General features: G+C 61.5%; 12 protein-coding genes across 28 annotated transcripts in view; 4 read left to right on the forward strand and 8 right to left on the reverse strand.

Annotated features, from left to right (window-relative positions):
- Positions 1-4422, reverse strand: part of TCF7L1 (transcription factor 7 like 1) — an 18403-nt gene extending 13981 nt beyond the window's left edge. Inside the window, exons 1-3 of the mRNA XM_055696285.1 lie at positions 4117-4422; positions 3979-4039; positions 2887-3017 (exon numbers count right to left, since the gene is read on the reverse strand). Of these exons, the coding sequence (XP_055552260.1) occupies positions 2887-3017; positions 3979-4039; positions 4117-4314 (390 nt within the window). The 5' untranslated portion in view covers positions 4315-4422. The remainder of the gene's footprint in view (positions 1-2886; positions 3018-3978; positions 4040-4116) is intronic.
- A 5548-nt stretch (positions 4423-9970) lies between these two features.
- Positions 9971-25020, forward strand: DBNL (drebrin like). Of its 2 annotated transcripts, XM_055696287.1 has the most exons (14): positions 9971-10088; positions 11102-11157; positions 13432-13544; positions 14110-14184; positions 14469-14615; positions 15806-15883; positions 16500-16651; positions 17788-17842; positions 18403-18477; positions 18606-18708; positions 20080-20229; positions 21669-21775; positions 23146-23251; positions 23854-25020. In XM_055696287.1, the coding sequence occupies exons 1-14, from the start codon at positions 10006-10008 to the stop codon at positions 23991-23993; spliced, it is 1440 nt and encodes a 479-aa protein (XP_055552262.1). In that variant the 5' UTR covers positions 9971-10005; the 3' UTR covers positions 23994-25020. The 2 variants fall into 2 exon arrangements, with proteins under 2 accessions (XP_055552262.1, XP_055552263.1); XM_055696288.1 differs by lacking the exon at positions 20080-20229.
- A 135-nt stretch (positions 25021-25155) lies between these two features.
- LOC129734173 (uncharacterized) lies at positions 25156-26592 on the reverse strand. Its single transcript, XM_055696294.1, has one exon. It carries the CDS (start codon positions 26590-26592, stop codon positions 25288-25290), a length of 1305 nt encoding a protein of 434 aa, XP_055552269.1. The 3' UTR covers positions 25156-25287.
- On the reverse strand, positions 26580-32268 carry CAPG (capping actin protein, gelsolin like). Its single transcript, XM_055696310.1, is given in 13 exon segments — positions 26580-26827; positions 26920-27008; positions 27085-27217; positions 27667-27759; positions 27852-28001; positions 28680-28751; positions 28753-28848; positions 29298-29318; positions 29320-29370; positions 29373-29455; positions 29528-29700; positions 29768-29836; positions 31300-32268. Coding segments are annotated over 12 exon segments (1050 nt in total). The 5' UTR covers positions 29791-29836; positions 31300-32268; the 3' UTR covers positions 26580-26761.
- Positions 32269-38300: 6032 nt separating this feature from the next.
- AEBP1 (AE binding protein 1) lies at positions 38301-45430 on the forward strand. Of its 7 annotated transcripts, none has more exons than XM_055696269.1 (21): positions 38304-38713; positions 38847-39239; positions 39498-39569; positions 40002-40073; positions 40214-40300; positions 40598-40720; positions 40906-40995; positions 41430-41507; positions 41582-41656; positions 41743-41852; positions 41933-42072; positions 42159-42243; positions 42337-42481; positions 42576-42664; positions 42782-42905; positions 43001-43197; positions 43282-43461; positions 43540-43882; positions 43992-44131; positions 44217-44316; positions 44403-45430. In XM_055696269.1, exons 1-21 carry the CDS (start codon positions 38437-38439, stop codon positions 44951-44953), a joined length of 3471 nt encoding a protein of 1156 aa, XP_055552244.1. In that variant the 5' UTR covers positions 38304-38436; the 3' UTR covers positions 44954-45430. The 7 variants fall into 7 exon arrangements, with proteins under 7 accessions (XP_055552250.1, XP_055552244.1, XP_055552245.1 ...); XM_055696270.1 differs by having other exon boundaries at positions 38305-38701; XM_055696271.1 differs by having other exon boundaries at positions 38306-38695.
- POLD2 (DNA polymerase delta 2, accessory subunit) lies at positions 45415-52120 on the reverse strand. Of its 3 annotated transcripts, XM_055696291.1 has the most exons (11): positions 52022-52120; positions 50946-51221; positions 48660-48781; positions 47658-47781; positions 47466-47580; positions 47031-47229; positions 46813-46893; positions 46274-46431; positions 46027-46154; positions 45834-45935; positions 45415-45726 (listed from the first exon to the last, which is right to left on the reverse strand). In XM_055696291.1, exons 2-11 carry the CDS (start codon positions 51163-51165, stop codon positions 45569-45571), a joined length of 1407 nt encoding a protein of 468 aa, XP_055552266.1. In that variant the 5' UTR covers positions 51166-51221; positions 52022-52120; the 3' UTR covers positions 45415-45568. The 3 variants fall into 3 exon arrangements, with proteins under 3 accessions (XP_055552266.1, XP_055552264.1, XP_055552267.1); XM_055696289.1 differs by lacking the exon at positions 52022-52120 and having other exon boundaries at positions 50946-51331; XM_055696292.1 differs by lacking the exons at positions 50946-51221; positions 52022-52120 and adding an exon at positions 50143-50781.
- Positions 52121-54091: 1971 nt separating this feature from the next.
- On the forward strand, positions 54092-55737 carry LOC106631101 (antimicrobial peptide NK-lysin-like). Its single transcript, XM_014279177.3, has 4 exons — positions 54092-54252; positions 54994-55118; positions 55238-55363; positions 55457-55737. The coding sequence occupies exons 1-4, from the start codon at positions 54123-54125 to the stop codon at positions 55622-55624; spliced, it is 549 nt and encodes a 182-aa protein (XP_014134652.3). The 5' UTR covers positions 54092-54122; the 3' UTR covers positions 55625-55737.
- Positions 55738-56087: 350 nt separating this feature from the next.
- Positions 56088-57775, reverse strand: MYL7 (myosin light chain 7). The gene is made up of 2 exons (XM_055696396.1): positions 57601-57775; positions 56088-56727 (listed from the first exon to the last, which is right to left on the reverse strand). Exons 1-2 carry the CDS (start codon positions 57773-57775, stop codon positions 56591-56593), a joined length of 312 nt encoding a protein of 103 aa, XP_055552371.1. The 3' UTR covers positions 56088-56590.
- Positions 57776-59987: 2212 nt separating this feature from the next.
- GCK (glucokinase) lies at positions 59988-67496 on the reverse strand. The gene is made up of 10 exons (XM_055696293.1): positions 66413-67496; positions 63624-63786; positions 63327-63481; positions 62965-63084; positions 62779-62874; positions 62431-62530; positions 61396-61579; positions 60944-61099; positions 60255-60488; positions 59988-60159 (listed from the first exon to the last, which is right to left on the reverse strand). Exons 1-10 carry the CDS (start codon positions 66455-66457, stop codon positions 60015-60017), a joined length of 1398 nt encoding a protein of 465 aa, XP_055552268.1. The 5' UTR covers positions 66458-67496; the 3' UTR covers positions 59988-60014.
- Positions 67497-68246: 750 nt separating this feature from the next.
- On the forward strand, positions 68247-75886 carry YKT6 (YKT6 v-SNARE homolog). Of its 2 annotated transcripts, none has more exons than XM_055696346.1 (8): positions 68247-68371; positions 68948-69070; positions 71974-72056; positions 72864-72964; positions 73531-73635; positions 73813-73878; positions 74151-74252; positions 74713-75886. In XM_055696346.1, the coding sequence occupies exons 2-8, from the start codon at positions 68967-68969 to the stop codon at positions 74746-74748; spliced, it is 597 nt and encodes a 198-aa protein (XP_055552321.1). In that variant the 5' UTR covers positions 68247-68371; positions 68948-68966; the 3' UTR covers positions 74749-75886. The 2 variants fall into 2 exon arrangements, with proteins under 2 accessions (XP_055552321.1, XP_055552322.1); XM_055696347.1 differs by having other exon boundaries at positions 68332-68424.
- Positions 75887-77570: 1684 nt separating this feature from the next.
- Positions 77571-98259, reverse strand: CAMK2B (calcium/calmodulin dependent protein kinase II beta). Of its 7 annotated transcripts, none has more exons than XM_055696366.1 (21): positions 98108-98259; positions 95117-95211; positions 92259-92318; positions 91685-91739; positions 91514-91579; positions 89746-89818; positions 89030-89132; positions 88148-88231; positions 87679-87773; positions 87340-87462; positions 87181-87264; positions 86299-86341; positions 85709-85783; positions 83923-83960; positions 83773-83844; positions 82488-82532; positions 82122-82170; positions 79185-79260; positions 79002-79096; positions 77794-78028; positions 77571-77723 (listed from the first exon to the last, which is right to left on the reverse strand). In XM_055696366.1, the coding sequence occupies exons 1-20, from the start codon at positions 98170-98172 to the stop codon at positions 77796-77798; spliced, it is 1629 nt and encodes a 542-aa protein (XP_055552341.1). In that variant the 5' UTR covers positions 98173-98259; the 3' UTR covers positions 77571-77723; positions 77794-77795. The 7 variants fall into 7 exon arrangements, with proteins under 7 accessions (XP_055552341.1, XP_055552340.1, XP_055552344.1 ...); XM_055696365.1 differs by having other exon boundaries at positions 83923-83963; XM_055696369.1 differs by lacking the exon at positions 85709-85783 and having other exon boundaries at positions 83923-83963.
- A 2365-nt stretch (positions 98260-100624) lies between these two features.
- On the reverse strand, positions 100625-132608 carry NUDCD3 (NudC domain containing 3). The gene is made up of 6 exons (XM_055696184.1): positions 132334-132608; positions 129467-129765; positions 113572-113704; positions 108725-108868; positions 101718-101906; positions 100625-101067 (listed from the first exon to the last, which is right to left on the reverse strand). Exons 1-6 carry the CDS (start codon positions 132529-132531, stop codon positions 100957-100959), a joined length of 1074 nt encoding a protein of 357 aa, XP_055552159.1. The 5' UTR covers positions 132532-132608; the 3' UTR covers positions 100625-100956.
- Positions 132609-133209: the final 601 nt, after the last annotated feature.

Raw genomic sequence — 133209 nt, forward strand, 5'->3', positions numbered from 1 at the left:
GGTTCCAGCAGGTCTTCATGGGAATGGAGGCGCTTCTGGTTTGGGGTGCATGAAGGTATCACGATTTCTAACTATTCTGCAGATTTCTAAATATTTTGGAGCAGAGAGATGCAAAAGGGCCGGCACACCTGCCTGTGACTCCACAAAAGTCCTCCAGCGGTTTCACCACCGCTGGATCCAACACCTACATCCATGGACACAGCCATCCCCAGCATCCTTCGCCTGCCCGCTGCCCCCTCGGAGAAGCTCCTGGGCACTTCCAGGGCACCCCTGGGGCACCAAGGTGATTTGGGTTTGGGGGCTTTTTCCCCAAAATCTTCCTTTTTCATGAGGTAGAGTTGGGTGGTTCAATCCGCAGCACCCTGCCTGAGGGATGGCAAGGATGCCACCGCCACCGGGATGGCCGATCCTGCTGATCAGCTCATTTCCTCCAATGGCTGGGGGAAAAAAAGAAGGAAATGGGAAAAACAAAGCTCCCAGGGCTGCTTGGTGGCCTCCTGCCTCCTACCACCTCTGCGCCTCACGTGCTGGGTCTTGCCTCGAAGCCTCCCGGGCTGAGGGCGGGCGGCAGATCTGTCGGTGCAGGGCTCAGGGCCCCTGGGCGATGGCTGCTGTGCAGGGATGCTGTGCCTGGCCGGATCCAGTGTGGGATCAAAGATGCTGTGCCTGGCCGGATCCAGTATGGGATCGAGGATGCTGTGCCTGGCCGGATCCGGTATGGGCTCAAGGATGCTGTGCCTGGCCGGATCCAGTGTGGGATCAAAGATGCTGTGCCTGGCCAGATCCAGTATGGGATCGAAGATGCTGTGCCTGGCCAGATCCGGTATGGGATTGAGGATGCTGTGCCTGGCCGAATCCGGTATGGGCTCAAGGATGCTGTGCCCGGCCGGATCAGTATGGGATCAAGGATGCTGTGCCTGGCCAGATCCAGTATGGGATCGAGGATGCTGTGCCTGGCCGAATCCGGTATGGGCTCAAGGATGCTGTGCCCGGCCGGATCAGTATAGGATCAAGGATGCTGTGCCTGGCCAGATCCGGTATGGGATCGAGGATGCTGTGCCTGGCCGAATCCGGTATGGGCTCAAGGATGCTGTGCCCGGCCGGATCAGTATAGGATCAAGGATGCTGTGCCCGGCCAGATCCAGTATGGAATCAAAGATGCTGTGCCCAGCCAGATCCTGTATGGACTCAGGGATGCTGTGCCCGGCTGGACCTGGTCTGGGCTTGCTGGCATGATGGATCCCGGGATCCAGGGGATCCCTGCGCTGCCACTCCAGTGGAGCCTGTGGAAGGGGGGGCTGTGACGGGCGCAGAGCTCAGACACTTTCATTGCACGAGTGGCCGCAGGGTCTGACGGGGCCTCATCCTGCCCCGGCGACACAAGGCAATCAGCTGCACCAGATCCCCCGCTGCACCAAGCCGTGCTGAGCACCGCCCAGATCCTGCCAGCACCCCGCACTTGCCCCCCCACGCCCCTCGCTCGCTCACTCGGCACCCTGGGCTCAGCCCCGCACAGAAACGCCCCAATCCGGCAGGATTTGGCCCCGATCGGGGCTTTCCCGTCCGCACTCATCCCTCCAGCTCTTCCCCAGGCTCAGCACCAGCCTGGGTCCAAAACACCCGGACGAAACATCGGCTCCTTGCCCAGCCCCTTTTAATTAACCCCCCCTTTCTGGGATTCATTAAATCATCGTTAGCGGCCCGTCTTCTATGAATCCCAACCCCAGTCCCTTTTAATTATTCCTTATGCCTCGCCGGTATTTGGGATCGCGGCCAGCTGTGCATCATCTCCAACGCACAGCAACACCAAAAGTGACAAATTGGGAATAGAACCTCTGTCCGGCCCAGCCCGGTGCAGGAGGTTCATAGCCAAGCCCCCCGCCCCAGCACTGACACCCAACCACCATTCAAACCAGTTGCTCCCAGTAACGCAAAAGCAAGAACGCCCCCAAACCACAGACACCCCGCGCGACGCCCCCAGAAGCAAGGTCCCCACCGGCGACTGTGAGCCATCCGACATTCCATATGGTGACGCAGCTTCCTATAGAGCCGGGGCAAATATCGCACCTTAACCTGTCGCGTGTCACCGCCACCGCTCCGGAGCGAGACGCACCCAGCGGAGCCAGAGGGATGCAGCGGGGACCACGGCGCATCCCCCCCAGCACAGGGAACCCCGCGGGATGTGGCGAGGGGAGCAGGGGGGGAAACTGAGGCAGATGAGGGCTGTGGGTGGGATGGGTTATGTCTCTAAAATAGGTTTATATTTCCAAAATAGGTTTATATTTCCAAAATAGGTTTATATTTCCGAAATAGGTTTATATTTCCGAAATAGGTCTATATTTCTGAAATAGGTCTATATTTCTGAAATAGGTTTAATTTCTGAAATAGGTTTAATTTCTGAAATAGGTTTATATTTCTAATAGCTTTGCAGCCCCCCACCAGGTTGGTGTTCGGGCTGCTTTGGGTGCTGAGGGATGCTCAGGCTGGGGGGGTCGGTCCCGCTCCCACCTGCCCCCCCCGGCGCTCGCTCACTGCGCTCACTCCGGGTCCCCGCAGGCGGCCGGGACAGACAATGTCAGCCCATTAAGGGCTTTAAGAAGCCGGGGGAAAGGGGGGGGGGTGGGCTTTTAAATAAGAAAAGCGGCGCAGCTCGGGGTCAGGTTTCGGGGCCGGTGCCCGGGGAGAGCCCCCCAGTTCCCCAACACCCCCGGGGACACAAACACACACCCCGAAGGGACAAACTGAACCAAAACTAAGGGGAATAAACCTGATTTCTACCTTTTTTAGCAGCAGCAGCTGCTGCCTTCAGGACGGGGCTTGGCCGGAGCCTCACAGGACCCGAGGGGGGGCGGGGGGGGCTCCGGGGGGGGGCGCGGGGGCACTTACGGTGCGGGCGCCACCGGGGGAGAGAGCTCCGTTGGCGAGGTACGGGCTGCCCAGCTCGGGGAGCATCAGGAAGGGGTAGCCGGGGTAGGGGGGCCCCTTAAAAAAAACCCCATCTTGTTGTCGTCTGACCACTGGGGAGAGAAGGGAGGGGGGGTCAGGCGGGGGGGAGGGTGCACCCACAAAGTGGGGGGTCCTCCGACGGAGGGAGGAGGGGGTAAGTAGGGAGGGTCATGGGTAGGTCCCTCTGGGGGTGCCCCAGTCCCTGGAGGGGTCCTTGGTTCTTCCGGGGGGTCCTAGTGGCGGGGGGGGGTCTCGGTTGCAGAGGGGTGGGGGGTCTGGCTGGTGGCAAGGGGTTCCCGGGACCGGTGGCCCCCCGGCGTTCCTGGGGGGGGGCGGTCCCGGTGCTGGTCACTCCCGAAAAGGACCCGGCGGCGGGGGGCTCCCGAGCCCGGTTCCCCGGGGGGGTGGGCACCGGTCCCCCCGTGGAGGAGCGACCGGGAGCCGGTCACCGGGGATGGGGGGGGCCAGGCTTCCCGCGGGGGAAGGTCGGGACCGGTTCCTACGGGGGGAGAGGGCACACGCGGGGGGAGGAGTGGGAGGACACAGGAGAGGCGGACACGGCGGGGGGGGGGTGGACACCGCGGGGGTCCTGGGAAGTGGACACGGAGGGGGGGGCGGGCACGGGGAGGGGGGCGGGCACAGGAGTGTCCTGGGGGGGCGGACACGGGGGGGATGGACACGGCGGGGGGGCGGACACAGGGGGGTCCTGGGAAGTGGACACGGGGGGGATCGGATTCGGGGGGGGGGGGGGGGAGTCATATACGGGGGGGGTCCTGGGAAGTGGACACGGGGGGAAAAACACGGGGGGGATCGGACACGGGGGGGGCGGACACGGGGGGCTCGGGGGACGTGGACACGGCGGGGGGGGGGAGGGGAGCGGCCACGGGGGGTCGGCCACGGGGGGGTCCCGCCCGCAGCCGGGGGCGGAAACAAAGAAGTTGCGAAGTGTCGGCCGGTCCCGGGGGACGCGCCGGGGCCGGGGGCGGGGGGGGCCGGGGCGGGGGGCGCGGGGGGCGGCGGCGCGGCCGGTACCTTCTGCCAGATAGTCCCGCGGCTTCTGGAAACTTTCCCGGGGCTGGGGGGGCCGCTCCGCCTGCGGGGAGAGGGCGGTGAGCGGGGCCGGGCGGGGGTCGGCCGCCCCCGCTCCCCCCCGCCGCCCGCCGGGCTCACCTCGGGGCCGGGGCCGGCGCCGGGGCCGCCCCCCCGGTTCTCGGTCTCGCTGACCAGGGAGGACTTGAGCTCGTCCAGGTCCCCGTGGGCCGAGCCGCGCCCCGCGCCCTTGTCCTGCTCCTCGCCCTCGTCCTGGAAGGCGATGAGCTCGTCGGGGGCCCCCAGGTCGTCCCCCCCCGCCGGTTCCAGCTGCGGCATGGTGGGGGTCCGGCACCGCCGCCCCGCTCCGGCACCGCCGGGCCCCCGCCGCCGCCGCCGCCGCCGCCCGGGAGGGTCGGGAATGCGCGGGGCGGCGGGGGGGAGGAGGAGCCCGGCTGCAAACCGACACCGTGGGGCAGGGCAGGGCCCTCGCACCGCCCCGCCGCCGGCCCCGGCCCCGCCACCGGCCCCGCCGCCCGCCCCGCCACCGGTCCCGGCCCCGCCGCCCGCCCCGCCGAGCGCCCACGGGGCGGCGGCCGACAGCGTGTCCCCGCCACGGCCGGGGCTCCCGTCCCAGCCAAGGACTCCCACCCCTTCTGTGTCGTCCGTCCCCCCCCATCCCGGCCGGGGCTCCCCGTCCCAGCCAGGGCCCCCCCATCTCATCTGTGTCCTCCCCATCTCAGCCAGGGATCCCCATCTCATCTGTGCCCCCCCCCCCCCCCATCCCGTCGGGGGCTCCCCATGCCAGCCAGGGACCCCCTCCCATCTGTGTCCACAACACCCCGACCAGGGCCCCCCATCTCATCTGTGTACCCCCCATCCCAGCCAGGAGCTCCCTGGCACAGCCAGGGTCCCCCATCCCATCTGTGTTCCCCCCCATGCTGCCCAGGTCCCCCCACCCTGTCCAGAGTCCCCCCATCCCACCCAGGAAACCCCATCCCATCTGAGTCCCCCCATCCCACCCAGGGTGCCCCCTCCCATCTGAATCCCCCCATCCCACCCAGGGTGCGCCCTCCCATCTGAGACCCCCATCCCACCCAGGGTGCGCCCTCCCATCTGAGACCCCCATCCCACCCGGGGTGCCCTCTCCCATATGGGTGCCCCCATCCTGCTTAATCTGTCCCTACCCTGCTTGATCCTATTCAGGCGTCCCCATCCCATCTGTGTCCCCCCATCCCACCTGGGTGCCCCTGTCCCACCCAAGGTGCCCCCACCCTACCAGGGTTCCCCCATCCCATTTGGGTGCCTCCATGTAACAGGAGAGCCCCCATCCCGCCCATCCCATGGAGATGGCCCCATCCTACCCATGTGTCCCACCACACCTGGGTGTCCCTGACCTGCCCAGGTGTCCCCGTCCCACCAGGGTGACCCTGTTCCCCATCAGCCGGATGCTCGGAGAGGACTCCCCACCCCACCCCACGAGCACCCCCAGGGTCCTACCACAGTGCCCCAAGCAAGCCTGGAGGACAGATTCATTGGAACACCCACCCCCTGCTCCCCTTTTTCTTCCAGGCTGGGCTCATGCCCTGTGCCGGGGACACACGGGTGGGGTGGGTGCTCATCCTGCCTGTCACCCCAGCGGCTGTGGGAGTGGTACCCAGCGGGGCTTCACCCAGCATCTCCAAGCCATATTGGCTTCATCCCATCCCATCGCCCACTGCCTGAACACGAACCCCAATCTTGGACGGAGGTACCACCTCCCCGTTTCACCAGGCACCGGGGACAGTCCCCAGATGCCCAGTCCCCGGGGGTCACAAGTCTGTCCCCCCCGCCCCCCCCCCGCCAGGCCAGCAGCCCCTTGCTCCGCTCCACAAAGGTTCTTCAGTTGCTTTGCCTGAAATACTCCATGAAAAGGCTTTTGTAACATCTAAATAACTGGTGACCCCGGTCCCCCCTGCCCAAGTTTCTCAAGGAACAGCGAGAGGCAGCTGCAGGGGATCGTGCCGGCTGCCCCTTCCCGGCTCCCAGTCCTCCAGATGTTTTATTACCCTGCTTTTAATTAACATTTCCATCCATGTGCTGAATGGGGAGTGCACGCCTGCCCCTCCCCAGGCAGCTCCTTGCTCCACGGGCAGATGTGGTGGGGAGAGCCCCCCTGTGCAGGGTCCAGATGTGTCTGGGGGGCTGTGCGAGCCCTGGGCTGCTAAAAAACATAAATTATCACTTAAAGTCTTCCTTTTCCTGACATCCCCCGGGCTGGGAGATAAATAACATGGCATGAGCCCACGAAGGAGTGAGGATGTGGCTGGTTCCTGGCATGGGGCACGTGAAAGTGACCATCCCACTCCTCAGGTGACCCCCAGCTTTGCAGGACCCCAAGTACACAAGCAGGACTTGCAGGGCTGCAGTTTTGGGGTCTTTCCCAATATTTTTTGTATGTCCTACAGAGCCAGGAGAGCCTCCACAATGGGTTTGAAGGTCGCCATCAGAAGGCAACTGGTGTTCTGGAGGCAAAACCTCACTGCAACTCCTTTCCCAAGATGTTCCCAAGATGCTTCTGCCCCGTTATGTGATAATTAAGGGCATCCTAGCTGGACAGGCGGGACCGGAGGCCCATGAGATGGAGGTGACAGTGGGATAGGAGGTCCATGAGATGGAGGTGACAGTGGGATAGGAGGTCCATGAGATGGAGGTGACAGTGGGGTAGGAGGTCCATGAGATGGAGGTGACAGTGGGGTAGGAGGTCCATGAGATGGAGGTGACAGTGGGGTAGGAGGTCCATGAGATGGAGGTGACAGTGGGATAGGAGGTCCATGAGATGGAGGAGGCGATAGATACTGAGGTGGAGTCCTTCAAAGGTGTCACACGTGACACTTGGCCACTGCGCAGCCCAAGTGAGGAGCCGCTGCTGCGCCCCAGGGCCCCATCCCCTCAGCCGGCCTTTGCCCCGGCTGCCGCACCCCGGCAGCGGGTCCTGGGGGGCACAGGGCTGGGGCCGGGGAGCAGGGACGGTGCGTTGGGACGGGAGCCCCGGGGGCAGGAGCAGCTGGGGGGGGAGGCGGGGGGGGGGGGGGGAGAGCGGCCACGGGGGAGGGGAAGGGTGGGAAATGAGCCTGCGGCGGGGAAGGGGTGGCAGGGCCGTCAAACACCCCAGCACCTTCAGCCACCCTGGGAGCCTTGGACACCCTGGGGACCCTTGGACGGCCCACAACCCACGGCCACCCCAGGACCCTCGGCCACCCCAGGACCCTCACCTGCCCCGGGACACTTGGACACCCTGGGATCCTCAGCCACCCCAGGAGCCTCGCGTCTCTCAGAACCCTCGGCTGCCTTGTGACCCTCAGCGACCCCATTCACCATCTGCCACCCCCATCCCACCCCCACGCTCCCCATAGACCCTCTTTTCCCCGGGGGGCTGGGGACATGGGGGGATGCCCAACCACCCCCCCCCCCCCCCCCCCGAAGGCCCAAGGAGACAAATGCCGGCACACCACCATCACTGTCACCGGTGCTGGGGACAACTGGGGGGTCCCGGGGGATTCATTTAACCCAACCTCACCCTCCGGGGGGGGCTGGGGTGGCGGCAGCTCAGCCCCAGTTATTTTGCCAGTGGATGGTGGTGGCGGCTCGGGTAGGGGGGGGGAGGTGGGTTTCTCCGGGGGGAGGGGTGTTTCCCCCCAGTGCTCCCACAGCTGTGGGATGGGGATGATACGCTCCTGGATTTTTGGGGAGACCCCCCCCCCCCCCCCCGCCTCCACATCCCTCCTGCTGGTCCTGCCTGAGGGTGACCCCCCAGGAGGAGGAAGGCTGGGACGAAGAGCTGGGAGCGAAATCCGCTGAGGGGCAGGGCAAGGGGAGCACATGGAGGGGGTGCAGCTGGGAGGGACACCCCAAAAATCCCCCGAGCACCCCCCTCCTCACCCGGGGGGCTGCACGGCTCCAGCCAGCAGCTGGCTCGGGGCTGGCCTCGGGGGGGTGGGGGTGGGGTGGGGTGGTTAGCGGCGGTTTGTCCCGGGGGCAGGGGCGGGGCGGTGGGGACAGAGGGACACGGACGATCTGCAAATGGCCCATAAGCACCGGCCGGGGGCCCGGGCAGCACCCGCACCCCTGCCGAGGGCAGGATGCTGCCCTGCCCGGGGGCCACCGCCTGCCCCGCAGCCTGAGCCCCCCCCCCCGCATTCCTCGTGCTCAGGGGGCGGCCGGCCAGGCTGGGGGCCAGTTTGCAGAGCAAAAGGGGGTCCCAGCGCCCTGCTCCGAGCAGCAGCATCCCCTGCCCCATGCCAGGCGCCCACCCGTGCCCCCTGCCCCACATCAGGCATCCATCCGTGCCCCCTGGCCCACGCCAGGCATCCCCCCGTGCCCCCTGCCCCACGCCAGGCATCCACCCGTGCCCCCTGCCCCACACCAGGCACCCATCCGTGCCCCCTGCCCCACACCAGGCATCCACCCGTGCCCCCTGCCCCACACCGGGCACCCATCCGTGCCCCCTGCCCCACACCAGGCATCCACCCGTGCCCCCTGCCCCACATCAGGCATCCATCCGTGCCCCCTGCCCCACGCCAGGCATCCCCCCGTGCCCCCTGCCCCACGCCTGGCATCCACCCGTGCCCCCTGCCCCACACCGGGCACCCATCCGTGCCCCCTGCCCCACACCGGGCATCCACCCGTGCCCCCTGCCCCACACCGGGCACCCATCCGTGCCCCCTGCCCCACACCAGGCATCCACCCGTGCCCCCTGCCCCACACCAGGCATCCACCCGTGCCCCCTGCCCCACACCGGGCATCCATCTGTGCCCCCTGCCCCACACCGGCATCCATCCTGCCGTGCCCCCTGCCACACATGAGACTGTGGGTGCCGATGTCCGTGTGTCCCCCCCAGCTGTAGCCGGGTACACCTCACCTTCATTGCCAGCCCACCCACTGCCCTGTGGGGCCGAGGCCGGGGGGGCGGCCACCCCCCACCCCCCTGGAGGATGTTTTTAGTTCGACACCAGAACAAGGCAATTCTGGTTTGGGGCTCCTGCTCCTGCCGAGCCCCCTTCCCTTCCCACAGCACCCACATTTTGGGGTGAACTGGGGGGCCGAGAGGGACCCCCCCATGCCCTGCGTGGGAAAATGTTCGTCCTGCGGATACTTTTCTGATCCCCAAACTCGGGCGTTTCCTGAAAAAAAAGCAGAATGTTGGTGATTTTGGATAAAATAGAGGCACGTTTGCACCCCAAAAAGCTCCAGGCTCAAAGGTGCAGCGATGGGCGGAGACCCCTCCATCCCCCCACAAGCCCCCCCCCCCATCCCTCCTGCCCCCCGGCTCCGTCTTGGGGAACCTCAGGGGAATCCCGAGTGGTTGGAGCAGGACTGCACTGGGGGGGGGCACGGGGTCATGGGCGTTTTGTCCGGGTGTCTTGGGGGGCGGAGCCACATCGGGGCGGGGCTGTGGGGACCCCCAGGGCTGCACTGGGACAGGGGACCCCAAGGGCCACCCTGGGCTGGGGGGCACATTGAACTTCCTGGGGGCCCGGGAGCCACCATGGGGTGTTGGGTCCCCGAGATCTGCCCTGGGATGGGGGCCCATGGGCCGCCATGGGGTGGGGGTCCCCGGGAGCCGCCCTGGGGGGTGGGGTCCCCGCGGGAGCCGCCCTGGCCAGGGGTCCTCAATAGCCACCCCGGCATGGAGGGTCCCCTGGGCCGGGGTCCCGGGGCCGGGCTAGGCGGGTGCCGGGGCCGTGCGGGGGGTGCCCCCGGGAGAGGGGCGTGGCCTGGAGACCAAAGGGCGTGGTATAGCGGATTGGGGGCGTGGCCTGGAGACGGGGCGTGGCTGTTCTGGGGCGGGGTAGTAGGTGGGAGGTCCCAAGGGGGCGGCGCCGGGGGGCGGTGCCGGGGGCGGTGCCGGTAGTGGGGGGCGGTGCCGGTAGTGGGGGGCGGTGCCGGGGGGCGGTACCGGTAGTGCCGGGGGGCGGTGCCGGTAGCGGGGGGCGGTCCCGCGGCGGGCGGGGCGGCGGCGGCGCGGGGCGGGCGGGAGCGGGCGCTGCCATGGCGCTGAACCTCGGCAAGAACGGGCGGGCGCTGCAGGAGGCCTACGGGCGGGTGGTGGCGGCGGGGAGCCCCACCGACTGGTGAGGGGCGGAGGACTCTGCGAGGGGGGGCGGGGGGTGCCGGGGCGGGGTGCCGGGAGGGGGGCTGGAGGGTGGGGGGGGTGGCTGTGGGGGTGTTTGGGGGGGCTCTGGGGGTATATAGGGGGGCTCTAGGGTGTATGGGGAGATGTGGTGGAGTTTGGGGGTCTCTGGGGTGTTGGGGGACCTGTGGGGGTGTATAGGGGGCCTCTGGTATGTTTGGGGGGGCTGTGGGGGTGTTTGGGAGGGGCTCTAGGGTATATGGGGGTCTGTGGGGTGTTAGGGGGGTGTATAGGGAGCTCAGGATCTCTGGGGTGGGAGTCTGGGGTGTAAAGGGAAGGTCGGGGGGGGCGGTAGGAGTGAAACCAGGATGTGTGGGGGTGTCTGGGATGGGGCTGGGGGGCCTGGGGGGTGTTATGGGGGAAGGATTAGGGCTGGGCTGGGGTCTGGGGGGGATGTGGTGGAGGGGATCAGTTGGAGGGTGTGGGGGTGTCTGGGGTGAATGGGGGGATCAGGGGTGTGGGGTGCCTGGGGGGGGATGTGGGGTGTGCGGGGGAAGCAGGGGGTGTGGGGGCGGCACACACAAATCAGGGGTGTGGGGCTGTCTGGGAGGGTGCAGGGTCTGGGGAGGGGTCTCAGGGGTGTGGGATGACCTGGGGGGACATGGGGTCTGGGGGGGTGTCAGGGGTGTGGAGTGTCAGGTGGGATCAGGGGTGTGGGGTGTCTGGGGGGACATGGGGTGTCTGGGGAGGTCAGCGCCGTGGGGTGTCTGGTGGGACACGGGGTCTATGGGGGAATCAGGAAGTGCCCAGGATGTGGGGCAGGGGGTGTGGGGGGGCCCAAGGGAGCTGTGTGCATGGGGGCACCGGCCGTGCCCCGTGAGTGGGGGGAGGTTTTGGGGGCACGCTGCAGGGAGGGCTGCAGCCGAGGGGAGATGCTGAGGGGCTCTGAGCTTCGAGGTGGGGGCTTCTCCCCCAGCGGGTGAAACCTCCACTTCCCCCCCCTCCCCCCCCCAGGGCCCTTTTCACCTACGAGGGCAACAGCAACGACCTGCGCGTGGCCGGCTGCGGAGGTGAGGGCATGGGGGGCGACCCCCTGCCACCGGGCTGGGGGCTGCGCGGGGGTGTTTGGTTCCGGGGCAGGGGACACCACTTGCTCCCGCGCCTCCTGGGGAAGGGTGGCTTTTTGTGGGGTTTTCTGTAATCCCCGAGCCTGTTCTCAGCCCTGGCACTGGCGAGGGGTGGTCCGGTGGCGGGAGATGGCAGGAGCATGTGGCTGGGAGCGCCGGGGTGCTTGGTGCAGTTTTGGGATGAGGAAAACAGAGAAGGGTCTGGGTGGCAGGTGGGAGCGGCGCGTGTGTGGCTCTGCCTTCTCCTTCCCTTGCATTTTCCTCTTTTCCCAAGGATCCGGAGTCCGGGTCCCTGGACCTCCTTGCAGTCCTGAAGTATTTTAGATCCCAGCCGGCCGCAGCACAAGGTGACAGAGGGACCATGAAGCGCCTCAGGGCTGGCTTCCTCAGCTGGGGCTCCAGCTCGCTGCTGCCCAAGTGCCCTTCCTTCTTTGTTTCCCTGCTCTGTGGGACCTTTTTAATTTTTTTTGTTTTTTAACCCGGCTGCCGATTCCCACACAAATCCTTCTGGGTGCAAAGCTAAAGCTGTTAGAAAGCCGCGCATCCAGGCAGGTTTTTCTGCTCTGCATTCGCACTCCCCCCAGCTCGGCTGTGTTCCCTCACTGGCCGCCCTTCTCCTTTGGGAGCGTTCCTTGGCTGCTGCGGTTGGGTGCTGCGTCCCTGGGCAGGGCAGGGCTCGGCAAAGCCTGTGGTGCCAGGGCCTGTCCGGCTCTTTCCGAGCTGCCGCCGAGGGCCGCGGAGGATGCGCCGGCCTGAGCACGGACCCGCGGCCGCGGGGGCTCTGTGGGGCCGAGACAAGGTGTGCCGCTGTCGAAGCGTGAGGGTCATACGGAAAAGATCTGAGCTTAGGGCTCACGCAGGTGCTGGCTCCTCGGTGAGGTTTAAATTAAAAGCGCCGAGTGGTTCATAGGCTGGAGTCCGCTTGGTTCGGGGCAGCGTGCTGCGGAGCTGGGACCCCCCCACAGAGCTCCGCTCCTCCCAGTGCTTCCCTTGTGTCCCTCCATGCCCGCGTTAAACACTGACCCGGTGCCTGGCGAGGGCTCCCAGCAGCTGACCAGCTTCGGGCTTCCAGCCTGAAACTTTTCTGCTTGCCGGGCTTGGAAACCATGGTGCCAAATTTAGAGCCGAAACGTAAATATTTAATAGTGGAGAAGAAAACAATCTCGGGTCCTGCTGCAGTGCGGAGCACAGTGGGCTGGGCTGTGCCGTCGCCGGGTGTAAGCAGTAGCTTGTTTTCCACTTTTCAGGGGTCAGGCAAACCGAAGTAGGAGGAATTGTGGTCTGTGGGAATTTTTTTTAAATGAGAGCACATGTTTTTGCCTTTTTCCTCCTTTTCTGGTAGTTTTTTGGCATGCAGTTCTCGCGGGAGCGACGCTGCAGTTCGTGGGGCAGCACAGCACTTTCCATCGCTCGCCCGCCTTGCACAGACCCTCTGCTGAGCCTTCCTCCGCACAGAGCTGGGCTCCCCTCTCCTCCTCCTCCTCCTCTCATGGCTGGCAGCATCCCCTGCAGAGACCTGCCTGGCGGGGCCCTGAGGGTTCGGCACCGTGAGGAGAGCGCGAGGGCAGCAGTTCCCTCCCGCGGCTGGTGACGGTGACCGGTGACCGTACCCCGTGCCAGCCTCTTGCTGTCATTTCTGCTTCCCATGTGATGAAGCGGGGCTCGTTGCAGCCGCCGGCGGACCTGGAATGTGGGACGGGAACAAGGCGTAGCCGGTTCTTGGGACTTTTCTGAGCTTCGTTGCATTGGTGACGGGCAGCGGAGATCTCACCGGAGACCTCACGGTGCTGTTCCGTGTAGGAGCATGTGGGCAGAGCGTGCGGCTGCCTGCGCTGGCTAAAGCCTTTAGTTAGTCGGGGCCACGTGAGCATCTCCCTGCCCTGGCGTCACTTGCCTTGTGTTACGGAGCCGGGTCTTTCCGTACATGGGTTTGTGCTTGTTGCAGTGAAGCTCTGAGGAAGAGGAGCTCTGGCAGCGAAGGCTGCTCGGAGCAGGGGCACTGGGGAGAGCGGGCTGAGGGTCGGCTCCTGTGCAGCCGAGCAGGTAATGGGAGAGCTGGGCTAAGCACGAGGGGTCTGAAACGCTTTTGGTGCAGGACAGCTCCAAGTCTAACAGGAATAACCTCCAGCAGGCTGTAGCCTCCACAGGCTCGGCCGTTCCCACCACGTGTACGTGACCTGCTTGTCTTAACGCCCTCTCCTTTCTCTCCTGGGGCAGATGGGGGCCTGGAGGAGATGGTGGAGGAGCTCAACAGCGGGAAGGTGATGTATGCCTTCTGCAGGGTGAAGGATCCCAACTCTGGCCTGCCCAAATACGTCCTCATCAACTGGGTGAGTGGGGCAGACCTCCGCCTTTCCGGAGAGAGACCTGGTGCAGATAAATCCCTGTTTCTCCCCTCAATTCTCTCCAGAACTTCAGTTGCCCAGTGCTCAGCAGCCAGCACTGGGGTGGGGGATCCCCCCCACCAAGCTGCAGCGCCGAGGACGTACTGTGCCCACTGCTGTGGGTGCATGGTGCAGACCCCATGGACACAGGCGAACACGCTGGGAGGACTCGCTTCCCCATTGTGTCTTTGGCCGTGTGGCTCGCTCCACTGGCAGCGACGCTGCTGGCAAACGGCTCCAAACCCATCAGGGATGGGTTGAATGAGGCGCTTGAGGTTCAGCAGGAGCTGGGAGCCCTCGTGGTGTGGCTGTTGTCCCTGGGCAGGAGGCTCGCCGTGACCCGCTGGGCAGTGCTTGCTGCAGAGCAGGCTGTTTTCCACGCAGCGAGCTCTGGGGAGCCCTCGCCGTGGCCGGTGTGGATGTTTTGCAGGCTTAGATCAAGGTGCTGCCGCTATAAAACCAGCCTGGGGTGGGACTCTGCTAAGCAGGTGCCGGTGGTTTCTCTTTGCAGACTGGCGAGGGCGTGAATGACGTGAGGAAAGGAGCCTGTGCCAACCACGTCAGCACCGTAGCCAACTTCCTAAAGGTCTGGTCCTCTTTTAATGGCATCTTCCCCGTACCAGTGGGCACTGGGCTGGGTGTCCCCAGCCACGGGGACCCTGCACCCTGCCCTTTGGGGGCTGTTTGCGGGCGGGATGGTGGCCAGGAGAGCCTGGGAGTGCTCGATACCGGCTGCGCTTCCCTACCTGAGCCCTTTTCCTTCCCTTGGGAGCTCCGGGAGCGTGGGCAGGACCTGTCAAAGCAGCGTGGTGGGTTTAGTGGCTTCTGGAGTCACCCCCTCACTCCTGTGCTGGCTTTCTCCCTGCTCAGGGGGCTCATGTCACCATCAACGCTCGTGCGGAGGAGGATGTGGAGCCCGAGCTCATCATGGAGAAGGTCGCCAAGGCCTCTGGGGCCAACTACAACTTCCACAAGGAGAGCAGCAAGTTCCAGGACTCAGGCCCTCAGGCTCCCGTGGTGAGTTGGCTCCGTGGGGGCTTCCTGGTCCCTCTGGGCTTGCAGTTGGGCAGAGGCTGGGTCCACTGTCACGCTGCGGTGGAAGGGGCTCCCTGTGCTCTGCTGTGCTGGCGGTGGAAGCGCTGATGATTTTACCCAGGGCTGGTTCCTCTTGGGCTTGTTGCAGGATGGATCAGGACACGAGCATGGGATGGTGGCACAGGCGAGATGTCCTTGTGGCAAGCAGAAAGCCTAAGCTCTCCTCTCTGTAGACCCAGCCATGATTTTAAGCAGGACTGGTTCCCCTCAGCTCTATTCAAGTTTTTAGAGACACAAAATCTCCAGCTTTTAAAATTTGCAGAGTATCTGCGAGGTTGGGGGCTCCTCCAAAGCTGTGGCGCAGCCGAGGGACAGGGAAGGTGTCAGTGCAGGAGCATTTTGACCTGCTTGCAAAGGAAAACTGAGGCTTCCCGCGGTGCTGTGAGGTGTTGAGGCCAGAGATCTCAGTGGCTTCCTTTCTGTCTGCATGGAAACGTTCTGTGGGCAGGTGTCTTAACACCCCCCTCCTCAAGCAAGTGAGGTTTCTCAGCTGCACAAGGGAGAAGCTCAGCTGCACGTGCTCTCCGATTCTGAATCGCTTGACCCCGCTCCGGGACATGGGTGAGGAGCAAACCGGAGCTTTGCAGGACCCTCACTTGTCCCTCGGCGCCGTGCTGGTGCGGCAGTGCCACGTTCCTGTGTGTCCTGGTCACTTATTTGCTGGCTGCTCCAGTCTGGGCTCTGCGGGCGACCTGATTTTTGCTTGGGGGATGATGAAAACCGGGGTGGAAGTCCCCATTTCTGGTGACAGGCACATGGCTGGGCCACGGCCAGCCCTGCTTTAAAGCCTGGGGCAAAGCGTCAGGCTGCAGTAACTTGTAAAGAGTCACAGACTGTGCTGAACACGGCATCGTGCTGGTTTTGCTGTTGCATTCTATCACAAAGTGTCTAGTTTTTCTTTATGCTGAATATCTTCCCTTGACCCTTTCACCCAGCCTGCTGGCCCTTGGTGTTGTGGGGCTGCCAGGGGAAGGCAAAGAGGGGCTGGCCAGTCCCGTAGCAGCAGGAGAAAGCTGCCAGAAAGCTTCCAGGACAAATTTCTGCAGAGAAATGCAAAAATGGTGATTGCTTACGGACTGCTGCTCACCTGTGCCGCCTTCTGCCTCCTTCAGGGCTCCGTCTACCAGAAGACAAATGCAATATCCGAAATCAAGAGAGTCAATAAGGATAATTTCTGGGCCAAAGCCGAGGTGAGTGTTGCCACTTCTCTTCAGCAGCCAGGCGTAAGCAGGACGAGGCGTTTGGATTTAGCCGGAGATTTCTCTCCGTCTGCATCCCCCCTCTGTAACGTGGGCTCCCCTGCCCAGAGTCAGGGATCCAGACCTCGAGCGGGTGGGGAGCTGGGCTGGCTCCAGGGGTCCTGCTGCCTCGGGCTGCCAGGGGAGGACGAAATCAGCCTTGGAAGAGCAAGATGCTTTTCATCTCATCTTAATTTGGGCTCAGGGCCGCTGGAGCAGGTGCATGGGGAGACTGCTGGGCTGCAACCCCGTTCCCGGTGGATGGCAAACTCGGGGTTTTTTTTTTTGGGGGGGGGGGGAGCTGTTTTTTGACCTTTCTGAAGGCAGCTCTCCCAGGCGGAACAGCAGGGTGAGCCTGCTCTGTATTTGCTTCCTGTTCAGGTTGCTTGCAGCAGGGTTTTACAGCGGTTTAGCAATAGTGTGTGAAGCTTCAGGCTGCGGAAGTGTCGCAGGCACCGCGGGAGCTGCCAGGGGATCCACCGTGCCAGCTGGTGGCATGGTGCAGCGTGCAGGGACCTGGGGGGGGTCTCGGAGCTAAACCCACCACTTGACTCTCGTCTTCCATTAGAAAGATGAAGAAAACCGCCGGCTGGAGGAGAAAAGGAGAGCAGAGGAGGAGCGGCAGCGGCTAGAGAGAGAGCGTCGAGAGCGGGAGCTGCAGGAAGCAGCTGGGCGAGAACAGAGATATAAAGCCAGATCAAATGAAATCGAAGCCCAAAAGTGAGTCCCTGCTGCTGGCAGGTGCTTGTGACGATGCCTGGAGCCCATCCCGCTCTTTGGGATCTCTCAGCTTGCTCTCGGTGGTCTGTGCGCCCTGGGCACCGCCTCTTCCAGGCTGCTGCCCCTGTGCTGACGGTGGAGCGTTGTTCCGCAGCGGGGGCAGGTTTTGCCTGTGCGTTCTCTGCTGCTGCAGTCACTGCAATCACTGCAATCCCAGGAAACCTCCTTCGAGGTAGCGCATGTGGCGGGGATCGGCCTCAGCTTGCGCTGGGACAGGCTCAGCCCAGCCACCCCTGCAGGGCACGGCCCTCGGGCACCATCATCCACGGGTCCCATCCTGACAGCTGCTGTGCGGTCCGAGCATCGGTCTGCACGTGCCGACGTGTCAATGTGTTGCATTTGCTTTTGCTCACCTTCCTGGAGCGGTGGCGAAGGTTTGGCCCAGCTGATTGGGCTAGCCTGTGGGCTCCTCCAGCTGGGGGTCCCCCAGCAAGCCCCTGCAGTGGGGAGAGCATCTTCTCCCTGGCTGAAGCACTGTTTATCCAGCACCACCTGTGGGTCTTCCTGCCTGTGGATCCTGCCCCAGCACCGGGTGCCCCGCTAGTGTCACCAAAACCTGCGGCTGCGGGACGGGGGTCCGCAGGGTGCCAGCAGGCTGGGTTGGGTGGTGGAGGGCTCTGAGCTCTGCACAGAGGAGGTGGCATGTGCCAGACGGCCATTGTGCTCCATCTGCTGATTTCCTTCCTCTCTGAGCCTGGCGTGACCCCAGGGAGCCTTCTTGGCGGTGGAGCCGGCTCCCGCGGGCACTGCCTTCCTGTTCTGAGCCTCGATGGGGAAGTCTGTCTCACCCGTCCGTGCTGGTGATTTTGTCTGTGCCCTGAAGGAAGAGGCTTCCCCGGTTTTGTCCTGCTATTTGAAGCAGCTTCTGCTGCTCTGCTCCTCTCTGCTTGCTGTTCCCCCTGCACGGCTCGGAGGGTGGCCTGTGGCTCCCCACCTGGCCCCAGAAATGGGAAAATGTCCTGCCTTTGGTCTTCCCTGTGCGGCTGCAGCAGGGTGAGGTCCCAGAGCAGCCCTGTGCAGAGCAAACCACTCACCCTGCCTGTTCATTAACCCCGATTTGTCGTTTGTCACCGCAGGAGGCTCCAGCAGCAGCAGGAGGCAGAGAACAGGGACAAGGAGCAGCAGCAATGGGTGAGCTTCAGCATTGTCCCCATGGCGAGGTCTCATCACACATCCTCTCAATGGAGGGGGCAGGGTGCCACAGTGCAGAGGTGGAGGGTGGTGGAGGAGCTCCCTGGGCACTGCTGTGGTGGGTGGGGGGCATGGAAAGACCCATGGACACCCTCTGGCAGGAGAGGTGCCACAGGCTGGTCCTCCAGGTCTCTTGCTCCATCCCTGATTTCGCTGGATGGGCTTCGGTTTCGTTGGATCTGGCTTTACATCTCTGCTCACGCTGGCTGCGTGCTCCCGACAGCTGGTCCGGCCGCAGCCTTGGGGAAAGCAGAGTTTAAAACTCTCTGAGCCTGGGGACTCTGGAGGGAACTTAAGTCCTTATCCTCAGACTGGCAAAGCTCCTGCATCTCCCAGATCCAGGGGGTTTCCTCCTCATGCACCCTCCATCGCCGTGGCTGGTCCTTGTTCCCATTTCTCCTGTCCTGGGGGCTGGCTGGGGAAGCGGGGGTCTCGCTGGGGAAGGAGGGCGTTGGCTTGGTGCCCACCCAGGCTGTAGCAGACCCTTTCTTGTGCCACAGAGGGAGCAAGCTGAGGAGTACGAGGCCAGGCAGCGGAAGGGCTTCAAGAGAAGTGAGTCGGTGGAGAAAGCCCAGGTACGCCGCCAGGAGCCTGAGCGCGTTGCCGGGGGGCTGCGGTGGCTCGGCTCTCCCCCTCGTGCTGCTCCCTGTCTCAGGGCTGTGGCGCCTTGACCGCGGGGTCTGCGCCCCCTTCGCCTTCGCAGGAGGCCGCGTCGCTGATAGCGCAGAGGGCGGTGAACCCCCGCGACATCTTCAAGCAGAGGGAGAAGTCGATGCCGGCGGACGCGGTGGCGGCCTCCCAGCCAGGTACGGCGGGGTACGGCGCTGGGCCGGGGCGGGCAGCATGGGGCAGTTCCTGGCCCTGCACCGGGTCGCTCTGTGGGTGCTGCGATGGGGGAGCGTGGTTGGGAGGGGGGTGTCACCCATGAGGCCACCGTCCCGCCCAGCACGGGCAGCTGTCATCACACCCTGCGCTCTCCGCCACGGGCAGAGCGATGTCTCTTGCCTGGCTTGTGTGGTTTGCTGTGGCACAGCTCTCGCTGCCGGCTGTGCCAGCTTTCAGCAGCTGAGGTGGAAATTTTCTATACTTTGACACCACTTCTGATGCTTAAACTTTATTTTTTAAATGAAAATTAAATATTTTAATGCCAGGAAAGCACCACTGTTGGAATCTATCCCGTTGGTTCCACCTGATATTTTCTTTTCACTGGCTGAACCAAGCAGGAGTGCGTCCCTTAGAACAGACCAGTCTGATCTATCGGACAGAAACCAGGAAGCTGTGAAAACCAAAGCTGAAAGTGGCCAAGGAAGTCGCTGAGAGCACGTGACATCCTCCGCAGTCGGTGCAGCCTTCTTGAAAGTGCCTTGAATTAATTTGCAATAAGCACTTTTATTTTGTGATATGAGGGCAAACGCACTTGCTTTAGGTAGGCAAGCCATCAGTGGGACAGGATGGAATGCCGCGGCGGGGGGGTGGGGGTGGAAATGTCTTTCTTGCTATTTAAATGTCACAGAGGGCGGCTGATTGCTGAGGGTGAGAAATCTCTCGGGATTTCCCTCGTTAGTATTCGGTGTTTTTCAATGGAGGAAAGGAAGACAAATGCCCTGGCACTGGTAAAAGCCAGTGAGCTTGGTGCTTACTCACTGCCGTGCTGGGGCAGGGCTCGCCTACCGCTCCTGCTTGGCTTTTGTTTGCATTCAGAAGCATAGATGGGGGAGATAACGGCCGATGGTTACCTCCTGCCAAGGAAAGTGCGCTGGCTTAGAAGACTGGGAGCAACCAGTCTGAGTTGTACCCCTCCCAGCTGCTGATCCTAACAATGTCTGCGAAATTCAGGGTGCTCCAGAAATTCAGGGTGCTCCAGAAACTGCCGCGGAGAGTCGGACCCGGGTGAATGGTGGCCTCCAGCTACTCTTCCTCCCCCAAAATATATCTCTCTGGTTTTTCCCTTGGCTGCAGCTACTGCTGTAACCAGTAGACAAACTTGTTTTTTGTAACCAGGATTAGAGCTGGAAAATCCTGCTTAGGAGGAGGACTGAGCCACGGGCTCCTAAGGCAAAAAGCGTCTGGCAACACCCTTTGGTGGCTGACTCCTGGGGAGCCATGGAGCTGTCACCTGGAGCATGGAAGCCTTGATGCCTGCCTGGCTCCTGCAGCGCATTTCACTCCTTTTCCAGGCAAACTTCGCAGCCCTTTCCTGCAGAAGGAGGTGAACTCTGTGCCGAGTCCTGCCTCCCCGGTCTCTCCTGCCCGGGATGCTGCCCCAGCCTCCTTCACCCCCTCCTCTGCTTGGGGGATGCCTCCAGCTTCCCTGGTACCCGCAGCAGGTGTGTGGCTTTGCTTCCTCACCTAACCAAAGCTTTTCACCTCGCCTCTCCAAAGAGATCCCCAAAACTGGGCATGCTGAGGTTAGGTTCCGAGTGTCTTTTGTTTTTCCATGCCTTGGCAGAACATGTGTGGATCTTTAGGTCAGAAACCTACAGCGATGTCTTTGGCCGTGGCAGGGGTGGCAGGGGCTGAGCGTGGTGCTGAGGCCGTGGTGCTGAGGCCAGGAAAGGTGGCTGGTTGTTGCTGCCTGGTGCAGAGGTCCCTTGTTTCCTCCTCAGGCTCAGCAGACGGTTCAGCAGCTGAGGGGATGAGGAAATCTCCTGGCTGAAAGGCTGACATTCAGCTGCGTGCACCCCCAGAGCCCCCTCCAGACCTCCTGCTGCAGGGGCTTTGAGGTTTGCACACAGACCTTTCCAAAATGCCTTTGAGACCCAGCAAAGAGGGCTTTTTACCCCCACGCAGTGATTTCCCTCTGGGCAGCAGCCAGCTCTAGCAGTTAGAGCTGTTTTGCCATCCCAGTAAAGACCAGAGGATCCGCGCGTGCCGTGGTGCAGGGCTCCCCCTGCCCAGGCATCGCTGCCCTGGCTGGGGTGGCACGGCAGGGACCGTGGTGGGATGCTCTGTCTCCTTTCGGGTGGTTTGGGTGGGAGGAGGGCTGGCAGTATCCAGAAGGTTTTCCCATGTGCCATGGGTGGCACGGAGGTGTTGCTTTGTCCTTGAAGGGCTGTGTCATTTCACATCCCTGCTGGCTTGTCCCCGGCTCTCCAGGCTGCTTGCTGCCCTGTCCCAAGGCTGCCCCACAGCTTTGCTTCAGGAAGGTGGGCGCTGGCAGACAGCCCCCAAGCTGCCACTTCCCTGCTTCCCAAGTAAGTCAGAATTTACCTGGTCACAACCAAACCCTTTGAGCAATTGAGTTCAGCAAAATGCTTCAGCCAGAAATAGGTTTTCTTTGGTGGAGCAGAACCAGCCGTTGTTTCAGAGCGACTTGTTACGCTTTCACTCCCGTCCACCCCAGGGACTTGGTGGGGCAGGAGTGAGCAGGGGGCCAGCAAGGCTGAGCTCCAGCGGTCCCCCGGCTACAGTCACTGCTAGACGCTGCTCTTGGCCGTGGCCTCTGCACCAACCCTTCCCCATCAGGTTTGGTGTTCACCGCAAGGAGCAGCCTGGAAACAGTTCATCTTGAGCAAGAATATTCCTTTCCACATCAGAGATCCCGACTCTCTCCCTTGTCCTTTTCATCGCTCCCGAACCCCCTGCTCACCCCGTGACTGGGTTTGTGCCTGCTGGACCCATCCCCTCGGCAGGACAGGAGACCCGGAGCGTGTCCATGCTAGACGTTTGGTGGCACCTCAGCCTGGAGCAGCAGCCAGACAAGCGAGGGGACAGGAGGAGGTTCAGGTGACTGATGTCGTGGTGAGATGCCATGTTTCTGTTGCAGGACAAGACTCCGGGTACAACTCAAGCATCGCAGCTTCCCACGTGGAAGAGGCAAATCTGTATGAGGAGCCGCCGGACCCCTCGGCCATCTATGAAGAACCCCCTCAGGTTGGTGCATGGGAGAGGACAGAGGACCCTGGAGTGACAAGGGCACCTGAGAGCTGGCCAGGATCCTCCTGCGACAGAGGGTGGCTTGGTCTCAGCTTTTAGGATGAGCCTGGAACCCTCGTACGAGTGTCTCTGTGGGTGCAAGCATCCTCCGGCGCTCCCAGCTGCCTGGGCTAAAACCTGTAGCAAGCTGAGAAATCCCGGAGTTCTCGCCGCGCTCAGGTCACATCCACATGGCTGGGGGTGCTGTGTCCCTTCGCAGCGCTGACAGCGAGAGGTGCTGGTGCTGAGCCCCCGTGTCACCCATCCCACAGCCTGAGTCCGCTCCAGCTGGTGGCACTGCCCCGTCCCTGGAGCCCTGGGAGGTGGGGGTGGGGGGAGTGGGGGACACACGCTCTTGTCAGCCCCTTTGCCAAAGTGCTTTCGCCTCCTGCTGCTTCGCAGGTCCCAAACCAGCGGAGCTGACAAAGCCCAGCTATTCTTGGCATGCTCTGTCAGATTCTCCAGTGTCTAATAGTGGGGTTGTGTCACGCTGCAGTGTTGCCCTTGGAGATGTCGTGGCTGTTTGGTTCCCTTTCCTCTGTTCCTCCATCTTCCCTCCCACCCCCTGCTCACAAAACCATAAGCGTTTCAAACACACTTAATTTTCTCATTCTTGAATTTGTCTGGAAGTGTCCAGCTGGTTCAAGAGGAGCAGGAGAGGGGCTGAGTGGTTGCCTCAGCCTTCCTCTGCAAAAGAAAAGAAAAAAAAAAAAAAAAAAAAGAAAAGAAAAAAAGAAAGAAAGTAAAGAGCCACCAGCTCAGGTCTCAAAATAGCAAAGAGAAACGCTTGGGGATCCAGGCTTGGAGCTGGTCCAGCTTCACCAGACTTAAATGTGGGGGTGCTGAGCCGCTCTCTGCAGCAGGGGTCCTGAGGGATGCGGATTCGCTCCCAGAGGGGCTGTCTGCTGCCGGCCTTTGTTCCCTCGGTGCGCGGCTGGCTCGCATGCTGTCTCCTCTCTCCTGGCAGGGACGCGTGGCGTGACATTCCCAGAGCCACTTTTTTATCCCGGGGGGCATCTGGGGTCTCCTGCATGCGATGCTCTGAGGCTCGTGGGGCTGATCTGAATCTCTGGGTGTTGCACGGTGTTGGACTCCTCCCCTCCCACCGTTTTCTCTTGCAATTCCCGGTGGGCATCACCTCCTGGTCTGCCCGGGAAGCCAAGCAGGGCCGTGAGAAGCGGAGCAGGGCGATGTGCACCCCATGTGCCGGGCATTGGGGTGGCGAGCCCCCCGGCTGCAGACCCTTGCAGTGCCTGTTGAAGCACGAGCTGCCCGGCACTGCACCGTTCACGCCGGTAACTCCTTTCGTGCCTCTCTCCTTCCCGAAGGGACACGTTGACGATGCCAAATACGACTACGCCGTTGAGTACCAGCAGCCGCCGGACCTGACTGGGAAGGGGCTGTGTGCCCGGGCGCTCTACGACTATCAGGCTGGTAAGAGCTGCAGGGCTCGGGCTTTGCCTCTGAACTGGGGGGGGGCTTTGCTGGGCCCAGTCTGTTCCCAGAGAGCCAGACTGGAGACACCACCCACCACACTGGGCGTTCCCACGGCTGTGCACTGGGTAAAGCGTCTTCCACCCAAATCAGAGCTGGAAAAGCAAGCAAAGGGAGCTGTTGGCTTCTGGTTTTTTTCCTCTAACATCTGTTCGCGCTTGCCTCCCTGTCTTCCCTCCCCTGCCTCCTGCCTCAGAGCCTGTTTTACCCAGATATTCATGTTATAATTTACCGACCCCCGGCCTTTCGCAACAGCAGTGGGGCTGGGCCGCCCTCGCTGCCTCCGGCCGTAGGAGCACGGCTGTGCTGGGGAGGTGGCTCGCAAGGGGTTTGGCTGCAGCAGCGCACGGCCCCAGGGAAACTGAGTCACGGACCCCTTCCTTTAAGCAAAGGGGTGTCTGTCAGGGGGGCTGCGTGCCTGGCACAGTGTGTCCCTGCAGGAGGGTCGTCCGAGGCAGGGGGGGACTCCCAGCCTCTCTGGCTGTGCCGGGCAGGGGGGTCGGGTTGGTTTTAACCCCCTCCCTCACTCTGTCTCATTCCAGCTGATGACACCGAGATCTCATTTGATCCGGAGAACATCATCACCAACATCGAGATGATCGACGAAGGCTGGTGGCGCGGCTATGGTCCCGACGGCCACTTTGGCATGTTCCCTGCCAATTATGTGGAACTGATAGAGTAAGGGGGCTGGCAGGGGCTGCAGGGACCAGAGCTGCTCCATCCCCCTGGGAGTGTTTGACTCCTGCCTGATTCTTCCAAACGCTGTGTGGCTTTTATTTTATTTTATTTTTTTTTTCCTCTCCAAGTGAAGTGCCATTGCCCTGCGCCCTCGCAGCAGGGCTGACCCAGGCACTGCTCCTCTCTGCCCTCTCCCATCCCCCATAGCTGGCCCTTGGTTGGGATGAAGGGTCCCATCCCATCCTGAGCCCCTGCAGTGCTGATCTCCCCCTCCTCCCTCTGGTTTGGAGTGTGAATTCTCTTTCAGGACTGAAGGAGGGGATGACTAATCCCTTATGGGGCATTTTCAGGGAACAAGTTGCCTCTCCCCCCATGCTCCCTCTGAGCCCGTGGCCACGATGCAGATACCGCTTTCCCCATTTTGGCTCACTGACAAAGCTCACTGTGCTGATTTTAGCATCTCACAGGGTGTGACAGCACCAAGAGAGCCAAAACTTGGCTCCGCGGCGTTGCCATCCCCACCCTGAGCATCCCAGAGCTGACACCAGGGCTGTCCCAGGTGTCCCAGTGTCTTCCTCTCTGCTGTGCCCACCGGAGGGGTTTCCTCTGCCCTTCCCTCTCCCCAAACCATGCTTTGGGAATGTAAATCATGGGTGAGCAAGCTCCCCTGCAGAGGAGATCCAGCGAGGCCAAAGTGGGTGGTTTGAGTTAATTTTTCAGCAAAACCTGTGAGCATGGGATCCCTCCCCTCCTCCGTCACCCCAAATTCACTGTGAACAAGGAAGAGCCCAGCCCAGCTGCCACCTTCCCCGTGTTGTTTCTTCCCTCGGTGTTGCTTTAGAAGTAGAAGGAGAGGATGGGGTTTGGAGGTGCCGAGGGTCCCGGCTCGCCCACCCCTCCGACAGCACTGGGGGATGCAGCAGCTCCCCTGAGCCTGTTCCCCTGGGTCCTGTGGGCTCCTTCCCCACTGCTCACTCCTCCCGTTCCCTCCCTGTCCCTCCCAGCAACAATAAAGGGCTTTTCTTTGGTGATGGATGCAGCAGGATCGGTGCAGTCCTGGGCAGGAATTGGGGTGAAATGCCAGTGTGTTGGCACGGGGCCGGGCAGAGCTCATGCATTCCTGATGTCAGCTGTGAGCGCTAACGAGAAATCTTTTAATAAGGCAAAGCCGAGCTGTGTGGGGGAATCACCACGTGTTTTTGCAACAGGTCACTGTGACCAGGCTCGTGCTCCAGAGAGGGGGAAGGAAGTCAGGGATAATTGGATAAATAATTAGCCCCAGCGCTCATTATTTGAGTCTAATGAGGGAGGGAGGTTTGGTCAGGAAAGCAGCCGGAGGCAGTGGCTGGCAGAAATGAGCAGCAGTGATGGGGGTCCTGCATGTAGAGGGGCTTTAGGGGTGTTCTTGGGGACGTGAGGACATCAGGGATGGCAGGGGGGGATGACATCAGGGACACATGGGCATGGAGGCTGCAGGGACACCAGGATGAGGGGACCTTGGTGGGGCAGGGACACTGAGGATGTGGAGACAAGAGGGACTTGGGGACATGGGTGATTTGGGGACGTGGGGTCCCCAGGGATGTGGGGACCCAGGGCTGGCAGCCAGGTGGGTGCCACAGGCCATCTCCCACCTTTTCCAACTGTGTGGGGGTTGGGTACTCATGCAAGGATGAGCGCTCCCCTGTCACCACAGCAGGGGGTGTCACCCCAGGGGGCAGAGGTCTGGTGCACTCATGACACAGGTGGCCCTGCAGGATGCCATATGGGGTGGCATCACGCCGGGGGTGCTGGGGACATCTTCCTGCTGCTGCCACGGCCCCTGCACTGCCATAGCCCTGCACTGTCTGTGTCCTCTCATGTCCCCCCATCCCCAGGGCTGGCACAGCACCCAGAGCAGCACGACGTAGGACTCGGCATTCCTTTATTCTCCAGAGCCTGGGTGCAGGATGGGGGAAATGTGGATGCAGGGGTGGGGTGGGCATGGAAATGGTGCAGGCACAGAGGTGGGGTGGGCAGGAAGATGATGTGGGCATGGGGACAGCATGGGCATGGAGACGATGGGGTGCAGGTGGCACAGCACGGGCATGGGGTGGTGCGGGCATGAGCAGAAAGGTGGTGAGGGCGTGCAGGTGGCAGAGGCATGGCAGCAGTGAGGGTGGGGGGGCTTGGCACAGGGTCACTGTGGGCATGGCATGGGCTTGGGGTGGGATGGGGAAGGGAATGACAGGGCATGGGGTGAGCAAAGGCACGGGGGTAGGATGGCACAGGGCCGGAGATGGTGTGGGCTTGGGCATGGCATGGGCATAGGGTGGGCAAAGGCATGGGGATGGGGCTGGGATGGGGCTGGGATGGTATGGGGGTGGAGATGGGATGGGGATGGCAGGGGGATGGAGATGGGATGGCATGGGGGGGGCTGTGATGGAGATGGGATGGCATGGGGATGGCAGGGGGATGGAGATGGGATGGCATGGGGCTGGGATGGCAGGGGGATGGAGATGGGATGGCATGGGGGGGCTGTGATGGAGATGGGATGGCATGGGGATGGCAGGGGGATGGAGATGGGATGGCATGGGGATGGCAGGGGGATGGAGATGGGATGGCATGGGGGGGGCTGTGATGGAGATGGGATGGCAGGGGGATGGCAGGGGGATGGAGATGGGATGGTCACAGGGACAGCTGAGCAGGGTGCAGGTGCTGGCAGGGAGCTGGCACAGCCGGCATATGCCTGGTGACGCTCTGGGCTGGGCGCTGGCCCTGTGGCCACCTACTCCCTCACTTCCAGCTGGTGAAGAACTGCTTGAAGAGGGGCGTCTCGTGGCCCTGCGGCAGGATTTCCACCTGCCAGGACAGGTACAGGGAGGGGATGGGGACCAGGATGGGGTGACATCATCCATGCCAGCGCCCGGGCACCCCTCGCCGCCTGCACCCACCTGTGTCCGGGGTGAGTGACCCATGCGGGTGATGACCTCCTCGGCCACCTTCAGGGCCGCCTGGCGCTCCTGCTCATTGGCCTTGCGCCCTGTGGATGGGGACATCAGAGCCATGCTGGGGGTGGCCCCGGTCCCCCCATCCCCCCCGACCCTGTCCCCAGGCACCTTTCCAGACGTAGACCTTCCTTCCGGCGCTGTCGTCCAGCACGAAGCAGTCATCGGAGCAGAGCAGGCTCTGGCTGAAGGGGCTGCTTGTGGCCACCTGGCTCAGGTCCATGCGCCCTGTCATGTCTGACACCTGCCCGTGGCCAGGACGTCACGTCACTGCACGGCTACCCTGGGGTCCCTCAGCTGTGCCCAGCCCTGCGTCCTCCCACACGGCCACTGCAGCATTCCCCATCTGTGCCCTGCCACAGGGCCACCACAGTGTCCCCTGGCCATGCCCAGCCCCCTATACCCCCTGAGGCCACCGTGCTGTCCCCTGGCCATGCCTAGCTCCATGTGGCTTTCCTAGGGCCACCGTAGTGTCCCCCAGCCATGCCCAGCCCCCATATAATCCCTGGGGCCACCACAGTGTCCCGAGCCATATCCAGCTCCATGTCCCCCACTGGGGCTACCGCAGGATCCCGCAGCCATGCCCAGCAACAAGGCCACCCTGATGTCCCCTGGCCATGCCCCGTGACCGCCATGGTGATACTCAGCTATGTCCAGCCCTGGTGCCACCATGGTGCCCCACAATGGCCTTGCCTTGTAGAGGACAGCTGCCCCCGCGTTTCTTTGGTCGGCCACAACGTCCTCCTCAGGGCTGCCCTCCTGCAAGGTGGGCTTGGGGCCCAGCACCTGCAGGTGAAGAGATGGGGTATCACGGACCCACCCCAGGGTCACTCGGGTCCCCTTCTCCTCCCGGCGGAGATGTCCGGGCCCCAACACACCTGGAGCATCTCAGGTGGCTCCTCGCCATCCACCACGATCTCCAGGCGAGCCTTGCCACCACGCTCACCATCCCGGATGGCCATGGCCAGCTCCTGCGCCTTGCTGCGCTCCAGGATGTTGCACCTGGCCCCGCACCAGACAAAGAGGGTCTGGGACAAGGAGAGGGACAATGGTGATGAAGCCATCCTGTGGTGGCCCGCAACCCAACTCACCCGGGCTGAGGGTGAAGGAGTCACTGGCGTTGAAGGTGGCCCAGGGAGATGCCCCAACAGGCACATGGACACCGCAACAGACGGACACCCAGACAGGCAGACAAGACACCCAGACGGATAAATGGCTGCCCCAATGGGACGAATGGACACCTGGAGGGACAGGCAGATACTCCAACAATCAAACACACCTATAGATTGGGGGGACACCCCAAATTGATTGATGGGCACCCCAAGAAGCAGATGTCTCCAGGGACAGACACCCCTGTGGATAAACAGGTGGCCACCTGGAAGGACAGAGGAGCAACCCCAGCAGCCTGGCACTCAGAAGGACAGACAGACAGCCTGCCAACAGACACCCAGAAAACCCGGCAGCCATCCCTATGCGTGGACGGAGGCTTTGACAGACAGACGGACACCCCAACAGATGGACACCCAGAAGCACAAACAGCCATCCCTACAGATGGATAGTGCAGAGGGACACCCGAAGGAGCTGGTGGACACCCCAGAGGACAGATGGACACCACAAAGGGACATGTTGCACTTTGCCCTGCACCAGGTGAGAAGTGTCTGGGGGACAGAGGGAGGGACAGCAGTGACAGGGCCACCCCTGCCCACCTCGCCCAGGTCAAGGATGAAGCAGTCGCCGGTGTTGAAGCTGGCCCAGCTCAGGTCCTGCTCGCTTGCCCGAAATGTTCTTCTTGCCCTTCACCTGGTAGAGTTTGCACACGGGGCGGCACCAGCGCTGGGGCGGGGTGGGCTTGAACGCTGAGTCCACACCTCCCTCCTGCTGGCACGGGGGTGCTGAGCACCTGGCACGGTGTCCAGCACCCAGTGGGGAAGACAAGCACTGGGGATGGATACTGAGCACCCAGAGGTGATGCTGAGCACCCACCAGGCAGGCTGAGCACCCAGCAGAGATACTGAAGCACCCAGAGGTGATGCTGAGCACACAGTAGAGCTGTTGAACAACCAGCAAGGATGCTGAGCACCCATCAGGGATGCTGAGCACCCAACATGGAGGCTGAGTGCCTACTGGGGATGCCCAGCACCCACAGAGGGGTCTCACATGCTCAGTGGGGAATAAGCAAGGTGGGGAGGGTGCTGAGTACTCAGTGGAGATGCTGAGCACCCACTTGGGATGCCAAGAGCCTGGCTGGGATGCTGAGGGCTCAGCGGGGGTGCTGAGCACTGGGGGCACCCCAAGCCTCCACTGGGGAGGCCCAGCACCCGTACCTGATAGGTGATGCCACGCGGGGAAGTACTCCATGAAGACGTCGGACTCGTTGCCCTGTACCCTCGCGGTGCGTCACGGGGGCGCTCACCCAGCAGCGCGTTCAGCTGGGTGGAGAGGAGGGCACAGGCGCCCTGCTCGTCCCGCGAGGAGTCCCGGCCTGTGGCAGCGGCCAGCACTGAGCCCCCTGCTCCCACCCCTGCCCCCCTCCCCTCACCCCACCAGGGCTCACCCATCCAGAGGTGGAGGTGGGCTCGCTCGTCCGGCCCGTTGTGCAGCACCAGGTAGGCGTCCCCCGAGAAGAAGGTGCCCCATGTTGCTTTGGGGACCTCCACCGGCCGCAGCTTCTCCACCCGCCAGATGTGCAGCCCTGGGCGGGTGGCGTCGGAGCCGAAGGGGGAACCGCTGTGGGGTGAGGGGGGGGCGTGAGCTGGGGGGGCGGGGGGGGGTCAGGGGGCGAGGGAAGTGGTACCTTTTGGGGAGCGCAGTGTACATGGCGTCAGGGAGGTGGTGATATCGGAGGTGGGTGGATACCACAGACCTGTGGGTGGAGGACGCTGTGAGATGGACAGCACAAGGGACGGGAGAGCCAGGAGGTCAAAGACCAACAGGGAGATGGACGCCCCAACAGACACTGAGAGGGACAGAGAGACACCCCAACAGACACCCAGAAGGAGAAGCAGACACCCCAATGGACAGATCAACACCCAGAAGGACAGACAGATGCCCTGGCAACCATCCAGGACAGATGGACACCTGATGATGCCCCAATGGACACCCAGAAGGACAGATGGACACCCCAGCAGACACCCAGAAGGACAGATGGACACCCTGATGGAAATGAACATTCCAACAGGCAGACAGACACTCCAACAGACACCCAGAAGGACAGATGGACAACCCTGACAGGGAGATGAACACCCCAATAGACAGATGGACACCCAGGAGGATGGACAGACACCCCTATGCACAAACAGATGCCCCTATGGGTAGGGGGACACCCCAATAAATGGACCTCCGGGAAGACAAATGCCCCAATGGCCAGTTGCACCCTGACATAGAGCGGGACACTCAGAAGGACAGACAGACACCCCTACAGACAGACAGGCACCCTGACAGCTAGGCTGACATCTGGAAGGACAGACAGACACCCCAACAGCCAGCCAGCCAGCCCGGGGGGGGGGGGGGGGGAAGCCCCAAGACAGACAGATGGACACCCCGAAGGACCCCTGGCTGGACAGACAGACACCCCCCCTGCAATGGACAGACAGTGACACAGCCGGACAGACGGACACCCCAACAGACACCCCCATCTGACGGACAGTGACACAGCCGGACAGACGGGCACCCCAACAGACACCCCCATCTGACGGACAGACAGTGACACAGCCGGACAGACGGACACCCCAACAGACACCCCCATCTGACGGACAGACAGTGACACAGCCGGACAGACGGGCACCCCAACAGACACCCCCATCTGACGGACAGACAGTGACACAGCCGGACAGCCAGGCGGACCCCCGGTGGGCGCACAGCCCCTCACTCAGGCGGGCGCAGCGGGCGGTGGCAGGACGGACGGACACCCCGACGGCCGGGAGGCTCCTGCCAGCCACAGGCACGCGGAAGGCAGCGGTGACTCAGGCGCAGGAAGGGTGGGGATGTCACCCAGCATCATCGTCACCAGGAAAACTCCCCACAGCGGGAGCGGCTCAGCACGGGGCTGACGGGGGGGGCACCGGGGGTCCCGTCCCCCCCCCACCCCGAGCCACGCGAGGGTGTGCGCTATGGACAATAAGACACTTGCAGATTCAGAAGACATTGCGTATTAATTGTCACTCACGCAGGGACCAGTGACACAATTCTCGCCCCACACAAACCAGCGGTGCCTGCACACAGTACCACCCCGTGTGCCCCCCGGCGGATTTGCCCTCTCTGGGGGGCTCCTGGGGTCGGAGGGCGCCATCCCCCCCCCGCCCCCCCCCCCCCCCCCCCCCCAGTTACCTTTGTCCCGCTTTCAGCCAACTTTCTGTTCATGTCTGTGGGCTGCAAGCCCTTATCGCCCATCTCCTCCTGCGCTTTTTTTCTTAGATCAGCATCGAGACAGAAGCTTGTCATCAGCAGGTCTGTGTTTCCTGCCCCCGCAGAGGCGGCCCCCCCTTAATTAGAAGTCCCTTCATTCATCAGTTGTGACAACTCTATAGGGTCAGCTTGACCTAAGTTTTGTGCACGTAAGTGCTTAACCAGAAACACTAAATCAGAGTTTAGCACTAGATCATAACTCCATAATTTGGGAGTTTAGACAATTCCCTCCCTTTGGGACTTATGTGCTATATGAATATCAATATATATTCATATATGAATGTCATGTATATTCATATATGAAATAAGTCCCACTCTCTCTGAACTTCTTTCAGTTGCAGCGATACAACACTTCACCATACAGTGTCGTATGATGTACAGGCAAATATAACGATCACGAGTACGATAATTACAATTAACTTCTTGATCTGTAGGTGTAGATCAGGAAACCAGGAGGTTAGCCAATTCCAAACTTTCTGAAGTCCCTAGGAGGTGTCATCTTTGTGGACCTCATGCAAGATTTTAGTATGTTTCTAAAACTCTTGGAAGTCGGTAGAATTATGTCACTTTGACACATGTACACACAACAACTAGTATTAACACTAGGGCAAATGCTGCCTTGAGGTGCCCACAGCATACCTGATGCCAGCCTGTTTTGCAGAGCTATTTCTGCAACGCCTTCCTGCGAAGCCCCCGTGGCACCCGCAGCATTGCTGGCTGTCCCTTCCGTTACTGCCTATACCTTTATCACTGCCTTCCCCAGCTCAGCAACCCCCAGCCAAGGACTAGAGCACCCAGCAAAAGCACAGCATCGAGTGGGTCTGTCTATAACGGGTTTTAATCCTGCCTGTAGAGGAAGGCAGGCAGTGGGTTGATTGACACGGGTGATGTGCAGCTGTAGCTTGCTCCCACTAAGTGGTTAAATAGCCCTGAGGCTGGTGGGAGGGGGGTGCTGGTGCTCTGACCTCTGAAGGAAGGAGATGCAGCACAGACAGTAGAATCTGACCGATGGTAAGAGCCTTGTTGCAGCCTACTGGTTTGTTGTGCTGCAACACCTGCCTATAGCTCTGTGGGTAGGTCCTTAACCACAGATTATTATCAAATTTCTCAGCTATAGTCATATTGGGAAGAGCCACCCCCAATGTGCAGGTGCCTGAGCCTCTTGGTGGTGAAGCTTTTCGTGCTACGCTGCCGCAAACCCAGTGCCACCAGTCCCCAGTGGAACATTCCAGTACTTTCTTGCAGTTAATTCTGGAGGGGTTCATCAGACCAGACACAATGCAGGTGGTGCCCCACAGACCCCAGTTCCTCTTGTGCGTGTCACACGCATCGCAGCGGGTGGGTGGGGTTTCCATACTGTCCAAGTTCAGAGGGCAGTCTCGTTCCGATTAGCGCAGTTTGGTCTTGCCCACAAGTTACTCCAATTAGTCCTGAATGGAATGGGGACACCAGCTAGAGGAATTCCTCTGTGAGTGCACCCAGGGAAATGGGTACAGGCCCAACAATCAGTCCTATGAACAACCACCATCGATTTTTCCACCATTTTCAAATGAGTGTTCTGTGTCCATGAGGCCTCCTGGTCCCACCGAATTTGAGAATTTATCGCACCATATTGCAGTAACAGGCAAAATTCTATACATCTGTATAACGTTTAAACAAGTATCTACAAAGAAAACATGCTAATATTAAAGAGACAGTTAAACTCAGACCTCCCTGTTATACAATCCGGTCCTACAGAGGGGCTTGTTTCAGTCCAAGAACGGTTCATTAAAATCTCTTGATTTTTAGTTTCAAGAGGAGCCATCTTTCAATTTCCACTTTACTTCAGAACTCTTAATCCTGGTGTAACGGATCCAAGAATCAATTCCTTTAAGTTCACTGCAGTACTAGTTGCCAGCATTACTAAATACGGTCCTTTCCGCCGCTCCTTCAACGGCTCGGCATGCTGCAACACTGGTAAGATGACAGGTCTTACGAAACCCTTGTATTAACGTTAAAATTAAGCTTTCACCTCCATCTGCACGGCTGTTTGTGCTGCCTGTTAGTATAGCAAGAGACTCAACCCAGAACTTTATGATTCTCGAGTTCGCTTCAAGCATAAAGGCCCTCCTGGCTTGACAGTCCATTCTGGCGGTATGGTGGTCCCTGTGATGTATCCACGGAGCGACTCCTTCAAGCTTGGCAGTGTGTAGGTGGTGAGTAAAATCTGGAGAGGACCTTTCCACTTCTCTTTGAGCAGTTTATCTGACCACACTCTCAGATACACCCAGTCTCTGGGTCGGTCTTGACTTGATGTGGAGGCATGTCCAGGAATAAAGGTGCGCTCACGGTGACGTACCATCCTTCTTGGGTTTTGGTTGCCTTTAGTAAATGAGCCAATGGCTCGTCTTCTGGTGTATGCTGTGAGCTCTTAGGTCCTAACTTCTGGATTTTTTCTGGCAGGACTAGCAATCCTTGCCTTTCAGCTGCTTCTTTCGCTGCTTTACCTGCCATTCGGTTTCCTAGATGCACTGGACTATCTACAGATGTATGCGCTTTACAATGTTAAATTGCCACCGATCCAGGAAAATGGATCACCTGTAAGAGTTGTTGGATCACTGGCCCGTATTTGACTGGGAATCCTTGAGAGATTGAGAGTTCTCTTTCTTTCCAAATGCCCCATGAGCACAGACCACTCCATCGGTGAATTTTGAACCTGTCCATACATTAACAGGGTTATCTTTTGACAATTCCAATGCTCTCAATCAGGCTATGAGCTCCGCCTTTTGGGCTGATGGGTCAGATGATAGGGCTTTGGCTTCTAGTATTTTCCACACAAGGCTGCTACCATCTACAGACAAGTGCCAGACAGTGTTCCCTGTTGGCGTCTCTTTCAAGTCCACCGGGCTAGAGCAAACCTGTTCCATCGTTTGCAAACCATCACAAGTGAGTTCTTCATTTCCACTAGGCTCAGCAGCAAGGGCAGCTGCGGGATTCAGGGTTGTGGTCACTTTCAGTTCCACATTGTCTTGTTCCAAAAGGACGGCTTGATTCTTTAGCATTCTGCTTGGTGACAGCCAGTGCCCTCCTTTCTGTTCCAGCACCGCCGTACCTGCGTGGGGGGCAAGTATGGAGGGTTTTGGCTCGTGTGTCGGTTCCGGGGTCTCTTGGCTCAGTAGCTCTGTAGCTGCTGCTGCTTGGAGATGGGCTGGCCGTTGTCTGCTGGCATTGCCCAGGTGTTTGGAAAAGTACCTGCGCATCTTTTCCATGTCCCCAGTCTCTGGGCCAGCGCTCCTAAGGCAACGTGCGATCTTTCATGCACCAATAGTTCAAACGGGTTTTCTAGATTTCGGGACGCCTCGAGCTGGAGCACTCACGAAAGTCCGTTGCAATTTAGAAAACGCATCTCTGCACCCCAGAGTCCAGACAAGAAGTTTTCTGCTTCCTCCTGCAGCTTCCTAGGAGAGTTTGGCAATGAGTCTGAAATTCATTATCCATAAGCGACACCGCCCGGCCATCCCGAGGAATGCTCCAAGCTCTTTGATTCCGAGACTCCGCTGGCCCTTGGGAAACTGTAAATCCCCAACACGTTACTTTGTGGGTGAGCGGTGCCTTTTTCCGGGATACTTGGTACCCCCCTAGCCCCCAAAAGTTTAGGAGATCTGTCATCAATGGTATAGAATCTTCCATATAGCTGGTTGCTAGCAGTATGTCATCTACACAGTGCAGCACGGTGACATTTTCATACACCTTTTGCCAGCTTTCCAGATCTTTGGCCAATTGATTTCCAAAGATTGTAGGACTATCTTTAAATCCTTGTGGCAATACAGTCCAGCACACGTGGGTTTTTCTACCAGTCTCAGGGCTTTCCCATTCCAAAGCAAACAATTCTTGACTCACAGCGTTGAGTGGAAGGCAAAAGATCACAACTTTTAATTCTAACCTAGAAAATCATTTATCTGTCCCCTTCAGGGTGGTCAGGAGGGGGTACGGGTTTGCTGCCCCTGGGTGGACATCTTGCACAATCTGATTTATAGCTCTTGTATCTTAGACCATTCTAGATTCTTCTGAATTTGGCTTCCTGACTGGCAATACTGGAGTTATATTCTGATTGGCATTCCCTTAGTAACCCCAAATTTATGAATTGTTCCATTAATGGCTCTAGTCTAATGACTTCTAGTTTAATTGGGTACTGCTTTTGCCTTACTGGTTTGGTGTTTGGCTTCAACTGGATGAAAATACTCCGGTGTGTGCTTGGGGTCCTCACGGCTCCTCCGACCCATGGAGTTCCCAGAAAGCAGGTCCCACCTGGGGCACTCAATTCTGTTACAGAAAACTGTCACCAGGAAAGCTCCCACAGCGGGGGCAGCCCAGCACGGGGGCAACAGGCCATTGCGGTGTGGGGCATGGAGGGGTCCCCCCACCGCGCACCCCGAGCCACTCGGGGGTACATGCTACGGACAATAAGACATTTGCATATTCAGAAGGCATCGCGTATTAATTGTCACTCACGCAGGCAGTGACACATTTCTCGCCTCACACAAACCAGCGGCGCCCCCAGACAGCACCGCTGGAGGGTTGTACCACCCCGTGTGCCCCCCGGCCGGTTTGCCTGCTCTGGGGGGCTCCTGGGGTCGGAGGGCGCCATCCCCCTCCCCCGTTACCTTGGTCCCGCTTTCAGGCAGCTCCGGGTGGGCTGCGCCCCCAGCAGCCTGTCTCCTCCCGCGGCCGGTGCTGGGGGCTCCTCGCTGCACAACCCGGCTGACGAGGTGTCTCTCAGCATCCCCAAGGCCGCCCCCCTTAATTAGAAGTCCCTTCGTTCATCAGTTTTGATGACTCTAGAGGGTCAGCTTAATCTAGATGTTGTGCACAGGTTTGTTTAATGTACGGCTGAACAGTAAAGCAGAGTTTAGCGCTGAATCAGGGGTCGGTAGTTCGGGAGTTCAGGCAGGGCTGAGCGGGGGGGGTGGTTCGGGGGGTGGGGGTGGGGTACAAGGGGTGTCCCGAATTGCCAAATCCCGTAGCCTCAAAGAGGGGAAACGACATCAAATGTTTAATAAAACAAAATGTATTGCTAGAAGTTTGAGACAATTGAAACGAGCTAGCTGTTAATGGTTAATTCAAGATTTATTTTTGTGTATCCTGCTTTGTCGAGCTTCGAGGAGCGCTGATAAATCCTTTGTCCCCAAGAGCGACCCTGGAGGAGGCTCCCCACGGCGAGCGGAGCTGCCCGGGAGGGTGGGCTCGGCAAACCCGGGGGAAACAGAACTGGTGGGGATGGCACCCTCCGACCCCAGGAGCCCCCCAGAGAGGGCAAACCCACCGAGGGGCACACGGGGTGCTACAAACCTCCAGCGGTGCTGCCCGGGGGTGCTGGGTGAGAAACGTGTCACCGGTCCCGTGCGCAAGTGACAATTAATAGGCGATGCCTTCTGAATATGAAAATGTCTTATTGTTGTCCGTAGTGTGTACCCTCGCGTGGCTCGGGGTGCACGGTGGGGGGACCCCCCCATGCGCCTGCCGCATGTGGGGACCTTTCCTGGTGACAGTTGATGATGGGGGGAGCTGTACTGGGGGAGTCGTACAGGATCCGGGCACTGTGCTGGGAGTGGAGCTGGAAGTGGGGGGCACTACTGGGGGCTGCATGGGTGGAGCACACAGGGGGTGGGCTGCAGCAGAGGCTCACTGAGAGGCACTGAGAGGCACATGGCTGGGACCTCCCCCCCCCCCCCCCCCCCATCTCCCCACAGGCCCCAGCCACAGCATTGCTGGGAAGTGACTCACAGCTGGGGGGGGGCACGTGTGTGACGAGTGTGGGCGGCCTGAGCCCGCCACGTGGCCCCACCGGCCTCCACGCAGCCCAGGGAGCCTGCTGGGCCGGGGCGGTGGGGGGCAGCTGCTGCACCCCCTCAGTGCTTTGGGTGGCACGCTGAGGGGTGCGCACCCCTTCCTGCCCCCCAGCCCCGGGGAGCTGGGGGGGGGGCACGTGTGTGCAGCGCGTGTGCAATGTGCATGCTGTGCCGTGTGCTGCATCCCACGTGCAGTGGGTGCGTGGTTCACGTGCGTGGTACCTCTGACACACAGGGCGTCCTGCATGCTCCGTGTGTAGTGCATGTGCAGGGAGCCCGTGGGCAGCCTCCCACACGTGTGCAGGGACTCGTGTGCAGTGTGTGTCTTGTGTGCAGTGCGTGTCCCACGTGCAGGTTCTCATGTGCAGTGTGTCACACTGCGTGTCCCATGTGCAGGTTCTCACATGCAGTGCATGCAGTGCATGTCCCGTGTGCAGTGCGTGTGTGGTGTGACAGTGTGCTGTGGGGTTCCCATGTGTGGTGCATGCAGTGTTGTGTAGGCAGTGTATCTGCGCAGTGCTGTACGTGTGCAACGCTGCAGTGCCAGGGCAGCGTGTGTGCATGTGTGCACATACAAGGCTGCAGTGCCAGCGCCTGTACCAGCATGGTGCCGGTGCCAGGGCGGTTCACCACATGTGGTGCCAGCATTGGTGCTCACACAGTGCTGATGCTGTGCACGGTGCCAGTGCTGTGCCAACGCCAGTGAGTGCTGGTGCTGGCACAGTGCTGGTCCCTGCACGGTGCCAGTGCCCTGTAATCCAGATCCCATGCAGCACCAGTGCAGCAGTGGGCCCAAGCCAGCGTGGGGCCCTAGGCAGTGCCAGTGCTGTGCAGTGCCACTGCAGTGTGGGCTCCCCATGCAGTGCTGGTGACAGTGCGGCGTCCCAGTGCAGTCCCAGTGCCAGTGCAATGCCACTCCTGTGCAGTGCCGGTGCCGGGGTCCAGCAGGTCCCATGCTGGAGCCGTGCAGTGCCAGTCCCACGCAGTGCTGCGCAGTGCCGGTGCCAGACCCATGCAGTGCCGGTGCCGGTGCCAGTGCCGTGCAGTGCCAGTGTTGGTGCCGAACGGGTCCCGTGCAGTGCCGTGCAGTGCCGGTGCCGGTGCCGAGCGGGTCCCGTGCGGAGCCGCCGCAGCTCGGTGCCGCCCCCGGCTGCTGCGCCCGCCCCCAGCCCGCCCGCCCCGGCTGTTCGGGGCCGGGGCCGGGGCCGGGGCCGGTGTGGCGGACGCGGCGATGGGGCTGGCGGGGCCGCCCCGCTCCTGCCTCCTGCTGGCGGCCGCGCTGCTGCCGCTGCTGCCGCCCGGGGCCGCCCCGGGCCCCGCCGCGCCGCCCGCGCTCACCGACGCCGAGATCGAGGCGTTCCTGAGGGGCTTCCTCGGGCCCGGCCAGCTCGGCGGGGACGGCGACGGCGACGGGGACGGGGACGCGGATGGCACCGACTCGGCCTTCGGCACCGACCTGAGCATCGGCACCGGCACCGGCACCGGCACCGGCACCGGCATCGGCACCGGTGAGCGAGCAGCACCGGCACGGCGGGTCGGGGCTGCCCCGGCCCCGGGCACTGCCGGGGTCCCGCGGGGCCCCCCCAGCCCGGCCCGGCCGCCCCTCACCCCGCGGCGGGGCGGCGCCCCCCTCCCCCCCAGGCTCCCCGCGGCCGCTGCTGGAGCCCGAGAAACCCAAGAAGGGGAAGAAGGAAAAAAACCCCAAACCCACCAAGAAGCCCAAGGAGAGACCCCGGGGCTCCAAGAAGGAGAAGGACAAGGACTCGGGCAAGGACAAACCCCCCAAGAAGTCCAAGGAGAAGCCCCCGAAAGGCTCCGAAAAACCCCCAAAAGGCTCCAAAAAGCCCAAGGAGAAGCCACCCAAGGCCACCAAAAAGCCCTCCAGCAAGAAGCCACCGGAGCCACTGACCACCCCTGCTGAGCCCCCCCCCACCCCACAGCCCCCACGGGGCAAGGGCGATGTGGTTACGCGCCAGTTCCCGGAGCAGCCTTCGCCCTACGAGGAAGGGGAGGAGGAGGATGGAGGTGGCCGAGGTGAGTCTTGGGGACCCCCATTTTGTCACCAGCCGGGCTGGGGTGGGGGTTCTTGGCACACCACGGGGTCACCCCATGTCCCGCTTGCCTCCCTGGTGGCCCCCGGCGGCTGGCTGGGCTTTGTCCCGCTGGGGTCCCCCCCACACCCCCACCAGCCTTCCTCCCCGATGGGATTTTCTTTCCTGTGTGGAGCTGCCAGGGGCCAGGCTGGGGGGCAGGGGGGGCACCACCAGCCCCTCAGTCTGTCCCTGTTCCCAGGGGAGCTGGAGGAGCTGCCGAGTGAGCCCTGGGAGCCGGGCCGGGAGGACTGGCACCCCGAGCCCAAGCCTGGTGAGTCCCCAGGGCCACCTCTCGGTGTCTTGGGGCCACCTCCCTGCTCCCTGGTGCCACCTCCCTGCTCCCTGGTGCCACCTCCCTGCAACCCGATGTCACCTCCCTGCACCCCGATGTCACCTCCCTGCACCCCAGAGCCACCTCCCTGCATCCCAGAGCCACTTTCCTCTACCCCAGGGCCACCTCCCTCCACCCCAAGGCCACCTCCCTGAGTCCCAGTGTCACCTCCCTGCACCTTGGGGCCACCTCCCTGAGTCCCAGTGTCACCTCCCTGCACCTTGGGGCCACCTCCCTATTTCCAGGTGCCGACCCATCGCAACCCAGTGCCACCTCCCTGAACTGCAGGGCCACCTCCCTGCACCCCGGGGCCACCCCCTGCACCTCAGTGTGACCCCCTGTGCCCCTTCCCCACGTGCCCCCTCCCTGCAGAGGTCCCTGAGGAGCAGGAGCCACCGACCCTGGACTACAACGAGCAGCTGGAGCGGGAGGACTACGAGGACTGTACGGTGCTGGGGTGCGGGGGGGGGGGGGGGGTCCTCCAGGGTCCCCTGGCCTGCTGGGAGGGACGGAGGGTGCATCCGTCACCCCCCACCACCACCTTGCACCCCCAAAGCCAGTGCCACCCCCTGTTCTGTCCCCAGTCGAGTACATCCGCCGGCAGCAGAAACCCCGCAAGCCCCCCAGCAGGAAGAAAACAGAAAGAGTCTGGCCCCAGCCCGAGGAGCCACGTAAGTGGGGGGATGGGGGGACCAAGGGGGGCTGGCACCACTAGGGGTGGAGTTGGGGGGACAAGCCTCAGCCTTGGGGAGCATCATTTTGGGGCAGCCTGGAGCTGGGGTGGGCACAGGGACTGCGTAAGGGGTGCAGGGTACCCCACAGGGGTGGGGGGATCTCTTGGGGGCACGGGGACCCCGTGGGGATATAGAGGGGTCCTGCGGGGCCATGCAGAACCCCTAGGGACACAGGGATTCCACAGAAGCATGGGGAACCCCACAGGGTACACCCACTCCCCCCACCATCCCCAGCATGGCCCCTTTCACCCTTCCCAGTGAAGCCAGAGGAGCCACCCCCGCCGCCACCCCCACCGCCCGTCCTGGTGACCGAAGGGGACTACGGGGAGGGCTTTGAGCAACCTGACTATGACGACCGTGAGTGCTGAGCAGGGGGGGAGCCTGGGGCATCCCAGGACCCCCATCCCTGGGGAGCTCTGCCTGGCCCCATGGGTAGCGATCTCCCTCCCTGTGCCCTGCTGGCCTCCAACCAGTGGCATCCACCCCCACCCCCCTGGCCCTAAAGGGGTGTCCCAGCCCCCCTCGCCATTTGCACCCTGCAGTGGCATACGGGCTACCCCCCCCGCCGAAGCCCAGGAAACACCCAGACAAAGAGGACGAGATGGAGACGGACAAGGAGAAACACAAACCCTGTGAGAGATGGGCAGGGGATGGGTGCTGGGGTGGGTGGCATGTCCTCATGCCGGGTGGCACATCCCAGCTGGGGGCAGCACATCCCTAGAGTCAGTGGCACATCCACAGGGTGGCTGGCATGTCTCTGAGTTGGGTGGCACATCCCTAGGGTCAGTGGCATGTCCCTGGGGTAGGTGACATGTCCCTCGGGTGGGTGGCATGTCCCTGGGATGGTTGTCACATCCACAGTGCGGTTGGCATGTCCCTGGGGTGGGTGGCACATCCCTGTGGTGGTTGGCACATCCTTGGGGGTGGGTGACATGTCCCTGGGGTGGGTGGCACATCCCTGTGGTGGTTGGCACATCCTTGGGGGTGGGTGACATGTCCTTGGGGTGGGTGGCACTTCCCTGGGGCATCTGGCACGTCCCCAGGATAGTTGGCACGTCCCCAACAGGGAAGCCGAAGAAAGGTGGCAGCAGCAAGGAGGAGGAGGAAGACCCTTGGGTGGAGGAGAAGGGCCGGGACCGCAAAGGTGGGTGCCAGCGACCTGTCCCCTCACCCCCGGCCCCCTGGGCTCTGTCTCCCCTCACCACGCCTCTTTTCCAGGAAAACCCAAAAAAACAGGGGGGAAGAAGTGGGAGCCGGATGAAGATGAATGGGCCCCTCCGGAGGAGAAGACAAGTGAGTGTCCCCGTTCCTGGGGGGGAAGCAGGCACCCCACTGCGGGGGATGCCCACTGCCTTCCCCCCCACCTCCACTGTCCCCAGGATGTCCCCCCATCGGGCTGGAGTCCCACCGCATCGAGGATGACCAGATCCTGGCCTCCTCCATGCTGCGCCATGGGCTGGGCGCACAACGCGGGCGCCTCAACATGCAGGTGAGGGTCACCCAACTTGTGCTCGCCCCCTGTGCCAGCGGACCCCCCCACCCACCTCCGCCTCGCTGCCCCCACCCCAGGCAGGCACCAACGAGGACGATTTCTTTGACGGGGCTTGGTGTGCCGAGGACGACAGCCGGGCGCACTGGATCGAGGTGGACACCCGCCGCACCACCAAGTTCACTGGCGTCATCACCCAGGGCCGCGACTCCCAGATCCAGTATGGGGCTGGGGCCGGACCCGGGGACAGGGGGTGGGGCAGTGGCTCAGGATCCCCCCTCCCAACCTGTCCCCTTCCTTCTGCAGCGAGGACTTTGTCACCAGCTTCTATGTGGGCTTCAGCAACGACAGCCAGAACTGGGTGATGTACACCAACGGCTACGAGGAGATGGTACGTACAGGACACCAACACGGGCTGGTTGAGGGGGGTGGGGATGGTAGGGACCCTCCTCCCACCCTGGCTACATCTCGCCCCCCTCGGCAGATGTTTTACGGCAACGTGGACAAGGACACACCAGTGCTGACCGAGTTCCCCGACCCGATGGTGGCCCGTTATATCCGCATCTACCCCCAGACGTGGAACGGCAGCCTCTGTCTGCGCCTTGAGGTCCTGGGCTGCCCCCTCTCCAGTAAGAGCCACCCCAAAGCAGTGGCTGGGGGGGTGGTTGCGGGGCGGTGGCATCTCTCTACACCTGCCACACCATGTCCCTGTCCCCTCCACAGCCATCAGCAGCTACTACACCCAACAGAATGAGGTGACCTCCACGGACAACCTGGACTTCCGCCACCACACCTACAAGGACATGAGGCAGGTGAGCACCCCTGTGGGGCAGGCACCTCTGTGGGGCAGGCACCTCCGTGGGGTGGACACCTCCATAGGGGGTGGGCTCAGCCCCCTGAGCACTGCCCCCCATCACCTGCCCCCCCAGCTAATGAAGGTGGTGAACGAGGAGTGTCCCACCATCACCCGCATCTACAACATCGGCAAGAGCTCACGGGGGCTGAAGATCTACGCCATGGAGATCTCCGACAACCCGGGTGAACACGAGACGGGTGAGGATGGGAGGTGTGTGGGGAGCAGGCGGCATGCCCCTGGTGCAGGCGGGGGTGGGGGCAGCACGCCGACCCTGCCCGCGCCCTGCCCACAGGTGAGCCCGAGTTCAGGTACACGGCGGGGCTGCACGGGAACGAGGTGCTGGGCCGGGAGCTGCTGCTCCTGCTGATGCAGTTCCTGTGCAAGGAGTACCATGACGGCAACCCCCGCGTGCGGAGCTTGGTGACCGAAACCCGCATCCACCTCGTGCCTTCCCTCAACCCCGACGGCTATGAGCTGGCCCACGAGGCGGTAAGGGGATGGTGGGACAGGGGATGGGACAGCGGCACGGGGGGATGCAGCCCCCCGGCTCACCGCTGCCCGGGCTGCCCACAGGGCTCCGAGCTGGGCAACTGGGCGCTGGGCCACTGGACGGAGGAGGGCTACGATCTCTTTGAGAACTTCCCCGACTTGGCTTCAGCACTGTGGGCGGCCGAGGAGAGGAAGCTGGTGCCCCACAAGTTCCCCAACCATCACATCCCCATCCCAGAGCACTACCTGGCCGAGGATGCCACGGTGAGCCACGGCACAGGGCACGGTGCTGAGGCGGTGCTGGGGAGGTGCTGTCTCACTCTGCTGTGCCCGCATTGGCAGGTGGCTGTGGAGACACGGGCTGTCATGGCATGGATGGACAAGAACCCCTTCGTGCTGGGAGCCAACCTGCAGGGCGGGGAGAAGCTGGTGTCCTACCCCTTCGACACGGCCCGGCCCCTCAGCGAGACACCAGCGGCCGCCCCTCGCTCTCCGGATGACTATGAGGACGACAACCCCGAGCTGCAGGAGACACCTGACCACGCCATCTTCCGCTGGCTCGCCATCTCCTACGCCTCGGCCCACCTCACCATGACCGAGACCTTCCGCGGGGGCTGCCATACGCAGGACATGACCAATGCCATGGGCATTGTGCAGGGTGCCAAGTGGCACCCCCGGGCTGGCAGTAAGTGGGGGGAGCACGCCGTACAGCGTCGGCTTGCCTGCCCCATGCTCCTGCCACATGAAGGCGTGAGCAACCAGCTGGGTGGGCACTTAAGCTGTTTTTCCTGCAGGCATGAATGACTTCAGCTACCTACACACCAACTGCCTGGAGCTCTCCATCTACCTGGGCTGTGACAAGTTCCCCCACGAGAGTGAGCTGCAGCAGGAATGGGAGAACAACAAGGAGTCGCTGCTCACCTTTATGGAGCAGGTGTGTGCGGGGACGAGCGGGGCAGGGAAGCGGCAGCTGCCCTGCCTGCCCCACTCAGCTCCTCCCGTCACCTTTCCTCGTGTAGGTCCATCGGGGCATCAAGGGCTTGGTGACGGACCAGCAGGGAGAACCCATCGCCAATGCCACCATCGTCGTGGGGGGCATCAACCACAACATCAAGACAGGTAGGGTGCCAGGCAGCGTGCTGGGCAGGGTGCTGGCAGCACCGTGCTGCCTCCATCACCCCACTGCCCCCCCTTGCTGTCCGCAGCCAGCGGCGGGGACTACTGGCGCATCCTGAACCCGGGTGAGTATCGCGTTGTGGCTCGGGCCGAGGGCTACAACCCCAGTGTCAAGACCTGCAGCGTCTTCTACGACATCGGAGCTACCCAGTGCAACTTTGTCCTGTCCCGTTCCAACTGGAAACGCATCCGGGAGATCATGGCCATGAATGGCAACCGGCCCATCCGCCGCATCGTACCTGGCCGCCCCATGACGCCCCGTGAACGCATGCGCCTGCGTATGCGCCTCCGGCACCGCATGAGGCTCCGGCAGCAGATGAGGCTGCGGCGCCTCAATGCCACCACAGCTGCCAGCGGTCCCACGGCTCCACCACCCACCACGACCCTGCCCTTCCCCCTCAGCAGCACTGCCTACACGCCCTGGAGCCAGGAGCCACCCACAGCTGGCACCTGGGAGATGGAAACCGAAACAGAGGTGGTCACCGAGCTGGTGACAGAGACAGAGGCCTGGGAGCTGGGCACAGGGACGGCGCAGCCCTTCACCACGGCCGAGACCTACACCGTGAACTTTGGTGACTAGGAGGTGCTCATCCTCTTGCTCCTGCCTGAAGCCAAGGCTGGATGCTCACAGCCCGTTTGGTTTCACCTGCCACAGGCTCTGGCATCTGCTTCTAAAGTCTTCCTCGAGCCCCGGGCAGCCTGCTCTGGGTGGGCTCCAGCTCCTCCACTCACGCTGCTTCCTAGGACTGCAGGGCACGCCACCCCGATGCTTGCCCCAAACGCTGGGCAGCCGCGGAGCGTCTCTCTTGCTGGGCTCCAGAGCCAGGCAGGAAAGGACACGCTGCCCTGTCCCTCGGGGCTGGGCAGTGCCAGCCCTTGCCTGGCAAGGGAGAGGGTGAGGCCAGCCCCAGCCCTCGCCCCGTCCCCACCTCCCAGCGCAGCAGGGTCGGCAGGGGTGGTTCCGTTCTCCAGGGCAGGGCCCGCACGGAGGCAGGCACAGCCCCTTGTCCCCTCCACACAATTTTCTGTTACACAAATAAATCGAGTTATATTGGTACGAGCTTCTCTTCTCTCCTGTGCCCCCGGCAGCCACAGGCCAGCCCTCCCAGGACAGATGGGAATAACACAAAGGCGGTGGGCGCCAGGACCCTCTGAAGGGCCAGAGGTTTACCGAGTCCATGCCCTGCCTGCTCAGTCAGTGCCCAACCTCCATGTCCCCATCATCGTCCTCGGCCCCGAAGCCGGAGAAGCTGATGGGCTGGCAGCTGAGGTTGCACAGGTTGACGAGGCAGGCGGTCTGCGTGGTGCTGAAGGCAGGCACTGTCACCAGCAGGACCTGCTGCCCATCCTCCCCTGCAAAGACAGGCGGGTGTCAGGGAGATAAGCCCCGGGTCAGCACCCCGGTGTGGGGTCCCAGGCCCAAGCGAGGATGGGGGGGTGCTGCAGGCCGTGGGACTCACCTTTGAGCAGCTTGGACTGGAAGTGGGGAGCGTTGCCACAGAAGTAGACGTGAGGGCACTCAGTGAGGATGAAAGGGTCGGATTTGTAGAAGGGGTAGCAGCCTGGGAGGGATGGAAATTAGGAGGGGAACCTGCACCCCTTCGGAGGGCAAACATCTCCCCAGCCTCAGCAGCCACCCAGCCCTTGCCTTACCCAGGGTGTCTGGGGCTGTGGGGCTGATGTGTCCCGCCCGCAGCGTCCACTCCAGGATCTCTAGGTAGTCATCCATGCTGCTGTATTTGAAGATGTCGCTGACATTTTGTCCTGATGTCCCCAAAAACCTGTAATATTTTGGGGGAAGGAAGGGGAGATTCAGATGGCTGTCCTAACCGTGACTTGCCCCGTGGTCCCACGCCACCAGCAGCTGTCACAGAGCTGGTGGCGCACCAGGCTTTTCTACCTGACACCGTCCACATCAGCCTGGTAGGGGTTGGTGACCAGCCGGAGCGTGGAGTAGGCGCTGGCAAGGGGCAGCATGCAGTGATGCAGTGGCTGCTGGGGCAGCGTATAGTTGGTGGGGTCAAACTCGCCGGGCATCACATCCACAGGCACAGAGGTCTGCAGGCAGAGCGGGGATTAACGGGGATGACCAAACGACCCTCCTTCGAAGGGGCTCAAAGCAAAGCCCTGGCTGGAACCTGCTGCCAGCTCTGCCTGGTTTGGCTCCTGCCACTTCCCCATAGGAAGCCCCACTTGGCTTCACCACAGAGACCAGATGCTGGGAGAGGGATGTGAAGCTGAGCTGTGTGCTGCCTCCCCTTCCCACCGCGCGCCCGCATGGCACCATGTGTGGTGCTCGAAGGGAAGCTGGGGCTGGGGTATTTACTACCCCACACCCTGGGTTGCTGGCAGTGTTGCTTCTGTGGCTTGGGAGCCAGGCTCCCTCTCCCAGAGGGTACTCAATGCCCCAGCCAACCCTTTCCTGCTCCAAGCACTCACGCAAAGCTGCAGCAGGATCTCATCCAGCATCTTCACAGCCTCCACACTTGCCGCCTGGGTCTTCTTGGTCAAGTACTTCGCCTGGGTCAGCAGGGAGACAGTGAGGGAACAACCCTGTGCTCCCCTCAGTCCCTCTCTCTCCACCTCAGCGGGACCCCTGGTGCCAGCCTAGGCCCCAGAGAGCATTGCTGAGGTTGAAGACCCCTTCCCCGCCGTACCTTGTTGATGGTGTCCCGGCTCTGCGTGTTTTGGCTCAGCAGGTTCCCTGCCAGGATGACGCGGGAGATCTGTGCGGCACAGCTCTGCTCACCCTCGGCGCCCAGCTGCCCCGTCACCACGTCCACCAGCAGCTGCGTGCTCAGCAGGGACTCGCCACTCCCGCTGCCCAGCCCCAGCCCCGACACCAGCAGGACAAACCTAGACGGAGAGGCTCGGGCAGCATGCCGTGCTCCCTGCCCACGTGGCAACATCAGGGCTGTCCACACCAAGGGGCTTCAGAGAGCCAGGGGTGGGGGGAATGAGCCCCTATTCACGCCCTCTCCTGGCACCAGGCACCTACTTCGATGGGCACGTGGGGCACACAGTTCCCAGGGCGCGGGGATACGGCGGGGGACACGGTGCCAGCCCCGCTCCTGTCACGGCAGGAGACTCACCGGTCTGAGCTGGGGCCTTTCCAGCGCAGTGGCTGGGGCAGGTCGGCGAAGCAGTGATCCTCCACTAGGAACTTGCCGTCGTCCTGCTCGGAGCCATACACAGCAAAGATGGTCCCTATGGCAGAGAGTGGGTGGTCAGTCCCTGGGCCTGCCCCGTGACGGGGCTCCCACCAAGGAGCCATCATCCCCTACCTGTCACCAGCCTCTGCACCTCGACGGCTCCTTCCAGCTTGATCCGCTGCAGCTCATCCTCGAGGATGAGCTCGTCAGTGGGATGGATGTACTTGGGCAGGGCTGGTGGAGGTACCAGGTTGTGCTGCAGGTGGGACAGGGCATGCTGTGATGGCCTCAGCGAGGACAAGCTGCTCTAAAGGGCCCTTCCCAACCCCAGCCAAACCCTGCTCGTGGAAACCAGAGGGTGGGCGAGTGACTCACAGGAGCTGCTGGCGCGGCCCCCCACTGCTGGCCAGGCCAACGCCCCCACTCCCGCTTTGAAGGCGGCGCTTTGGAGGCTCCAGCAGCTCTCGGCACTGCTCGCCAGCTGCACGCCACCCAGATGAGCTGGTTTTGTTTAACACTTCCCCACAGCGCCCTGGCGAAGCAAACATGCGTGCTGCTTCCCGGCCAAGGAGGAAGCGGCTCAGCCAGGCGGCGGGAGACAGCGCTTTGGCTCGCCTCGGGAAACATGTTTGCAATCACCGCCCAAGCAAGCGCTCCGCTTTCTTTGAACCCTGCCTGGCGGTGCTAACCCCATGCCGCGATAGGCAGGCTCCAAACTTCCCAACACGCTCCCCATGAGCCGGCTGGGAGCAGATGGGCCTCTGGCACCGCACAGGGATGGCAGAGCTTCCCTAGATGCCCCCCTCACCCTCCTCCCCTGCAGTAGGGAAAGGGGGTTTACTCTGCTAACCCCACTGGATCCAAACCCTCCAAGGGCAGGAAAAGCAACACCAAGCAGGCATACACAAGATGCAGGCTGACACAAAGAGTGGTGGCGTCTCAGGACGAGGTAGGCACAGAGATTATACACCAGCTCCCCAGGTCGAAGCCCTGGCAGTTCCCACTTGCTCAGCCACAGCGAGCACAAGGGAAGCAATGGGAAGCTGGCCAAGGCCCTGATAAGTGTTGGCACATCCCCCAGAGCTGTGCGGAGGAGGAGGGGCACCCCATGGGAGGGCATGCTCCCACCATTACCTCCTCGCTGATCTCCTGCAGGATGGAGGGCTGCAGCTGCATCGCCTTGAAGAGCGTCCCCACCACACAGCACTTCTCGCCTGCCTGCAGCTCGCAGAGCTTCCTCAGCACTATGCCATTCCCTGCAGAGAGAAACGGGGCTCAGCTTGGGGACAGCTGCAAGGGCAGGCAAGGCTCACGGCTGGCTGGGACCAGCTGAAATGGCCTGAACATTGAGGCCAGCAAGAGGCAGAGGGGGAATGTTGCAAAGCCTCTTGCTTTTCCTCGAGGCAGAGCCAAATCCACATGTGTAGGCCAGATGGGGCCAACAGAGCAGAACCAGAGCGCCAGCACTGCCTGCAGGCATTTCCTCTGCATCAAGATGGGGGAATGCTGGGTCATGCTGGGGTCCAGGAGACTCACAGCTACCAGCCAGGCCAGCATCCTGCTGGGCCACAGGTCCAGCTCTGCCTGGGAAGGGAGGGTGCACAGGTCTGGGATTGTCCTGCCTGGGCACAGAGCCGCTACTCTTGCCCTTGGGCTTGAGGGGCTGGTGTTCCTGCTCCTCAGCCCGGAGACAACCCAAACATCCCACTCAGAGCTGACAGGCAGGAGAGATCATTCACCGTTCCCAAGATCCTGCGCCTGGGACCCCCATTGCAACCAGGCATGTGAGAAGATCCCAGCACAAAGACAAGCTGCTGCAGGGTTTCCTTTGTTGGAAAGGCACAAACAGATCCCTGGGCTGTAGCCAGGGATCCACAGGAACATACAGGCTGGGGGAAACAGTACGTGCCTCAGGAGGTGCAAAGAGCATTGCAGCCCCAGCGCTTTATCACCCTTGTGGCTGGGGAGCATTTGCAGACAGCAAAAAATGCATCTCCCTCACCTCAGGCTAAGCCCAAGACTACTCATCTCACCCACAAGGGCCTAGCAACACTTCAGCCCCATCCTTTACATGTCTGTAGGGCCTTTATTTCTCCCTTTAAATCAGCCCGTGAAGAAGCCCATCCATCCTGAGCCTCAGGCCTTGGAGGGAGGAGGACTGGCTGCTGGGCTGCACTGGCGCTGCAAGAACTGCCGGGCTCCTCTCCCAGAACAACACTGCCAAAGCCCATTGCTGCGCCACCTCCTCCATCAGCTCATCCCTTCGGGCTGCAGGCAGTGAGGTGATATTTTCCCCCTCAAAATCTCCCTTTGCTAATCACATGCTGCTGAATGTGACTCCTGTCTGGTGGAAGGCACCCTGCTGTGATCACAGGCACTCTGGCCTCAGTGGAGCTGGAAACACGGGTTTATCAATCCCAGGAATGCAAACACTCAGAGTCAGAAAAAACAATCCAGTTTTAGTTTCTTATTCTTGGCTCTAACCCCCCAAGTGTGTGTGTTTAGGGGGTGGAGGGCTGCGCTCTCCAGATTTTGCCTGCAGGCACTTCTCCCTGTGAGACAAACCCCAGAAATCTCATCCCATCACATGACTCTGGGAAATGGGGCTTTACAAAACCTCTGGTTCCCGTCACCATCAGCAAAATCCAGGGTTACAGTGCAGGGAGGCCAGCCAAGGAACGACATCCACTGCGGAACCAGCACAGCCTGGCGCAGGCTTTCCTTCCTCTCAGCTCTGAGCAGCCCACAGGGCTGGGGAGAGAAAGAAAAACAAGCGGCTGGCCCGAAAACCTCCATAGAAGGGCAAAGCCGAAAGCTTGGCTGGCCTGAGAGAATGAAATTCAATAACAGACTTTTACCACGCTCGGGGAGCCATGCGCTGCGCCGAGGCCTGCCAGAAAGCTCAGCCATGGTGCTCTGGCAGCAGCAAGGCAGTTGCTTCATCCAGTGCTGCCGTTACACTTTCAGATGGAAACTCTAGCATGAGGATCCCAGCCGCTAACCACCAACGCAGCCCCGCCAGGCAAGGAAACAGCCCCCCCGGAGCAACTGACGCTTCTACCAACCTCTGCACCCCACTTCCTGGCCAGGGTGCTCGCCAGCCCCCCACCTCCAGAAACCTCACGCATAACGCTTGCTCATGATAGCAGTGTGGAAGCTTTGTCCTGGCCTGGTGAGCAAAAAAAGTGTTTTCCTTGCACAGCTGATGTCTAAAGGTGCTTTTAGAAATGTTGAGACACTGTCTAGCAGACAAACCATCCCCAAAAACCCAGCCATGGGTTGGTTATTAGACACCTAATGTGTGCATGAGCTTAGGAACTGCTGAAAAATCACCAAGGAGCTTCCAGCAGGTGCCACATCGGCCACACAGCTTTGTCCTCTTTTCCCAAGGTCGGGGGGCTACTCCCCAAACCAACTCACCCCATTTCTGTCGTGCCCGCTCCTCCAGGATGGGCCGCATCTTGATGAGGCGCACGGCATAGATGTGAGCATACTGGTGGCTGAAGCTGCGCTCGCCCAGACGGAAGGGCTGGGAGCAGTCGGTGTACGCTGAGACTGGCACCCTGGCAAAGGTGGAGGCCTCGGTGGAGGGGGGGGCCAGTAATCCCTGTGCTGTGGGGGCCGCCTGTTCCGAAAACATGGTGGGTGCCAGGTTGGGGCAGCAGGGATGGGCACGGGAGGGCTTTAATGGTGGGTCTGGAAAGCAAACGGGCAAATTAAGGATCCCAGAAAACTGAGGTCAGCATGTGACAAGGCCCCAGGCTCGGCATCCCCTGGCCATCACTGACACCCCGGGACACCACAAATCCCTCCCTAGAAGCAGCCCCCACACCCCCAAACTGATCACCCCCCTCCTCAAGACACAGACGAGGTCTAGGCCCACACCCCCCAGACACTGCACCCCCTCCTTTCTTCCCCCCCCCCCCAATACCAGGGCACCCCCAAACTCATCCCAGTGTCACAAAGTCCTAGGAATCCCCTCAAATCACCCCCCATCAACAGGACACCTAAAGCCCCCCCAGAACACACCCTGGCCACCGGACCACCCCAGGATGTCTCCCCCAACCACCCCCTGGCACCAAGAGGCTTGCGCAGCCCCCGAACACCCTGGCAGCAGGGCCCATCCCAGGACGCCCCCTAAACACACCCCCGGCACAAAGACCCCTCCTGGACACAGCGACCCGGCCCCAAAACACCTCCTGTCACCAGCACCCCCTCGAGGACAGCACACCCCCCAAGAACACCCCGGCTCCAGACCCCCCACACCCCCCTGCAGCCAACAGGGCCCTATAGGGTCCCCCCATGACTCCCGGGGAGGCCGAAGGGGCCGCCCCGCGCCAGGGCCCCTCAGACCCCCCCGCCAGGGACACCCAGGAGGCGACAGCCCCCCCGGCCCCCCCCGCCTGGAGAGTCCCCCCGCGCCCCCCGAGCGGGGCAGACCCAGCGCCCCCGGTGTCAGCGCCCCCCCGGACCCCCCCCGGCCGCAGGTCACGTACGGGGTCAGGGGTCACAGGTCGGGGGACGCCGCCAGGCCGGCACCGCGGGCCCGCCATGGGGGGGGGAAAGGCGCGAACGCCGCCACTGCCGGAAGTCGCGTGGCCGCAGGTCGGAAGTGACGTCACGGAGGCGGGTCGCCTGGGAAACCGCTGGCGGCGGCGCCGACTCGAGGCCGTTCCTGTGGAAATTGGGGAGGGGGGCGGGGAACGGTGGCCCACCGGGACCCTACAGAGCCCGGGGAGGAGGGGGGGCACCAGGGGTTGGGGTCCCTCTGGGGCACACAGGACCTCAGGGGTGGGCCCAGGGTCTTGGGGAGGGGGCCGGGCACGTGGGGACCTCAGGGACAGGGGTCTGCTGGGGACACGCAAGGATCCTGGGGAACCCAGGGACAGGGTGTGTGCAGGGATGACCTGTGGGGATCTTGGGGCTGGGGTCCACATGGCGCATGTGGGGATCACGGGGCTGTGGTTGTACGGGACCAGGCAGATGGGGACGGTGGGGACAGGGTCTCTGGGGGAGCTGGGGCTGGGGGCTGTGTCACCCTGTCCTTGAATCCCCATGGGCGGCAGAGCTGGACCTCCTGGTCACCCACTGCCCCCAAGGGGCCGGTTGCCCCCCTCATGCAGGGACATGCGAGCGCACAGGGTGGGCAGAGGCCAGCACAGGGGACCGTGATGGTGACAGTGACAGCCAGGGGAGATGCCTCACCTCCTCTGCAGGGAACCCTCCGCACGCCTGGGTGGCCTCGGCTGTCACAGTCCCCTCACTTGGCACTGTCACCCACTTGGCACTGTCACTGCCTACACGCTTGGCACCGTCACTGCCCCGTGCCTGGGATCAACATCACTGTCCCTGATGTGGCATCACCAACTGTCCCACACTTGGCTCCATCATGTTCCCCCTCGCTGGCACCGTCACTGCCCCAACTTGGCATCACGGCCCCGGGGAGACACTAAAATCGGGAGTGAACCCCCTAACACCAGTGTAGCCCTCAGCATCAGCGTTCTCGTTATTCGCAGTGCTGGGGGCGCAGGGGGTGGCTCCCCCCGCCCCCCGCCGCACTCACTGAGCACCCCGCAGGCGCACGTGGCACACGGCCGAGCCCTGCACACCCGCAATGTGTTGCAACGTCATCGTCACTTGAGCGCGGGATCGGTGACACATTTCTCGCCTCACACAAACCAGCGGCGCCCCCAGACAGCACCGCTGGAGGGTTGTACCACCCCGTGTGCCCCCCGGCCGGTTTGCCTGCTCTGCGGGGCTCCTGGGGTCGGAGGGCGCCATCCCCCTCCCCCGTTACCTTGGTCCCGCTTTCAGGCAGCTCCGGGTGGGCTGCGCCCCCAGCAGCCTGTCTCCTCCCGCGGCCGGTGCTGGGGGCTCCTCGCTGCACAACCCGGCTGACGAGGTGCTCCCCCGGCCCCGCTCCGTGTTCCCTGCTCTTCCCAAGGCTGCCCCGTGCTCCGAGTCCCGTCCTGAGCTAAACACTAAATCAGTGTCTGGTGACCGGGGAGTTTAGACAACGGGGGGGCACCGGGACTGACCACCAGGACCCTGCAGACCCCAGGAGGGGACAAGGGACACCAGGACCGACTCCTGAGATCTCAGGGAGCCCAGGAGGGGGACAGGGAACGACCGCCAGGGACACAGCAGGACCGACCCCTGGGACACCACGTTGCTTGTGGGAAGAGAGGGACACCGGGAGCGACCCCCAGGGGGGCACTGGAACCAACCCCCGGGGGGCACCGGCACAGAGCCCCGGGGGGGGGCACCAGGACCGACCCCCAGGAGCCCGGGGGGTCTGGCCCCACACCCACCTCCCGCCCCACGCCCTGAGGGGCTCGTGGACCCCATGCACAGCCCCCGGCAGGCTGAGGGCTGGGAGCCACCGGCAGCACCCCGCTCCCACAGCTCAGGGCCGGGGGGTGTGGGGCCCCCGGGGCTCGGCCACCTCCCTGTCACCCCTTCCTGCCGCGGGGCGGAGGTGCGAGGGAGGAAGGGGTCTGGCGAGCCGGCGACGCTCCATTTTAAGGGGTTTTTGGGTTTCTGCAGCGCTGAGTGGTGCAGCCGTCCCCACAGCCCGCTCGCCGGGCTATAAAAGCCATGGGCGTGGGACACGCCAGCTCACTGTCACCTGCTGTCACCCCCCAGCACTGGCTGGCACCCTCCATCACCCTCTTGAGTGGGCTCGCCATGGCTGCCGCCTTGCTCTTGGTGCTGGTGGCAGTGGGAGGTAACAGGGGTCCCTCCTGCCTGGCATCTGTGGGGAGGGGGCAGCAGGGGGACAGCACCCCGGGGTGGTGGGGGACACATGGGGAGGGACATGGGGACAGTGGGGATGGCGGCCTGGGTGTCAGTGTTCTTGGGGACACGGGGATGAGGTCTGTGTGGGGACCTGGGGATGGCAGGGTACATGTGGGGATGGGGACCTGGGGGGGACAGGGATGGGGTCTTTGTGATAATATGAATGGGGGGGAGAGTGTCTGCATGGGGACCTGGGGATGAGGGGGACAGGGTCCTCATGGGGACAGGCACATGGGGATGGCAGGGACAGAGTATGTGTGGGGACCTGGGGACAGTGGGGATGGCGTCTATGTGCGGACCTGAGGGTGGTGGGGGCAGGTTCCACATGGGGACCTGGGGAAGGCAGGGATTTCATCTGTGTGGGGACAGGAACGTGGGGGTGGCAGGGACAAAGTCTCTGTGACAACAGAAATGGCAGGGTCAGGGTCTGCATGGGGGCTTGGGGATGAGGGGGACAGGATCCTCATGGGGACAGGCATGTGGGGGTGGCACGGCCAGGGTATGTGTGGGGACCTGGGAACAGTGGGCACAGGAGGACAGGGCACAGGCAGGAGGGATGGCAGGGACAGCGGTCATAGCACAGGGATGGGGTCCCCCGTGAGGCACACAGGGACCTCGGTGATGGGCTCATGCTCCCACCACCGCACTCACCATCGCCGTCCCCACTCAGTGGTGCAGGCTGCGGCCCCTGAGCCCTGCCAGGGTGGTCCCGCGTCCTGGTGCCAGGACATGGCCACTGCCATCCAGTGCCGCAAGGAGCAGTACTGCCGCGACCACTGGGACAGCCGGGCCCTGGTGAGCACCAGCCCCACTGCCCCATGGCTGCGACACCAGCCATGGGGCAGCCCCTGTGAGTGCTTGGGCCGTGCTGGGGCCTGGTGCAAATCTGCGGGTCTGTGTTGTCCCCCCCGCAGTGGGACATGGCTGAAGGGGATGCAGCTGAAGGGGATGCGGTGGCACCGGGCAGGGGGAAGAAGTGCAGCCTGTGCACCAAAATCATGGAGAAGTTCAAGTCGATAGCGGGTGAAGACCCTGATGAGGTAAGAGGCTGGCTGGGGGGCTCAGGACAGGGGCTCGGGGGGCTGTCACCCCACATGCGGCCCCACTGATGACGTTGGGGCTGGTCCTGGCAGGCAGCGGTGCAGGCAGCACTGAACAAGGGCTGCCGGGCCCTGGGGAAGCGCCTGGGACGCGTCTGCAAGCAGCTGGTGAAGAAGTACAGGGAGCAGATCAGCGAGGCTCTGCAGAGCGAGGAACAGCCCCAGGACACCTGCACCGCCATCAACTTCTGCAAGGCCTGAGCGGCCAGCACCCACCCCGTGTACTGCGCCCCACGTCCTGCACCCTGCGTCCCGCACCGCGATCCCATGTCCTGCATCCTGCACCCTGGCATCAGGCACCCTGCATCCCACACCTCACCTCCTGCATCCTGAACCCTGGCATCAGGCACCCTGCATCCCACACCTCACCTCCTGCATCCTGCACCCTGGCATCAGGCACCCTACATCCCACACCTCACCTCCTGCATCCTGCACCCTGGCATCAGGCACCCTGCATCCCACACCTCACCTCCTGCATCCTGCACCCTGGCATCAGGCACCCTGCATCCCACACCTCACCTCCTGCATCCTGCACCCCACATTCCTGCGTCCCGCCTGCACACACCCCCCACGTCCTGCAGCCCACACCCCACGCCAGCCTTGGTGCTGGAAGGGCACTGGGGGTCCTGCGGCTCCAGGAGGGACCCTGCCTGCACAGCTGTAGGGTGGGGGGGAGACAGGGGAGCCCAAAATGCACCCTGGAGCGGGGGGAAGGTTGGAGGAGCAGCTTTGGTTGTCACTGGATGTGGGGTGACGGGGCGATGGTGGCCCCCGACTCACCCCTATCTCCTTGTCTCCACAGGGCTCAGCCCCACAGCTGGCCCCGAGTGCCACCCCCTGGACCCTGACCCCTCTCTGAGCCTTGCCTGTCACCCCAGCCCCCCAGCCCCCTCCCCAGGCAATAAAGCCTCTCACCCCAGGCCACCGCGTCTCCTGGGAATGGTGACCCTGTGCTGGGGGTCTCCTGGGAGCCCGTCCTTTGGGGTGCTGTCCCTTGTGCTGGGAACATGCCAGCTCCCTGAGGACAGCAGGAGCTGTGTGGGGGTGCGAAGCCTGGGTGGGATGGAGCTTCCTCCCCCCCTGGGGACACTGCGGAAGGACGAGATCCCCTCCTTCCATGGTTTATTTGGTCAGAGCGAGTGGCGGGGGCGGGCACCCCCTGTCCCCTCAGTCCTCTTCATCCCCGTGAGTGACGATGTAGCACAGGGAATTGTAGTCGATGTTCCCCAAGATGTCGGTGGGTGTCACCGCAAACATCTGCTCCAGCTGCAGATGTGTTGCACCCAGGGGGCTGTGACAGGTCCCTGCAGGCGCCACGTGGGGGCCACGGGGGACAGGGTGTATGGGGGACACGTGGGGCCCTTGGGATTGGGGTCCCTCTGGGGCACACAGGACCTCAGGGGTGGGCCCAGGGTCTTGGGGAGGGGGCCGGGCACGTGGGGACCTCAGGGACAGGGTTCTGCTGGGGACACGCAAGGATCCTGGGGAACCCAGGGACAGGGTGTGTGCAGGGATGACCTGTGGGGATCTTGGGGCTGGGGTCCACATGGCGCATGTGGGGATCACGGGGCTGTGGTTGTACGGGACCAGGCAGATGGGGACGGTGGGGACAGGGTCTCTGGGGGAGCTGGGGCTGGGGGCTGTGTCACCCTGTCCTTGAATCCCCATGGGCGGCAGAGCTGGACCTCCTGGTCACCCACTGCCCCCAAGGGGCTGGTTGCCCCCCTCATGCAGGGACATGCGAGCGCACAGGGTGGGCAGAGGCCAGCACAGGGGACCGTGATGGTGACAGTGACAGCCAGGGGAGATGCCTCACCTCCTCTGCAGGGAACCCTCCGCACGCCTGGGTGGCCTCGGCTGTCACAGTCCCCTCACTTGGCACTGTCACTTCTCTGTGGCTGGTGCCACATCTGTCCCCACCCTTGGCACTGGCATTGTCACCCACTTGGCACTGTCACTGCCTACACGCTTGGCACCGTCACTGCCCCGTGCCTGGGATCAACATCACTGTCCCTGATGTGGCATCACTGACTGTAAACGCTTGGCTCCGTCACTGCCCCCACCCTTGGCACTGTCACTGCCCCTGCAGTTGGTGTCACCACTTTCCCACACTTGGCAATGTCACTGCCCCAATGTGGCGCCGCAGCCATCCTTATCCCCACGGAGTGCCCACTGACCCGGCTGCAAGCAGTTCTCCTTCAGGTCCGCCTGGGTGATGATCCCGTCCCAGTTCTGGTCGATGCAGCTGAAGGCCTGGAGCAGTGCGGGCAGGGGGCCGAGCCCCAGCCCCTCCCGTCCCACCCCACTACCTCCTTGAACCTTGAACCCCTGGGTCTGCGGTTGCTGGAGCATCGTTGGTGCTGCGCTGTGCCCACCTGGTGCGGGGAATCCCTTTGGTGGCCCTGGCCAATCAGAGTGCAGCCCCCCCCCCCCCCTTCTTTTGTGCCCCGGCCAATCAGAGTGCAGGGAATCCTTTTGTTTCTTGCAGTCAACCAGCCTGCAGGGAGTCGCTTCCTCCCTGTTTTTTTTTGATCACAGCCAATCAGAGTGCAGGGAATCACTTTTATAGTCCCAGCCAATCAGAGCACAGGGAGCTCCTCCCTTATTTTGGCCGCAGCCAATTGGAGCACAGGGAATCCCTTTTGTTTGGTTCTGGCCAATCGGAACACAGAAAACCCTGCTAGCTGAGAGCTGCCACCAATCAGAGCCCAAGGATGTCTTTCTGGTGGCAACCAATGAGAAGACAGGGAATTCTGCTGGCCGATGCCTGCAGCCAATCAGAACAGAAGGAATTCCCTTTCCCTCTTCCAATGAGCTGGGGGGATCCCGGGGCTGTTGGGTGGCACCTGCAGGGCTGGGGGCTTGAGGGTGGTGCCACTGGGCTGGCCCCAAACCCCTGCGGTACCCCAGATCCCCAGGGTGGCCCCAGTACCCCGAGATGTCCCTAGACCCTGGGGTGTCCCCATGTCCCATGTGGTGGCCCCAAACCCCAGGGCAGCCCCAGATGGTGTCCCCCAAGTGGCCCAGGCACCCCAAGATGACCCTAGATCCCGGGGTGCCCCATGTCCCAGGGTGGCCCCCGGCCCCCTGGGGTGGCCCAGAGCCATGTGGTGGACCCAGATGTCCAAGGGCGGCCCCAGAACCCCACGATGGCCCAGACCATGAGGTGACCCCACACCCCCAGGGTAACTCTGACACCCTGGGGGGCCCCCGACTCCCAGGAGGACTCCAACACCCTGGGGTGTCCCCGAGCCCCGGATGGACCCCAACCACCCTGCCCCAGACCCTCTGGGGGACTCAAATCCCTGGGGTGCCCTAGAAATTTCAGAGAATCCCAACACCCTGGGGTGCCCCAGATTCTCAGAAGGATCCCTGCACCCTGTGGTGCCCCCAACCCCCAAAGGGACCCCAAACCCCTTGGATTCCCCAGGAAAACCCCAATATCCTGGGGTGCCCCAGACTCCCAGAGGGACCTCAACACCCTGGGGTACCCCAAAACTTCAGGGGGATCCAAATCTCTGGGATGCCCCAGACCCCCAGAGGGACCCCAGGGGTGCCCCTAGTCCCCCCTGCAGCACCCCCACATCTCGGGGTGCCCCATTCCTGGTGCTGGGAGGGGTCCCCGGCTGCACTCACCCTTCCCCGCTGCAGCCTGGGCTGGGGCTCCCGGGGGCACCCTGGCTTTTATCCCCCCTTCTCACCCCAAGCGAAATCAGGTGGGGGACGTGTGTGGGCAGCCGAAGCAGCCTTGTTGCCAGCGCTGGGCACTGACACCGCCAGGCTGTGCTGGACACAAGCCAGGCCAGGCCCCCCGGTGTCACCGCAGCTGGGGGACACTCTTTATGGCTGGCTGGGAAGCGGGGCCGAGCTGTGGCACCCCGGAACATGAAACAGCCTCAGGGGGTGCCCCCCTGTTTGGGGTGGGCTGGGACCCACTGGCTTTCAGGGTGCTGCTGCAGGTGGGATCAGGGTTGAGCCCGTGGTGGGGGGCTATGCCCCCTTTTGAGGCAATCAGTGCTGGGGGGGGGGCAGGGCACCCCCACGTTCTGCTCCCCACCTTGTCCCCATTGCAGGCTTGAGGCTGGAGGGGATCCCTGAAAATTGGCACCACATCTGGCACAGCTCTGGTGCACTCCAGTTGGTCTCTGCACCCCGGGGCTCACTGGTGGGGGCTGGCCCAGCCCCCTCCTCCACCCTGACCCCCAAGTACCCCCCAACCAGCCCCTTGTCTCTCGGCCAGCCCCTGGGGGGGTCTCATCCCCAGCGGAGGGGTTGGGGGTGCATGCAGAAGCCCCACGCTCTGCAGCTAGGTGAGGATGCAGGGGGCCGGGGAGGCACAGGAAGACACCCCCCGCCATGTGTGGGGCAGCCCCATGGTGGGGGTCTCCCAGTGAGCACAGGGGAGACAAGGAGCTCTTTCTCAAGCCCGGAGAAGTCCACGCAACCCCCATTTATTGGGGAGCTGGGAGCCACCTCTGCCAGCGGCAAATCTCTCCCCGTGTCCGTCTGCTCCTCGCAGAGCTCTGAGCGGGACCACCGTCCTCCCACCCGCCCCACCATCATCATCCTCAGCTTCCCCCCGAGTCCTTTCTCACTGCCCCATCATGCAGGCCATTTTGCAGGCGACGGCAGAGATGAGCGCGGCTCCGCGCCCGCTGCCTTCCTCTGACTGGATGAAGGTGATGTCGCAGCCGGGCGTCAGCTGCCGAACCGTGGCATGGAAGCGGTCCTTGAAGCTGCCAGAGGGGAAAAACCCGGGGTCAAGGCTGGGGGGATGTAGGGGGAGGAGGAAGGGGGTGGTGGCGGGAGGAAGGCTCTTGGGAAGCCTCACCTGGGATGGAGCTTGTAGACGGAGCCGTCAACGCCCACGGTAATTTTGAGGGTCTCCTGGCTGCGGCTTTCCCGCATGCGGTTGATGACGCCAGCCAGCCCGGCCGAGCACATCTGGGCAGCACGGGTGGAGACGCTCTCGCAGACCATCCGCACGATGTCACAGTCCGTCCCCGAGGGCAGCAGCTCAAAGGCCGTCAGGATGTTGTAGATCTGCTTGCGGTCATCAGAGTCGCTGGGATGGGGACAGAGGGGCGCATCGGCCAGGGGGACACAGTGGGACACAGGGACCCCGTGCAGGGCAGTTGTAGAGGGCTGGTGTGGGGTGACGGGATAGGGGATCCCAATATGGGGCAGAGCAGGCTGGTGTGGGGTGATGGGTTGGGGGACCCTGATATGGGGCAGTCAGAGCAGGCTGGTGCGGGCTGACAGGACACGGGGACCCCAATACAGGTCAGAGCAGGCTGGTGTGGAGTGATGGGACAGGGGTCCCCCATGTGAGACAACCCTGCATAGGGTGATGGGACACGGGGACCCCCACGTGGGAACACCTGGTGTGGGGTGGCTGGACAGACACCCCACTGCACCTGGACCGGTGTGGGGTGACAGGACAGAAGACCCTGATGCGGGGCAGCATAGCAGGCTGGTTTGGGGGTGCCACCTCCCACCGTGGCCCTGTCAGCTCCATACCTCTCGATCTGTGACACGAAGCGGGTCTCAAAGGTCCCACGGGTCTTGAGCTTCTCAGAGGCCTCCCCGTTGAAGAGCAGGTTCTCATCCACCAGCTTCAGCAGCACCAGCCGGACGATCTCCCCCATGTACTTCCCCCCAATGATCTTCTCATAGCTGGGGGGGAACACAGGCAAGGAGGCAGCCGTCAGGGCCAGGGCTTGGCGGGGGGCCACGTCCTGCAGCACCCCTTCTTTCCTTCCCCCTCACGTGCCGGACACATCCCTGCGCGTGGGCATGGCGGCCAGGGCAAAGGACCCCCGCCTTGGGGGTACCTGTGATGAGTTGCTCCAGCCTCAGCTGAGCCCAGCATGGTGCAGGTGGGCAGGGGAAGAAGAAGGGTGGGCAGAGGGGACGCAGCTGGGAATTTGGGAGGGGACACCCAGAGGAACTGGATCTGTCCTATTCCTTACAGTTGCTGACCGGGGTTAAGTGAGGTCTCGTCCACCACGCGGTCGTACTCCAGGAGGAACTCGTCCAGCTCCCCCGAGGCGCCGAAGGCCCCCCACTCCGTGTTGACGCACATCCTCCCCTCGTTGCCCTCCACCAGCTCCACGTTCTGCATCTCCTCCATGTAGCAGGCATTGCAGCCTGTCCCTGCCAGCGGGAACCAGGGATGGGACCGGGTGGTGGCAGGGGGGACAACGCTGATCCAATACCCATCGCGATGGCTCTGTGGGGCAGCCAGCTCTGTGGCTGCGGAGCTGTGCTCGGAGCTGCACATCCCCCTCCCGATGTGGATGGGGAAGCTCAGCCCTCCTGCTCCCCCCCGGGCCCTCCCCGCAGCCCCGTCCGGCTGCTTGTCCCTGGTGGGTGTCGGGGGTGGCCCCCGCAGGGTCCCAGGGGCTCTGGCAGCCGCACGGTGAGGGCAGCCTGGCCTCCGGAGGAGGTGATGATAAACAGCCCGGCGCTGGCGGCGCGGTGTTTACCCAGGCTGAGGGGACAGTGCGGAAAGCCCAGATGGCCGCGTGGTTGATCGCACTAAAGAGAGTGTGGGTCTGGGGGGTGGCGGGGGGCTGCCCCCCTGCAGGGGGGCAAAGGAGCCTGGGGGCTTCAAAACCATCCCCACCTCCCAGGCTCCCCAGCACGGCCAGCACCAGCCACCTTCAGTGGGTCCCCACCCACACGGTGAGGTGCCAGAGCCACCCGAAGCCTGGAGAGAGGATGTCCCCTGCTGGGGGTGGCCGAGCCATGGGTGACCAGACCCATTGCAGTGACCAACCCCTTTCTACCCTGAAGGTCCTCCCACCACCATGCCAGGCCCAGGTGATGCCATCTGGCGTCCCAACAACAGGAGACCTCGGCAGGGTGCCAGTGCCACACACCTGTCCTCAGTGTGTGTCCACAAAAAGGACAAGCCGCTGCTCACAGCAGGGGAGTGTGAGCGGGGCCATAGGAGCAGTCCACCCCCGCCTGCCACGCGTCCCTGTGGGAAGGGGCCGTCTTACCCACAATCATCCCAACCTCGCACCGGTGATCTTCATAGTAGCAGGAGATCATTGTGGCCACTGTGTCATTCACCATTGCCACCACGTCCATCTCGAAGTCCTGGGGAGGGGAAAAGGACCATCAGGGTCTCACTGGGGGTCCAGGCTGTCCTGCAGCAGGGAAATCTGGGGTGGAGGGTCCCCAAGGGCAAGGACGCATGCATGTGTCACACACACACGTGTGCACACACATGGAATGACCCTTCCTGGGGACAAGCTGGGCTCCAGCAGTCCTGTTGTGGGGATGGCCGGGGGTACCAGGGCCTCCCCACTGCTGCAGTACCAGCACAAACCGTACGCTCATCTCACCCCTCGCCGTTTGATGGCATCTCTCAGGAGCCCAACCACATTGTTCCCTTCTGCGCCGGAGGCTTTGAAGCCCTTGGTCCAGTTCAGGAGGATGCCCTGGAGTGAGGGTAAGACCGAAATGGGGCTGTAGGTATAGCTGGGTCATGGGGACCCCCGAGTTCTTGTGCTGCGCGGCCACCCCCTCACCTTGTCGATGTCCTCGTGCCGCACAGGGAAGGAGAAGGTGAAGCCCAGGGGCAGCTTTTTGTGCTTCATCTGGTGCTTGTCCAGGAAATCAGAGATACACTCGGAGATGTAGTCAAAGAGCTGGAAGAGAGGAGGGCCAGCCTTTGCCAGGGGCTGTCTCCATCCTCCCACTGCCCATGGCCAGCCACCATCCCCGCCACAGGTCCCCCAAGCGTGGCCACCTCCCCACCACCCCCAACTTCTGCCAGCTGGGATGAGGGATGTACCTGCTGGCTTCCCCACTGAAATGTGGCACGGTGTGCCCCTGCCTGGTGACAGGGACCGTGCGGGAGGGGACGGGATGCCCTGTGTACCCAGCTCACCATCTCAGCCGTCCCTGTCATGGCATCCTCTGGGATAGAGTACATCTGGTGCTTCGTTTTCACCTTCCACTGCCCTTCCTCCCCCTCGCCCACTTTCACCAGCATCACACGGAAATTGGTGCCGCCGAGGTCCAGCGACAGGAAATCTCCGACCTCTGCAAAGCCAGGGAAGGGAGACACAAGATAACCAGCTCAGAGGGGAACTCAGACTCCTGCACCAAGTTCGGTGAGGTGCAGGGAAGAGGTGACATGACAAAGGACCAGGAGCAACACCCGTCCAGCCCAGCAGCGCTGTACCTGAGCCCTCAGGTGTGGAGCGGACATAGGTGGGCAGCATTTTGACAGAGGCTTCCTCATGTGTCTCCAGCTTTAGCCCTCGGTCCATCTCTTTTTGCATCCGGTACATCACCTTCTTCAGGTCCTCCTCCTTCAGCCGGAACTCTGACAGGATCCGCTCCACCTGCAGCGGGACAGACGGCATCAGCTGGGGATGGGGGACATGGGACACAGGTGGTCTGAAACACAATAAGTAGTCCAAATTTTCCTTCCTCTGGCCCTGGTTTTCCCCATCAGCACACAGGCACCCCAAAACACCTTATCCCATCTCTCTGCTATCCTGCTTCAACCTAACTGACACACTGGTGAATTCACAGGACCAGCATGAGCCACTGCTGTCCCCAAATCCTCTCTTGGTGCTGCCTGTGAGCCACCCGTGGTTGGCACAGGGGTCCCCATGCCATCACCTTCAGCTAGTTGATTTGCCATGAGCTCAGGTGTCGAAGGCAGTGCCATTCCAGCAGGGCTTGGACTGGTGACCTGGGACATCCCATCCCACTGGATCCCAGGGTCTTTTCCAGCAAGGAGCACTTCCAGCGATGCCATTCAGGAGCTTAGTGGCTCCTACCACGGGTGTGGGACACCTCTGGGTTTGCAATGAGGATGCTGGTGTCCTTCTCAGTCCCCCGGGAGCCGGGAGCATCCCCCTCCCTGTATCCTCCTGGGAGCCACGGGCCCCTTTTTCCACCCATCAAACTCAGTGTGAACAGGGGGCTGAGGGCGGGCGGGTGGGCGGGCAGGACCACAGGCAGGATATAAAAAGTATTATCAGGAAATGCTCCCTGGCCTTGCTGCCAGGGAGAACCGCAGGGCCCACTTGAGGAAAGCGCCTGGCAGGCAGGACCTGTATTTACCCTTCATGTAGCAACCCCAGGCTCCGCAGCCAGCGCAGCCTCCATTAGCCACGGCACGTAATTGGGGGCAGGCAGCCCCGGGCTGTCAGATGGAGCTGGGGGAGCGAGCGCTCGCTGCTCGGCCAGATGCAGCCGGTGGCATTAGAGGGCTCATTAGTCACCGGGTTCCGGGCAAGCTTAAAATGCTCCCGCTTGCACTTTCACCAGCAGACGGATGTTTTCCTCAAGGCTGCTGCTGTTTCCCGATGTGTTTCAGGGTGGGAGGCTCTGTAAAAGGCTTTGGGATGTGGTAAAGTGTGCATCAGGAGGGCACCCACCACCTCCATTTAGCCAAACCCTGACCCTTGCTGCTCACCCTGACCCCCCCAGTGCATCCTGACACATCACCCAGCCCCGAATGCCATCCCTCAGCCTCCAGGCTGCTGAGCAGGGGCTCATCCCAAATATCTCCTCACCCTGAAAGCTCCTGCCCCGCAGAGCCCTCGCCACAGCCAGGCGGGACCCCGGCACCTCAGCACCCCTTCAGCCATCCTCCCTGGTCCATCCCGGTTCTGAAGACCAGGGGCTCCATTAATCCTGAACCCGCAAGGTGCTGTGAGACAAGATGCCAAGAGACATGGCTGCACCATGGAGGACACTGCTGTGCCAGGGGATGCCGCTGGCCACCCCCAAAAGGGGCTGGGGCAGCCCAAGGCAGCACCGTGGTGAGCTTCACCTCAATCCGGAAGGTGCTGAGCCCAGGATGGGTGGTAAAATCCTGCCAGGGGATTTGACCATCTTGCCTGTGTCGGCAGCTGAAGGTATTCAGTGCAAAGCCACCCTGTGGCACCACTCGGCATGTGAATGCCAAATTTGCCACAGCCAGAGGATCCCTGTCCCCAGGGCTGGCACCCGAAGGTGGCACCCAAGGGTCACAGTTTTATTTCTCCAATGGTTTTTTTCCATCTCAGGTGCCATGTGCCCCTACTCATCCCTTCTCTTGCCTCCAAAACAATGGGTTTGGCTCTTCCATGGTGGGATTTGGCTCTTCCAATGCAACCAAAACTGGCTCTCGGCTTTCCAAGGAAACTGTTTGCTCTGATCCATCCCACAAAGGGGACAAAGCTGGAATCCACACGGCCGAAGGCTGCAGTGGCTGTGATGCCCAACTCTGCCAGCCATGCACTCCTGCCCCTGGCACATGCCATGTCCCCTCGGTGTCCCCTTGGATGTCCCAGTTGGCAGCAGGGAAGCATCTCACTGTCCTTGCCCATGGCCCCGTGAGCTCAATCCACCCGGGATAGGAGATGGGAGCAGCTTTCCTCAACTGGTGTTTGGCCAGGGATGAGCCAGGTGCCATCCTACTGGGTGCCTCGGTGACAACGGTGACGACCAGCCGAAGGAGGTGACAGGCCCCACCTCACCCCAGGGGCAGCAGCCGCTTGGCTGGCAGCATGATGACAAGGGCAATGCCCAGATGGTGGGAGCATCCCAGCCAGGCATTGCGGTCCCACAAATGCTCCCAGCTCCATCCCAAGTCCTCAGTCGTGTTGGTGACGGGGGACAGCCCATGCCGTGCCGAGACCCAGCACACCGAAATGCAGAGCCCTGGTTCGCGGCGCTGGGCCCCCTCCCTGGACTGTGCTGGGGGGTTAGCCTCAGGGACGGGGACCCCTCTGGCACACCAGGGCTGACCCCAGGCCACCTGGCTTTGCCCCTGGAGCCAGCGTGCTCCCAGTCAGCCATCCTCTCTACCCGGCTGCTTCCATCCTTTGCCTGGCCACAGATGCCCACAGCACCCGGCTGCTCGCTGCTGGAAGCCCGGGGAGGATCCGCGCCACTCCCCACACCCACTGGGTGCCCCTCACCCTGTCTCCCCACCAGCCCCCCCCCGGATCACCCCGGCAGCAGCCTCACCTTCTCCTTCCTGCCGCTCTCCATCCTGGCTCGGTGATCCAGCATGGGGGCAGCTGTCGGGGTGGGGTGGGCTGCGTGCCGAGCCGTCCCCCCCCAAACCCCCGGGCACCCCGCTGCGGTGCCTGGCCTGGGGACCAAGCCCCCTTCCCCGTCCCGGCAGTCGTCTGGCCGGTGCTGGGCTGCTCCGTCCCTCGCTCTGCCGGAGGATGCTCCACTTTCGCTGCCTTATCTCATCCGACGCCCGGTGGCGGCCGCCTCCTCTCCAGCACCTGCTAAGGGGGGGGGATCCTGCCCCCCCCCGGCCTCTGGACCCTCAAGCAGAGGGGCAGGGAGCGCAGCCTCGTGCCCTGGTGGGCTCAGCCTTCTCGCCCCGCATCCTTCGCACCGGGGACACACACGGGTCGAGCTCTCCCCACTTGCTTCCTTCCACCGGTAAATGTACTTACTGGCGCGCGGGACGGTTTTCAGTGCGGTGAGGGGTCACGAGCCCACCCCGGTGGGTTTCTACAGCTAGCGGGGAAGTCCTGGCGTGGTGGCGAGGCTTGGCCGGGACCCCTCCCTGCTGGGGGCCACTGGCCCTGTCATGCGAAGCACCACGCCCCGGGCCACCCGTGTCCCCGCTCCAGTTGTCATATCAACAGCTCGATGTCCTGGCGTCGGTGGCAAGCACTCCACCCGACGGCTTAGCAACCCGGCACGCTCCCATGGAGACCGTGCCAGGCCCCAGCGGCCGCAGCTCGATGACAAAGGTTACGGCCACCCAGCGAGGGGCGAGGGTGACTGGGAAGTGCTCCATACCCCCAGGATGGGAAAAGCGCTGGCGATGCCGGGATTGATGCCAGGCATCGTGGCAGACTGCGGACAGCCGCCGGTTTAGGGGGGACGGGGACATGGCGGTTCCCCCTTCATCCCTGGATCGGTGGCATCTCGGCCAAGCACTGGGGGGCACCTGGGGGAACGCCAGCTTATGGGGGTCCTGGTGGGCAAGAGGATACTCCCAGCCACGGGTGGACCCCAAAACCTGAACGTGGCAGCACCCCCTCGGCACGGAGTGGGGAGCGGGGAGGCGGGCTCCCCGGGGAGCATGGACGGGCGCTGTGGGGCCAGCAGCCCCACAGGGAAGCCAGGGGGCTCTGGGGAGGGCGGACGGTTTGGGGGTGTCACGGCAGGGCCTGGCGGGGGGGACAGGGTCACCCCACAGCGCCTCATCCCCACCCTGCTCCCAGCCCTGTGTTGGGGGGGGCAGCTGTGTTGGGGGGGGGCAGCTCTGGTAACATGTGCCCACCCTGTGAGGGGAGCAGGCCCTATAGTGGGGTCCTCAGCCCACAGAGGGGCCCAGACCCCCTGGGGGATGCACCCCCACCTCACCAGCCAGCCCCCACACTGTGGAGGACAGTACAGCCCCACGGACGGGTCCCCAGCCGCCCCAGGGGTCCCTGCACTGTGGGGAGAGGCCCCCCAAGCGGGGCCCACTCTGGGGCAGGAGAGAGGCCCACCCCCCAGAGACACCCCCACCCCCCGCGCAGGCCCCATGCCACGGGGAGAGGCCGCGCCACTGACAGACCCCGGCCCCACGGAGCCGCCCCCGCCCAGCCATGGGGCCCCCAGGCCCCGTCCTCTTCGCACCCCCGCGCAAAGGACGCCGGGATAGAGCGCCCTCTGCTGGAGGCCCTGAGGAAGAAGCCCCGCCCCATGACGCCAGGACAGCCCTGACTGGCCGCCCAGCTAGAAGGCGGGCCGCGAGCGGAGGTGGGCGGGGCTGGGGAAGACAGGCGCTTATTGGTCAAGAGGTTGAGGGGGCGGAGCGCAGTCAGAGCGTGCGCAGAGTGGGCGAGGCCCCGTGGCAGTTGTCTGGGGCGGGTGTCACTTCCGGGTGCGGCGCTTCTGTTTCCGGGTGGCGCTCAGTCCCCGCCCCCCTCGTTAGCCGTCGCCTTCTCCCAGCTGCTTCCGGAACCGCCGGTACTGCGGGCCGGGCCGGGGGGAGACCGGGGTGTGGGCCTGGCTCGTACTGGGTGGGGAGTGGCTCGTGCTGGACCCGGGGGCTGGGCCGGGGGCTGGGCCCGCTGGGTCATACTGGGGGCCGGGCCCGCCGGGGGCCTGGGCTGGCTTATGTTGGAGGGGTGGGGACTGGGTTAGTTGGGTTATACTGGGGAGAACTGGGTTATACAGGGCAGGACTGGGCTATTTGAGGTCACACCAGCGTGGGGGGTCATTGCCAGGGTGTCCCGGCTGAAGGGACCAGGGCTGGTGGCCAGGCGAGCCTGGGGGAGGCATGGGACGGGGTGACAGGGCAGGCCCTGGGGGTGTCAGCAGGCAGGCGTGTGGGTGCAGGTTGCCTCGGGCCGGCATTTAAAGGACAGAGGAAGGGACTGGGTGATGCAGAGGACCCCCAGCCACAGGGGCAGGAGGAGGGTCCTGGTGAGGCCTGGGAGAAAGGCCCAGCTGCTCGGGAAGGGTCTCACCAGCTGCTTGGTTTCCAAGCCTGGCGGCAGCCTGGCCCCTTTCTCATCCCCCGGGTTTCCTTCCTCTCCTCAGGGAAGCGGGAGACTCCAAGATGAGGCTCTACAGCCTAAGTGTCCTTTACAAAGGCGACCCCAAAGTGCATTTACTGAAAGCTGCCTATGACGTGTCCACTTTCAACTTCTTCCAGAGGTCCAGGTGGGTGCCTGGAGTGACAGAACCTCCCAGGGGGGGATCTGGGGGCAGGAAACTCGCCTGTGCCCTGTGAGGCTGGCACGTGGCTCGGGCAGGACCTTGGGGAGAGGGTGTAAAAGCTTTTGGTGGGTTTTCTTCCCCGTTCTGCTCCTGTGTCACCAGGGATGCAGTGGCAGCTCTTAACTGACTTTTCCTAAGGGATAAACCCACCAGAGATGCTCTCCTGGGGAGATGTGACCCAGCACACATGATTCAGTGCTGCAGAATCCACTTTGAGCAACCTTGCAGCCTCTGGAACAGGGTGAAACCTCATTTCCCCTAAGAGCCACCCAGGACCAGCAGCAGCTGGAGGTCAGGTTTGACTCGGTAAATCATCCACTGTAGCCAAGTGATAAAATCTGGCTGCAAGGAAACACCCTGAGTGCTCAAGTCAGCCATTCTCCCTTGCAGTGAGTGCCGAAGCTGGGTAGTCACGGCAGCTCCTGGGGTGTGAGGCGAGTGGGAGGCTTGTCTTTGTGTCAGACTTACAAGGCTCTCCTGACACCTCCGGTATCTTTTCATTTAGGTGCTTGGTCTAATCTTAAACTTTTCCCAGCCCACAAACCTCTGCTTGGGTTATTCTGACTGCTTCAGGTGAGCCGGTTTAGCCCAGAACACTGATCTGAGCTCCCGGGTGTCCTGCTGCCTGCTCCGTGCACACAGCCAGATCACGGAGCGCTCTCAGCAGCTGCCCTTGAGCTGGCAGCTGAGGCGAGCTCCTAAAAAGCCTCTCAAAGTTTTAAAATCAAGCAGGCGCATGTTGTGAAACCACTCGTTTCCCAGCCCCTGACTCCAGACGATAAAGGCCTTAGGAAATACTCACCTATGGGACTTCATGCCCCATCCCTGCCAAGATCTTATGGAGCCTTGAGCACATTTGGTTCTGCAATCCCAGTGGTAAAGGGAACATGCTGAAGTAAGATTGTCTTAAAAAATACTTTCTTAGCTAAATGTGCAAGAGGGATAAAGGAGCTGTGCCAGCGCTGCCAACACATGTGCTCCAAGATGGGTTGCAGCGGGTGAAGTAATCTTTTGAAAACCCAAACGACTTCATAGTCACAGTTCTTTGTTTTCCAAATCCTGAGAAGGTTCCCTGTGTGGTTTTGCTGTCAGGTACAGCTGAAAGAGCTGCTTCCCTGACAGAGGGCTGTTTCTTTGCTTAAAACATTCTTGGTTTGTTGGGAGCAGCGATGATGTTGGGGGTGGGGGGGTGGGGCTGTCTGTGCTTGTTATTCTCCAGTGGTTAATCCTTGTCCTGGGCTGGTTCCCGGGTCATGCTCGGAGGGGCGTTTTGTTCACCTCGGTACCTGTGTGAGCACAGCCTAGGTGTGATGTATGAGGTGTGACTAACTTAAGTTTGGGTTAAAAATCCTGCATGCACATTTTTTGAGGCTGTGGAGTTACCAGGGAGTTCGTTTGGATCTGGGATAAATAGGGTTGTGGTTCCTGGGGGCTGTAAGAACCTGCTGGGTAGATGGATGGGGCTGGCCTGGCCATGCCAGCGCGCAGTGTCTGCTGTCAAACATCTGCCACATAATGTGGGAGAGTCAGGAACACAGTGTGAGGGAATGAAGTCTTCGGTGGCTGATTCCTCCAGGAATACTGTGAAGAATTGTGACAGTGGGGGCTGTGGCTGCCAGCAGGTCTCCCACACCAGGAGGAACGTGTCGGTCCTCTTGTTTCTGCTGAAGTTGGATTAAGAAATCTTTGGGCTGGTCTTTTCTCTGCAGTGCCTGGAAACCCGACAGTTCGGAGTTTCAGTGGAGCTGGTGTCTGATTGCATGGTGTCCAGGCTGGGAGAAATGCAAAACCCCCTAAGGAGTATGTAAACCATGAGAAGAAAATCCCCGTTCTGGAGTTGGTTCCGGTGGTGGAAGGCAGTGAGGAAATTGCGGCCTTTGCTGTGCCGGTGTCTGCTTTTGTTAACGTTTCCTCGGCGCCACATCATATGAAGCTCCTGAGCGGGAGCTGTTGGTGCAGGGGGTGTTTGAGCAAATTGTAATCTGAGCTCTGACAGGTTTCTCTTCCTGGGACTTCCTAGCTGAAGTGGGGAATTTGTCACCTCATGTTTATTAATCCCGGTGTGCCCAGGACCGTGTGTGTTTGGAACAGATTTATTTTGCACGTGCTCATGATTTTTGGCCTCTGTTTTTACTGTGGGGTGAAGAGGAGGGTTTATGCGAGAAGCCTGTTTGGCAGGACTCGAGCCTGGGCTCAGGAATGTTTTCCAGCCTTTAGAGCAAGTTTGGCTTAAGGATGTTCCTTAATTTTGGCTCAAAGTGGTAGGTAGCTGAGGTGTGTCTGCAGGTCAAACAGCTTTCCTGGGATGCCGGCACCTTGCGTGGGATTCAGGTGAGGGCCCCAGGGGCCCCAAGGAAAAAGACTCCCACAGGAGAAGGGGCCGGAGCACCCCTGCAGCCCCTCACTGCGTTAGAGCAGGGCGCAGCCACTCATCAGGCACTAGACAGGCAGATCTGTGGGTCAGTGGTGGTTTATGTCCTGCTAAATCACCAAAAAGCAAGTTGTGTCCAGGGCTGCGAGTCTCTCGCCGTGGATGGGGAACACGGGCGCTCCCCAGGACGTGGCAAAGCTGGAGTTGTTGCGTGGTGGCTGCAGCTCTGTGTGTGTGCAGGGTCTGGCTTCTTCCTCGAGGAAAACCCACAGCTCAGCCATGTCACCATGACCCAAATGTGGCAGTGGAGTTGTGGGGAAGGGTTTCAGTTCACCCAAAACACTGGTGACCTGCGGGACAGACTATCATCCCCATGGCTGCTGCGCCAGCACCCCTGTAGCTCCCTGGAGCACGTGCAGCTCCCACAGACCTGGGACCCCTCGCAGACTCGAGTGCCAACGCTTTGTGTTTGCAGCGTGCAGGAATTCATGACCTTCACGAGCCAGCTGATTGTGGAGCGCTCGGAGCTGGGCAGCAGAGCCTCCGTCAAGGAGCAAGGTAAGAGGATAACCCAGGGTCAGCACATGCAGCTGCACGTGCTTTGTTGCTTGTCTGTTTATGATAAAAAAATGAGACCTCAAAGTGAGGTTGTTGAGCTAGGCGAGAAGCCAGCCCGCCCCGCAAGAGAGGTTACAGGAGGACCAGGGACGTGCCTGGCAGCCAGCTGCTGCCTTCAAGTTTCGTTACTCTTCCGGCCGCCCTTGGAAGGCTCAGAGCTGTCAGGCTGCGCACCCTCTGCTCGCTGGGTTTGTCTTGTCCCACACAGCGGCAATGCCCCGAGGGGCAGCTGTGCTGGCACAGCCTCCTGTCCCTTGAGCCCTGCCGTGCAAGCCTGGGCTCCGTACCCTGATCTCTGGCTGCACCTCCAGCCTCCCCACCCTGCTCCACGGCTCCACGTGCCTCCCAAACCCTGGGATGCGCAGGGTGCGGCCTGGAGTTGGCCACTGCAGCCTCTTTAATAACACTCCAGCCTTGTGACTGGTCGTTATTTATTAAAATCAGGCCGAGTGCTTCCCCTGCTGGTTTGTGTTTAACTCTGGCACTACCTGCTGCCCTGGAATGTTCATGTCATGTCCTGTACCACGTGGCTAGGCTGCGGTAACCTGCTGAAGCACAACTCGGGGCTGATTTTGATTCTCCCTTGAGCCCTTCCCACTCTCCTAATGAAATCATGTGAAATGCGGTCACTGAATTAAAACTTCCAGGGCAATGTGGAAGAGCTGCAGGGGCTGGGCAGGAGGTGGCGGGTGCTGGGGGAGGCTCTGGACCTTCACGCTGCCTCTCTGACATGAATTCTCTGCCCAGAGTACCTCTGCCACGTGTATGTCCGGAATGACGGGCTGGCTGGAGTGGTGATTGCAGATAATGAATATCCGCAGCGAGTTTGCTTCACCTTGCTGGACAAGGTGAGCGCGCGGGCTGGGAGTGGCTCCAGGGGCAACAGGCTGTGCATTGGGGCTGCTCTGGGGACCTCTCTGATCTCCTGCTCATGCTGTGACGAGGAAATGACCCTCCCGCTCGTTAGCTGGGGGGACATGGGAGATGAGCTGAGCGGGATCTGGCTGGCCCAAAGACTTCTGAGCCATGCAGTGCCTTGGCTTTGCATGCCAGGACTTAGTCCCAGCTCCACTCTGCTGCCAGCCCAGGACAAACACTCCGTCGTCCTTGGCTAGCTTGGGTTGTATGAGGGAAAACTGGTTGCAGCCACGCTCCCGGCATTGCTGAAAACTGGTGATTATGTGTCTGGCAGGGTGCAGGGTTTTGGGGACAGTCAGGGACAGCCACCCCTACCTGGTGTCAGCACCACTCTGTCAGTCGCTTGTCCGAGAGGTTGGTTTCTGTTTCTTACCTTGGCTTGTTCAAAAGGGAACAAAGAAGAGGAAAGAAATCTCCTTTTATGAGGAGATTCTGGTCACTGTGAGCCCACAGGCATAACTGCTGGGCAGTAACTGCCCACTTCCTTATGTCGCAGGTGCTGGATGAATTCTCCAGGCAGGTCAGCAAAATAGACTGGCCTTCAGGATCCCCAGCAACAATCAGCTACGCAGCCTTGGATGGATACCTCAGTAAATACCAGGTACAGCCTCCCGGGACCACCACAGGGTGGTGGGGAAGAGGGGTCCTGTGCAGAGGCTGGGGAATATGAGGTCTGGAGGTGGAAGCACGGGTAGTGCCTGTGCCGCCGCGGGGCCATGGCCCAGGGGATGCCGACATGCCCGTGGTGGCAGTGCCAACACTGTTGTTTCTCTCCAAGAACCCCCGTGATGCCGACCCGATGACCCGAGTGCAGGCGGAGCTGGATGAGACCAAAATCATCCTGGTGAGAAGGACACTGGGCCCATGGCCAGGACGCTCCAGCTGCCATGTCTGTGCAGGGGTGCCCGTTTTGGGGGGCTGGGGTGTAGGGTGGCCTTCCAGGCGACGGGGCTGTCCTGTCTTCTCCATTCCCTGGAGACATTCCTGGTGCTTTGGGAGCTTCCTCTGCCCTTCCTGGCCCTCTGGGCTGGTCCAGCACCTCCACCTTCTGCTTGGGGCTGGGGAGCGAGCAAGGAGGTGCCAGTGCCGTGAGTCAGCATTTGTTTTTTTCGGCAGCACAACACCATGGAGTCGCTGCTGGAGCGAGGGGAGAAGCTAGATGACTTGGTTTCCAAATCAGAGGTGCTTGGTGCACAGTCCAAAGCCTTCTACAAAACTGTGAGTGCAGGTTTTCATCCCCGGGGAGGGTCACCCTCCTCCCTCAGGAGCCAGGGATGGCCTGGGGCTGGGCAGAATAAATCCCCGGGCCAGGGGACCTGGGTGGCAGGCAAGGATCGCCGGCTGCTGGTGCAGCTGCTTTGACCCAGGGGAGCGTGGTTGCCCGAACTCCAGCTGCGGAGCTCCTCAGCTCCTCGATCTTGCCCTGCAGCTGGTGGCGGGTGATGCCGATCCCAGCTGCGGCGGTTGCTGGTGTGGGCTCTGGCTGAGGTGACGGCTGAGGGGGTCAGGTCTGTGCCATGAGCCTTCAGCGCCGGGGCACAGGGTGTTTGCTTTTGTGGTGAGCCGTGAGGGCTGGGACTGTGCTGGCTTCCTCTAGTGGGAGGAGGACTGTGTGGGCCCCCCGTGGCCCTTGGAGAGCTGCAGTGAGTGCCACTGCTGGTTTTCCTTTTCTTCCCAGGCCCGAAAGCAGAATTCCTGCTGTGAAATCATGTGACGCGGACCCTGGGGTCTCCTGCTCCGGACCACCAGGCCTTCGCTCCCCTTCGGACCTCAGCCAGGACAGAAAGCAGAAGCCCAGGGCAGGTTCCCAGGCCTGGGCTGTGCCGTGGGGGGCAGGGCTGGGCCTCCTCGGCTCTGCAGGCTTATGTGACTGTTTCATCTGGAGGGGATGCCGAGCCTGGCATTGGGCCGGCACCCCACGGGGTGGGGGGAGCACCGGAGACCCGCTGCCCTTGCTTTTCCCGAGGGTGGCTTGGACCATGGGGCGCCCAGCCACACGCACTCCCCTGCCTTTACACCTGTAACACTAGCCAGTGCCTCGGCATCCTGGCACTACTGGCCTGGGGGAGGCAGGGAGAGAGGAACCGGGGCTCCCGCCGCCATGCCTGGGGCTGCCTGGGGAGCCGGGGTGGGTCTTTTATGTATTTGTGTCCTAAGAGTGAGCCCGGGGGGTGGGAGAGGGGGAGTGGGAAGGGAAGAAGAGGCGCTTTCCTCTGGTGGGGGATGCTCGCTGCTGGATTATCACCCATTGCCTCCCTGGGCAGCTTTTCCCAATGGCGGTGAGCTGGAAGCTGTGCCCCCAGCGCCTACTCGCTGGCCTCCATCCCCAGGGAAGGAGCAGGGCTGAGTGGGTGACAGGGAGGGGGCTGCCCCAGGGCCCTTTTTCTGGCTGCGGTGGAGGTGTGGGAAGGAGCCGAGTGGGGACAGGGCAGGCCTGGGCAGCCTGCGGCCCCCCTGCCTGGCTCCGTGGGTTGGGGGGTCTGTCCCCCATTGCCCTGGCCGGGGACTTGTCTGCGCCCCACCGTTCACCAGCTGCTGGGGGGAGAGGGAAGCTGGGGCAAGCGCAGAAACCAGCCCCAGTGCTCGGGCTGCTGTGCTGGCAGGAGGGGAGCAGGGCCGAGGGGCAGCTGGGGGGGCTCACCTGCCTTCCCTGTGGCTCAGAGACCCCCTCCCCTGCTGCCATCAGCCTGGGGGGGCTCGCTGGGCGCCCAGCAGCCCTCGCTGCCTCCTCTTCCTCCTCCTTTGGAAGGGAAAAAGCTTTTGCTTGAGATTGTATCGTGATCGGTGTTGCCTATTGTTTCTGTGCTGCTGGCCACACTGGCCGGTGGGGATAAAGTTGTCTTTGGCAGTTGTCGGCCGGCTCCGACTCTTTCTGCAGCTTCCCTGGGTGGGAATCGGGCCGGGCAGGGCCGGAGGGGCATCCCCATGGGCCCTGGGGGCAAACCAGCATGTAGGGATTTACTCAGCCTTCTCCCTCCAGCTACTTTTTTTGGTCAGTTGTTTTTCCTCATAATTTATTTGCAGTTTTCCCGAGACAAAAACAAAATCAGAGTCATCTTATACACTTACAAGGCTCAGAAAGAAAAGACAAAGGGATTGGGGGGACAGGGATGTGCCGGGGGGGGGGGGGGGGGGGGAGGGGGGCGGGGACGACACACGGAAAAAGAATGAGAGAAAAGGGGAGAAGAGAAAAATTTGGCAACGATCCACCAGCATTCATGGGACAGTAACAGCTCAGCTCAGCTCCTCGACATACAGCATTAGCGCCCGAGGTTTGCTCCCGCGCAAAGGGCATGCAGAAAAAAATAATAATAATTAAAAAAAGAAATAGATATCCCCCAGCCCTTCCCCCCCCCCCCCCCCCCCAGCCAAAAACAGCCCCCAGCAACACACGGTGCCTCCGGACGCAGAGGTGGAGGAAGGGGAAGCCCCAGGGAAAATGCGTGGCCGAGCTGGAGAGTGCCCAGAGTGGGTGATGCCTCCCCCAGGGAAGAAGAACGGGGGGGAGATGGGGTCCCCCTGAGCACTGGCTGGGGGGAAGGGAGGCAGGAGGGTAGTAAACACCCTCGGCCGGAGCTGGGAGCGCTGCCCGGTGCCCCTGTGCGGTGGGGGGAGCAGCGGGGGACGCCCAGCACCCGGCGGAGCAGCCTGTGCCCCCTAAGAGACCCGTTCTCTTAGTCTAAAGTGCTTTCGATGCTGCGTCAGTGCTGGCTGGATTGCCCCGATCCCCCCGCCCCATCCCCGCTGCCTGGGCCGCAGCCCCCCGGCCACGCCCCAGCCCCATTACATGGCACCCACATCCCCCCAACCCTGTCACCTCTGCCAAAACCTGCCAGCACCTGGAGCCAGGACCCAGCCACCCGCCTGCCCGGGGAGGGGGAAACAGGGTGCTGGGTGCCTGGCCTTTGTCACCAGGCTGGGGACACAGGGATGCCTGCCGGGGGACCCTCCCAAAGGCACCCACCGTGCCCCCACCCCAGCAGTGCCTGGGATCAGCCTCAGTTCCCTCATGGCATCGCTCCTGGGGGTAGCGCTGGACTTTTTTTTGGGGGGGGGTCTGTCCCCCCCCCCAGCCTTGCTTACCACCCAGCAGCCCCCCGTGGCCGGGGACCCCCGTGGGAATTCAAAAATAAAGAGCTCTCTCTATGTACAGGGACCGGGGAGGGAAAGAGCAAAAGCGGAGTCCAAAGAACAACATCCACCACCAGCAACAGCGAAACGCCACAAGCACAGCCGGGACGGGGGTCGGGACCCCCCCCACCCCCCGCCACTGCCCCCCCCTTCCACCAGCTGGGAGACACACTCCCCCCAGGCGGAGACGGGCAGAGAGGGGGGGTCTGGCTGTGGGGTTGTCCCCCCCAGCCCCTCTGCCTGTGGCCGAGTGGCTGGGTTGGTTTTTGGGTGTGTGTTTGGGTTGGGGTTTGGTGGGGGTTTTTCTCCCCCCCCCCCCCCTTTTTTTTTTTTTTTTTTTTTCTTTTTTCTGTTTTCATCGTTTTGGCTTTTTTTTTTTTTTTTTTTTTTTGTCTTTTTGTTTTCTGCAAACACAGGCACTGGTGGGGGGAGGAGCAGGGGCCGGGGCGGAGGGGGGACAGGCATGCGGACGCGTGCTTCGGGGCCGCAGCTCCGGCTGCCGGCTCGGCTCCCATCGCCGTCTCCGTCGGGCTGGAACCAGGACAGCCACCACAAGCTCTGCGGGGATGGGGGACACCCTTGGTGAGCCAGAAGCAGGGCACCCCGCTCCCCCCAATCCCGCACTCACCTTCACTGGAGCGGGGCGACGGGGGCCCCCGAGCCATGGAAGTGGACGTTCTGCCACTTGCCGTCGCGGCGGTGCCAGACGCGGGTCTCCTCGGACTGGCTGGTGCGGGGCCGGCCCTGGGCATCGATGTACTGGGTGAGGCGGATGTAGGCGATGCAGGCGGCGTCCTCCCCGATGACGTGCACGTGGGGGTTCAGGATGGTCGTGTGGATGGGCTTGTTGTTCTTGGAGAGCACTGCGGGGGGGGGGCGTCAGCGGCGCGCAGGGCGAGGGGCAGGGGGGCTGGCAGGGCAGGCAGAGGGATGGCCGGGTAGGAACAGGGACGGGCAGGCGGACAGGGGGGCAGGCAGGCCAGGCAAGGCAGGCAGAGATGGGGAAGAGGCAGGACGAGCAGGGCAGCAGACAGCGACCAGACAGGGGACGGGCAGGGGGACAGGAAGGACAGGTAGGGTGGACGGACAGAGGGGCTGGGCAGGGGTGAGGCAGTTTGGATGGACGGACGGTCAGCGGGTGGCCAAGACTGCCTGGCAGGTGGGGGGTGGGGGTGGGGTGGGGGCAGGTAGGGCCAGATAAGGCATACAGGCAGGCGGGCAGGGCAGGGCTGTGGACAGGCAGGGCAGGAGGTGCCAGCTAGGTAGGCAGCCAGACAGGCTGGGCAGGCAGGGTGGGCAAGCAGGCAGAAAACAGCCGAGGGGGACAGGCAGGACAGGCAGAGGGACAGGTAGGATGGGGAGGGAGAAAGGCAGGGCAGGCAGGGCACAGGCAGGACAGCCGGGGTGGACAGGCAGGGGCAACAGGCAGGATGGATGGAGAAGAGATGGGCAGGGAGAAGCAGGGTGCAGGCAGGGTGCAGGCAGGGCACAGGCAGGGTGCAGGCAGGGCACAAGCAGGGCAAAGGCAGGGGGCATGCAGGGCAGGCAGGGGGCAGGCAGGGGGCAGGCAGGGCAGGCAGGGAGCAGGCAGGGGGCAGGCAGAGTGCAGGCAGAGCACAGGCAGGGCAGGCAAGGCACAAGCAGGGCAAAGGCAGGGGGCAGGCAGGGCAGGCAGGGGGCAGGCAGGGCGCGGGCAGGGCAGGCAGGGGGCAGGCAGAGTGCAGGCAGAGCACAGGCAGGGCAGGCAAGGCACAAGCAGGGCAAAGGCAGAGGTCAGGCAGGGTGCAGGCAGGGCACAGGCAGGGCAGGCAGGGCGCAGGCAGGACAGGCACTCACAGTTCTCGAAGTAGAAGCGGTGGAAGTCCATGCCCTCCACCAGGTTGCCCAGGGCCTCAGGCTCGAAGGAGGTGAGCCCAGGGTCGCAGATCTTCCTGCAAGGCAGTGGGTGAGCGGCAGCCCCGCCCCGCCCTGCCCCACCCCCCCAGCCCCACCCAACCCCGCCCACAGGACCCCACTCACGCATAAGCCTCGAAGTCCCCGTTGTTGACGGCCTCGATGAGCTGCTCCGTGATCTTGATGATCTCCTGCTTGCGGGCTGGGGGGGGATGGCCAGTGTCACTGCCCTGTCCCTGTCCCCGTGCCAGGGTCCCCTGGGGCGGAGCAGAGGGACTGGGGGGTGATGCAGGTGGGAGCGGGGGGGCTGAGGGGAGAGGGACAGACACGTTCTGTGGGGGTGAGTGGCCCGGACATTGGGATGGACACGGTGACATGGGACATGGGGAAGGGACACATGGGAGGGGGGCCACGGGGCCAGACAGGGACCATGGCGGGGGGTGGGGGGAACAGACAAACCATGGCAGGGACAGGCACAGGGACCATGGAGGGGGACAGCGACAGAGACCATGGGGACAGACACAGGGACCTCCACGCACCCAGGGTCCCCACAACTCTGCCACACCAGTATCAGCATCCCCACACCCAGGGGTCCTGTGCCCTCCCAGCATGCCCCAGTGCTGCCCAGTGCCATCCCAGTGCCCTCCCAGTGCCAGTTCAGCATGTTCCAGTGCTTCCCAGTGCATCCCAATGTTAACCCTGCATGCCCCACTATATCCCAGTGCCATTCCAGTGCATCCCAATACACCCAGTGCCATCCCACTCTGTCTCAGTGCCATTCCAGTGCATCCCGGTACCATCTCAATGTATTACAATAGATCCCAGTTCCATGTAAGTGATCACAACACATCCCAGTGCAATCCCATTGCATCCCAGTGTTCCTCCAGTGTGCTCCAATACATCCTAGTGCATCCCAGAGCCACCCCAGTGCATTTCAATATGCCCCAGTTCCATCCCAGTGCAATCCTACTGCATCCCAGTGACTCACCCGTACATTCCAGTGCATCCCACTACATCTCAGTTACAATCAGGTATGTTCCACTACCATTCCAGGGCATCCCAAAACATCTTAGTTTACACCAGTACATCTCAGGACCATCCCAGTCCATTTCAGTGCAGCCCAGTGCCAACCTACTGTATCCCAGTGCCCTTCCAGTGCATTCCAGTTCACCCCAGTTCCATCTCAGTGCATCCCAGTGTGCTCCAGTGCCATTTCAATGCAGCCCACTTCACTATATCCCGATGTCTCATTTCATCCTGACGCCACTCCAGTGCATCCCAGTGCCATTCTACTGCATCCCACTGCCACTCCAGTGCATTCCAATACAGACCAGTTCGACCCCAGTACACCCCAGTGCTATGCCAGATCATATCATTACACTCCCATTTGCCTCAGTGCATCCCAGTGACATCCCACTGCATCTCGGTGACAATCTACTGTGTCCCAGTGCTATTCCAGTGCATCCCAATACATCCCAGTTCCATTTCAGTGCGTTGCAGTACCATTCTACTGCTTCCCAGTGCATCCCAGTACCATTTTAGTGCATTCCAGTACACCTCAGTTCCATCCAGTGCATTACACTGCCATTCCAGTGCATCTCAGTTCATGCTGGTACCATCCCACTGTATCCCTGTGCATGCTGGAGCATCTCGGTGCCATCCCAGTCCATCTCAGTGCACCCTAATGCAGCTCAGTGCCATCCCAGAGCCATTCCAGAGCATCCCAGTGCCATCCTTAGGCTGTCCTTATGCCAATGCAGTGCATCCCAATACATCCCAGTTCCATCCCAGTTAACTCCAATGCATCCTAGTGCCATTCCAGAGCATCCCAGTGCATCCCTGTACCATTAAAGTGCACCCCAATGTGCCATGCCAGTGCACCCCAATGCATCCTGGTGCCATCTCATCCCATACCAGTGCCATCCCAATGTGTCCTATGCCAGTACAGTGGTGTCCCAGTCCATCCCAGTGCACCCCAGAGCATCTCACTGCCATCCCTGTGCCACTACAGTGTGTTCCAATGCATCCTGGTTTCATTCCAGTACAACCCAATGCACCCTGGTGCCTTGCCAGTGCATCCCAGCTCCATCCCAGTGCATCCCAGTGCTATCCCAGTGACATCTCAGTGCATCTGAGCGCATCCCAGTGCCATCCCAGTGCATCCCACTGCCACTCCATTACACTCTAATGCATCCTAGTGCCACCCTAGCACCATGCCAGTGCCATCCCAGTGCCATCAAATTGCATCCCAATGCCATCTCAGTGCATCCCAGTGCACCCCAATGCATCCTGGTGTCATCCCAGTGCATCCCAGCTCCATCCCAGTGCTGTCCCAGTGCAACCCAATGATGTCTCAGTGCACCCCAATGCATCCCAGTGCTATCTCAGTGCCATCAAATTGCATCCCAGTGCCATCTCAGTGCATCCCAGTGCACCCCAATGCATCCTGGTGCCATCCCAGTGCATCCCAGCTTCATCCCAGTGCTGTCCCAGTGCATCCCAGTGACCTCTCAGTGCACCCCAATGCATCCCAGCGCCATCCCAATGCATCCTGGTGCCATCCCAGTGCCATTCCAGTACACCCCAATGCATTCTACTGCCACCCTAGCGCCATCCCAGTTTCGTCAAATTGCATCTCAGTGCCATCTCAGTGGATCCTGGTGAAATCCCAGTGCATCCCAGCTCCATCCTAGTGCATTCCAGCACCCTTCCAGTGCATGTCCCAGTGCATCCCAGCTCTATTCCAGCACGCTCCCAGCGCACCCCAGTGCCATCCCAGTGCATTCCAGCTCCATCCCAGTGCATTCTAGCACCCTCCCAGTGCATCCCAGCTCCATCCTAGTGCATTCCAGCACCCTTCCAGTGCATGTCCCAGTGCATCCCAGCTCTATTCCAGCACGCTCCCAGTGCACCCCAGTGCCATCCCAGTGCATTCCAGCTCCATCCCAGTGCATTCTAGCACCCTCCCAGTGCATCCCAGTGCCATCCTAGTGCATCCCAGCACATTCCAGCACCCTCCCAGTGCATCCCAGTGCTAGCCCTGCTCTGCAGCCCTCCCGTCACCTTTTGTGTCCTCGTCCTCGATGGTGGTGTTGGTGCTATCGGACGACTCCTGCCAGCAGGACAGCGACGGTGCAGGGGGAGAGACACAAACAGAGAGGGTCAGAATCGGGCCCAGCCGGGGGCGGCGGGTGTGAGCCCGGCCGGGGCTCAGCAGGACCCCGGCGATGGCGGACGCCGTGGGGGGGAGCCCCCACCATCACTGCGCCCCGTGCGCGCTCCTCATCCGCTCCAGCGCCACGTCAGCCCCCTCCCCACCCTGCGCCATGGCTGATGCTGGGGGGAGGATGGAGGCGGAAAGCGGGGCCCCAAACGACCCCGAGGGCTAACGAACGCGGCGAGGCGCGAAGGGAAGGGAGGCAGCAATACCTTTATGCCGTCCGCAGGGTTATGAATTACAGTAGTTTGAGGCTCCTATGGGAGAAGGGAGAGAGACAGAGGCGGGGGGGGGGGGGGACGAAGCAAGAGCCCAGGGAGGGGGACAACGGAGGGGGAGGACGACGGAGCGAGAAGCACGCGGACGGGGGCGAAGAGAGACCCAGACCGGATTCGGGGAGGGGCAGAGGGGGGGGAGAGAAGCAGAGAGTCATTAGTCCAGCGAAAGCCAAATGGTTTAATTCACAGAAAGACGGAGGTGGGAGAGGCGGGGAAGGGGGCAGAGAGCAGGGAGAGAGGCGCAGCGAGACAGCCGAGGGAAAGCCGGCTGGGTTGTAGAGGGCAGTCCCGTGCCCGTGTCCTGCATCTGCTGTGCTGACCGGGCATCCCTGTGCCCGTGAACTCCACTCACTGTGCCAGCCGAGCATCCCTCTGCCGTGTCCCGCACTCGCTCCATGGGCTGGATACCCCTTTACTCACCCACAGTGTCCCACACTCGCTGGGCACCCCGGTGCCCGTGTCCCGCACTTGCTGTGCCGGCTGCACACCCCCGTGCCTGTGTCCACCAGCTGGGCATCATTGTGCCCATATCCTGCACTTAGTGCTCCAGCTGGGCACCCGCATGCCCGTGTCCTGCACGCACTGCGCCAGCCGAGCACCTCTGCACCCAGATCCTGCACTTGCTGTACCCACCACACATTCCCACGGCTGTACCCTGCGCTCACTGTGCCCGCTGGGCATCCCTGCGCCTGTATCCTGTGCTCACGGCACCCGCCAGACACGCTCGTGCCCGTACCCCGCACCCGCTGTGCCAGCTGGGTGGCGGTGGGCACCCCCGTGCCCGCATCCTGCACCCACCTTGCTGTCTGCATTGCCAGGGCATCCCCACGTCCTGCACCCGCTGCACCAGCCTGGCAGCCCTGTGCCGCATCCTGCACTTACCTCACCGCAGGATCACAGTCAGCAGCCCCATCCCTGGGCCAGTATCCTGCACCCACCGCATGATCCGCAGCACGGGGCACCGCCACACCCATAACATGCACCCCCCTGCACCCATCCTGCACCCACCTGCCGTCCCTGCGAGGGGCATCCTGCCTGCATCCTGCACCCCCCCTCCATCCTCATGACACCCCCATCTCCAGCAACCCCAGGGACAGCTGGACAGACAGACAGACGAGGCCAGGGCCGGGGGGGGGGGTGGGGCGCATGGCGATGGATGGGATGGGATGGTGGGATGGATGTGGCCAGGAGGGGGGACGACAGGGTGGGGGGCACCTACCAGCGCGGCAGGTGGGAGTGTCCCCTTGGGGCTGGTGACACCGGCGCTGCCTTTGGTGCTGTTGGTCTGGGGCTGGGGGGAGAGACAGGGGGCTCAGTGGCACGGGGGGGGGGGGCAGCCCCCCCGCGGCTCCCCCCCGCAGCCCCTCACCTTCACGCCGTCTGCCTTCTTGTTCAGTAAGCTCTTAGCTGCTGCGAAGGGGGAGAGAGTATCAGCAGCTGTCCCCTCCCTCGTGTGTGTGTCCCCCTGTCCCTCCCTCAGTGCTCCCCCCCTCCCCCCCGATGACCCACTGGGCGCCACCAGCACCCACCACCCAGGTGCTGCGGAGGGGAGACACGCTGGGAGGGGAAGGTCCCCAACCTGGGGGTGTCCCCAACCTAGCGGGGGTGTCCCCAACCTGGGGATGTCCCCATCCTGGGGGTGTCCCCAGCCTGAGGGGAGGGTCCCCAACCTGGGGGACACACACATGAGCTGTGGGGGGTCCCATCCTGGTGGCCCCCGCAGAGGGGGGCCAGGGCTGGCTTACCTTGGAGAAATGCAGAGAGGAAAGCAAGAGAGAGCAGGGGAGGGGGGGAGGGGATGAGAGAGAAACGTGTGGAAAAAGGAGGAAAAAGGGACAAACATAAAAAAAAAAAACAAAACATAAAAAAGATATTTGAGTCGGGGGGGGGGGCGGCCTCCTGTGCCCCACCCAGTGCCATTCTGGAGGGGGACGAGGACGGGGGCTGGGGGAGCATCTGTCACTCCTGTCGTATTCTCTGGCCAGCGGGGGGGACAGGGACATGGCAGGGGGGCACAACTGGCGGTGGTGGGGGTGTCACCTCAAGCATCCTTGTCACATCTCTGAACTCGAGGACCCCCTTGCTAGCGTCACAGCGGGGGGGGGCGCTGTGCAAATCCGGTGACAGCTGGGTGGCATGGATCAGCACCCACTGTTGGGGGGGGTGGGGGGGAAATGGGGGGGGAGGGGACACCCCTGCCCCCCCCGTGGACCCATGTCCCTACAGAGGTCCCTGGCAGGGTGTCCCCAAGGGTCCCGGTCCCTCCTCCGAAAGCAGGCGGGCGCTGAGAGGTGGGGGTTTAAACCAGAGCCGAATTAGGGGGGGTCGGAGGGGGGTTTCCCCGGCTCGGGGGGGGGGGGCCGCTGTAGCCCTGGGGGTGGGGGCATGGTTTAAGACCCGCCGAGTGTTTCGCGGTGCCACGAACACTGGCTACAGCTCTCGGGAAGCCGTGAGGGAGGAACGTGCGAGAGGGCATGCAGGGGGGCATGCAGGGCGGGGGGGGGCACATGCTGGGGGTGTGCGCGAGGGGCAGACACAGGGGGGGCCACGGGGGGACCACAGGGCATGCAGCTGGTTTGCCCCCCTCCATGCACAAGCGTGCCCCCTCTGTGTGCAGGGGCTGGGGGGCAGTGCCGTGGGGTGGGAGCAATGGGGAGGGCACCCCGAAATTATCTCCCCCTGCCCCAGCTCCCCATTGCTGACCCAGGTGGGGGTCCCCTGGGGGTGCCACCACAGTGTGTCATCCTCCCCCCAGGGACCACTGGCCCAGAGCAGGGCACAAGCACCCAAGCAACCCCCCCGGGAATGGGGGTCAAGCACTGCAGGGGGGTGGGGGGGCGCAGACTCCCCCCCCGGCGCCAACCGGGGGGTGATAGCGGCAGGGGGAGACAGTGGCATCACTCGGTCCCCACGGGGAAGGGGAGAGGCTGGGGGGGTGCAGGACGGGGGGAGGCAATGCGGGGGGTCCATGCATGCGCTCCGATTTCCGAGGAGGGCACCCGAAACCCGTTGGGGGGGGGGGGGGGAGGTGTGAGGAAGAGGACGGTTGGGGGGACGGGACATGGGGACAAAGGATCTGGGGCGGGGAGATGGGGGGGACACAGAAACCAAGCAGGGCCGGGGGGGCCGGGGGGGCCCTTTGCGGATGCGTCTACCTTGTTCCACCAGCCCCAGGGGGGCCCCGGCGGCGGCCGCCGACATGGTCGGAGGAGCGGTGGTCTGTCTGCCCACTGCGGGCAGGAGCCGCAGCAGAGAGAGAGAGAGAGAGGAGAGAAGGGAGCAGAGCTCCTGTTAGGGGGAAGGGGCAGGTGGGCGGGGGGGGGGGCGCTGCAGCCAAGACCCCCACCTTCCCACCCTTCCACCCCCCAACAGCAAGCCCTGGGGTGCCCATTACCCCGGCCTCAGGCCTGGGGGTGGCTCGTGTTGCTCCGTCCCCTCCCACCGTGTCCCCCCCCCCGCCAGCCACCGGAGTCGGCGGGGGGGGGGGGACACGGGGACCCGGCACTACCTGCTGCTGTGTGCGTGGGGCGGGGGGGGGGGCGGATCCTGCCCCCCCCTTGGCTAATGCACGCCCCCGTCCTCGCCGACAGGGAAAAAATGGGGGGGGGGTTAAGGGGGGGGAGGGGGAGAAAGAGAGAAAGACAGTGACAGAGAGAGGGGGAGGGGGGCACCGGCCTCGGCGGGGGCTGCGGGCGGGGGGGCTGTGGCCCCCGGGCCCCCCCAGCCAGCGGGAGCCCCTCCTTACCTGAGAAGTTCCTGGTGGCCAACATGGTGGTGAGGATGGCGCCCTGCAAGGAAGGGGGCAGGATGAGTTGGGGTGGGGGGTGGGGGGGTGGGGGGTGGGGGGCGGGCTGTGTGCAGGATGAGGATGGGGGTGATGATGGGATGGGGAGGGTGGGGCAGGGGGTGCAGGATGAGGCTGGGGCAGGGGTGATGGGATGGGGGGGCAGTGGGGCAGGTGGGGCAGGATGAGGATGGGAGGTGATAGGATGGGGGGGCAATGAGTGCAGGATGAGGCCGGGGGGCATGATGGGATGGGGGGGCAGTGCGGCAGGGGGTGCATGATGAGGCTGGGGTGGGGGTGATGGGATGGGGGGGCAGGGGTGCAGGATAGGGCCATGGCATGGTGTGACATGCCAGGCAGGACAGGATGGGACCATGGCACGGGGCACCACACTGGGCACGACCAGGGTGAGACCGTGGTGCTGGGAAACCTGCCGGGCAGGGGCAGGCTGGGGCCGTGCCGCGCTGGGTATCACTGGGACGGGCCCACGGCCCGTGGCAGAGCAGCCGGCATGGCCAGCGTGACACCATGCCACAGCAGGCACAGCCACAGGGGACCATCCCACATAGCAAAGCACCAGGCATGGGGCCAGGATGGGGCCACAGCACCACTGGGACAGGGCTGTGCCCCGTGGGAAAGCACGAGGGCGCTGCCAGGATGGGACCACGCCAGGCAGGGAAGCACCGGGATGGCAGCAGGGGGTAGCTGGGATGGGGGATGGGACCGTGCTGCACCGGGCGCTGGCTGTGAGCACATGGCCCCAGCATGGGCACAGTGGCTGCTGTGCTGGGGGGAAGCACCGGGCACGGATCCAGCCCACGCTGTCCCTTGAGGATCCCTCACCTTGAGCTTCCTCCGGGCGTTGAACTTTTTCAGACATTCTACCGTCTCCTGCCTGTGCATCATGGAGGCCACGGTCGAGCGTTGCTGTGGGGGACAACGGGGTCAGCGCCCGGCGCCAGGGGCCACACCGGGGGGACACGGAGCAGGGACAGCACTTACGCAGACCCACGGGTGCTTGAGGGCTTCGTGGGCTGTGATGCGCTTGGCAGGGTTGATGGTCAGCATCTGGTTGATGAGGTTTTTCGCTTCGGGGGTGACCGTGTCCCACTCAGGCGAAGGGAACTGGGGAGGGGTGGGGACACGGGGGTGATGGCTGGGGAGAGTAGCCTTGCCAAGAGAGTCCCCTTGCCAAGTCCCTGGGCAGCCACCAGAGATGTGGCCCAAAGCCATCCCCCAGGCTCTGCCTGGTGATGATTAGCTGTAGTGTCCCTCAGTAGGTTCCAGAGTTAACGGGCCACCCGGCTGCAGTGCAGGGGGGGCCTGGCACCGGGGACTTACGTCATAGGCACCAGCCTTGATCTGTTGGTAGAGTTTGTGCTGGTCCTCATCCCAAAATGGGGGGTACCCCACCAGCAAGATGTACAGGATGACACCTGGGTGAGGGAGAGCAGAGTCAGGGCTAGGGGAACAGGGACCTCCCCGCGGCTCCCTCCAGCCCTGCCCAGGGACAGCAGTGTCCCCAGGTCAGCCTGTCCCCATGTTCCCCGCGGCAGCATCCAGACACCCAGCAGAGCACAGCACAGCCGGGGCACACAGCCCAGGGTGGGGACAGGACCAGGATGGGGACATGGATGAGGACTGGGCTGGGGCTGGGACAGGAACTAGGATGGGACCAGCATAGAACTGGGATGGGGAAGAGGATGATACTGGCATGGGACTGGGATGCAACTGGGACGGAGCCAGGAAAGGGGCAGGAAGGGATGGGGGAGGGGACCGAGGTGGGGGGCCGGCGGGGCCGGGCTCTTACCACATGCCCAGATGTCCACGGGTTTGCCATAGGCCTCTTTGCGCAGGACTTCGGGGGAGAGGTAGCCCGGCGTGCCCGCAAAGCCTGGGGTGGAGATGGCAGGAGCTGAGCCGAGCCGTGGCGGGCGGGAGGGGGTGGGCAGGGGCAGGGGCAGGGTGGGCGTGAGGCAGCGGGCAGTGGACACGGGGCTGGGGCACAGCCACAGGGCAGCGGTGTGCTGGGCACGGGGTGGGGATGCGGTGGGGATGGGGCTGGATGCGGTGGGCACGGGGGAGGGACATGGTGGGCATGGGGCAGGGCATGGGGGGCATGGGGCAGGATGTGGTGGGCACGGGGAAGGGCACAGTGGGCACGGGGAAGGGCGCGCTGGGCTGGACACGGTGGGCATGGGGCAGGGTGCGGTAGGTAGGACACAGTGGGCATAGGGCAGGGCATAGTAGGCAGGACACGGTGGGCACAGGGAGGACGCGGTGGGCACAGGGAGGACATGGTGCCAGGACGTGGTGGGCAGGACATGGTGGGCACAGGGCAGGACGCGGTGGGCATGGGGCAGAGCGTGGTGGGTAGGAAGCGGTGGGCACAGGGAGGGCACGGTGGGCACAGGGAGGATGCAGTGGGCATGGGGCAGGACGCGGTGGGCAGGATGCAGTGGGCACGGGGCAGGGCATGGTGGGTAAGAAGCGGTGGGCATGGGGCAGGACACGGTGGGCGGGACGCAGGGAGCAGTGGGTAGGAAGCGGTGGGCACGGGGAGGGCACGGTGGGCACAGGGAGGACGCAGTGGGCACAGGGAGGGCACGGTGGGCACGGGGCAGGACACGGTGGGCAGGAAGCGGTGGGCACGGGGAGGGCGCGGTGGGCACGGGGATGCAGCGGCACTCACCGAACCAGGCCTGCTGATCCCCCTGCACCTCGATGGCGAGGCCGAAGTCTGCCAGCTTCACCGCTGCCCCTTTGCACTTGCTGGCCAGGAGCAGGTTCTCCGGCTGCCACGGCAGCAGCGGGCACAGGGTGGCGAGGGGAGAGGGGACACCAGAGGGGGAGCAGAGGGGGCTTTGCCGCCGCCATCAAGCGGGTGCTGCCCACCTGCCTGTCCCCGTGCCGAGTGCTGGGGGGTGCCTGGGTGGCAGTCCCCCTGCCGTCCCTACGGTGCCACCATGTCACCCCTGGCCTCACCCCGGCATCGCCCCGCAGCCCTGCAGCCTCAGGGCCATGTCCCACCTCAGAGCCAGCCCCGAGCACCCCCCAGCCCCACATCCCACCTGGCTCACGCCCGCCCCCAGCACCCCAACGGGGGTTGTGTGCGTGAGCGGGGGGGGTCACAGTGAGCACCTGGCTCAGTGCGGGAGGTCGCCGTGCCTGGGGAGTCACGTGCACCTCCAGAAAGGGGAGATGGCAGGTGGAGGCACCCAGAGCAGAGGGGACACCGCCAGCCCCACGGGGAGCTCAGTGACACACACCCCAGGACATGGGAGCTTGAGGACCCACAAAGCTGCCCACCCCCCCACCCCCCCGCCCCATATGTGGGGACACAGGGAAAGACCTGGGGAGGGGGGGAGAAGCACCCTGTGCAGACAGGTGGACGGGGGGGGCACTCACCTTGAGGTCCCTGTGGACGACCCCCATTTGGTGACAGTGGAGGACGGCCTCCAGGATCTGCTGGATGCAGTGGCTGCACGCAAACGTCAGAGGGGGGCGTCAGGGGCATGCTGCCCCCCCCCCCGCCACCTCCCACACCCCCCTGTCAGGGCCACCTGGGACCTGCGCCCCCTCCAAATCAGCCCCTGCCCCGCTGCCAGCCGCCCGCTGCGCCCTGGGAGGGACTCTACAAAAACAAGCCGTGATCTCATACTGGGGGGTGTGCTGAGCTTGGCACCACCCCTGTGCCCCTGCTTGGGGGGGTCACCCCGGGGGGGGGACACTGCCTTGGAGGGAGGTCACCCCTGGGTGCCCATCAGGGGGTGCTCCCATCCTGGCATGGAGCCATGGGGGTCACCCTAATGGTGCTGCTGTGCCCCCTCGCTGGCCATGGGGACCCCCCCCAGCCCTGCTGCTGCCTGGACACTGGGGTCCCCCAGACAGGACTCACGGGGGGGACAGGGGGGTGCGGGGAGGGCGGATGGAGACAAGACAAGAAAGAAAGAAGGAAGGAGCAGGGGGATGAGAGGCTGAAATGGGGGTGAAGTGAGGGGCCCCTGCCCGGCTGGGGGTGCTGGGGCGTGTGTGTGTGTGGGGTACCTCCCTGCAAGGGTGGGGCAAAAAATTTGGGGGGAGGGGGGGCAGAAAAAGGAGGGAGGAGAGAGCCCCAAAGCGGGGTCCCAGCAAGGGGAGCGGGGGGCCGGGAAGCGGGATGCTCCGGCGGGTGGGGGCAGCGCAGGGGCACGGCCCCCGCCGCCCCCCCCCCCCATTATACTGACCTGTGGCTCCCTCTGCACAGGGGCAAAGTGATGGGTGGGAGAAACGCGTGCTAATAGCTCATGGACACAGTGACTGCAAAACAAAACGGGGGGCGGGGGGCGGGGGGCGGGAGTGGGGGCAGGGTGGGGATAAGGGGGTGAGGGGGCAGGATGGAGAGGAATGGGGTGGGAGTAGGGGGTAGGATGGGGGGTGGGGGGGAGGATACAGAGGCAGGAGGGAGAAGGACAGAGGGGCAGGTTGGGGGGCGGGGGGGGGGGGCAAGGAGGCAGGTCAGGGGCAGGTGGGGGGCAGGAGGCAAAACACAGGGAAGGGGGTGCCGGGGGGCAGCAAGCAGGGGGGCAGCGGTGGGACGGACAGACACACAGACGGACACACGGACACGCAGAGCCCAAGTGAGGTGTGATGGGAGACAGGGGGGTGGGGGGGGGTGGGGGGGGTGGGGGGGGAGGACAGGAGGGACGGACAGAGGGCAGAGGGAAGGGCACGGGGAGGGGGGACGGGGGGGTGGAGATGGGGGGAACGAGAGAGGGGGAGAAACAATGTTGTGAAAGCCCAGAGACCACGGGGACGGGCACACGGTGGGCACACAGGGTGCTGGGGGCTCACTACAGGCACGGGGGGGGCCCTGGGGGCCCCCCACCCGCCACCAGCCCCCCTGGCACATCATGACAGCACCAGGCCTCAGCGGCGGGGGTTGGTGGTGGGAGCATGGGGTGAGGGGGGGATGTGGGGGGGCCCCACTGATCACCCGGCAGCAGGATGGAAGTTGGTGGGGGGTTACAGTAAGGGGGTGGGCACCTCCCACCCACTCAGCTCCCCCCCCTGCCTGCCTTGCTGGAGCTGCCCCATCCCTGAAGCCCCCCCGGGGGATGGGGGGGGCACTGGGGGGGCTGGGGGGTGTCCAGGGGACTTTGGGGGGGGGGGGGCGGGGGGAGACATGGGGGCTCACCTGGCATCAGCTTCGCTGTAGTACTCCCGTGCCACGATGTCCTCAAAGAGCTCGCCGCCGGTCACCCTGCAACGCAGCCGGGGCACCGCGTCACCCTGGGACCCTGATGCCTGGGCACCCCGACCCCCCCGGGACCCCTCGATCCCCCCTGACCCCCCCAGCTGCACTCACAGGTCGAAGACGAGGTAATGGAAACCCTCCTCTGAGATGCTGTCATGGAGCCGCACTGCAGGGACAGGACAGGGACAGGGATGGGGACAGGGACAGGCTCAGCCTCGGCCCCAGGAGCCCACGGGCCCCGGGCAGCCGCCACGTCTGTCACACGTGTGTCCATGTCATGCAGCCCTCACATCTGCACCCAGTGTGTCACCGGGGGAGGCACCCAGCAGGACCCCAGGGGTAGGACCCCACCTGTCACCAGGGTGACACCCAGCATGTCCCAGGGGGCACCCAGCGTGTCCCTGGGTGGCAGACAGCACACCCCTGTGGTGGCACCCAGCGTGTCCCAGGACCCCAGGGGGGCACCCAGTGTGTCGCTGGGGTGGCACCCAGCAGGACCCCACATGTCCCCAGGGTGGCACGCCCTCATGGTGGCACCCAGCGTGTCCCTGGGGTGGCACCTAGCAGGACCCCAGGGGTGACACCCCACACGTCCTCAGGTGGGCACCCAGCACATCCCAGGGTGGCACCCTGCGCACCCCCATGGTGCCTGTCCCCAGGGTGGTCCGGGCCAGGCACCACTCACCGATGTTGGAGTGCTTCAGCAGCCGGCAGATGCGGGCCTCCCGCTCCAGCTTCTGGTGGTCTGGGGGGACAGGGGTCAGCCAGCTCCCCGCCCCCCATCCCCCACCCCGGGGCCCCCCAGCCCCACCCGCGCCACAGGGGGTCCCTCTCCCCAGCCCTGTCCCCAGCCCGAGGAGCCTGCAGGTGCCCGCTCGTGCGTGCACATGGCTCTGTGGGTGGGTGCGCACAGCTGTGCAGGTGCGTGTGGGTGTGCATGCGTGTGTCACTGTGCATGCATGTGCCGGCGTGTACCAGGGCACACGAGTGTGTGGGTGTGCACCTGTGGGCACGTGCACCTGTGTGCGGGTTTGCATGTGTGTGCACACATGTGGGTGCATGGGTGTGTGGGTGTGCGCAGATGTGTACACACATGTGTACGCAACTGCGCATGTGTGTATGCACATTTGTGTGGTTGTGCATGTATGGATGTGTGCGTATGTGCCTGTGGGTGTGCAAACACGTGTGGTTGTATGTGTGTGTGCTTGTGCCCATGTGTGTGTGGGGGGTGTGGTTGTGCATGCGTTGTGGGTGTGGATGTATGTGTGGTGTCCCTGTCCCTGTGGGGGGTAGTACGTGTAGGTGTGCAGGTGTGCAGGTGTGCCTGCGCGTGCGGGTGTGCCTGTGGGCGGCTGTACCCATGTGCACGTGCACCTGTGTGTGCCACTGTCCCAGCTTGCGGCAGTACAACATGTGTGTGCAGCTGTACATCCATGCGGTTGTACCTGTGTGCATGGGTGCACCTTTGTGCACAGCTGTACCCACGTGTGCCACTGCACCCACATGTGACTGCACCTGTGTGCAACTGTACATCCATGAGGCTGCGCTCATGCGTGCAGCTGCACCTGTGTGTAGCTGTACACGTGTGTACATGTGTTTGCCACTGTATGAGTGTATGTGTGTAGTGGTACCTGTGTGTGTAGTTGTACCTGTGTGTGTACTGTGGTGTGCAGCTGTACCTGCGTGCATGGCAGTATCTGTGTGTGCAGGTGTACCTACAGGTGATGCTGTACCTATGTGTGGCTGTAGCTGTGTCTGCAGCTGTACATCCATGCAGCTGCACCTGTTTGCAGCTGTACACATGCGTACCTGTGACTGCCAGTGTACGAGCGCACGGCTGTACCTGTGTGTACGTACCAGGGGGTGCAGCTGTACCTGTATGTCTGTACATACATGCGTATCAGGGCGTGTGGCTGTACCTCTGTGTGTGTGTGTGATGTGTGTGTGTCAGGATATGCAGCTGTATCTGTGTGTGTGTGAGGGCGTGTGGCTGTAGCTGTGTTTGTGTACATGTCTATCAGGGCATGTGGCTGTACCTGTCCACGTGCACACACGTGTGTACAGGGCATGCAGCTGTACCTCTGTGTGTATGTGTCTGTGTGTATCAGGTTGTGTGCCTCTACCTGTCTGTGCATGTGTGTGTGTCAGGGTGTGTGTGTGTCAGGGTGTGTGGCTGTAACACTCTGTATGTGTGTGTGTGTGCGCGCACATGCGTGTGTGTGTGTGTGAGCAGGGAAGGGCTGTGCCAGGCGGGGTGTGCACCTGCTCACAACCCCCCCCACCTGTGTGTATGTACACACACGTGTATAGCAATCACACACATCCCCCACCTGCACACACATGTGCACACACCCCCATGTACAGCGTGCACAGGCACCCCCATGCACACTGTACTCAGAGCAAACACCTGTGCACATGCACACACACTCATGGCCAAGGTACATACACGTGTGTACACAGAGTACACCCCCATGCACTCAGTGCAACCATGTGCTGCCTGCTCACACGTGTGCACACCCCCACACCCATGTACACTGTGCACACACACCCCTCGCACAGGGTCACACACACACTGCTGAGGGGTGCACACACCCTGTGGCCCAGTACAGGCACACATGCATATGCCCTGCTCACACCTGTGCACACACATACACCCCCGCACATGCAGTGCACACACCTGTATACACACTGCACACATGCACTGCTGACATCTGCACACACAGCCACAAACCCACTGACACAGCGCGCGCACACTCTGCCTGCTCACAGCCCTGCACACACACCTGTGTGAGCACACACTCGTGCACCCCGCACTGCTTACATGTGCACACCCTCATGTACACACATATGTGCACACACATGTGCCTGCACACATCCATGAACACATACGTGCACATCACACACCACACACACCTGCGCATGCACACACCCCATGTACACATCACGCACACACCTGTGTGCACACACATGCACACATAGAGCTCACACTGTTGCACGCACACACTTGTGCACACACACACTGCACACACCCCATGTACACATCACACACAGCTCACACTTGTGCAAGCATGCACACACCCCCAGCACACACCTATGCACACATACACATGTACACGTTGGACATGCACTGCACACATCTGTGCGCACACATACCCATGCACACGCACTGCTCACACCTGTGTGTACACACACTGCTCACAGCTGCGCGCACACAGACCCCTTTGCACAAAGCACATGCATATACACACGTCTGTGCATGCACACACGCAAAGAGCTGCTCATGCATGTGCACACCCTAGGGCACACCACGGCTGCTGCGGGGCTCCGAGGGGCACCCTGGGGCTGGGGGGGGGCGTCCCACAGGGTAGCAGGAGGGAGTGGGAAGAGGCAGAGCTGGATCCAGCCCCCGTGGAGCCCCCCCCACCCCAAGCATCGTGCGTACCGCGGGTGTCACGGGCACCATGGGTGTTACCATGGGCACCCGGGTGGCCGGGCTGGGGGTGGCCCCGGGGTGGGTGCCGGGGGGTCGCTGGGGGGTCCTACCTCTGGCAGAGAGCTTTTTGGTGTTGATGATCTTGGCGGCGTACTCATGGCCAGTGCAGAGCTTGACGCAGCGCCGGACCACCGAGAAAGCCCCCCTGGGGAGGGCGGGGGGGACAGGCTCAGTGCCCCCCGCCTGTCTCAGCCCCCCCCCCCGAAACCAGGCACGGGTGGGCTCCCACCCCGTGACTCAGCACCCCGGGGCCAGGGACTGCACCGGCCGTGACTCAGCACCCGCGGGGTGAACCCCGACACCGGGGGAGCCCCGATGCCAGTTGGCCCCCACCCCAGGCACGCTGGGGGCCTGCGGATGGGGGTGCTGGGGGGTGCCAGGTGGTGGGGGTGGGCTCGGGGGGGTGAGCGCCTCGGGGGGGCCTGGGACCAGCATCACGGAGGGGGTCGTGGGAAGGATCCGGCACCGGCAGCCCGTTGCCATGGGGACGGCGGGTGGCCCGGATGGCGGCAGTGGCCATGGTGGTGGCGGAGGTGGTAGCGATGGTGGCAGCGGTAGCAGCGGGCACAGGGCCCGGCTGCGGGCCCAGTGGGGCTCGGGGAGCCAGTGGCCACCGGCAATCCCGGGGACAGGGACAGTGTGGTCATACTCACACTGGGCAGGGACACCCACTCGCCTGCAGCCCCCTCAAGCGCCACCACCACCTGTCCCCCTCCCAGGACCAACATTCCTGCCTGTCCCTGCCTGCCGGAGTCCCCAGGGCAGCAGGTGCTCAGCAGCACCCACGCTCGAGGGGTCAGGGCAGCGTCTGGGGTGGCACCAAGGAACCCCCTCAGGGGACAGCCCCCAGTGCTGGGCTGGGGTCACGGCAGAGCCTGGCAGCACCCCCGTGCCAGTAGCACCCCTGTGCCGCCACACCAAGGGTCCTGCGGGGGACACGTGGGCCCCAGGAGGTTGGGGGCCAGGTGCTCCCCTGCCACCACACCAGGTCCCCATGTCCTGGGGCACCGAGGGCCCCACACTGGCCCAGACAGTGAGGACCCTGCCACCACTGGCGGATGGGGGGATCCCCTCTGGCCTTGCACCCCCCGGCCACCCCATCCCCTCCCACGTGGCCCCGGGGACAGGGGGACACAGTGGGTGCCAGCTCCTGTAGGAGGGACGACTGCCATTTGCTGTGCCCCCCCGCCCTGTGCCTCAGTTTCCCCACCGGCCGTGGGCAGATGTCCCTGGCAAGCCGGGCACGGGGGGAGACACGCACAGTGGCTGGTGGGTGACATGGAGGGATGGGGGGATCTGCGTTGCCATGGCAATCAGGACAGGCTGGATTTGGGGGAAAGTGAGGGAATAGCCCCTGATGTCACCACATCTCCCCCCACCCTACCCCCCCAGGTACCCCCAAAGGGACCACATCTATCCCTGCAAAATGTCCCCCGGCTATGGGGGGCGTACCTTCTGCCCCGACAAGGTCTGCCCCCACATGCCCCACCCCCCCAGTTTTACTCCCTCCGGTCTGCATGGGGGTCCAGGGGATCTGCCCCCGCCCCATGGCCTTCGGGTCAAATTAGCCCCCACCCCAAACGAGTTTCTCCTCAGATCCCCCCAACACACATCCCGGGGGGGGTCATGGATGGAGGGGTGGCTGGGGAGGTGGAAGGATGGGGGTGGGAGGGGCAGGGGGGACCTGGGGATCTTTAAGGACTACGGGTCCAGAAGGGCTGGCATCTATAAGGACCGGTGGCTGGGGGAGGGGGCAGCAGATCTGGGGAGTTATATAAGGCCCAAAGGGGTCTAACGGGGGCTGGGGGCTGAGAAGGGGCTATAAGGACCAGAGGGGAGACATGGATGGGTCTATAGCAACGGGGGGCGCAGAGAGATTGGGAGATCCATAGGGGTGGGGGGCAAGGGGGCCTGGAGGATGGGGGGGGTCTGAAAGGAGCAGGTGCCTATAAGTACTCAAGGACAGGCTGGAGGATGAGGGATGGCTATAGGGACTGGGGGGTGTAGGGGCTTCAGGCGGGGGCGTCTGTCAGGATTGAGGGGGTCTGGGAGGTCTGTAAGGACTGGTGCGGCTGTAAGGGCTCGGGGCGGGGGTGCGGGTATCAGTAAGGGCTTCGGAGGGGTCTGGAGGGATGGGGGTCTATAAGGACTGGGGCGGCTCTAAGGACCAGAGGATCTTCAGAGATGGGGGTGTGCGTGTGTGTGTGTGTCTGTGAGGACGAGGGGGTCTGTAGGAGCAAGGGAGGGCTGTAAAGACTGGAGGGGGGGGGGGGCTGTAGAAGCCAGGGGCGGGATCGGGAGTGCTGGGGGATCTATAAGGACTGGGGGGCCAGGAGACATGGAGAAGGGGGTCTGTAGAGATGAGGGTCCATAGGGTCAAGGGTGGCTATAAGGACTGGGAGCATCTATAGGGCTGGATGATTGGGGACCGGGGCGCGGGGGGGGGGGGGGCGCGAAAAATGGAAGGATTGGGGGGGTCTGGGGTGATTGGGGCATAGTTAAGGACTGGAGGGGGGTTGTCAGGAAAGATCAGGGGGGCCTGTAAGGATGGGGGGGTCCCTGGGGAACAAGGGGGCTGCAGGGACTGGGGGGTCCATGGGGACGGGGGTTACGTGGAGGAACTTGGGGTCCGGGCGGCCCCGGGGGCTGTAAGGCCCCGAGGGTCCCTGCGGCTGGGGCGGGGAGGGGAGATGCTGGGGGGCAGGCACCGGACCGGCGGGGGCCGGTATTGGGGGGGGGGGGGGGGGCAGGGCCAGTACCGGGGGGAGGGCAGTACGGGGCGGGGGGGGGGGGGGGGGCAGCCGGGGGGGGGGGGGGCTGGGCAGGGCCGGTAAAGGGGGGGGGGGCGGCGGAGGCGGTGGGGGAGCCGGTCCCGGGTGCCCCGTCCCGCGGAGGAAGGGGGGATGCGTCACGTCTGCACCGAGCAGCGGCCGGAGCCCCGGCCAGCGCCCCCCGCCCCCGCCGCCCCCCGCGCTCCGCCCACGGCCGGTGCCGTGCCCGTGCCCGGTGCCGGTGCCGGTGCCGGTGCCGGCGGCCCTTACTTGCCGATCTCCTCGTAGAGCTGGTACTCGTCGGTGAAGCGGGTGCAGGGCACGGTGGTGGCCATGCTGCCGCCGCGCCGCGCCGCAATGAGCCGCCCCGGCACCGGCTCCGCTCCGGCTCCGGCTCCGCCTGGCGCGGGGGGGGCGGGAGGAGGCGCTGCCGGGCCGGGGGAGGCACCGGCCGGGGGAGGCACCAGTCCGGGACAGCCCCCGCCGCCCCCCATCCCCCCCCCCCCGCGGCTGGGATCCCCCCCACCCCCGGGGCACCCGCCGCCTCGGACCTGCCCCCGCGCCAGGGACCACCCCCCCACTCGTCGCCACGCGCGCCCCCCCCCAACCCCCCGGGGCTGGACCCCCGGTACCCCGCGGGGATCCCCCTCTCCCCAGTGGCTCCAGGGCCAGACCACCCCCCTGCGACCCCTTTATCTCAAATGCCCCGCGGGTGGAGGGACCCATGTCCCCCGTGTGTTGTGTGTCCTCCCCAAAAAAAGGTCCCATACCCAGACCCGTCTCCCTGATTCCCCCCTCCCAAAATCCCCGTATCTAGACCCCCTCCCACAGATCCCACACCACCTCCACAAAGGATGCCAAACTCAGATGCCCTCACCCCGAGGACCCACATCCCCCCCCCCCCCAAAGTCCCCATATCCAGACCCCCTCCTCGGCACCCCCCCAATATCTCCATATCCAGATCCCCTCCCAGGGACCTCACGTCCCCCCAAAGGACCCCAAATCCGTGCCCCCCCAGCCCCCATCCGCCCCCCAAAAGACCCCAATATCCAGACACTCCTCTCAAGGATCCCACATCCACTCCCTCCACCATCCCCCTCCACCCCCCCCGTGGGACACCCCCCAATATCGAGCCCCCCCGTACACCAATGTCACCCCCAATGTCACCCCAAACAACCCCTCCAGGCTTTAACACCGCCCCCCTGCCCGAGGCAAAACACCGGGGGGGGAGCAAAATCCTGTCCTCCCCGCCCCCGCCCCCAGGGCACCTTGAAGCCCCCCAGTGCCAAAGGCTTGCTGAGGGGGCAGGCTGTTTTTGGGGGACACACACAAGAGGCCACCAGCAGGCCCAGGGCCTGGCTGGGTGCCACAGCCCGCCGTGGCACAGTGTCACCAGTGGGGCCGGGGGGTGAGCGGGGGGTGGGTAGGTGCCCACCCTGGGGCGCGGGGCGAGTGCGGGTGGGCGGCTGGCGGCTGGCGCTGCCGTTGCCATGGGGACCGTGGGCGGCCGTGGGGGACTGCGCCGAGCCCGGTTATATTTGTGCATCGCCACCGAGAAATTTCAGCACCCAGCATGGGGGAGATGTAGGGGGGACACAGGGACAGGGAGCTGGGGAGCTGTGGGGCGAGATCCCAGGTCGGCACCCCCAAAGCCACCAGGCACCCAGTGCCCACCTCACTAAATCCAGCCCCACCCCACCCCCGGGATCCCATATCCACCCCCAGAAAGGACCCCAAAATCCAGCCCCTCCAGGGATCCCATATTCAACCCCAAAAGGGACCCCAAAATCCAGCCCCCCCTGGTGATCCCATATCCACCCCCACAGAGCCCCAAAATCCAGCCACCGCTACCACACGGGTGGGACCCTCTCCCCAGCCCCATGCTGGGGACATGAGGGTCACTGGCAGACGTCCCCATGTGTCTCCCTTGGGTGTTCCTGTCCCCGGCCTTCAAGCAGGGTGGTGCTGGGGGGGTCAGGCCACACACGTGCCCCCTGGGTGGTGGCACCGAATCACTCGCAGGCCCCCTGCTCAAGAAAGGTGTTTATTGCAAACCAAGGGGAAGGGGAGGTGGGGGGGCAGGACGATGGCTGGGGACCCCCGGCTCATGCGCCTCAAGGTGGGGGGGGTCAGTGGGAAGCTGCAAGAGCCAAACTGGGTCTGGGGGTGGGGTGGGCAGGGCACAGCTCCCATGTGCCCACTCCCAGACCCCAAAGTGCTGTGCCAGGGAAGCCCAGATGTTTCCTGGCTGCTGCCCACTGGTACGGGGAGGGGCTGGTGGCCCCCCTCCCAGGTACCCCGAAGCACAGCCTGGACACGCGCCTCCCCACCGCAGTGTGTTGGTGACAGCCCCGCTGACCTCTGCCAACCCCCTGAGGAAAGGGGAAGCAAGCCCCGGGGGCTGGCTGGGGTCTCTGCCCACCACCCACCTCCGGATCCCCTCCGGTGATGAGCTGAAGGGGGGTGAAGCCAGAAGACCCCCCCCCTCCCCACAGCACCGCAGGGGGCCCTGTGGCCAGGCAGGGGCAGGGGCTGCGCAGCACCCATGGGAGATCCCGGAGCAGGGCCCAGTGCGGGTAGCTGGGGGTGCCGGGCAGGCAGGGAAGCAGGCAGGGTGTGGGCAGGGGGGTAGGCCACCCCCATGTGCCCCCCCCCATCCCTGCTGCCAGTAGCCAGAGCTGTGGAGAGCACAGCTCCAGCCATGAGGGCCAAAGCTGCCCCGTGCCAGGGTGGGGAGGGATCTGCACCCCAAGAAGCCTGAAAAGAAGCATCGACAGCCACCAAAAATAATAATTATGTCACCCAACGAGCTCCGTCTATTCCGGAAAAACAACAGAGCCATCACCAGCGCTAGGCGAGGAGAGGAGAAGGGTCCCAGCCGCTTGGGTTGCCTTGGTGATGGGACGTAAATCTGCATTTGCCAGGTTTCCCCGCACACACATCAAACCGCCGAGCCCAGTGCCAGTGTGCCGGGTGGCAAAGGCAGTGGAAGGGCACTGGTGGCATGCATCATTGGCAAGAGGGTTACGGGCACCAGCACTGACTGTGATGGTCCTGGGTGGGCGTCTGGGTGGGTTTCTCCTCTCCCCACTTTGTTTCTTGGCTGCTTCTTGCCACTGTCAAAACTGCACGGCGCCAGGAGAGATGTTGAACATGGAGGGGTCGAACTTCTGGCCGCGGAAGGGGGAGCCCTCAGTGTCCCAGCCCTTCTTCAGCATCTCGTGCACCTTCTGCAAAGAGGCCCCAGGCTCCTGTCAGGCTGCGGCTGACCATGCCTTCGCCCATGCCCCTCACCCTCCCTGCCACCCCAGCTGAGGGTATGTCAGGGCTGCGCGGCCACCCGACGCATTGAAGGGGGTCTTGGGGCTCAGCAACGGCACCCCTCCACCCTGGGTGACGGCTGCAGGATTTCCAAGGGAGCACAAGGGCTGCCGCGCTTCACCCACCCTCCTCTCACCTGCCCAGGCAAGGGCAGGTGGTGCGGGGGGCTGGGAGGGAGCGATGGGCGACGGCAGGTAGCTGAACCCAGACCGGGCTGGGTGCATCCCAGAGCAGATGCAGCAGGCGGATGGTGGGGCTGGCTCTGGAGGGAGGCACACGGATGTGGGGCCCATCACCAGCACAGGGGGGCTGGGGTCACCAGCATTTGTCATGGTGCAGGGAAGGGGAAGATGGCAGCGTGTGGGCAAAACCAGGGACTAGCAGCACATCATGCCCCCGGACTGGAGATGTGGGGAGGCGCTGTGTGAGGAGGAGCTGAGATGGAGTGGAGCTGTGAAGCTGCCCCACGCCGCACCCTTTCACCAGCAACAGGACCCACGGAGGAGCTGGTGGGCACGTGGCAGGGCTGAGCTGGTGGCACAGGGTGGCCGGCACCTACCAGCTCGTGGCTCTGGGGCTTGCCCTGCAGCTTCTGGTGGTAGTCAAAGGTGAGGCGGTCTAGCACGGCATGCTCCTCCTCATCCACCGTGGCCATGGAGCGCTCCTTGTTGATCTTGTCGATGTCAATTTGCTCCTCGCCCTCCAGGATGGCATTCCACCAGTACTCGTCCCCCTTGTTCAGGTTGATCTGGGGACAAGGTGCGGGTCAGAGGAGAGCGGGGAGAGGAGCCTCCGTCCTGCCCCTGGGATGCGTTCCCCCCCAGCTGCTCCACACCTCCGTGCCAGCGATGCTGTGAGCTCGGCTGTGCCCGTGCATTGCTCCACAGCATGGCTGGGGCTTGCCCGTGAGCAGAGGTCCTGCTCACCACCGATCGAGCCCCAGATCCCCCCCATGGCTGGCAGAGGGGGAGAAACACTCACCCCCCTCTCCCTCGGCGGTCTGAGGGCTTTGCACCCCCGTGCGGCAGTGCTCCACACCCCAGCTCAGGCCTCTGGGCTGGAAGGCACCGCTGAAATCTTGGCCCACGCCGCGGCTCGAGGCCAGGGCAGGTGTCCTCCACGGGGCGCCTGACGTGGGCAACGCCAGCCCGCGGCTGCGAGGCCAATGCAGCAGCAGCAACATGGTACAGGGCCCGGGGAGCCGGCCGGCTCGTCTGCAGCCACCCAGGAGCTGAGCCGGGCACCTGGCAGATGAGGAGGCCCTGCCTGGCAGAGCATGGCGCCGGGGCTCCCAGCACCGCAGCGCTGCAATTTCACATTTCCCTAACCCAGAAGGAGCCCTCGGCTCGGCTCCCCCGCTGGGCTTGCTCCACAGGTGGGAGCGTGGCAGCAAAGGAGGCAAAAATGTCACCCACTGCTCCATGCTGCCCCTGCTCACTGCCAGCACCTACCTCCCGTGGCACCACAGCTTGTTGGCCACCCAGGAGGGGTGATGTGAGGAGAGGGGACATCCCCTCGCCTCCAGCTGACATCCTCGCTGGCAAAAGCCACTGGCCATAGCCGTGGGCATCCGAGACGCATGAGCACAAGCAGCACCTTGCATGGAGCTGGACAGCCAGAGGGGCTGCGCCGGCTGCCAGCAAGTGCCAGCGTGACCACGGGGCATCCCTTTTTTTTTTTGCCGGGAAGGGTGGACTTCTTTCTCCTGTATTATTTTAGCAATAATCCCAGCAGCAACAAAGATGTATGGCATTCGTCGGCCTCTGCAAAATCATCAATAAAGGCAGACAATACAATTTACTCAAATCTCCCTGGAAGCTCAACAGCTCTGGGGGGGAAAACACGGGCAGCCATTAGAGTTACGGAGCCGGGTGTCTCTCTGCTGTGCAAAGAAAAGGAACCAATTAATACAGGAGGGGGTGGCTGGGGCTTAATCCTTCTGGGAGAGCAGAGCCAGTAAAATATTCCATCTTGGGGAAGGCGTTAGTTTTTCCAGCTAGCCAGGCGTGCTTCATCTCCTCTTAATTGCACAGTTCCACTTTTGAGGGGAAGAAGAGCCGCTGAGGGTTTGCTCGTGGGCTTCCCAACCCTGGGTGGGCAGGTGGAGGAGCAGCAAGCTCCCTGGGGAACATCGCCCCCTCAGTGGGCAAGACCAGCCGTGGGTCAGCAGGCCCGGCCAGCCCTGGCCTGCCACAGTAGCACCCTCCAGGCTCACTGCTGCTTCTCTGGATGTGAAACAAGAGGAATGTCCCCACAGTGCCGCCGGCAAGACGTGAGCTGCCCTGGTGATGGCTTCAGTGCAAGCTGTGCTCTCATGGCTTCGCTGCCCAGCATGCGTGGCAAGGCCCTGCTTGGGATGTCCCCGCCAGAGCCAACCTGGCAGCAAAGGGATGAAGGGATGCTGGAGGACTTCCCGGCTGATCAGGCATCGCCTCACATCCATTTGACCATCAGGGGAAGGAAAATCCATCCCCTCTCCCTTCCCTACCAAACCCCCTTCCTCCCTGGCACCCTACCACTGTTCCCCACCACCAGCAAACCCCAGGGAACCCCCACGGAGCCGCAGACCAGGTGGGAAACACCCACGAGACCTGAATCCCCCTCGTCTGCAGACCACCCGCAGTGAAAGACAGCGGAGCTGCTGCTGTGAGCGCCAGCCTGGGGATCCTTTCCTCCTTCCCCGCCCCATGCGTGGCCCTCACTTTATTTACCGCATACTGTTTCCCACCCTGCTGGGAAGACAGAATTATTCATTTCCTCACCAGCTTTTCTTCGGTGTGCAGCCATACAGCACTGACTGCTTTGCAAACAATAATTAATTAACCTCTGCAGCCCGCCTTGTGCACACAGGGGAATTTGCTCATCCCCCTTTATTCCACAGGGAGCAAAGTAAAAGTGGGACTCGCTCCATGGTGGGAGCCCCACTTTCTGACATGAGCCTCTAAAACACCCACGAGCCAGGGCAAAGCTCCCGTCACCTTGAGTTTGGGGTATTGTGACTCAAAGCGGTGCTAGAGCACTCACTGAAGACAGGTCCACCCTCCAGGACCGGAAGCACAGGCTCAGGTTGATTTCTTGAACATGGTTCTGCTGGCAATCTCAGTTGATTCAGCCCATCACTTGCCTGGGCACCTGGGCTATGAGAGCTTGCAGTGATGGAGACGTGGGCTGGAGCCTCACCAAGTGCTTGGGTGCACAGCTTTGAGGTAAGGGAGAGCTGAGAGACCATGGCAGATCTCCAGGCCCAGCCCAGGCAGGGTGATGCCCTGCGAGCACCAGCCGTCACCACCTACAGAGAAAGGCTCTAGCACTTGACCGACAGCACCATGCGAGGCTGCACACTTCCTCAGGTAGTGCTCTGGAAACCCTGGGGCGCTCCAGGAAGGAGCAGGGCTTTTTTCACAAGGACAATTCTCAATCTGATTACAATTCTTGCTTTGAGACAAGGCAAAAGCTTTGCTTGCACTTGACGCTGCCACTACAAGTTTCCCAGCCAGCAGCTCAGGCTGATCCTCCAGGGCCCTAGAAATGCTGATGGCCATTTGCCAGAGGAAGGATCAGGTCCCTGCAGCACACCTGGGCTCTTGGTCAGACTTCTTCCTCTCTGCTTTTTAGATTGGTGGGTCCCAAAGGCCTCCTGGGCTGTCAAGAGATCCTTCACCCACAGCCAAAAGGGGTCAAAGCCTTGCTGAGTCTTTTGGGGTGTACAGGAAAGCAGGAACAGCCTCTGCTGTTTCTCCCTGAGAGGGAGGCTTGTTGGCGGGACAGCCCAGCTGCTGTTTCCAAAGTCGGCAGCACCCTTGCGACACAGCACACACATTCCCAAAGCTGGTGTCTTGAGAGGTGAACTGTCAGCCATGAGGGGCAGGGGCTGCTTCCCGGCTGGTGTGCTTGGCATCAACAAAGCACAGGGGCTGGCTGAGGATCTGCCGGGCAAGGAGGATCGCTGCAGGCAGGGATGGGCATACGGGAGGCGCAGGACACTTGGCAGGCACATCTGTGGCCAGGAGGGATCCTCCAGCAGCACATGAACGGGGTGACAGGCATCATTGGCATGGACACAGTGTCATGTCACATCTCCATGTCCTGCCAAGAAGGTCACAATTCTTCACTGCTGGTGCTGGGTTTTGCCATAGATGAGGGTTCTTCTCCAATCCTAAATACCTTGTCAGAGCTGGAGAGATGCTGCCAAGGGATATAAGCAGGTCTTGGAAAAACAACCTCTCACCACTTGCTTTCTTTCTGGAACAACAGCAGCCACTGCCCCAAAAGTCAGTGGAAGATGTTTAGAGGGTACGGAGGAGGCAGCAGGCGACGTTTCCAGCAGCATGTGGAGGGCAGGGTGGAGGGAAGGCACCGCAGATTATTATTAACTTGGCCTCACAGCTTGTAAGATGACAAGCTGAAGACTGTAATAGCTGTTCAAGGTAGGACTTGGTGACAAGAGCCCAAGCATGGATAATAAATGCTGGAGAGGAGGAGAAAAAGAGGGGGAACGGGGAAGAAAGTCCTGAACAACAAAAATGATCCCAAAATGTGTTGTGCACAACACCCAGCAGAGATTTCTAAAAACAGCTCGTGCAAAGTTATTTTAATCTCACTTTTGACAAGCAAGCGGGTGTGACAGAGAAGGGAGGGCACCGGGATTATGCCCAAGACCAGGGCTTCGGCATGGCACCGCAGGCAGAGGCACAAGCCTGAGACATGGCTCTGAGCAGGAGGAGGTGTGGACAGAGCCGCTGCCACGCATCGCGGCCATCAGCAGAGTGTTCTGCTTCGAAATGACACCCGCTGGGTTTCTGCTGCAGCCGGGCTGTTGTGCAAACCATGAGTATGCCAAAGGATGAGATGGGAAATGTGTTGGTGCTCAGCCCAGGCTCCAGCAGGGAGAACCTCACAGAGCAGGAGCGGTCTCTGAGCGCTGGGAAGAGGGGAGTGCTGGGGCTGCTGGAGAGTGAGCAGATGTGTGATGAAGAGGATAAATTGATAAGAACACCAGATAGGATTGGGGAAAGCAGAGCTAGGCGGGGTTATAAGGCAAATTAACCTTCTTTGGGTAAGAGCTGGGGGGAGAAGGGAGGCCAGTTGATGAAAACCCAAGAACGGCCATCCTGGAGCCAAGGAAGGGACAGGGGAAGCTGAGGACATTCACAGGAAGCAAGAGGCATTACAGCTCAACGGCAGCATGGAGAGCGCAGGGATCCTGATGAACCTTGACGTATCCTGCCAGACTGCACAGGACTCAACAGCCTCTCTGCACAGAACTGGGTCTTGCCCAGACGGACAAGACCAAGCAGGAGAGACCAAGTACCTCCTCAGTGCATGGACCAAGCTCTGCCCACCGGGATTGCCTCAACTCACAGACCACAAAAACACAAGCATGCACAGGTTTTTTCTCCAGACAAGAGCTGCTGAGGTTTCCCAAGCAGTAGCCAAGGTGGCCAGGATCTCCTCAGATGATTTCGACGCTGGCACTGGGTGAATTTGGTTTCAGCTGCATCCCCACCCTGCCAGGGGATGTGGTTCCCTGGGTTGTGGGGAGGGAAGCCAGGTAGCCAGGTGGCACCTTGTGGTATGTTGCAGGACAAAGACATTCCCGGCCACCACATTTGGAGTTCACATGGACCTGTGCAACATGCGGGTGCGAAAACTCGGGCACAGAAAGGGCCTGTATGCCCCGTGAGCCCTCCAACCAAACCCAAACGGCTCCCATCCAGTCCCCTCCCAGGCGCTGAACAAAGCCATTCTTTAACACAAGGCTGGGTGTCTCCTGATGAATGAATCGGGAGGAGTTGCAAACCACTTTTGGCTACTCTGAGCACGGAAAAAGGAGATGCTCTTGGGTGAGAATTACTCACTCTGCTCCAGTTACCTTACAATTCTTCAAGCGAAATTTCATCCCACCATCAATATGTTGGCAGCCAGCTGGAGATCCTCACAACCCTGCGCTCGCGCTAATTTGAGGCAAGACCCAGCTCTAGGGTTGGAGGTAATGGGACCACTCCCCGCTGCCCATGGCCACTCCAGAAAACCCTGAGTCCCGCTCCACCCGCATGCCGTTCCCATCCTCCTCCGGCACTGGATATTTAACAAACATTGCCTCCGTTGCTGATCCTGGGAACACCCACCAGGGACTCTCATCTGCGCTGCAAAGCCACCCATTGGGCCACCTCCTCTTGTATGGGTTTACTTCTTCCCAAGATTGTTTCTCTTCCCAGATTAGTTAATTTTCAAGAAGCTTAAGAACATTCAGAAAATGCAGGTTAATGATGCCACTGTCTCCTTTTCACATCCTTTCAACAGCCTAACGGAGTCAGAGAGGCTCCTCTCTCTTGCAGGGACCTCATCCTTTTGGTACCGGTCTGTCATCCCAGAGTACATCCGTACAGATCTGCAGTGGCCAGGCAGTGCCCGTGCAGCATCCCCACGCACCACCCTCAGCTCTTCTGCCTCTGGCAGCACACTCCCACTCGATTTCCTGCTGTGGGGGCTTGGCTTTGGGTGCCTGTCTGCTGCCACCCTCGTGACATGAGGCGGAAGGCTTGAAGCCGGCTTCTTCCCTTTCAGGGACGGTGCTGCCTGCATGGGGTCAGGAACAGCCTCACATGCCTGACCCATGCAGCCAACATCCCCTCCTGCGGCTCGCGACAGCCTTGATGCTCCTGAAACTCTTCCAGGAAAGCCACTGGGTGGAAAAGGAGAGGACAAAGATGGCCACAGGTGGCAAAACCCAACTCCTGGCACAATCCTGGCTCCAAAACTCGCCCAGGAGTTTGGCAACTGTTTGACACTCAAGATTCCAGGCTGATGGCCACCAGCACAACCCCCAGGACGGCTTCAGCTGTGGACACAGCCCCAGGATAGCAGAACTCAAATCCTCAGCCTGGACATCTGGAGCACACCAGAAATGAGTCACAAGGCTGGGAACTCACCAGTAACACGCTGCTGGGCACCAACAGCCCCCAAACCATCTCAACAGGGAAGATAACTCTTCCCTGTTGAGGTACACAGCAAGCCACGGTGCCTGCTGAAGGCAAACAGAGAAGTAGCCACAGTGACGCCTTCAAACAGAGTAAGTAAGAAACATAAGGCAGAACAGAACTGAATGGCAGGGAACGGGCATCTGCCGGGATGCCAGGGTAGGACCGAGGGCAGGGGAGTGAGAGGGCAAAGCTAGCAGGGACAGGTGCACAACATGGGCACCACGGTGCAGTGCCATGGCCCGCCTCTGCTGGCAGGCCCCGTGTGCTGGCATCAGGGGACAGTGACCACCTCTAGGTAACAGATGTGCTCCCACCACCACAGGCTGGAGCTTGCGGACCTTCCTCATCCCGATGGATGCATTGCTCTGCCAGCACCCCGCTGCCACTCACCCAGAGGGGCAGCTCAGGAGCTAGAGGCAGGGCATGGCACACAGGCAAGGGTAGAATGAACTGGATGATGGGCAGGGGAAGCCAGACACAGCCAGATCTGGCTCAGACTTCCAGCTGCTCCGGTTTTCCAGGTCAAGCCCAGCAGAGCTGCAAGCCAAGGTGCAGAGACATGGCTGGAGCGGACTGCCCTTACCAAAATGCACTTCCCTGGCTCCAGGCTCCAGAGGGAACTCTCTGTATTGATCTTGTGGGTGAGTTTCCCTTCCATGAGGACGCGCTGGTTGCTCCCCTCCAGCACAGCTACGCGAATTGCGTTGCTGCTGATACCCACAGACACCTGGAAACAGAGAGAGAAAATAATCAGGAAGGTCCCTGCTTGCCCTCTGGCTTGTGCTAGTTGGGATGCAGGGTCAAGTGCGCTCGCTGGAGATGAGAGAGAGAGAAGAGCTTTCAGACCTGCATGTAGCAGGAGGGTGGGAATCCCACTATTGTTTCAGAGCAAATAGCAACACCTTGGAGGAGTAAGGAAAGCTCTCTGGGGAATGGAAGGCAGCAGGGCCCAGCAGACAGAGCCCTAGAGGGAAGTGAGGCAGCTGCTTCTGCCACTGCGATTGCCCTGTGCCTCAGTTTCCCCACAGAGAAAACCGGCAGCACTACAGGCCTCCCCCATACAGTGCTCAAAGGTTGGACGCCCACCTGGTGCAACCGAGATCTTTAGGAGCACAGTGGGTGCCTGGTTGTCACCGCGATGAGCCGGGCATGGGTATGCATCTTCCTCGGGGCTGAGTGCTCCCCTACCAAGCAGAAGCAATTCGGGGATTTCTACACTGGGAAAGGCTGCAGCAGCTCATCCCCACTTCTGCTGCACTGCACCGAAAACATGCTCTTTGGCTCCATTTCTGCCGCCAGAGCCAGCGCTGGGCTCAGCCCAGGCCTCCCATCGGGCATGCGAGGAGGGGCCACGTGTGGAAGGGACACTGCGGCATGGCTCCCTTTCTCCCCACCACGGGGGCGAGGGGATGAGGCAGCTCCATCCCCAGGAGCAGGGCCAGCTCCCGCCTGCAGGAACCATATGGGGAACCCTGCTCTGACCTGCTGCAGAGGTGACACGGCCCTCCCCCGAGGAGACAGAGGCAGACTGCGACTTTGCTGCACGGCACGCAGTACCCTTGGTCTCCGGAGAGACCATATGCTCTCTCCTTTCCCCTTCGGCCCTGAGCTGCTGCCAGCAGAGAGCCTGAGCCAGGCCAGGGGATTAGGGGAGGACCTGGCTGGGAAGGGGCAGGTTTGCTGCCCCAGGTGCAGCCCCATCTCTGGCCAGAGAGGAGGGACTGCAGTGACATTTGCCTGCATTCTCTCCCAGAGTTCCCCCAGATCTTCCTCCCGCTCTGCAGATCTCATTTGAAATGTTATTACATTATCCATTACCTAGGAGATTTCCAGCAGCTCACTAGCTCCACGCAGGCAAGAGACAGGCAAAGCTGCTCCAGCCGGGGAGGGCACCCTGACTGCATGATTGATGCCACCTAGATAAAGCCCCCAGACCTGCAGCGTGTGACAGGGAGCTGCCAGGGCTTCGACAGGAGCAGAGGAAGCCCAGCACACACGGCACAGGGTGACACCGGGACTGAGATCTGATGCTGACGGCTGGGAGCAGGACCATGACTGGAAGGGGATCGGGGAAGGGACAGGAGCTCCAGCTCTGCCAGACAGGAAAGAATACCTGGCTTCCACCTGGCATGTGGCTGCAGACAGCCTCTGTGAAAGCAGCTCCTCCTGGATGGGAAACATCTCTGAGGAGGCTGCAGCCTGGAGCAGCTTCCTGCAGTCCAGGCCTGAGGCCTCACCACAGGGACAAGGTGTGGGGATGAGGCTCTGCTCTCTCCCACCACCTTGTGCCCTGGTGCCGAGGCACATGGACAGGGCTCCTGACACCACATTCTCAGTACAACAACAGGGCCTGCCCAGAAAGGGTCAAGGGCAATAAAACAAGGTGACCCCCAAGTCACCTTCTGGGGGAGCTTCTTTGGGGCATAGAAGGCCAGGGCGGCTGGAGATATGGAAGGCACAGATGCAGCATCATGCCTGTGGGATCCAGGGGGACAGCAGCAATCAAGTGTGAGAGGGGTTTTATACCGAAGTAGATGCACAAGACAGCTGGTGGGGCTGAGGGACATCTCTGAGATGGCTCTGAGATCACCAGGGCATTAGGACAGGGAGTGGGGAAACTCAGATGGAAGAAGAGATCCAAATGGGGCAGCCTCAAGCCAGCCACCCGGCTGCACAACCAGCCGGCCCAAGGAACTGCAATACTCGCTTCTACCTGCAGCCAGAAAAAAAGGCCCCTCTTGGCACATCAGCCCACTGGGAGTGGTGACAGGGGACACAAGCAAAGCATGCACTGCTGGAGAGCCCTGACTGCCCTTGCGTGGAGAGAAATGTCTGAGAGGACTCACGTGTGCACATGGTCGTGCCCAGTGAACGCAGGGTTTGGCACACATGGGCAGTGGCTCCTTCTTGGGTGCCTTCGTGGAAAAACTGCCTCTGCTTGGTGGAAAAACCTGCCCAACTCTACTGAGCAGGGTGGCCAGGTTCTTTGAGGAGCTGCCCTTCCTTCCCCCGTCCCCTGCCACCTGAACTGTCCTGCCACGCTGTGCTCAGGGCACACACAGCCAGCAAAACCAGGGTCTGCCAGAACTGTGCATGGACAGCCTGCACCTGACCCCAGTGGGAAGCCAAGGGCAATCCCGTGGAAAACATTGTCCTGGCAGCACAGCCATCAGCAGGGGCACCCCCAAGTTTCCGATAGCTGCTTGTCCCCCACCATGTGCTCACCACAAGCAACTCTGCCCCCCAAAATGCCTGGCTTTCCTGGCGCTCGCAAGCAAACCCAGATCTCGGCTCTCTGCCGTGGCTTTCCACCACAGTAATTTCTGCGCACACTAAAACGCCCACACCCGCCCACACAAATCAAACAAGCAAACACAAACCTATGAAGGAATCTAGCTCGTCTCCTCTGAGCCAGGCAAAAAGAGAGGCTTGTTGTCATTATCTCTATTTAAGTGCTCAGGAAGTGCTGAGATCCATGGGCCCCTGTTGCGCCCGTAAGTAGATCAGAGAGGTGGAGACCACAGAGGAAGATGCTCCCACCTACCCCATTGCCCATTTGTGCTCCATGGACACTTTTTTTGAGCTCCATACAAGGAAACCTTAAGCTCACCCGAGTGAAAATGTGCCATAGCAACAGCCTGAATCCAAAAAAGTGTCATAAGGAAGATTCTGAGCAGCATTAGAGCTGGGCGCACTCTGAGCCCAGGGACCTAATGGGGGAGATTTTTAATCTTGCCTTGGCAGGCACAAGCCAAAAACCTGATAATTTTTTAAAAAGATGTAGCTGTGTGGTGAACGTAGGGGAATGCTTCTCTTTTGCAGGAACCCATCAACAATGTGTCTGAAGTCCATCAAGCTTTAAAATGGCTCTGAACCACCTTGCTTTGGCCTGTGACCCAGCCTATCTGCTTCCAGCCCCCTGAGGCTGGAGGACATTTATAGGATCACTTTAGAAGGAAAACTCAGCTGCCAAGGAGCCCCAAGAGGGATGGAGGAACCAAACACCAGGAGGCACATTGCAAGGATAAGGAAAGTCCAACATCTGAACAATCCATTGCCCCGAGAGGGCAGTGCAGGGAAAAACCAGGGCCAGGGCAGGCAGAGCCACACCACTAGCAACAGTGCGGGAAGGAGCTGCCCCAACACCCACCCCCTCTGCCCCTCACTGAGGTGCAGGGGCTCTTCCACAGCGATGGCACAGTCTCAAGTTGAGAAAAGGTCAGAACAGCGCATGCTGCCCCTTCCCCAAACACCTGCAAGGCCCCCATGCCTCTGGGTGGCAAAGGATGGGGCAGACAAAGCCTGATGCGTTTTTTTTTGGCAAGGACACAACTCCCCCAGCACAAAGGGCACTGCCCTGAGCAGGGAGAGGCATCGTGATTGCAATATGATGCAGACGGATGCAACATCCATCTGGATGCTCCCAAATCCTTCCAAGAAACAGCCTGGGTTTGTTCTAGAGACCCACTGGGAGAGATGCATCTCCTGGTCTCCCTGCTGTCCCCGTGGCAGCCGTTTGCCCCCTCACCCCTCCGGTTCAGGTTGCTGCTGCCAATTACACTCTTTTGGCATGATCAGGAGCTGTGTAGGCTGGAGCTGGTGAACAAACCCAAGCGTGCTCATTTCAGCCACCCTGGAAGCAGAGGAGAACGGGAGGTGGGAGAGCGTGGACTTCCCAAATGGAAAAATACAGAATCAGCCATGGAGAGGGCAGTACTTGGGAAAGACAGGAGAGTTCAACCTTCTGGGTCCAACTAATGCCAGCCACAAGCATGCTCCTCTTGAGTCCCTCACCAGGAGGGAACAGAAGTGATGAAGAAAAAACAATGTGACTGCTCCTGGCCGCAAGCAGAGAAAGGGAAGTTCCTGCCTGAGCCAAGGAGGGAGGTGAGACCTCCCTGCCCACGCAGGTGGCCAGGGAGAGGGTCTGGCTATTCAGCCCATGCCCCAGCCCCAGCTCCCTTCCACCCAGAGGTCAAGTCTCACACAGGCTGTGCCTGCTCCAGTTCCTGAATGCCAGAGGAGCCATTGCAGCAGCTCCCACTTGCAAACAAAAGGCACGAGACACTCCAAGCCAGAGGGAGGAACTGGGAAGGGAGCATCCATCCCCAGCCAGGCTCAGAAACCTGCATGTGAGTTTGCTGTCAGTGGAAGCAGAGAGGAAAAATGCAGAAAGTGGCATACAGTGCCAGGGAACCCCCCTGGGGCTGGAGCAAAGGACACTGCAGTCGTAACAGGAATGTGGCCAGGCTGGGACCGTCGGTCCCCACCAGCCACATACCCAGCACTGGAGAAAAATGCACAACTACACCCTGCTCCTTGAGTATGAAGGACAAGGAGCCTTTCTGCTTCAAACACAGCTTCCTGGGAAAGCTGGGTGCCCCAAGGGAAAGGGAAATGCTGAAAGACACACTATTTACACCACTTTACCTGTTTGCCTTTTACAATGTGCTTGGGCACAGGCACTTTAATTTCCAGGTCGCTGTAGTCTTGGGACCAGGCGTAATTCTCTCGCACAGCTCCGTTGTAGCTGTCGGGGTTTGTCTGGAACTGCTCCTGTCTCCTGGAGGGGAAGAGAGGGGTGACATGCTAGGTGTCAGAAAGGACAGAGCCTAGAGAGAGCGGGAAACCTGAAAGCAGGATACAAGATGCAGAAAGGGAGGGCAGAGCCTCTTCTTGGCCATCCTGTGAGCATCTCTAATGCTTCAGACTGATGCCCAGTCCCTCCCTCATTGCTGGCCCTATCTAGGAAGGGAGAAGGTTCAGGCCAGCAGCCCAGGACCCAGTGGGAGCCCTCTCCCCAGTGTGCCACAGTGGAAGTCAGGCTGCTAGTGGGACAGCTGGTGAGACACATGATAATTTGGCTGCCCAAAGGTGCAGAGCTGGTCCTGGGTGGCTTGGAGCACCTTCCTGGCTAATTCTGCATGAGCATAGATCTCCTCTTCCTCTCCACTTCTCTGCTGCATCCACTGCACCCCTTGCAGCTGGTGCAGGGGATACCATCACGTGCTGGAAGGTGTGCGCTGTCTCCTGAGCCACTGCCATGGCTGCAGAGGTGGTGGCCCATCACTGCAACCTAGGTTCACCAAGAAAAAACAGAGCTGGTTGTCCTCCTCCTGCTTTTAGTGTGTTTGGGAAAGTCACCAGCTGCTGTGACCAGGGCAGTTGCTGACAGAGGTGATGGAGCTGAGCAGCTGGATGCCTGAAGAGCCAGCACAGCATGGCACGGCACTGGAAGGAGGCAACTGGACAAGCAGATCACAAGCAACAACTTGAGCAAAACGCTGCCACTTCCAGCTGCAGAAATCTCAGGAGATGGATGAGGCAGAGGTTCTGGGGGTAGGATGGGGTTTATCAGATCAATAGCAATAATCAATACAGCATTTCCAGCCAAGAAAGGAGATCTCCATCACACCCATGTCCCTTTAAACTGCTGGCAGGCTCAGGATCTATTCCATTGAAACTCTTGGAGAGGGCTTTCAAATAAAATAAAATATTTTCTAAAGATAGCTGTGGTGCTAACAAAAGGCAGAGTTATTTTAAAATGTTTTGATACGCACCTAGGCTTCAATCTGGAGCTGTATAAACATGGGGCTGCAGCAAGTTACATAAGGGGGGGGGGGGGCCGGTGACAAGTGGCACCAGGGTGCAACTGGCCCCAGGGACTGCATCTTTCCACGCCCCGCTGCCTTCCTGACACCCCCACACCGAGGGACCCTCGCCAGCACTGAGTGGGGGTGGCTTCCAGCAGTGCGGCGCCCTGAGGATTATGTAAGATCCATCGATTTTAATTAAATTAGGCTCTAAGACGGTTGGAGTGTGTTGCTAGAAGAAGCTGTGTGCACATCATCCCCAATTTTTTTTTCCTGATGGTTCCACGGAGTGCACCGAGGGTTCTGCCTGCCCTATCCCAATGACCCGTGCCCCGGGTTGTTTTGATCCGGTTCGGGGCCCCGCAGGCAGCACGGGGCCTGGCAGTGACCATGGGCTCAGCCTCAGGCCAGCGATTTCGGGGGGGGGCGGGGGCGGGGGGCACCGCATCACTTTTTTTGGGCATCTTGGCCTTGCCTGGCAGTCGCCCATTGGGTGCCCATTGCCATGGAAACGGGGTTGGCATGGCAGCACCGAACCGCGCTGGCGCGGGCTGGCTCCAGCTGTCAGCTCCCAACCGCCCCCGGGATGTAGGAGTCGAACAGGCTGGAGGGCGAGGGGGATCGGTGGGCCACCCCGGCTCTGCGGGGCCCCGCTCGCTCCGCGGGAAGCAAATGCGTCCCTGAGCCAGCCCAGCAGTGGCACCTGGCCCCGCTCTTGGGGCACAACTGTTCCAGAGACCACCTTGCACAAGCCCCTGACAGACCCCAGGGATGTTTCTCTCCCAGGTCAGGATCCATGCACTGCCCGGGGCAGCAGGACGTGTCCCTGCGTGCAGGGTCTGCCTGGGCACAGTGCAGGTCCACAGGGCTCCTGTCCTCCGCCCCAGCTCCCCTGGGCTGGAGCAAGTGTGTATGTGGCCATGCAGCGAACCAGAAAATAAACCTGACTGGGTTTTAAAACCAGCTGGGTTTTTTCCTCCTAAGAGAGCGTTTCCTTCTAAGCAGCACGGGCCTCTATGTGGTCTTCTGTGACCTTCAGGGGCAGCTCTGTGTGGGGGTTTTCTGACAACCCACAGTCCTTCCTGCAGCATCCTTCAGTTCGACTGTATCCTCCTTCCATGAAAAGCCCCGTTTTCAGGCTCAGTGGTCGCACCAGCTGAGGCAGAGCTCACCATGCTCCTTCCAAACCTGCCAGTGACACACCAGAGGGAAGCTCAGCTGGGAGTTGCCATCCCACGCATGGGTGACTCTGCGATTGAGCAAAGAACCAGACAAGAACCAGCAAATGGCTATTTACTTCCACACCCGTCCCCTCCTGGCCTTCCTCGGGAAAACCGCAAAGGCTAAAGGAGGAGGCAGCAAGCCTGTGCCCAGCCAAGGCTTGTTAGAGCATCAATGATGGGAGAAAACCCATCAGTGCAAGGGCAAGTGTGCGTAAGATGCCAGCTGCAAAAGTCTCATGGCCACAGCACAGGTAAGTATGATCCAGGGGCAGCTGCTTGCTGCCACAAAGCCACCACATCTGTCCTTGATGCATCTCCCCTTCCTCAGGAGGAAAGTTCTGGGACTGAGCAGACCCTGGCCAGTTGCATCCTGGATGTTTTATCCCTCCTGAGAGCTCGCCGAGCATGATTTCATTGCCCCGTGAGGGCATGACTAGTTTCACGGCAGCCCTGGGAAAAGTCAGTGTTAATTGGGTTACTTGCACATGGAAACTGAGGCAAGACGTGCACTACAGTGACTCTGTCAAACTTCTCTTTGCATGGCACCGCTACTGAACAAGCAACAGCAGTCTTCTTCCCCCGTCCTCGCTCCCCCCTTGCCATAACTAGAGCAGTGCACTGGGTGACAGAGGGACGTTTCACAGCCATCTCTGCTGTGTCCCCATGCACAGCTTGCTGGGACAAGCTCAGCCTCGCTGCCTCGCCCTCCCTGCCTGGCTGGGCAACACATGCACCAGTCAACCCATCCCCATGCGCAGCCAACTTTCTGCGGGGAAGTTTACCCTTGTCTAAACCTCCCCCCAGCTGTGGCTGCTTGTCCCAGGGGTGCAGGGACCACTGCCATCACTTCTCTGCTGCCCTCCTCCCTAAGAGCTAGCCCAAACACCTCCAGCTCCTCCTGCAAGTCATCACCACTGATCCCTGCTCCAGCTCTGCTCCTAATGTTCAAAATCCTCAGATGTGAAACTAACGCGAAACTTTGTGCCCCAGAACAGGATCACAGGGGAAACTCATGAAGGCCTCTTTAAATTCCCCTGCAAGTTTAACTGCCTGCTCTTGAGCAAATGAAGATTCAGGGTGGCGAACGCAGGCCTCAGCCTCATTAGGTGCCTCTGACAAACTGCTGACAGCCCTACCATCTCCTGGAGCAACACTTCCTTTCCTGGAGGTTTTCCAGCCAGATCCTTGCCCGGTCCAATTGTGCTTAGCACACGCCACCCTTCACGCTGGCGGCACTCAAGAAATTGGACCCAGCTCCACAGTTGGGAGGCAGCTTCCCTTGCCATCCGCAGGAGGCAGCCCCAGCTCACGCCACGCCAGAGGTGGCTCTCCTGGCCAAAGCTGTCCCCTCCTGCCGCTTCAACAGCACCACCGTGCAGTGGGCGAGAGAATTTCCTGCCCGAGCACTACTGCCAGGAGACATCCCTGTCCACAGACCCACCAGGCAAAGATCGAGGCTGGATCCAGAGTGCAGTGTGGGTTGGAGAACAATGCTGCCAGCAGCCTGGCAATGGCATAGCTGCTCCCGGTGTGATGGTCAGCTCGCCAGGGTGCTGCACCACCCGCCAGGCTGGGGCAGGTGGTGGCAAGGCTGAGGAGAGGGAGGGTGAAGAAGCATCAGCTTTTAAAACCAAGGGTTTGGCACCGTGTGCACTTGGCTGCCGGGTGGTGGGGATGGTGTGGGTGGGTCTGTGTGTTCTGTCTTGTTCTATTTTTGCTCGCAATGTGTCATTTTGGGGGAGGTGAAACCTTTAACAATGCACCGTCGAGAAGCAGCCGATATGTTTTCCACTCCTAGGAGCTGCACTGCACGGCTGCACTGTCACCAGTACCAGAGCTGCTCCCCTCGCACAGGGTCAGACCCTTAACGGTAGCAAGAGGGGACTGGGACCTGATGAGAGGTGGTGGTGTCACCAGGAGGTGCTGCTTGAGCAAGGCTTGCCAAGGCAGAGTTGTCTCTGGTGTGCAGGCTGGATGCCCGATGGTTGAGCCACACACTGGGCCCCATTTACCAATTTCTGGGTATTTCTTATTCCGGGATTTCCAGTTCCGTGGGCTGGTGATGCACGATGAGCTGAGTGACGCGGAAACAGCGACAGAGCAATCCCCTCCTCTGCGGACACTTGGCTGAATGCATTTCCATCCTCAGAGCACAACAGTTCCAGCACCAGCTCTGGAAAAGCGCCAGACGCAAACCAAGAGCAGGAACCAAACACAGAAGGATTTGGTGTAATGTTTTACACGAGGAGAAGCAGGGCAGCTCACCGGGTTCCTTTTTACTGAGGATTTTTGGTGCAAGAATGCAAAAGCTGAGGAACAGATACAGCAGCATGGGCACAGTTGTCCTTCAGCCTGATGCTGCTGAGAAGGCGCAGAGGTGGGCAAGCGTCATGGGAAGGAGTTCATATGGGCCTAATCCCAACGGACTTTTTTTTCTCCTCCGTAAAAAGAAGAAAAGAAAAAAGTCCCAAGGATTTTCAGAACTTCTTAAGAAAACTGATCCTCTTAGCCTGGAGCATCTCAGCTTTCTGATGCAGGATCCCTGCCCCCTCAGGAAGCAGGCTGATGGAAGTCCAGGATACCTGGGTTTTGCAGAGGCAGGTATGCCGACCTGATGGCTCAGTGTCCACCACCACCAGGACCGAGGACACACCTCAGCCAGTGCTGGTTCTCTGGCTGAGCAGACCGCTGAGCTCAGGGTGGGAGTCTGTAACTTGCTGGCACCACCACTGCCGAGGGCCAGTACAGCACACACCCTCCAGTCACTTGGCATTCAAAGAATGCTTCCTCTGGGGCTGGCACTGCTGTTTGCTTTTAGTCAAGGTGAATTATTTAGGCAGCTTTAAGGAAAATGTGTCAAGCCAGTTAAGTGATGCAGATGTGGAGGTGGGTGGAGAAAAGAAACAACCGGGACAGCCGAGGCTGGGCAAGCGAGGCTGGCTGAGGCTGAAGAGGATAATGTGGGGAGAAAGCTGGGCTGGCATGGCGAGGCAACGAACCCAGCACACACAGAAATGGAGACCTAGACTCCGCTGCCTTCTGCAAAGCTGCTCCTGAAGGAGGTATTTATAACAATCCTACCCTGCCTGCGCTCTGCCATCAACAACACATCCCATCGGGTCCCACAAGCACATCCCAACCACAAAAGAAAGCCTCTACCCTCCACAAGACCTTCCTCCTTTTAGAGTGGGGAAAACAGAGGGAGAATGGTGTTGTACCAAGTCACCCTGCCAGCAAACAGCTGAGAAAAAACACCCCAGCTCTGTATTTTAACCACTGTCAGAGGTCCTGTCCAACACATGAAACCTTCTTCAAGCTCAAGAGGTTGCCAAGAATGGAAAGATCTCATTAAGTAATAATGAAGTTCTGAGCAAGTAGGAAAAGAGAAAATCAGGCACAACGTGTCTGTGTGCCTAACCCAAATAAGCGTGCAGCAAGCGAGGCCTTCCAGGGAGATGCACTGCATGCCGTCAGTCCAGCCCGCATTTATTGCAATGATCAGACATTTGGATCAAGGCTGTTGCTCCGTGACAGGAGCCTAGAGCGAGTGGCGTCCATCAACATAATTAATCCCACGTCCCTGGCTCTGCAATGACTCAAGGAAGCACCGGCAAATTCAGGAAGAGAAGCTGCTGCTGACATGAAGCATGTGCCTTGGGCAGGCTGCTGCGCTGCAAGTCACCCAGCACCTCAACAGGGCTGGAGCCAAGGGCTTTTCCCCTCTGACTGGGATGGAAGCACCTGCCCTGGGGTGGGTTTCTCCAAGCCAGATGCCTCTGGCAGCTCCTAGTGCCAGCACTAGCAGGACCCGAGGTGTGGTGGAAGAAAGGCCCTACCTCCTGCACATCATGGTCCCGCTGTCTCTCCCTCAACCAAGGCGGCAGCAGATCTTGTAGCTCACAGCCAGCGTTGCTTGGCTCAGAGCATCTTGCTAGGCTTCCCAGCAAGTGGGGAGGATGATGTAGAGGAGGATGAGAGGAGTGTTCGCAGTCTGTCCCCCTGAAACCACTGCAATATGCTCAGCTTGGCTGCTGCAAGTAGCACAGGGTTGCTGGGAAGCCGCACTGTGCCAGCTGCCACTGCCCTCCTGCCCGGGCAGCAGTTGGGTCACCCACCCAGGCTCCTGCTCCCATCAGATGGCTGGCAGCCTCCAGGCCTTCACATGATCACAAATCCCCTCTCCCTCCTGGGGAAGCACCCTGGACCACACCTGCATCCAGCCTTCCCAGCGCTAATAGGGCTGCACACAGCCGGTGGAAATCATCGTGGGAGAAGCAAGTCAAAGACCAGCCAAGGTGGGCAGGCAGCAGGCAATGGCACAGTCCTCTCCACATTGCTATGTAAAGGCCACATTTGCCTGCCAGCACCAACACACACACTGGAATACAGATTTCCAGAGCTCCTGGCTCCTAGTCCCCTGCTTGCCAGCATGACCAGATGAAAACTCAAAGCCACCTTGAGCCACAGGATGGTCTGTGCACCCTGAACAGCTTCTGTAAAGCCCCAGCTTGAGCTGGATTACAGCCAGAGCTACAAACCCGCAGCTTTTAAGATGAATCTGAAGAGGGTCAAACGTGCCCTCTGCTCCTCAAGGGTCCCAATATGGGTGCAGGAGCAGCTGAGCAACAGGTACGGAAGCAAAAGTGTAACCTCTTCAGAAAGCTGCGTTTCCAAAGCTGCAGGGATTGCATGTGTAGAAAATGCCAAGGTTTGTGCTCCTTCTGCACGCACCCTGCCAAGAAGCCTCCCCCCCACCTCGATTTGACATCTTTTGGCATGAAAACATCAGGCCCGTTGCCCTTTGTGTCTCTTGGTTTTGCCCAAGCAGTGCTGAGGCAAGAAGCAATGCTTACTGTGGGCTCTCCTGCACCTTCGGTGAGGTCCTGGAGGCACCCAGTATTTCATAAAGGCTCCCTCTGTACAGAACACAGGTCTCTGGCAAAGCATTAAGTAATCTGAATACCAAACCCTTCCCTATTAAAAGTCAATTCACACCCACAGTCAACAAGCCCCAGGATCCACTCGGATCTACTCTGATGCTCTCTGGCTGTCAGCACACTCCAGCTCTGAGTGCAGCAGTGGCGCAGGGTGTGTTCCAGGGCCCTCCCAAGCCTCAGTGTTTCTTCCAGCCCATGTGTGTTTGGGTTGCTGGGGCAGAACACCCCAAATCCAATTTTGGAAGGTCTCTTTCACCCCCAAAGTGGACAGAAATTCATCAGCGGTTCCCCAATGGCCCACTACCCTGTCTTCAGGGCTCCTGAGCACACACCTCCAAGGCTACAATGTGCAGCCTTTGTGGTCCTGCTCAAAAAAAAAAAAAAAAAGACAAAAAAATGGAAGCCAACACCCTCCCCCTCATCCCCAAAACTCAGGCATGGCCCAGTCAGGCTGCACGGCCCAGGCTCCAGCCTGTGGTGCCCACCATCAGCTCTACAGAAGGTCTCTGCACCTTCAGGAAGCCTCATAGTTTCAACTCATCACCAGGATGGGACCAATGACCAAAACCAGAAGACATCAAGACACTTTCCCCCTTACCACATTGTATCATCAAGCCTGGATGATGCTTAGGGAGAAGTGGCCCAGGTTCCCCTGTACGAGGTGCCCAACACAACACCCACGCAAGACAAAGAAGCCTTTACTACTCAACCCAGCAGCCAAACAGTGAATCCCCCCAACCCACAGCAGCTAGAGTCCCACTAGTCCCAAGCACGGCACCAAGATGCTCTGCCCCTCTCCCTGCCAGGCAAGAGGCTTGCTCTTTTCCAAGCTCACACACTCTTCAGGGGAGCTTTTAGCCTTCCCTTTCAGTTTCTGAGTTATTTACGGAGCTGTTTGACAGAGCCAACTTACTGACATTAGGCAAGTTTAAATGCCACTGCCAGCTTACAGGAGAGCTTCAGAGCATCATCACCAGAGGGCTAGATCTCACTACTGCTGGGATATTTAGGTCAAGGACAGCAGGACACACTACTCTTCGGGAAAGTCCCCTGGGATCTTTATTGTTTGCACAGAGCTTATACAACCTTGGGTTTCAGAGGTCTCCTCTGAGAGACCTAAACACAGACAAACCAGGCTGGATCCAATTATGTCTCCCCTGAAAAAAGGGGATAAGGCCAAAGAAATCCAATGGGATTGAATTGTGGGAGCATAGGACAAGGTGGCCTCTCAGACCTTCACACCACTGACAGGACCTGGCCCAGTCTCTCCCAACACCTGATGGCACGACCACACTGTGCAGACCCGTGTGGTCATGCTAGTTTCCACATTAGGCCACTTCTTTTGGTGAACAACGTAAAACAAGCAAACAGATAATGCTTTTTTAAATAAGAATCAGGCACACACTGTCCCTCGGCCTCCAGCCCTGGGATTTTCTGCTTGTTAAGAGAAAAATTTATAGGTTTTAATTTAGTTATTTTTGGTCCCAGGACCTAATTTTGGAGCTCAGTACCTTGGCAGGGCAACCAAAGCCCTAAGCGATTCAGTGCATGACAGGGGAGCTGGCACTTTGCTGCTGATCTCAGCAACCCAACCGGAGGAGTCCGATTCCTCATGAAAGTGCTGGAAAATTGGACCCCAACCGATTCCTCATCAGCTGCAAAAGGCTCGTTACATTTGAGGGCTGCACCAGACAGAAGGCTGGGGGATCTCCTCCTCAGCTCAAGCATTTCAGCCCTTTGAAAATATGCTTCCTGAGCAGCTGAGCTTACACTGCTATGGGAGAAGGCTTACATATTAAAATAATTCTCCCAGTGGGAAGCCACGGCCTCTCTCCATTGCAAGAAGAGAAAGATTCTCCTTGGCAGGGAAGACTTAAAGTTTCCCTGCTTCCCCCGGTATAACCTGGACACGTCCTTCCTAGAAACCAAACGTGACAGCACTGCAAGTCCAGTGCTGCAGCTCCAAGAGCGAAGCAGCCTTTGCGTTACATGACGGGCTGAGGACACGCTGCCTTTCCTCGCTTGGGCATGTTGGAGGAGGGAGGTCTGGCCAACATGGAGCTTTTGAGCAGCAAGGCTTTTGTGAAGCTCATGTTACCAGCCAGAATGGGCTGCAGCTCCCACCTGGAAAGTTGGTCATCAGTGTTGGGGAGCACTGGGAGGGAAGGAAAAGGGTTCCCTGGCCCCACCAGAACAGCCCAGGAGCAAAGAAACAGGGTAGGAAGTGGAGAACCCTGATGGGTTCACACACACGCAGAGCATGGGGACAGCCCTCACCACCCCAACATCAGCAAGGAACAACAGAGGAGTTGTACTACCAGGAGGAGCATGAGGATGCTTAAGTGAGAAAAAAAGAAGCAAATGAGAACTCTTCAGCCTAAAAACAAGCTTAAAGGGGGAATGGACATCACAGGAAAACCCTACATAGGGTGAAGGCAAATGGGGAACCACTCACTGCCTCGCCACCTGCACAGATAAAAGCCGTATGCAGCAGTGCTGCACGATGGAGGACCTGCTGCAGGACACTGCCACAGAGACCCCCAGCATGTGAGGGCTGAAATTCAGAGACAAAAGGAAAAAGAAAAAAAATCTACCAGGACACACGAAAGACCAAGCACTCACTCTGGCTCAGAAAGCCACGGAGCTGCAGTTTGCTGGAGGCAGGGGTAAAACACAGAGGAAGTATCACCGCACACTCTTCTGTTCTTCTCCTCTTCCCCAAGCATCTGTCGTTGATGGAGACAGGATACAGGGCCAGATGGAGCTTGGCTGTACCAGGTCAGGCCGTTCTCTGGAGGTCTGTCTGGCTCTTGCTCACGATGGGCCTTGGCCATGTCAGGGGAATTCCCTGCGCACAGCCCCGGGTGCCTTGCAGCACCACTGCGCAGCTCACGCATGTGAAAGGAATCAGAACCAGGACAGACTCTGCCTTAAATATGGATCAGGATCGGCTCTGACTTTCTGGGTCAGGCTGGAAGAACAGCACAGACTGTGGTGAGCTCACCAGGAAGCCCACAGGGACACAGGTGAAAGAAACCAGTTTAACTGGCTCCTGGTCTGGATGGTCCCAGACAGAGCCTGCTGAACAGAAGCATCCACAGGCTCCCTTCCCTTCTACTGCCTCTTCTGGAAAATGCTTGAGAGGAGAAAGCTTGGGACAATGATGCCTCCGAGTCAAACAAAACTGGCCTCAAAGCCAGCAGTGTGCAGCAGTACCTCCTCTTCATAGCCCTGCTCCTCCGCCGTGAGTGACCAGCAGTGAAATTCCCCTCCATGGCACCCCAAGGAGAATGAAACCATGCCAGAAAGCCCATCCTGCAAGCACCTCGCAATGAAAAAAAAATAATCCATCTGGGCTTCCGGCAAAGCCAAGCCGTTGCTAAATGGTATTAGATTAACACAGGAGCCTCATGGAAATTTCCCAGAGCACTGCTGTGTCATCTCCGGGATGCTCCCCAGCACTCCCCACAAAGGGTTAACCCAAGGCCCCACAGGCTCCAGGAATGGAAGCAGCAGCTCTCAGGAGAGGAGAGAGCTGGAGCATCAGAGAAGTCAGCTCACCAGATTAACACATTTCAGTTCAATTTTGCTTTGCCTCTCACTAGGGACAGTGAGTCGGAAAGTACACAAGTGATTTTTGTAGGTCACTGCTGAGCCCCGCCAGCCACCCACTTAAGGGGACAGTAGAGCAGCGAGCGGCCAGCTGGCCCATGGCAGAGCTCACTTGGACAGGGTGGTCAGGGCTCTGCTGGCCAGCAAGGGCCAGAACAGAGCGCAGACAGCACTGCTGCCTGTTTGTCCCCTTCCTCAGCACAACCGCACTACATGCACAGGGCAGGGGGAGTCTCTTCCCCAGGCCACACATGGCAAAAGACCTGCAGTCTCCTCCAAGGCCCGACCAAGGCAGTGGTGGAACTGTGAACAGCCCCCTTCTCACCACAGTCCCCTCCTACAGCCTCTTCTTCCCTCTCCACGCCAAAAGAGGTGAACAGTTAGGTCATGGAGACCCCAGGGTTTTGCTCTGCTCTGGCTCAGCAGCACGAGTCGCTGTGACAGGTCCCCCGGCAGCAGCCGCAAACCTTCCCCAGGGACGAGATGCTGTACGTCTTTTTCCGCCTGCATGGTGCTCTGTGTCGCGCTGGTTCTGTTTCAAGCCCTGGGTGTGCTGTGCACAGCAAGGCAGCCCAACCTGGAGCGTGCAGGTGCCACACCACCATGCCAGCCTGCTCCAACACGAGCTGTGGCCCTACACAGGTTGAGGAGCAGAGGGATCAGCAGCTGCCCCAACTCCCTGCTGCCTGGGGGGAGGCAGGAGCTGCGCGGGAGTCACCTGGGGGGGAACCATCATCTTTTTTGGGGAACCTTTCAATATCTGTCCACCCCCAAAGATCCTTCTCAGGGGGGACCTCACCTGTCTGACAATCAAATGCCCTGCTGCTCTTTCCAGCAGGTCACTCTCCCAAGGTCCAAGACGGTCTCAAAGATACAGCCCAGAGCTGCCCCATCCTGAGCAGGCCTGGCTGAAGCACCCAGGAGAGACACAAAGACTGGATGGAGAAATATATGAAGGTGAGACATTCACCATCATGCACAGGCTTCCAGAGCTGCTGCTACTAACCTCCTGCCGCCATCTCCTGCCTGCACACAGAGTAACCCCTGGGATGGGGCTCACGGGACAAGGTGAGGAAAGCCTTCCCCCCAGTTCATACTCAATGAAAGAAAGCAGAGGGAAGCCAGGAACCAGAGTCAGGAAGCACAAGCCAAGCGCACAGGCTGGGCTGCGCAGTGCCACACGTGGGCTGCCGGGCTCTATTTTAAATGCTTTGTGGCAAATATATGCAGGATGAAATCCAAGCTGGGGGAAGGGGAGGGTGCTGGGCAGCGGAGGTGTTCAAAATTAGGAGCTGAGCTCAGGCGAGGATGGCTTCTGGGAGCAGATGGGGAAAAAGCCAGAGCTGGGGCCTGCGCGAGCTGTGCAGCTGCAACACCAACCCCAGCCATGCACTCCAGGGATGAACAGCCCCATGGCGGGGGGAGCGGGGCAAGGGGGCCAAGTGCCCCTCTGCCCTCCCGGTGAGGTGGGGAAAGCAGGAGAGCCACAACAGCTGGGGCAGGATGGTGAGGACACCCAGGGCAGCTGCAAGCCAAGCTGAGGAGCTGGCTTCTTCAGCGGCATGGAGACCTCTGGTTCCCCTCAGCACAGCTCCTGGCACATGGGTCACCCAAAAGATACCTCAGTCCTCAGCGTGTTTACAGGGCAGCCTTCCTAGTGAAGAGGAACTGCATCACCTGCCTTTCACAGGCAGGTAAGGTGAGGGACTCAGGGAGACCTGGCCAAGACGCTGGCAGAACACAGAACTGAGCTCTGCTACCCTCCTCACTCGTGGGCAAGCCTCTGCATCTGCAAAGCTGGCTTGATTCTGCTCTCCGCTTCCGGATCGACCTCGAAAAAGCCGCTGCCATCTCACAGCGCTTCGCAAGATGCACACGAACAACCTCAGCATCCGGGTGCGCAGCAAGGCTCTGATGGGAGTTGGCAGATCTGGGATGGTACCTGCCCTACATTTATGGAGCAGTCAGGTTGACAGAATGAGCGAGTTTTTATATAGATTTTGGTGGCAGCGGTTTTCTTCACTGGCGGCAGGGGAAATGAAGGGAGATGGACAATATTTTTGTTTAAGCTCCTTTCTGCATTCTTGCTGCCAGAGTTGCGCATTATTCATGCGCCCCTTGTAACCGGGCTGGTGGCTCTGGGTTTTGCTCAGAAGGGGCTGTGCGGAATTAAGCAGCCGGTTAAATTATTAACAGTCTGTCGAGGGGTGCCCAGGACACCCGTTCCTGGTCCCCGCTGCCTTTCGGGGGGCTCCAGTGCCCCCCAGAGGCACCGAAACCAACTGCAGCCGTCTGACAAACCTGCCGGCTGCTCTGCCCTACTTAGAGCCCGCAGACACGCGGTACTTCTGGCCTGGAAACCACTGGGCTGGGAAGCCGCGCTGGACGGGTCCTCCTGCTCCAGGTCTCACGCACCACGCACCCAAACTGGGCAGGCTCCAAGGGCGCTGCAAGTGTTGTACCCCACCAGCGTGTCTGGGGCAGCAGGAACAGGCGCAGGCAGGAAGAGGAAAGGGAGAAAAGCCTGTCAGGCAGGGCAGAAGCCACAGGGGCACTTGTATTCAGCTGAAGGCACCTTCTTTTCATGGCTAGACTGGTGGGAAAGCTGCCACACAGGCCTCTGTGTTCAATGCCACATCTGTACCTGCAAAACAGCATCCAAGTGTCTGAAGTCTGTCAGGGGCCACTCTCCAGCTGTGTCATGACAAATACCCAAAGAGGTGGAAGAAGCAAAGGCACGGGCTTAGCTTTTGCTGGGCTCTCTCCACCCACAGCAGACACCATCCCCATCAGCTCCAACACACTCGCTGTCAGACACATCCTGCTCCTGCACTTGCCCTCAGCTTCCTTCCTAACCCCTCTACTTTCCTTCCCACAGCCTTGACATCTGTTTTCAGGCAGCTAAATACCACTCACAACAGCTGCTGCCCCCACAACAAAAGGCTCCAGTCAAAATTTCATGTGGCAGAATGCAACAAATGCAGACTGCAAGGGCGCACAAGCAGCCAGTGCTCAGGCCATCCCCAGCTCCCTCCTGCTCATGGCTTCCTGGGGCAGGAGGGCGCAAGTCTCTCCTCTCCTTTCTGTTGAGGTTAAAGTTGGGCTGGAAACACGGGCCAGCACCATGACCGTGCAGCCTGGCTGCAGAGACCTGCCTGCTCTAACAGGGCTTTTTTTGGCTCGTTAGTTTTGTGCTGGGAGACGTGTCAGACTGACAGCACCAGCGACAATCTTTCTTTCACAGGACAGCTCGAGCACAGGCAGCAGAACATGGCTTTTCAGGTGATTTCATTTTTGGCTTCTGGCTTCTTTTTATCCTGTGGGATGTGTGTCAGACTGATTGAGTTAAGCACAAGTCCTCCTCCTCCCCACTGGATCAAGTTACTTGGCAGGTACTTTGCCAGTCGCAGCTGGTACCCCTCCCTAGCCCCCAGATGGCTGCCACACTCAGGCCTTCTCTACCACTGCCTTGAGCCGAGGCTGCAGGCTCTGTCCATGCCACAGTCCTGCCACTTATCGTTCCTTGTGCCCAAGATTTTGGTCCTCAGACCATCCCTTCCACATGCCAGGGGCTGACAGCCAGAGGTCTGGGTCCAAACCCTCTCTGCCTCTCAGGGGCATCAGCCATCCCGGTCCTTCCAGGACCTGGGGCTCTCCCAAAAGCCTGCTTCCCTCCGGCAGCTTGCTCTCACTGCTGTTTAAAACTGGCCCAGAGGACCAGGATCACTGGCCCAAGCTTTCCTCCTCCCCAGGCGCCAGTAGGACAGCGGGGATGGACTGCAGTGAAACCCCACGTACGGCATGGAAATCAGCAGTGAGCAGATGGGGGGGGGTGCAGCGATTGCACGGGGTTCTGACCACAAGAGACAGCAGGGAAGGAAGGAGACGGCGGTCTGCCATGGCCTGCTCACAGCATCACTCCTGCGGGAGAGGCAAAGCACTGACTCAGGCAGCAAGGCAACAAAAGAGCTTGAAACAAAATGCATGTGAGGCCCTGAGCAGGGGCCAGGCAGCTTTGCCTCAGCTCAGGGATCAAGGTGACACTCAGAGAAGGATAAGTGAACCCGGCACAGGAACCTGCGCTCAGGTCAGTGGTTCATAAAGGCCATGCCAGCCTGCTGGAGCTCACCTCCCACTGCTCAGCAGAACCGAGCTGGAAGAGTCACAGATACCCTGCAAGCACTTTGAAACAAGGACATTTTTGTAAAACCCAAGGCTGCTTGAAAATGACCGAGTCTGGCAAAAGAACACAGCTAAAGAGAAAACTCTACAGCACTTGACTGATCTTCAGTCAGCCCCACTCTGAACAAAGGGTTGGGCCACAGACCTCCAGGTCTCTGAACGCATTTTTTTGCTGCGTGTATTTGATGCCACAACTGGCCTCAGTGCCCACCATGCAGCCAGGCCTGCCTGCACCAACTCACAGGTATTCCAGGTATCTGTGCCAGCTCCTAGCCAGCTGCCAGGATGCCTCACAGCACACCAGAGCAGTCAGACACCAAACTTCCATGAGAAAAGGGTTACCAGAAGGTGCCAGGGTTTCCCAGAGCTGTGACAGACAGGACCATCAGCCCAGCTGCCCTATGGCGAAGGCCAGAAAAGGGACGCTGGGATGCTGCTCACGGTAGCCAGCACAAAGAGAAGCCATGTGGACCAGCCCAGCTCTGCCAGGCTCTGTACAGGGAGGTGCCACCTTCCCTGCTCAGTGGTGGGGGAGACATCAAACCACCCATAGAAGGACAAACCTCTGCCCTGCAATGGGGAATTACACAATGCCTCTGGCCACAGGAACCTACAATGGAAATCCTCACAGCCGCCCAAAGGGCCAAATGCCTGCAGGGGAGGGCCACCCCACCCCCCACCCACCCCCCGAAAAGGGCTGTACAGAAGGACAGTGAACAACACCTCCATGTTTTTGCCCTCCCCCGCCAGGAGCATGAAGAAAGTAAGAGACCCTTACGTGGGCAGTTCTGCTGGCCGGGGCTCTGCTGCGGCAGCAGCCCCCGGGGGCTCCACTGACACAGGACTGGGGGCTGTGTCCTGGGCTATCGATGATTCCTGTGTCCCCGCAGCTCCCCCGCCATCCAGTGCTGGGACATGCTCTGCTGTTGTCTCTACCTCAACCTCCTGAGCTGCAGGGTACAGTTTCACCCTCTCAGCAGCTTCCTCCTCCTCTTCCTTCTTCCTCAGTTTTGCCTCCAGTTCTCGGCGCCTCTTCTCATCATCCTGCCAGGCCATCCGCTCAAAGACTTTGAATGCCTGAAAGAAAAAACAAACCAAGCAGGTCATCAAGTTGCCAAGCTCTGCCTGAGAGGCTAGGAGAGAAGGAGAGAAGCATCGCACACTTGGGGCACTTATTCCTCCTGTCCCTCCCTCTCTGGACATCAGCCCACCCCCCACTCCCTACACCAAGTTGTTCAGTCATCAACAAAACCAGCTGGCAACTATTTCAAAAGTCACATGGCCACATTAAACACACCTCAAGGGAAAGCCCCAGCTCCTGGGAGCCCTTTTGAAATAATTTCTTGGGTCATGTTCCGGCAGCTGAGCTCACATCAGGCTTGAAAGAGGGCTGCTTACTCCAGGGAAAAGGAAAGCAATGAGCTCCAACTCCTGGCAGGGAAGGGGGCTCCAAGGGAACTGTTGTCCCTCCAGCCTCCTCTCACTCTGAGTTCCAGCGCTCACCAAGGGGTCATTTGCAAGCTTGGACCGAACCTCTGACGTGCAAACAGGATGAGCTGCCCCAGGAGAAGCTGGAGGACAGCTTCGTGGGTGCTAGCTGAGCCTGAATGGAGCAAAGCGATCTTGTGGGGCTTCGAGCCAGAACTGACTGATTCAGGCCAAAAACATGCACTGGCTCAGAGAAAAGCCATCTCTCCTCAATCCCAGAGGTGGGGCAGGGAAGAAGGTGGCTGCCCAAGCCAGCAGCAGCAGGAGAAGATGTAATCCCACCCTGCAGTTTGTTTCTAGCCCTGCCTGTCTAGCACAGGTTAAGAGTTAAACCTGCAGCTGTAGGATGCAGCTGAGGGAGGCACGGCGATCCGGACCCATGTGTGCTCCTTGGAAGAGCTGAAGCTCCTCTCACCCAAGCACCAGGCCATTTGTCACTGTAAACACACTCTGGAAAGTGAGCAAGTGTCAAACACAGCCCTCCTTTTGCTTCCCAGGAATATTCGGGGGTCAGCTTCAGTGCTTCCCGCAGGAGACTGACACTAGGCTGTGCACCCAGCCCACAGCACCACTTAATTCCAGTCTTCCTCTGGGTACAGGAGGTGCAAGACAAAGGGACACAGTGCTGGGAGGGCTCCTGCCGGTGCAGCTGCAGTGGGACAGGAGCAGCTTTATCTCAGTGCTTGCTCACACCCCTCACCCCAGGCTTCTTCCCCACACAGAGACCAGCACATGGGATGACACGGGAGAGGCAAGTGCCAGCCATCACCCCTGCTCCATTTGCTTCTTTTTTTGCAATCACTTTTACTCCATATGAAGCCACAGTGCCCATCCCTGGCTCCTTCTCCCCAGTGAAAGCCTGAGCTCAAGCCAGCCCCACGTGGATCATGCTGAACAGTGCCTCAAAACAGTGTCCTTCCCATGGGCTGCAGCCAAGACGGGAGGAGGAACAACTCTGTTCTGACCTGCCCCCACCCTCCAGGTCCCTGTGGCTGTAGCCGCAAGGTTGCCCTGGCCAACACCTTTCCAGGGAACAAATGCTGCGGCTGCAGCACTGTGCCTCCCTCCTTGTGCTTGGGCCCAAAATAGTTCCCAGGGAGGACATGAGAAATGTTTCCCATGATCACTGCCCCACTGTTGAGCGGTTTGGGCTCCACACTCTCCCCTCTGCAGCCTGAGACTCCCCTGGGCTCCCCACTCATCTGCAGAGCCCAGTGTGCTCCCATGGCAGGGACTAACCTGGGGACATGGAGGCCAGGGGGTGACGAGGACCCCCTTGTGCCACAGACCACCACAAGGAGAGGGGCAGGAATCTCCCACCAGCCTGCCTGCATCATTCCCGGGGCCTGATGCACCTGGGAAGGAAAACACCTGGTCCGAGCAGATGAACACCCCAAATCCAGCATCACACCTAGTTTTATTAACGCATTTCCTCTCTGTCAATAAATATTAAGAACAGCTCAGAAAAGCCCTGAGTCAGAGACCTCCAGCGCTGCCCCAACACCAAGCCCAGCCCAGCTGGGTGGTGTAAACAGCAAGTCAGAGCTTTTACCACCTCTCACCCACAATCAAGGCGAGCCCAGTGCTAGCCACGAGCTCCTGCTGAGCAGAGCCCAATGCAGCTCCCTGCACGACTCCCAGGGCCCCACCACAAGACGAGCCTGGCCCTGTGCTGCCAGCAGTCGGTCTCAGGCTGTGAGAGATCTCTCACACCCCAGCTCTTGCCATAAGTCTCACAGTCCCCGCCTGCTCCCGGGGCTGCTCAGCACCTTACACGAGGGATGCTTCCCATCCACGCACCCACCGTCCTGCCTCACCGGCCACAACACCTTACCCACCTCCTCCACCCCTCCGGGCAGGGTCGGTAACCCGGGGGCTGCTGTGCTGCCCGGTCCCAGCCCCACCTGCCCTGCCTGGCTCTGCACTGCAGCCGTCACAGCGTAGACCCGGCTGTCCCGCGGGCACACACCCGTCCAGCCCCGGGGGACACGGCCCGCGCGGCTCGGAGGGGACAGTACCGGCCACCGGGGCCTCCACCTCCCACCCGACAGGCAGCACGGCCCGGCCTCGTCACCTCCACAGCCTGCCGAGGCCCAGCGGCCCCGGGAGGCCCTCAGGGCCGAGAGAGCGCAGCAGGCCCGCGCGGCCCGCCGATACCTGGAGGGTCATGGCCTGCGCCGCGCCGGGCGGGAAGCCCAGGCGGTCCCCGGGCCGCAGGAGGAGGCGGTAGAAGTCGGTTTTGCGGTAGAGGAAGCCGAAGAGGACGCGTAGAAACTCCTCCACGTTCCCGACGTGCTGCAGGATTCCCAGCAGCGCCTGGTCGTACATGTCGGTGAGCGCGGCCGCGGCCTCCATAGCGGCTCCGGGCCCGCTGTCACGGCAACCGCGCCCGGCCGCGCTTCCGGTCCGCCCGCGCCCTACCCCGCGCTTCCGGTCCCGCACTTCCGGTTCGGCCCGCTCGGAACTCGCCCTGCACCGCGACGTTCCGGACGCCCGGGCCCCCCGGCCCTCTCTCTGGGGTTCCCCGGGGGTCCCCAGCCCCCTTAAAGCGGCAGTGGGGCCCCCAGTGGCACCGGTGGGGCCCCGCATCCTCCTCCAGTACCCGGGGGACACCCAGTAGCCCCCAGGCCCCCCCACATCACCTCAACGCCCAGAGGATCCCCCGAGCCTGTGGCACCGGTGGGCACTCTGCTGTGCTGCAGTGCCCCGGGGACCCCCAGCCCCCCAGGGTGGCAGTGGGACCCCAGCCCCACTGTGGCACCTAGTGCCCACCCACCCCAGCCCCACTGCAGCCAGCCGGGGGGGCTACACGGCCACTTCTCAGCCTCACCCTGGCTGGTCCTGGCACAGGGTCCCCATAGGGCACAGCACCCTGCCCCCCATGGGGCAATAGCACCCCGCCACTCCATGAGTCCTGGGGGGCCCTGGCAGCAGGTTTGCCTCCACGGCCGCCCCCACAAAGGGAACCCCAGCTTCACATCCAGCCTGGTGGCACAGGCTGCCATCCCTCTGGGGGTGCAGGGGTCCTGCCCC

Source organism: Falco cherrug, chromosome 18, assembly GCF_023634085.1.
Source record: "Falco cherrug isolate bFalChe1 chromosome 18, bFalChe1.pri, whole genome shotgun sequence".
NCBI lineage: Eukaryota > Metazoa > Chordata > Aves > Falconiformes > Falconidae > Falco > Falco cherrug.

Coding starts and splice junctions, on each gene's coding strand:
- GCK (XM_055696293.1), bottom strand. CDS start 66,457: ATGCTGGATCACCGAGCCAGGATGGAGAGCGGCAGGAAGGAGAAG. Junction 63,482..63,623: donor CTCCACACCTGAGGGCTCAG/GTACAGCGCTGC, acceptor CTGGCTTTGCAG/AGGTCGGAGATTTCCTGTCG. Junction 61,580..62,430: donor CGAGGTTGGGATGATTGTGG/GTAAGACGGCCC, acceptor TCCCGCTGGCAG/GGACAGGCTGCAATGCCTGC.
- DBNL (XM_055696287.1), top strand. CDS start 10,006: ATGGCGCTGAACCTCGGCAAGAACGGGCGGGCGCTGCAGGAGGCCTAC. Junction 17,843..18,402: donor ACAAGGAGCAGCAGCAATGG/GTGAGCTTCAGC, acceptor CTTGTGCCACAG/AGGGAGCAAGCTGAGGAGTA. Junction 20,230..21,668: donor TTCCCTGGTACCCGCAGCAG/GTGTGTGGCTTT, acceptor TTTCTGTTGCAG/GACAAGACTCCGGGTACAAC.
- CAMK2B (XM_055696365.1), bottom strand. CDS start 98,172: ATGGCCACCACCGTGCCCTGCACCCGCTTCACCGACGAGTACCAGCTC. Junction 95,212..98,107: donor CTCTACGAGGAGATCGGCAA/GTAAGGGCCGCC, acceptor CGCCCTCCCCAG/GGGGGCTTTCTCGGTGGTCC. Junction 87,774..88,147: donor CGTGGACATCTGGGCATGTG/GTAAGAGCCCGG, acceptor TCCCTCACCCAG/GTGTCATCCTGTACATCTTG.
- NUDCD3 (XM_055696184.1), bottom strand. CDS start 132,531: ATGGAGGCCGCGGCCGCGCTCACCGACATGTACGACCAGGCGCTGCTG. Junction 108,869..113,571: donor ACATTGTAAAAGGCAAACAG/GTAAAGTGGTGT, acceptor CTCTGTTTCCAG/GTGTCTGTGGGTATCAGCAG. Junction 101,068..101,717: donor AGCCCCAGAGCCACGAGCTG/GTAGGTGCCGGC, acceptor GCCTCTTTGCAG/AAGGTGCACGAGATGCTGAA.
- AEBP1 (XM_055696269.1), top strand. CDS start 38,437: ATGGGGCTGGCGGGGCCGCCCCGCTCCTGCCTCCTGCTGGCGGCCGCG. Junction 40,721..40,905: donor GCAACCTGACTATGACGACC/GTGAGTGCTGAG, acceptor TGCACCCTGCAG/TGGCATACGGGCTACCCCCC. Junction 42,906..43,000: donor CCCGGGTGAACACGAGACGG/GTGAGGATGGGA, acceptor CCCTGCCCACAG/GTGAGCCCGAGTTCAGGTAC.
- POLD2 (XM_055696291.1), bottom strand. CDS start 51,165: ATGTTTTCGGAACAGGCGGCCCCCACAGCACAGGGATTACTGGCCCCC. Junction 48,782..50,945: donor GCGGGCACGACAGAAATGGG/GTGAGTTGGTTT, acceptor TTCTCTCTGCAG/GGAATGGCATAGTGCTGAGG. Junction 47,581..47,657: donor GGTGCAGAGGCTGGTGACAG/GTAGGGGATGAT, acceptor TCTCTGCCATAG/GGACCATCTTTGCTGTGTAT.
- LOC106631101 (XM_014279177.3), top strand. CDS start 54,123: ATGGGCGTGGGACACGCCAGCTCACTGTCACCTGCTGTCACCCCCCAG. Junction 55,119..55,237: donor ACTGGGACAGCCGGGCCCTG/GTGAGCACCAGC, acceptor TCCCCCCCGCAG/TGGGACATGGCTGAAGGGGA. Junction 55,364..55,456: donor CGGGTGAAGACCCTGATGAG/GTAAGAGGCTGG, acceptor TGGTCCTGGCAG/GCAGCGGTGCAGGCAGCACT.
- YKT6 (XM_055696346.1), top strand. CDS start 68,967: ATGAGGCTCTACAGCCTAAGTGTCCTTTACAAAGGCGACCCCAAAGTG. Junction 69,071..71,973: donor AACTTCTTCCAGAGGTCCAG/GTGGGTGCCTGG, acceptor TTGTGTTTGCAG/CGTGCAGGAATTCATGACCT. Junction 72,965..73,530: donor GCTTCACCTTGCTGGACAAG/GTGAGCGCGCGG, acceptor CTTATGTCGCAG/GTGCTGGATGAATTCTCCAG.
- MYL7 (XM_055696396.1), bottom strand. CDS start 57,775: ATGCTCCAGCAACCGCAGACCCAGGGGTTCAAGGTTCAAGGAGGTAGT. Junction 56,728..57,600: donor GGAGAACTGCTTGCAGCCGG/GTCAGTGGGCAC, acceptor TGGCGCCTGCAG/GGACCTGTCACAGCCCCCTG.
- LOC129734173 (XM_055696294.1), bottom strand. CDS start 26,592: ATGCCATCCCATCTCCATCCCCCTGCCATCCCCATGCCATCCCATCTC.